Raw genomic sequence first — 144,179 nt, 5'->3', positions numbered from 1 at the left:
CTTGAAATTGTACTCTCTCCTTTAATATTTCTTTTTCATTTAGAATTTCCCTATAAATTAAAAATCCAAAGAGATTTAAGTATTAACATTTTACTGGCAATTAAGATATGTTTAGCGAGGGAGTGGAAACAATCAAATTATTTGATATGGAATAATATTATTACACAAATAAACTATCAGTGTAAAATGGAGAAATATTTCTTCACGATGTCAAATAATTTGACACTGTATGAGAAAATATGGGCTCCCTGGATATCTTTGCAAACAAACTAAACTAGATGTGGAGAGCGACTACAAATTCTGTCCTGTTATCCTCACACCAATGACCCCCTCGTTATGCTTAATAACATCTCATGTGTCGATCCCTTTTAGGCGAGACACATGATTGCAATAATCCCTCCTACCAATGACGTGATCAAAGAATATGATGTATGAAGGATGAATGAATGGAAGTAGTCTCACAATAGGAATAACAATTTAGATTTGGATTATTGTAATATAAATCTGATGTAACCTGTTAATCTGCATGTTGGTTATATCACTGTTGTGATTTACTACTTAATTTGTTAATAAAAATTTGTTTAAAAAAAAAAAAAAAAAAAAAAAAGATATGATCTTGAATGTATACCTTTAGCAAACCTTCAAATAATTTCCCCACTACCTATGTTAAGCTTACTGGCCTGTAATTGCCCGGTTGAGATTTTTATTCCATTTTTTTTTTTTTTTTTTTTTTTTTATTATTGTCCACAAAAATAAATAACAGTACTACAATTTCACATTACAATTACAAACAGTACAAAACATACATAAAAGGATTCCATTAGTCTCGATCTTACTATTTTATCTGTAACGAGTGTCTGAGTTTCTCTGGACGGGATTCCACTCATTAATAAATTTGCTCTATTCATCCAATTCTCCATCAGAGAGAAATTTTAACCAGTTTTTCCAGATTACATTCTTTATCGTACTCCATATTGTTTGGTACAAGATTCCCTTTTCCATTTGACATTGGTCATTAAGTCAGCTGATCTCCATTTCCTGGCTATTTCTATTTTTATTGCTGTCAATAAATGTAATAGGAATTGCATATCTTTAGTAGCAAGATTAGGTAGATTTAAATGAAGTAGTGCTCTATCTGGTGTTAGCTTCCAGTGAGGGCCTAATTTATTTACTAATCTGTTAGAAACTTTTAGCCATAATCTTTTTATTGGCAAACAGTTCCACCATATATGTAGCATATCACCTTTTCTCGCTCCACACCTCCAACAGTTTGGCAAATTATTAGGGAACATCTTTGTTAGTAATGTAGGAACTAAGTACCATCTGTTCATCAATTTGTATTGAAGCTCGTTTAAATTTAAACAGTGTATATTCTTATATGTTAAATTTAGGACTCTATTCCAATCTTCGTGATTTATTTTAATATTTAAGTCTTTCTCCCATTTAGCCAACGCTGGGGGTATATGTTCATTTTTACAGGCTCTAATCAATTTTAATGCTTTCGCTAACAGTTTTTTATGGTCGGGGTTTTCCACCAGGTGTTTAAAAGAAATTTGAACTGTCTGGTCCTGGCTCCAGTTTAGGGCTTTTGTCAAAAAGCTCTTCACTCTTAAATATCTGAAACATTCCCCGACAGGGAGATTAAATTCGAATTGAAGTTCATTAAAGGATTTAAGAGTATCTCCATCTAGCAGGTCCTCAATTAAATTTATGCCGCTCTGAGTCCAACTGAATAACTTTAGATTTTCGTTCATATTTTCTATGATGGTGACTGGAAGACTAGGTATTAACTTGTCTTCAAGTCCAAGTTTGTTTTTCAGCCAGTGCCAATTGCTTAATAAATGTCTAAGAACTGAACTAGTTCCCATTTTAGCCGATTCTATAGCTTGCCTAGAGGAAGTCCAGAAGAGAGTCCGCAATTGTCTATGTTGAGATCTTTTTGGTAATTCCCCTCTATACCATGTTTCTTGTATGGCTTTGGTACTTTGTGTCACTATAGCTTGAGAAAATAAGGCCGTCTGTGCATATTCCTGAATAAGGGGAACTCCTAGGCCCCCATGATTCCTGTCCTTAGCTATAACCTGTAGTTTTAGCCTAGGTTTTTTTGCTCCCCATATAAATCTGTTTATTGCTCGTTGAATTAATTCTGTCCAGCTCGTTGGCACTATATAGGGAATCATCCTAAAAATATATATGTACTTAGGGAGGATATATGCTTTAACTACATTTATTCTCCCCCACCAGGAGATAAACGTTCCTTGCCATTTTTTAAAGGAGAGGTTCATTTCCTTTATCAGGGGAAGAATATTAATCTCCATCCACGACTCTGGGGCTGTATTAATTCTTATTCCCAAGTACGTGAGGGAGTCCTTGGCCCAGGTAAAGCCCAGTTTCTCAATCTCCTGTTTTTGAATTATATCAAGGTTATATGGCAGTGCAATAGATTTATTAATATTTAGTTTGTAATTCGCGGCCGTACTGTATTGGTCAATCCAATACATAATGTGTTTCATTGAGTTTATTGGATCCCTGATAGTCAACAATACATCGTCTGCATATAATTTTATCTTTTGTGTCCCATCTTCTCCGCAGCCCACCACTCCTTGGTCTGCCCTAATATCTATCGCTAAAGGTTCCAAAGCTAGGACATAGAGCAATGGCGAGAGTGGACATCCCTGGCGTGTGCCGTTGGAGAAGGAGAACCAATCTGATTTTATTCCTGGGCCTACAACTCTACCCATCGGCTTAGTATATAATGCCATTATTGCCCGATGTATTCTCCCCTCAAGACCAAATGCTCTCAATGCTTCGGCCATAAATCTCCAGCTGACCCTGTCAAATGCCTTCTCGGCATCTAATGAGAGGGTCAGCTGGGGAAGCTTCTTCATTGAGTTCTCCTCAAAAATGCCGACTAGGGCCCTTATGTGACTAGCGGCTGACCGTCCTTTGATAAACCCCACCTGGTCCATTTGGATCAGTTGCGGGAGAACTGCCTTTCGGCAAGGACTCCTGCATAGATCTTGGCGTCCAAATTGAGCAGGGATATCGGCCTATAACTTGTTAATTCCCCTGGGTTTTTATTTGTTTTTAATATTGGTGTTATATTGCCTCTAAGTAATTCTTCCGGAAAGGCACCCTTGTCTATGCTTTCATTAAATACTCGTACTAAGTAAGGTGAGAGCTCCTCCCAAAAAATCTTATAAAAACATGCACTAAAACCATCCGGGCCAGGGGATTTATTTTCTTTTAACTCACGGACTCTCCTCTGGACCTCCTCCAAGGCTATTTTTCTATTCAGACTATATAAAGATTCTTCATTAAGCTTGGGCAGAGACCTCTTTCTAAAGTAATCCATTAAATCTGAGTCTTCCATGTTATTTGATAGATTATATAAATCCTTGTAGAATTCATTAAAGGCCTGCCCTATCTCCGCCGGGGCTAAGAGGGTTCTGCCCTTGTGTATTATTTTGGTAATCATTTTCCTCTCTCTCTTTTTTTTAACTGATTAGTAAGCATCTTATCCGCCCTATTGCCCTTATAGTATCTTTTAGAATTTAGGGCCATCAGGGCTTTATTAGTCTTTTCTATAAGCTTTAAATTTATTTTATCTCTTAAAACCTCAATTTTCTCTGTATTGAGTTTTGAGGGAGTCTGTTTGTTAATTTTATTTAGTTGAAAGAGGGTAATATATAAATCAGATAGTTTAGTATCGGCCTTTTTTTTTGCTTGGGCCCCCAGTTTAATAAAATGTCCTCTTATTACTGCCTTATAAGAGCACCATAAGTTTGCAGCTGACATGTCTTCAACATCGTTTTCTTCAAAAAAAAAAAGTGTGTGATTTTTTTTATGTACTCAATATCAACTGTTTTCCTCATTAAATTATGATTTAGTCTCCATTCGGGACTAAATTTCTCTCTCTCGTCTTCAACATCCATTGTTACCATGTTGTGGTCTGACCATGTAATATCGTGTATTTTAGTTTTATTAATTTTTGCAATTAGGCCACAATCTCCCAATATTAGATCTATTCGGGAATATGCACAATGGGTTTTTGAGAAACAAGTAAAGTCTCTTTCTGTCGTGTGAAGAATTCTCCAAATGTCATAAAGAGCGTTTTTCTTTAATAGAGATTGAAATCTATGTGCCTGTGATATAATATTTCGATCTAAGTTCAAATTTTAGAAGACATTTTATCCAAACTGGGGTCCAAAACGCAATTAAAGTCACCCATCCATATTAAGGGGCCTTGTTTTATTTTCATTGTTTTTTCCAAGAGTTTTTCCAGGAATAATACTGGTGAACTATTAGGTGCGTATACATTGAGTAGCGTTAATATTTTATTATTTATCTCAACCACTGCAATAATAAATCGGCCTTCAGAATCGGCTTCAACATATTTAAATTTTACATCCAAATCTTTGGAGAATAAAATGGCCACTCCTCTTTTTTTTTTGTTTTCAACGAGGCCTCTATACAAATTGGGAACCTCTGGTTTTTTATATTAATTTTGTCCATTATTCGCCAATGAGTTTCTTGCAAAAAACACACATCTATCTTCTCTTTCCATAACCTCTGCATAACTAAAGATCTCTTTTGAATGGAGTTAAGGCCCTGCGTGTTTATTGTCCCGTATCTAATCTGACTCATTTTTACAACTTTACCTGTCCCCCAGTAGCTCAAACACCATAGATATCCTGTAAGACAAAGACTTGGAATCCACAATCATAAAAACAACAATACAAACATTAAAAACATAAAGTTGTAGGTAATACATCCCTTGATGAAACTGATGAAAAAAAAAAAATAATAATTATAATAATAATAATAATATACATCCAAAGTTATAATCCACTCCAGACATATTTTGTTTTGTAATCAATTTCTGAATATTAACGATTAAGTTATTTATATGTATTCCCCAACATATGTATTACTATACCCTACATACATAAAGCAAAATACAGCCAATCGCTTAATGTAAATAACCGTCATGTATATAAAAAAAAAAAAACACAACCAAAGTTGTTATCCACTCCAGAGATATTATGTCTTGTAGTCATAGGTATTAACAATTAGATTATTGATGTGTAATCACCAACATGTGTATTGCTATACACTATGAACTACTAGCGGAATACAACCAGATAATCACTTGATGTAAATAAACGTCAAATAACAAAATTATAATAATATACAGCCAAAATTATAATCCACTCCATATGTATTTGTTTTGTAGTCAATTTCTATATATTAACGATTAAGTTATTTATATGTATTCACCAACATATGTATTTCTGTACACTACAAACATAAGGCGAAATACAGCCAGACAATCGCTTGGTATAAATAACCGTCATATGTAAAAAAAAGGTTTAGGTATTAACGGTTAGATTATTTATGTATAGTCACCAGCATGTATATTGCTATACACTGTAAACAAAAGCGGAATACAACCAAATAATCACTTGATGTAGATAAACGTCATGTACTGCCAAAATTATAATCGGCTCCAAGCGTGTTTTGTCTTGTAATCAATTTCTGGATATTAACGATTAAGTTATTTATATATATTCACCAACATGTGTATTGCTATACACTACAAACATAAAGCGAAATACAGCCAATCAATTGATGTGGATAACCATCATATGTTAAGAAAAAAAAAAAAAAAATTGTGTCATTTCTCCGTGTAAAACTTATTTTATAGATTTGTGTAAATCATATATCTAACACATTACTCGGCCATCTTGTGAGGCCTATTAGATCAAACTATTTAGTGCACGTGTTTCCTAAGGTTATCGTTCCATTAATATCTCTTTATGTATTTTAAGTCCAGCTATATATCCCTTTCTATTAATACATGCAGGATATTTCTCCCATTCGATTATAACGTGTTATGTGTCATTATGTGTGTGATTACTTTAAATTTAGTTACATAAGTATATAAAAAAAAAGAAAAAAAAAAGAGAATTTTTTTTTTCCTGCTGTATTACACAGCCATTATTATAAGACCTTTAAGTCGTGTTATTTAGTGCACGTGTTTACTAGGATTGTCATTCCGTTGATATCTCTGTTATGTGTTATAAATCCAAGTGTGTAACCCTTTCTGTAATTCATATTATATATCCTTATATGTGTAATTACTTTAAATTTAATTACATAAAAAAAAAAAAATCATTATATCCATATGTTAGTAATCCCTAAAGAACCACATATCAAGTAATATTGTTCCGTTTATATTTAGTCCACATAAATAATAAATCTCCTTTCCCCAAAATTGGGGCTTCAAGAATCCTACAGATAGTGTTCTTATTCTTCTTTTGAGTCTATTTATCCACTTCAACAAAGGAAGAGAGGAAAAAAAAAATGAGTTCCCCTTTCCCATCCTTTATGTATTTAGATGGGTTATTGAATTTTATATTCTTGTAACCAGTTCTTCAGACTCTCTGGTGAATCAAATGTCCACGTTTTATAATCATGAGTGAGTATAATTTTCACCGGGTAAGCCCATCTATAACGAATTGTGTTTTTCCTGAGTATTTCTGTAACCGATGCATATTGACGCCTTTTCATTCTTGTGTAGTAGGACAAGTCCGGAAGTATTCTGATCTTGTTAAATGGTTCCTGCAGGGTCACTTCTCTGTGCGCTCTCAAAATTTTATCTTTTATTCGGGAGTTTGTACAGCAGACCAAGATATCTCGCGGGATTTCTTGTGTTAAATTTGGGGCTTTAGCTGTCCTATGGTAACGTTCCCAAATAGGTGTATGTCCTTCTTGATCCACTCCAATTTGTATGAGGAAATCTTTAAGGAATTTCTCTAGGTTTTCGTTAGAAATTGTTTCTGCAATCCCTCTAAATCTCAGATTTAAGTATCTTGACCGATCTTCAAGGTCTGCAATTTTTTGTTCAAGTAAGTCAATTTTTGCGCTGTGCGACTTGATGTTATCTTGCTGTTGGGAGTCTACCATTATTAAATTTTCTATTTTCTCTTCATTTAATTTGACTCGAGTGGCAACCGCTAAAAAGTCACTTTTTAAGTCTTTAATCTGTGTATGGATTTCTTGTTTTATCCTGTCGAATTGTATATCTAGGGCTGCTCTCAACTGTTCATGAATTTGAGATGTCATATCTGGGGGTGGAGGTATCCTCGTATGTTGTTCCTCTTCACCAGAGCTTGATCTATTCATTACAAGCTCTGGATCTGACCTTTCATTTTCAGGTCTAGATACTTGAGGGGAGAAAAAAGACAGCCTTTTATCAGATCTATCTTTCTTATCGTCTCTTTTGTCCCTTTTTGGTTTTTCAGTAGCTTTCCTTGTCGCCATCCTGAACTGCTTCTCCTCCTCGTCTCTTTGGCTTATTTTAAGAGGATAAATCTTGTCGGAAATGGGATATATTTGGGGAAAAAGGGGATTCCAGGTGCCGACACACCTTCGTCTAGGGGTTAATAATTTAAATTCAGGTAGCTCGAATAATCGCAAGAAAATACTTCTTTGATAGGAAAATGGAGGGTTTAATGCTGTAATGAAGCCTATGAAGGCTAACACACACAGGGTTACATTGGGAATGAAGTTGTGACTGCAACAATGACGGAAAGATTGTAACAAACTGCAGCAAGGATGGGGAGATTGTAACATACAGGGAGTTCTTATAGGGTGGGATCAAAGGTACATTCCATTTACATTCGTATTACCGTATTTGCTCGATTATAAGACGACCCTGATTATAAGACGACCCCCCAAAATCTGAATATTAACTTAGGAAAAAAAGAAAAAGCCTGAATATAAGACGACCCTAAAGGAAAAAAGTTTTACCAGTAAATGTTAATTCATGTAAACTATTTTTTTTAATAAAAGCTATGATTGAGAAAAATATTTTTTTTTTGTTTTTATTTCTTGTATTTTCCAACCTGTCCCCCAGTTACGCACATCTGCCCCCAGGCTTGCCACACCAATATGGCACTGTGGCCCATGATATGCCTTTTAACCCTCTATATGCCACTGTGCCCCATGGTATGCCTTTTGACCCCCTATGTGCCACTCTGCCTCCAGAAATGCCTTATACCCCTATATCCCATTCTGGCATTTAGGGGGTTAAAATGCATATTATGGGGCAGAGTGGCATATAGGGAGGTATAAGGCATTCCAGGAGGCAGAGTGGCATTAAGGGAGTTAAAAGGCATTATATAGAGCACTCTGCCTCCAGAAATGCCTTATACCCCTATATGCCACTCTGGCATTTAGGGGGTTAAAAGGCATATTATGGGGCAGAGTGGCATATAGGGAGGTATAAGGCATTTCAGGAGGCAGAGTGCACTATTAAATGCCCCCTTAACGCCACTCTGCCTCCTGAAATGCCTTATACCTCCCTATATGCCACTCTGCCCCATAATATGCCTTTTAACCCCCTAAGTGCCAGAGTGGCATATAGGGGTGTAAGGCATTCCAGAAATGCCCTACACACACACACACACACACACACACACACACACACACACACACACACACACACTTACTTACTTACCGGTGCTTCCAATTTCCTGCTGTATTGCCGGGGCAGCGGGTTGACGTCTCATTCCGCGGCAGCCGGAAGGAGGTGGAGTTGGCAGCGGGGGTTTGTATGCGTCCGTCGCAAATACCTTCCCCGGCTGTCAGAGATCAGGAACTCTGGAACTCTGATCTCTGACAGTCGGGGAAGGTATTTGCGACGGACGCATACAAACCCCCGCTGCCAACTTCACCTCCGGAAGCACCGGTAAGGGGGGGGGGGGGCGACGACAGGAGGATCCAGGTCCCCTGCAGCGGTGCGGGGGATCTGGATCTTAGTCTCCTAATCAGACCTCTATTTGAGGTCTGATTAGAAGACGACCCCGATTATAAGACGAGGGATATTTTTCAGAGCATTTGCTCTGAAAAAAACCTCGTCTTATAATCGAGCAAATACGGTAGTTAACTAATTACAATATCAAAAGACAATACTATCACACAACATACAATTTACAATCATATGGATTAACTAATCTCAAAAGACAATACATACAATTTACAATCCTATAGATAAAATTTTAGGGATACAACACCAAAAGACAATACTAACACTATCACACACTATTTACAAACAGACTATACAGACAATGTAATTCATGATTTACAGTTGTCCTTTGATGTGGGCTTCGGGGGCTACATTTGCACTTCAATAAGTCTCTGTCCTTTTTGTGTGCATGTGAATTGAACTGGCCAAATATTGTTTGGTTAGGTCAGATCACTTTAAGTCCTTCTACACCTATAATGACTGTAATTTATATTTTTCATATAATTATGTTATACTGCTCCCTAGGGTGTCTGACATAGTCTGCATGCTACCTCCACAAATCTGACTTCACAATGTGCTATTTATTGGATTTTTGCAATTCAAAACCTCATAGGGTACCTATAAGTTTAATTTTTTCTTTCTTTTATTCCTTTGGCGTGTCGGTTTTCTCTCAACCCCCTGCTTTTAGATATATATATATAGTCTTCTCTAGCGATATGCGAGGGGTATATGGGTAATGTTAAAAAAAAAAAAAAAAATATTACCAGCCGGGAAGTTGAGATAATTGATCTCAAATTAATAGTCAAACAGTCATGCTCCACTCCGGTAATTTTGTATATGACAACTTTAGCCCATAAGCATGTAGAGGCAATACTGCAAAAAAAAAAAAAAATGTTGTCTGTTTCAAAATGTTTTGTCTTATGATCTGCTTCTGGATCTGAACGTTAAGTTATTTATGTATAATCACCAACATGTGTATTACTATGCACTAGGAACATATTGGAGGATACAACCGGACAGTCACTTGATATAAATAGCCGACATATATATTAATACAAATTTGTCTATATTGATGTGTCAGCCAGAACGTCTGTGTCCTTCTATAAATTCAAATATAAGAGAATAAACTTGTATATAGTCACCAGGACGCTATCAATCTTCAGATGCAACTACTGCCTCCAACACCTTCCAGTGATCCAGAGCAAACGCCAACTCCACAAACTCCAAGACCTCCACAGCCTCCTCCGCAGCCTCCTCCGCAGCCTCCTCCACAGCCTCCTCACCAGCCACCTCCACAGCCTCCTCCACAGCCTCCTCCACAGCCTCCTCCACAGCCTCCTCCACAGTCTCGAACTCAGCAACCAGTTTGTCTCCGGCTCACTCCAGAAAGTGTCTACTCAAGAGCCCATTTATAACGGGCATTTATAACAGCCGCCCACTGTCATACCACGTGGCCGCCAGACTGACTGCCTGCAGACCCGTCGTCCGTTCGCGGCGTTCGCGTCAACCGAGCCGACCGCGTCAACCGCGTCCACCGCGAGCCCACACCGCAGCCCGTCAGAGCCGGCTGTCCTTCACCTCGGCCGCTGCCATAAACGCCTCCACGAGGTTTCGTTCCGGGCCAGAAGCATCACAGCCCGGGCTCTATCACGCCGCGCGCGCACACGTACAATGTGTTACGTCATCGCTCCACCCCCCGCTCCCCATTTTTATTCCATTTTAAATATGGGCACAACATCTGCCTTGCGCCAATCTAATGGAACTATGCCTGAGCTGAAAGAATCCCTAAAGATTAGTAATAATGGTTGGGCCAGAATTAGGCTTTGCTCCTTCAGTTCCCTTGGGTGTATACCATCCAGTCCAGGGGCCTTGTCTACCTTAACAGTATTTAATTGCTTGAGCACTTTTTCTGTGTGTCAGCCAATCCCATGTTTGCAGCAACGGTTCCTTAAAATTAGCCAGCAGGGGCTCCGTCATTGGTTCTTCCTTGGTATAAACAGGAGAAAAAAAGGCATTTAAGATGTCGGCTTTCTCTCTGTCCTCACTAGCCAAATTTCCAGTTTCAGATAATAATGTAGCCATTTTAAGCTCCTTTTTGCAGGCTTTGTTGGCATCTTTGTATGTCATAAATGATACTACCGACCCCTCGCTTTTATAATGCTTAAATGCCAATTGTTTATTCCTTATTTCATGTTTTACTTTCCAGGTAAGCCACATTGGTTTTGATTTGTTTCTTTTTTATGTGTTTCCCATAGGTATATATTGGGATGTGTAACTTTGCAATGTGTGCTTAAAGGTATTCCATTTGTCCTCTGTGTCCTCTGTGTTTATCCCAGATTACAATCCATCCCAGTCTATATATTCCATGGTTGACCTTAGCCTGATCTAGACAGGCATCCATTCTGGTTGGGGTCTCTACTAATTGCGACATAAATTGGTCATTAAGCAGGTTCAGAAACTTGCTGCCCTTAGTGGAACAAGTTCCACTATTCCAATCTATATCTGGGTAATTAAAATCTCCCATGATTAAAACTTAATTCCTATTTGCAGCCTTTTCAATTTGAAATAGCAGCTGATCTTCCCCCTCATTACTAATGTTGGGTGGCTTGTAGCATACACCCACAAGTAGTGTGTGACTCTTTCTACTATCTAGGTTAATCGCCACCCACAGCGTCTCCATATTACTACTGTCATCATGCACAGCTTCCTTAATACCGGGCTTAAGTTTAGGGTTTGCATAGAAACAAATCCCTCCCCCTTTTCTATTTACTCTGTCCCTTCTAAAAAGTGAATATCCTTGTAAGTTTACTGACCAGTCATGCGTATCATCCCACCACATTTCCGTGATACCGATCAAGTCATATTGTTCATTACTGCCCAATATTTCCAGCTCCCCCATTTTGTTTGCCAAGCTTCTCGCATTTGCTAAAAGACATTTAAGGTTACTACCCATTTCTGGTGTAACAGTTGACAAATAATTCTTGACAGCAGGTTTTGTACTATGCAACACCATATTGTCTGTGCTAACCCCACCAGTGCTCTCACCCCCTTTTCCCGTAGCTAGACTCCCTTCCCAGTCTACTCTAGCGAGCACTTCATTTCTATCTTTATCCTCCCACCCAGAACCTAGTTTAAAAGATCCTCAATTCCCCTAGCCATCCTCTCCCCTAGAACTGCAGCCCCCTCCTCATTGAGGTGCAGTCCATCCCTGCTGTAAAGTCTGTAGCCGACTGCAAAGTCTGCCCAGTTCTCCAAAAACCCAAATCCCTCTTTCTTACACCACGCTCTTAGCCACGCATTGATCTCCCTAAGCTCCCGCTGGTACTGGTCATATTCCAGAGAACATTACCTTGGAGGTCCTTTGCCTAAGTTTCTGACCTAGTGCCCTAAAATCATTTTAAGGTCCCCCCACTTGCCATTAACTATGTCATGTACTACGACCGCTGGAACATCTCCAGCCCCTCCCAACAATCTGTCTACCCGGTCCACAATATGTCAAACCCAAGCACCCGGGAGACAACATACTGTTCGGCATTCGGGGTCCTGGCGACAGATTACCCTATCAACCTTCCTTATAATTGAATCCCCTATCACCAGCACCTGTCTAGCCTTCCTAACCTTCTGGCTCCTCACTATGCTGGAGAGGCTACTCTCCTGGCTGCTAGGAGAGTCAACCTGCCCCAGAAATGCTTCCTCTGAGCTGGTCTCCCCAGCATCTTTGCACAAACTGGCAAACATGTTGGGGTGATCTAGTCCAGAACAAACCTCCCTAGCTCTCCGGCCCCTGCTGCCCTTTACACAACTAACCCAGCTCTCTGCCCTCGAGACCTCTTCTTCCCCATCTCCACCCCCCACAGCACTGGCCCCAGCCAATGCCTGCTCTGTTAGCAGTAAGCTCCTCTCCATGTTGTCTATGTCCCTCAGTGTTGCCAGTTGCCTCTATAGATCTAGTACCGTACATTCCAAAGAAGCTACCTGCTCACACTTGCAACAGTGGTATGGCCCCTGGGGAGCTCGCTCCAAGAGCACATACATTTTCCAAGACATGCACTGAGTGGCATCCAACATGCCTATTAACGTAAGACGCAAAATATATATAAATATATTATTAATCAATTAATGGAATTACAAGGATTTATACTTTACTCTTCTTCTTGTCTTTTAACTGCTTCTTTGCTTGTAACTCCTCACTTAGAGATGTCACTTAGGAGATGGCAGTAAGATTCGCCCCAGCTCAGGATTCGCTAAAGCTAAATGCAACTGCAAAAGCTCAGAGTATTGACCTGGATTGTTTAACCGTTTATGCTGCTCCTCTGGAATCCCTGACTGTGGAATGTTAACCATTTATGCTGCTTCTCTGTAATCCCTCACCATGGAATGTTAACTGTTTATGCTGCTTCTCTGGAGTTCCTTACCGTGAAGTGTTTACCTTGACCTTGTTTATCTGGTATCCCTGACCAGGACTGTTTAACTATTTCCTGCCTTGCTACTACCGCCGTTTTCTACTCCCTGTACCAATATATTTGGGAATTGCTCACCTGCACAGTGGGTTCCTGTTTGTCCCTTGTCACCTGCATAGTGGGTTCCTGTTTTGTTCCCTAACAGGTGGGTTGGTTGGTCGCCTGGTAGTCTTTTAAATTATAAGGTTTGGAATAGCAAATGCCTCTGCCATGTCAGTAGGGTTTTTGAGTGTCTGTCCATTTTGATTTTTGATGCACAAGGGTCTTTGGCTAGCAGTCATATGGCGAAGTTTGTGGACGGGCAGAGAATCTACCTTCTTACCTTTGGCATAGAACTTTTGTTTGAGTTTAATTAATGTGTTCGCTGTGTGCTTCAAATTAAGGTCTGCTAAATGTAGTTGTGACCTTCTGAGGGCACATGAGCTGTCCTCACTTGGATTTTGTTTGTTGTGCTGGTCTAATTCGTGTAGTTTGATCAGCAAAGATTGTTTAGTATTGTTGTTTTGCTTTTTAGGTATGATGTGAGACTAATAAACCTGCCCTGATTACTGCCTTGTGAGCATTTCAGAGGATAGAGATGGGAGTGTCTAGTATGAAGTTGTCGGCAAAGTAATTTTCAAGATGTTTTTGAATTTGTAATCTACAGTCTTCCTTAGATAATAGGGAGTCATTGAGACTCCATGTACCTTTGCCTAAGGGATGGAGTACTTTTAAGGATAGAACTAATAGGGCATGGTCTGACCATGAACTAGTGACTAATTCACAGATTTTTACTTATTGCAATGTGTCTTTGTCTAGAAAAATATAGTCTACCCTAGATTAGGATTGGTGTCGGAAAGAAAGAATAGTCGCTTTCTGCGAGATGTATCAAATAATTGGCATAAGTGAAGCAGTTTTGTTAAGGCGTGGATACCCCTGTGCCCTGCTCCTCCCGACCGGGACCTAGTCGCTCAAATCATGGAACTGAACGACGACTAGGACCCACAGTGACACCCGCCGACAATTGAGACTGTGTCGCTGCGGACGCTAGTTGTCCCACCACATCGCTCTTTTGAGGTTATACTGTGTTTGTGGTGGGCAACAATTGGAGGTTACGGAGAGGGAACTCATTTGGAAACCCCGGTTTTATCACTAATCTTTACCCAGCTGCAGCTATGAAACTGTGACCCGGCTACTGCGCAGACTATTCCTGGGGAGGTTCCCGACGCTGTCCCTCAGGGTCCTGATGTTGGATCACGTCGCTCTTTGGAAAATAACATCCTCGGCTGAGCTCTCTATTGGTACTCCAGGATTGACGCTGCTTCCTCGGGATCACCCGGAAATAGTAACTCTTTGTCGAGTTGGTATTGTTGACCATAGAAAAACATGGAGGTGTTGGGCTGGGCAGGGTAACTGTTCTTGTTGTCAGCTCAACATTAGTGCTGTCTGATGCTTGGGGTGGGCTACTATGATAACTTATTGTGCTTTTTAGGACAATAGCAACACTGTGTAGCTCAGCTTCGGCTAGCCACAGTGTCAGCACGGCTCCATTGGATCTACGCTGAGTAAAAAGGCTTGATGGAATTGTAAAGACAGGTATATATTTTATAACGGTTGTAAGAAGAAAGAGGAAAAAACTTGACGTCTGCAATTGAGTCATGATAGCTTCATACACAAATCCAAGCATAAGGACTGGCATAAATAATACATAAAATTAGGTTATAAGTTTATGTGCATTTTTGTGTGTGAGGTGTAAGTGTTATAAGGATCCGGCATGAGGTTGGACTCTGGCTTCAAGCATAAATGTGTGCGTAAAGAAAAGGTTAACCAAGTGAATGGCGTATCTTGGAGGGTTTAAGTGTTTGCGCATACAGAGAAATGATTATTAAAACAGGAATTTTTAGCTTGACCATTTTAAGCTAGTGAAGGCATATAGCCTCTGGTGATATGGGCAATAACAATTTATAAGCATAGAATAGAGAATCAAAACTTATCTGTATCAACATTTGGTTTGTATGTAGAAGACGGAACATGTTCTAAAGTAAAGTTCAGGATTTTGTCTTTGTTTTCTGTGTCCATTCTCTGCTGAGTTTCTTTGGAGGTGATATTAAACGGTCTGGTATAGTGGGCTACACTACAATGTCTGTCGGTGTAGAATTGAGGCCTGAGAAAGTAATGGCAGTCAAGCCTTCTTTTGGTGATGAGATGGTAACAGTGGTCCCTTTTCTTTGTACCAGCAGGTGAACAGGGTAGCCCCAGCGATATGAGATCTTATGGCAGAGCAGGATGGCTGTGGCTGGAGCAAAGAAAGTTGTGAAAAGTCCATTAACAGAAGGACTTGTTGGAACTGAGTAGGCAAAGGTGGTTTGGATCATGCGCATTGCATAATTGCCTGATGCCAAAAAAATTTATACGAGTCAGGACGTCTCGAGGTAGGTTTGCTTTTGCGCCTTTTGGTTTTGAGACCCCGTAAATACGATCTAGACTCGCCTCTGTTGCAGGGTCTTCACCCAAAAGAGCTCTAAAGAGGGCTTGTACATACTGGGATGTTATTCCTGCGAGATCCATGATTTTGGTACAGAGAAATTAGATAAGGAATTCAATGCCAAGGGAGATAGTATTATCAGATACATTAGATCCCTTCAAAAGGGGTCTGGATATTTTATTAAAAAGGCATGACATACAAGGCTATAAATAGAATAGCATAGAATTAATATTTTAGAGCTCCTTGATCCAAGGAAAAACCTGATTGCCTTTTGTAGTGAAGATGGAATTTTCCCCCTGATGGCAGAATTCGAAGAGGCAAATTAGGGTCTTTTGCCTTCTTTTGGATCAAGAGTGGGAAGGATAGGTAAAAGGGTTGAACTTAATAGACTTAGGTCTTTTCTCAACCTTTCTCAGAAGGGAGTCAGGCACATAGCTGGGTAACAGTAAGAGTCGGTTTGGGTTACAGTACAATTTGGCAAAAGTAAAGTAACTCGCGTAGGTGTGATTTATAGACCCCCAGGACAAGTAGAAGAACTAGATAATCTACTAGTGGAGGAAATAGCTAAAATGACAGTGAAGGGGGATGTTATAATCATGGGTGACTTTAATCTCCCTGATGTGAACTGGAAAACGAAAGTAGCAGGTTGTACCCAGAGTGTGGATATTTCAAACTCCCTACCGGGATTATCTTTAAAACATGATGAATGTGTGTAGAGGAGTCATTATCAGACTGGGGCAATTTAAATGGAGTCCAGGAGAAATGGGATTTTTTAAAAGTTGTATTATTGAAGATAACAGCTAAATTGTATTAGGCTGGTCAGTAAGAGTAAAAAAGAAACTACTGTGGTACTCTGCAGAAGTGGCCAAAATCATAAAAGAGAAGAAGTTAGCCTTTAGTAGATACAAAAATACCCAAAGTGAGGAAGATAGACAGATCTATAAAATTATGCAGAAAGAAGCAAAGAAAATTATAAGAGGTGCCAAATCACATGCAGAAAAGCGAATAGCCCTGTCAGTAAAAAATGGAGATACAGGTCTAGCTAACTGCCTCAATGAATATTTCTGTTCAGTTTTTACAAATGAAAATGAGGGAATGGGACCTCATTTAGGAAAAAAGACTGAGTCATTTGAAATATGTGAGTTTATCGAGGCGGAGGTTCTACTTCAGTAAAGGTAAAGACAAATAAGTTGATGGGGCCTGATGGGATACACCCCAAGTTATTAAAAGAGCTCGGGGGTGAACTAGCAAAACCGTTAACTGATATATTTAACAAATCATTGGTAACGGGAGTTGTCCCTGGGGATTAGAAAGTAGCGAATGTTGTGCCCATTCGCAAAAAAGGCAGTAGGGAGGAGTCGGGCAACTACAGGCCAGTTAGTCTTACATCTGTAGTGGGGAAATGAATGGAAACAATGTTAAAGGAAAGGATTGTTGAACATCTGAAGTCACATGGGTTTGAAGATCAGAAACAACATGGCTTTTCCTCAGGAAGATCTTGCCAAACAAATCTTATTGATTTTTTTGATTGGGTGACTAAAGTAATTGATCAAGGTGGTGTAGTAGACATTGCATATCTGGACTTCAGTAAGGCCTTTGACACTGTCCCACATAGAAGACTTATAAGTAAATTGCAATCTCCCAATGTTTAGATCCCAATGTTGTTGAATGGATTAGGGAGTGGCTGAGTGAGAGACAACAGAGGGTTGTAGTCAACAGCGTATATTCAGAGCAAGGTCTTGTAACCAGTGGGATACCTCAGGGATCTGTACTTGGACCCATTCTCTTTAATATTTTTATTAGTGATATTGCAGATGGTCTTGATGGAAAGGTATGTTTATTTGCTGACGGCACAAAAATTTGCAACAGGGTTGATGTTCCTGGAGGAAGAAGCCAAATGGCAAATGATTTAGGTAAACTGGAAAAATGGTCAGAGTTGTGGCAACTGGCATTTAATGAGTTGCTTCTGCATTGAGATAGTCTCTTTCCAAGTAGGCTTTTTTAAGTAGGAGTTAAAAAGAAACAGGAGTTGGAAAGAGAAAAAGGGGTTCCACAAGGTACTGTATTTATACTGCTATATATTTATTGGACTGTTTTTGTTGAACAATAGTTCTGTACTTTTAACTGTTTATTTTTGACGGGTGTTCTTGTTTAACTGTTATTTTGTAGATTCTCATTTATTTATTTTTTCTTATACCTGATTGTGAGAATGGTTATGGGAGTTAGCAAGATTGATGATCTGACTCAATGCACATCTTGCTTCCTGTATGCATGCCTGGATGAATCCGTCTAGGGTCCATACCTCTGCGGAAGGTGTGAGCAAGTGGTTTCTCTGGAAGCTCATATTAGAGATCTGGAGAAGCTAATTGTCTATCTCTGTCAAAGTTGCAATCTTGAAAGGAGTCTGCTGCTCACTGAGCAGAGTTTAGTGGGTGCAGGTAGTGAAGAGGGAGGAGATAAGTCAGCTGGGGAACAGACATGTAGCTGGGTAACAGTTACACGTGGTGGTAGAGGGGGAGGAAAGAGGAAAGGTTTAGCTAGTCTTGACCTTGTGCAGCCTAACAGATTTGCCCGCTTGAGTGAAGATGTTGGGTGCATCAGCTCAGGAGTAACTATACTGGAGGAAGCTGTTCCTTCTAACAGCCGAGGGAACAGCCCCTCTAGTATGGGTGGGGTTAAGAGCGTAAGAAAGGCTAGACAGGTTGTGGTGGTAGGGGACTCTATTATTAAGAGAGTAGATAGGGTAATCTGCCGCTCTGATAGGCTCAACCGGACAGTTTGCTGTCTCCCGGGTGCTCGGGTCCGGCATGTTGCTGACAGAGTGGATGGATTATTGGGAGGGGCTGGGGAAGACCCGGCTGTCATGGTCCATATTGGTACCAATGACAAAGTCAGTGGAAAATTGAAGGTCCTAAAGAATGATTTCAGGGAATTAGGAGATAAACTGAAGAAACGGACCTCCAAGGTAGTATTTTCAGAAATATTACCTGTGCCACGTGAAACAGTAGAAAGGCAGCGGGAGATCAGGGAGGTAAATGCGTGGCTAAAGTCATGGTGTCGGAAGGAGGGTTTTGGCTTTCTAGAGCACTGGGCTGATTTTGCGCTTGGGTACAATCTTTATAGTGGTGATGGATTGCACCTAAACGGAAGAGGGTCTGCTGTGCTAGGGGAGAGGATGGCTAGAAGACTGGAGGGGTTTTTAAACTAGTGGTGGGGGGGGGACACAGAGATCTTGAAAATGGAGATAGCGCAGAAAGGAGAGGGGCTTCAGATCAGAACAAGGGGGATGGATATGGGAGGAGGGACAAGATCAGAACAGAGGAGGTATGTATTAATAAAAATTCTCATAAAATTCAAGAGACTCAGGGTAATATTAAATGTATGCTTGCTAATGCAAGGAGCCTAAATAACAAAATGGGATAACTAGAGCCAATAGCATACACTGAGCAGTATGATATAATAGGCATAACAGAAACATGGTGGGATGAGACCCATGACTGGGCAGTTAACTTAAAAGGTTATACGTTATATAGGAAGGACAGAAAAAGCAGGAAGGGAGGAGGAGTATGCTTGTATGTTAACAATGAGCTAAAGTCAAATATTAAGCATCTTGAAGGCGACAAGGGATTTGCGGAAGCTTTATGGGTAGATATCAACTTGGGGCAAAAAAAAGGAAAAGAACTACTGGTTGGGATATGTTATAAACCACCTAATGTTAATAATGATGAGGAAGAGCAGCTGTTAGAGCAAATTGAGAAAGCTGCACATCTGGGGAACACGTTAATTATTGGAGATTTTAATTACCCGGACAAAAATTGGGATAGAGGGACTAGCAGTTCTGCAAGGGGATTCGGGTTTTTGAACCTGTTAAATGACACATTCATGTCACAACTGGTACAATCACCAACTAGAAAGGATACTTGTTTGGATCTGGTGATAACAAACAATGTTGATCTTGTGTCTAACATTCAAGTGGGGGAGCACTTGGGTAATAGTGATCACAATATGGTCTCTTTTGAAATAAACTCAAAAAAGAAATTGCCCATGGGGAATACTAAAACGTATAATTTTAAGAAGGCCAATTTCAGTAAGATAAGGGCAGCTTTACAACTTATTGACTGGCAAAAACTCTTCAGGGATAAAAATACTGAGGAAAAATTGAGTATTTTCAAACAAATATTAGCAGAGTACACTAATCAGTATGTACCACTAGGAAACAAATATAAAAGAAACAAATTGAAACCGATGTGGCTTAGTGGGGACATTAAGCAGAAAATTAATAATAAGAAAATGGCTTTTACAGCATTTAAATCAGATGAATCAGACGCATCCTATATAAGGAAGCCAATAAAGCATGCAAAAAGGTGATTAGATGAGCTAAACTAGAAAATTCTTTAAGTACATAAATTCTAAAAAACAAAAAAAGAAAACGTAGGTTCATTAGAAACAGAGAGGGGGGCAACGGAGCTGCATGGACGTGTGAGAGACGAGCTCCGCCAGCACACGAGCGATATAGCGGCTACAAACATTATTCCTACTGGACAGTGTCTTCTCTGAGTAGCTTCTAGATCCCTGAAGCGGAGAAGATGTCTTCAAAACATGTAAAGAAGACCCCGAGCAAGTTACAGCACTATTTTCCCAAGCGTACAAAAACGGATGGTGAAGACCAAGATGGCGACGAGTCTTCCTTCCCGCCATCACAGCCTGATCGTGCAGATGGCGATGTGGATCTCAAACCAGAAGCTCCTGTGACCCCAGGGATCTTGAGACACATGCTGGATACCATGCAATCCTCGATGACAAATGCCATTAAAGGTATGCTTTCTGATTTAAAGCAAGACCTAGCACATTTGGGGGCACGCACAGAGCACATGCAGCATAAATTTTCTGATTTCTAATCCACCTTCAACGAATTAGTTGACAGACACAATACACTGGAAGATAATTATGCTGCGCTGCTTACTAAAATGGCTGATATCGAAGATCGCTCTAGGCGCAATAATTTACGTATTAGAGGCATTCCTGAAGAGGTGACAGTTGAGGCCCTACATGCATACCTACCCTCTTTTTTCCTTGAGATCTTACCTGACATACCGGAATCAGACCTACGGCTTGATCGGGCACATTGAGTGCCGAAACCGAAATCCCTGCCATCCACGGTTCCCAGGGATGTGATTTTACGACTCCATTACTTCTCAGCTAAAGAGGCTATTATGCAACGGGCACGTCAACGTCCCTCTTTCCCCGCACCGTATACTCACCTACACATCTTTGCGGACCTTTCCTCTGCCACACTCGCTAAACGCCGTACTTTTATTCCGATCATTAGCCCTGAGGAAAAACCACATTTCCTATAGATGGGGCTTTCCCACAAATCTCCTAATCACCAAAAATGGATCTCTTCATGTTGCCTGCACACCTATGGAGGGGCTTTATCTACTACAACAGTGGCACCTACTCCACGAAGACATCACAACGTTAGACCAACTAGACTCTGTGCCTGTTCCTCGACGTTCACCCACAGATGAAGACGTAATGAGACCCAGCAGAAAGAGGACAACGAAGCAACACCATTCTCGATCCCATGCGAAGACTGCTTCGGTGTCGTCCATTTCACCCTCAAGGCTTTCACCTGCGTCTACATGACTCTCAGATAAGCCGTATGTTTTTGATTGCTTTGGTCTCCTTTGACTTTTTTCTGTTGATGGTTGAAGCTCCTACCTTTGCCTTGCGGCATAACCGAAGTCTTTATGATTTGGAGCTATTGTTATGTTTATTCTTTACTGTTTACTTTGGTTGTTGTGGAGGTGCTGCGGGGGTCTTCTCCCCTTTTGGGCCCCTCATTTCTTTTTTTTTTTTTTCAATAAGATTTTATTACGTATAAAAATTGACCATTACAAACATATAACAAGACAAGATCTTCCATTCCTGTGTCTCAAGAGTAAAATATTACCAAATAGTATATCTAACATAAATACAGATGACGGTAAGTTGAAATAATCATAGTCTGATATTATAACCAGTACTGCGGGAGGGAGGAAGAGAAAATATAATAAAATTACTAGTGATAATAATAATAGTAATTTGCCAAGGTTATAAAAAATCTCTATTATACTGAGTCGGTCTCCGGGGTCATATTTTGCCTCATTTCACCACTCATACATGCATACACACAGAATATTCGTACACTTTTGCCACTTGTCCATTTTTGTACCCCATGGTTTCATGACTCATTGAATCATACATGTCGGCCTTTTTGAGCGTTTTTTTTTTTTTTTTTTTGTTTGTAATGCTGAGCGCCGGAAATTGACGCCACTTCCGGCGCTCATCATTACAAGCCGGCACCGAGACTGAACAGGGAGACTCACCGCAGAGGAGAGAGAGAGGGGCGCCGAGCGGGTAAGCGAAAACTACTCGGCGCCCCTCTCTCTCTCCTCCGCTTCAAAACAAACAACCAAAAAAACGCTTGGGGCGGCAAAGTGCCGCCCCTTCTAAAGTGCCGCCTGGGGCAATTGCCCCATTGTAGGGCCGGCCCTGATTAGCTCTTCTACAGGGCTCTGTTATGTGTACACTCATCTACATATGAGTTCCATAAATGCGTTTACTTACATCGGTTTTATTTTTTTTTTATGGCTATTGTTACTCGGGGCTTCTTACTGATTCCGCTGTACTAGCTTCCCTGTGTCCGGGGATTTCTCAGTTACACGATTTTTGTTTCGCCTGTGTGCCAGCAAGTCCTAGCTACTGCTAGTCCCCCTATAGGGTTCAAACTATTTCTTGAACACATCGTTCTGTATAACCATTAGTGTTGTGCACAGATTGAGTGTTTCTTGAAGTTCTTTTGCAACTTTCATTAACTCCCTTGTTGTTCCTCCCTTCTTGCCCCCCCTTTTTTTCTCCTCTCTCTTTCTTCATTTCTTCTTTTCTCCTTTTTTTTAATTCTCTCTCTTGGGTCGACTTGGTCGGAAGGTCATTGTCCAGTTGATACTGCTCTCCTACCACGATGCAAATTATCTTCCTCTCTATTAACGCGCGGGGATTAAATACCCCGCACAAACGTAGGATGCTATTTCAAGAGCTTAAAACGCGTAAGGCTACAGTAGTGTTGATTCAGGAAACCCACCTGGCTAAATCCCAGGCAGGTTTATTGGCGTCTAAGTACTATCCCATAGAATATCATGCACGGGCCGCTAACAAGACTATGGGAGTGGCTATACTTATTAGTAGACAAGTCCAATTCCAGTTGCTGTCTCAGACCTGTGACCCGAAGGGCCGCTACCTTATTGTCCGGGGTTGCCGCTACCTTATTGTCCGGTACGCCTTATACTATCCTTAATCTTTATGCCCCTAACACCGGTCAGACCGCTTTTTGTGACCATGTATTCACTAAACTTCATCGGCTGCGACAGGGTAGAGTGATTGTTGGAGGGGATTTTAATCTAATTTCTGCTCCTTCCTTGGATTCCTCTGCACGATTGTCTTCTAAATACTTGGAGACTGTGACTGACCAGGGGAAAAAGTTCCAAGATCTACTTCATCAGTACTCCCTTTTTGATACATGGAGTGTATTACACCCTTTGGGTAGGGACTTTTCTTTCTACTCAAATGTTCATTTGAGTTACTCTAGAATTGACATGCTCCTGGTAGATGGGGAGGTCCTGCAGTTGGTTAAACAAGCAGAGATAGGACATATATCGTGGTCGGACCACGCCCCTGTATGGATTTCCCTGGCTAATGGTCCCACCTCGTCACTGTCAGCCCGGTGGCACCTAAATGAAAGTCTCTTGCAACAGACGGAGGTCTGTGTGGGAGTTGCAGACCCCCTCACCGAGTATTTTCAAACCAATACCACTCCGGAGGTTTCACCCTCTACCCTATGGCTTGCCCATAAAGCAGTTCGACCGCGTTCGACCGCCTTCATTGAGGGTACTTGCTTTCTACGTTGAGGGCTTTTGGCTTACCTGACAAATTTGTTGACGCAGTCGCGGTTCTTTACGATCAGCCTCGAGCGCGGGTCTGTACATCTGGCTTTCTCGTCAGGGGTGCCCACTCTCGCCACTGATATTTGCTCTGGCCATGGAACCACTGTCGATTGCCATCAGAAATCACCCAGACATTACGGGCTTTCCTATACGCTCAGTTGACTCTAAGATTTGTCTGTACGCGGACGATGTCCTCCTGACACTTACTAACCCAGCCATCTCTCTCCCGAATTTACATGCAAAGTTAATTGGCACAAAACGCAGGCCCTTAACTTGGGCTATGAGTCCTCCGTGATTGATGCCCTGTCCAATAATTTTCATTATTCCTGGCGCACAGACTTTATCACGTATTTGGGGGTCCGCATTACTAAATCGACTAATTCCTTATTTAAGGCCAATTTCCTACCACTTTGGAATAAAATTTGTGACGACTTGAACAGATGGTCAAAAAGGGAGATTTCTTGGCTTTGCCGTATTGTTTCCTTCAAAATGAACTTGCTCCCTAAATTGCTATATCTTTTACGGACTTTGCCCATAGCTCTGCCCTCTGGATTTTTTCGCAAAATGCAGTCCAGACTGTCTAAATTTTTTTGGCTCCACAAAAGGCCCCGCCTCCCAACGCCCTTAACTACTTGGAGGCCTGGGTATTCCTAATCTCAAACTTTATTATTTAGCGTCTAACTTGGCCCAGACCCTTCTTCTCTTTTCAGATCTGTCTAGTGTGGCGTGGGTGGATCATGAATCCTTGTTCACCTCTCCATTTACGTTAGGAGATCTTCTGTGGCTTCCTAAGACCTGTAGACCTCCCATAGCGAACGTTCTGCCCACGACATCACTCTCGCTGGCTTTGTGGGACAAGCATAAATCCACGTTGCGGTTTCCGACCCATCTCATTGAACACGCCCCATTATCTTCTCTGAAAACTCTTATTCCTCATGTCCATTTAGATAATTGGATACATAGTGGTATTACCTCTATCTCTCATTTACTCTCCTGTGGTCACCTACGTTCTTTTCAGGACCAGCAGCGCAATTTCTCCCTGCCTAGTCGAGACTTCTTTAAATATCTCCAACTACGTCACACCCTTTCGCGCCATTTGAGGAACCTTCCCTCCTCCTGTCCTACTACTCCGATCGTCCGGCTCTGCCTGACTGCCCCTTGTGTTTGCTACGCGGCTCTGATGGGTCATGGGTCTGATGACAAACTTCCATTTATGCGACAATGGGAATGGGAACTTGGTAAGGAATATGATGTTCAAACTTGGTATCATGCCCTCTCCTCGTTTCAAGGGGTTTCTAAAAACGTTACTCACTTCGAAACCAACCGGAAGGTCCTCTTTCGGTGGTATTATGTTCTCTCCAGACTCGCTAAGATGTTCCCCTCCTCCTCCCCCTTATGTTGGAGACAGTGTGGTTAAGTGGGTACCATGCTTCACGTGTGGTGGGGCTGCCCGAAGCTTAAACCCTACTGGACAGCAGTTTTCCATCTTATAGTGGAATTACTGCATATTCCTATCGTAGCTGAGGTGGAAATAGCCTTGTTGGATATGTTTCCTCAGTCAATGGCCTCCCCACTAAGGAAACTGCTGGGACATGTCTTGATCGCTGCCAAGGTTTGCATTGCGCGTAAGTGGAAAGACCCACTCCCTCCCACGATACAGGGCGTCTTATATGCTCTTACCACAACCCGTACTTACGAACAGGTGGCGCATTCAGCCTCTAATACTCCACATATTTTCCACGATACTTGGGCTGCCTGGGACGAGTACTATACAGCCACATTCTGTCCTATGCCTAGTGGTTTTAATCTGAAAGATTTGCGGACTATTTGGTATCGGAAGGCGACTCTAGCAACCTGATTGACTTTCGACTTCTTCTATTCCCCCTCTTTCTTTCTACTTCTTACTATTTCTTGCTCCCCCCTTGGCTTTATATATATATATATATATATATATATATATATATATTATTTTTTTTCCCCTTCCTCTTCTCTTTCCCCACCCCTCCCCTCCTGGTTTTAAAAAAAAACTGAGATCTGTATGACATATTGTATGCACACTATACTGATGTGTTGTTTACAATTTTTTTGTCTTTACACACTGTACGGCGGTATATTTGCTGTGTTATCCGACTGTAATGCACATATATGTTATTTTTCTTTTTTCTGTTCTCTTCTCCATGATGTACGGATACTATGTGTGTTCTCTTTTATGTCTGATCTCAATAAATTTCAAGTGATAAAAAAAAAACAGAGAGGGGAGTGTTGGTTAAGGAGGACCAGGAAAAAGCAGAAACTTTAAATGACTATTTTTCCTCAGTATATATTAAGGAGGAACCTATGGCAATGGATATACATAGGACCACTGAGAAAAATTTTCAGTCAAACTGTGAGTGGGTGGCTCAGGACAAGGTGCTGCAGCAACTAAAGAAAATTAATGTTAACAAAGCTCCGGGGCCTGACGGTATTCACCCACGAGTACTTAAGGAGCTGAGTCAGGAAATAAGTGAACCTCTGTTTCTAATCTTTCGGGATTCTTTTCTTTCAGGAATTGTACCAGAGGATTGGAGGAAGGAAGATGGGGTTCCTATTTTCAAAAAGGGTTCAAACTCTGTGCCCGGAAATTATAGACCTGTGAGCTTAACTTCCGTGTCTGGGAAAGTATTTGAAGGGCTGTTTAGGGATAATATTCAAGAATTATTATTAGCAAAAATCAGCATGGTTTTATGAAACATAAGTCCTGTCAAACTAATTTAATTGCATTCTATGAAGAAGTAAGTAGAAGTGTCGATCAGGGTGTTGCAGTGGATGTAATCTACTTGGATTTTGCCAAGGCGTTTGACACGGTTCCACACAATAGGTTAGTATTCAAACTGAAAGAAATTGGTCTAGATGCAAATTCTTGTTCCTGGGTAGAACATTGGCTTAGAGAACAGAGAGTTGTTATAATTGGTAAATTTTCAAGCTGGTCAAAAGTGGTAAGTGGTGTCCCTCAGGGTTCTGTTCTGGGACCAATTTTATTCAACATATTTATAAATGACCTGGCAGTAGGCGTTGAAAGTCATGTTTCTGTGTTTGCAGATGACACTAAACTAGGTAAAGTTATACAGGGCGAGCAGGATATTACTGTGCTTCAGAGGGACCTAGATAGACTGGGGGACTGGACACACAAATGGCGGATGAAATTCAATGTAGACAAATGTAAAGTTATGCACTTCGGGGTAGCGAATGCACAAGCAACCTACACCCTAAACGGTAGTGAATTAGGGGTAACGACAAACAGAAGGATTTGGGTATTGTTATAGACAACAAACTAGGCAACAATGTTCAATGTCAGTCTGCGGTTGCTAAGGCCAGTAAGGTATTGTCGTGTATAAAAAGGGGCATCAAGTCGCGGGATAAAGATATAATTTTGCCTCTGTATAAATCAATGGTAAGGCTGCACCTTGAATATGCTGTGCAGTTTTGGGCACCTATTCTAAAGAAGGATATCATAGCACTAGAAAGGGTGCAGTGGCGGGCTACAAAATTAATAAAAGGAATGGAGCACTATAGTTATGAAGAAAGGTTAACTAATTTAAATCTGTTTAGTTTAGAAAAACGTCGCCTCAGAGGGGATATGATAACATTATATAAATATATTCGGGGCCAATACAAACCATTGTGTGGAAATCTGTTCATAAACAGGACTATGCATAGGACACGTGGTCATGCGTTCAGATTGGAAGAAAGGAGATTTAGACTAAAGCAGAGGAAAGGGTTTTTTTACAGTAAGGACAATAAGGATGTGGAATTCTCTGCCTGCAGAGGTAGTTTTATCAGAGTCTGTACAGATGTTTAAACTGCAACTGGATGGATACCTGGAAAAACATAATATTCAGGGATATAATCTTTAATTATGGGGAAACAGCTTATTGATCCAAGGAGAAATCTGACTGCCGTTTTGGGGTCAAGAAGGAATTTTGTTCCCTGGTTGATGCAAAATTGGAAAGAGCAGTAGAGCAGCAGGTAATGCTAGCAGAATGCTTGGTTGTATAGGGAGAGGTATTAGCCTTAGAAAGAGGGAAGTGCTCATGCCGTTGTACAGATTACCGGTGAGACCTCACTTGGAGTATTGTGTACAGTACTGGAGACCGTATCTCCAGAAGGATATAGATATGTTGGAGAAAGTTCAGAGAAGGGCTACAAAAATGGTTTATGGATTACAGGATAAACCTTACCAGGACAGTTTAAAGGATCTTAACCTATATAGCCTGGAAGAAAGACGTGACAGGGGGATATGATAGAAACATTTAAATACTTAAAGGGAATCAACAAGATAGGAAGAGAGTTTATTTTAAAAGAAAAAATACTACCACAACCACAAGAGGACATAGTCATAAGCTGGAGGGGCAAAGGTTTAATGGTAACATCAGAAAATATTACTTTACGGAAAGGGTAGTGGACGCATAGCCTTCCAAGCAGAAGTGGCAGATGTTAATACGGTAAAGGCATTTAAGCAAGCATGGGATAGGCATAAGGCCAAGCTAGATAAAGGATAAGGGCAGGTACTAAAGGGTACTAAAGGCCAAGCTAGATAAAGGATTTTTTATTTGCTCGATTATAAGACAAGGTTTTTTCCAGAGCAAATGCTCGGAAAAATACCCCTCGTCTTATAATCGGTGTCGTCTTATAATCAGACCTCAACTAGGTCTCACTATGAGACTAAGATCCAGATCCCCCGCAGCAATGCAGGGGACCTGGATCCTCCTGTCTCCCCCCCCCGCCACTTACCGGTACTTCTGAGATTCACATAGAGCTCTACGCGCTGCCCGGACAAAGCACCGGGCAGCGTGTAGAGCTCTACGCGTTTTGCGTACACAACTTCCGCTGCAGTGGGGGTTGTCTGCGTCCATCGCGCAGACCTTCCCCGGCTGTCAGAGATCACAGTTCCCCGTGATCTCTGACAGCCGGGGAAGGTCTGCTCGATGGACGCAGACAACCCCCGCTGCGGCGGAAGTTGTCTATGAGAATCGTGTAGAGCTCTACACGCTGCCCGGACTACGCACCGGGGACTCAGAAGCTCCGGTAGGTTTGGAGGAGGGAGGGGGAGGGAGTGTTAAATGGGGGGCATAAGGCATTTCTGGAGGCAGGGTGCTCCGTGAAATGCCTTTTAACCCCCTTAATTTGTATACTTTTATTTTGTTCTGCACATTTTAGGCCTGAATGCAACTTGAGTGCTAGGAACATATGGTATCAATTAAGTGACGTAGCTTAGAGGGTCTTCTGTGGAATGCCGGTGTATCATATGACTGTTCCAATAGGATTCCTTTACGTATATCCTAACCAAATGTAAAGGGGAATAAATTGGCATGATTACAAGGACAAGGTCTCTTTCTACACTCTTTCTACTCTCTTTCCACGCTCTTACCTTCATCTCACCAAGTATATTGAACCTACAGTACCTTTTATCAACATTTGTTCCAGCGTCGGTACTGTATGAATTGATAATTTGTTATTGAATAAACCTGATTAATAGACATAGAAGCTGTGGTCTTGATTGCTGTTTGATCACTGGAGAAGTTTAGATATTCAAGACAAAGAATATTTTAACAAATTGACGAGCCAGCCAGTCTTTAGTCAGTTTTCTACGGCAAGCCTTTACTGCACGTTTGTTTTTGACTTTTCCTCTTCCGACAAAGGGGGCATAGTGTGCAGTTGTCTGAAGAGATCAGAGATCCTCTGACTAAAAAAAAACCTAGTAGTGATCAGAAGAAGGTGTAATTCGACACTACCAGACCATTACCAGACCACGTGGTGAGAAGGAAGAGCATTCCAGAACCGTGTATCGTAGTGAGAGCAGATTGAGCAAGCAACTGATCTACGGTAAGTATGGATTTTATTAATACTTTGTCTTCCGCAAGTAAACTTGAATATACGTTTGTTCCTTCTACAGCTAGTGATTCAACTTTTTGGCATGATTTATGGCGTCAGTGTGAAGATGCAAATAATAAGATAGACAAAAAGTTATTTTCTGGGAATAAGGATAAACACAAGTTGAGAAATGTAATGAAAATGATAAAGATTTTTAATACATTACTTGCTGGTGGTGATGATCTGACTAATAATGTTAGTCAAAGTAACTCAAAGAGTAATGACATTGTTACAAATGAGATGCACAATGTGTGTGTAATAGAAAAAGAATGTCTTAAATGTGAGTTATTAACAGAAGAAATTTCTGATTTGTCTGATTGTTTCGAAATTAAGAATTTGTTAATTACAAAGTTGCAGAAGGACTTGAAACAAGTTTGTGTTAACACAAGGAAAGATAAGCAAAGACATAGCTTAATACCAGAAAATGTAGAGGATGAACAAGAGGTCAGTTCAGAACAGGAACTACAAAGAAATAAACTTAGAAATAAAGCAGCAAAATTAAAATTACAAATACAAAGTGAATTAATGAAATTACTTAAAGAAATACCACCGTATAACTCTAATTTGGATGCATTTGGTAATGCAGATGTACCGTATTTGCTCGATTATAAGACGACCCTGATTATAAGACGACCCCCCAAATCTGAATATAAATTTAGGAAAAAACGAAAAAGCCTGAATATAAGACAACCCTATAGGAAAAAAGTTTTACCAGTAAATGTTAATTCATCTAAACTATTTTTTTTTAATAAAAGCTATTATTGAGAAAAATATTTTGGTTTTATTTCCTTCTATTTTCCAACCTGCCCCCCAGTTATGCACATTTGCTCTGAAAAAAACCTCGTCTTTTATAATCGAGCAAATACGGTATTTGAATCCAATACAAACATAACTTGTCTAATAAAGAGAAAAATATTTTGTTTAAGATTTGGTTACCTACATACATGAGTAGAAGATTAGTAGCTCCAATAAGTTCTCCTATAGTGGAGAATGATGAAATAATTCATGGAACAAATAAGGATAGACTCCAGCAGTTTTACAACCAGTTTACAACTGGAAATACCAATCCAACAATTGATATACTAGAAAATCTGAAACCTACAATTTCAGAGGATCCATTTTCTTTCTTGTTAAGATTTGAGCAGGCTTACAGATTCGTTTTTAACATTTCTTTTGATGAATGTCCTGCCTCTATGATTCTTTGTTAAAAAGTTTAATTTTAAGGCAAGACAGGAGGCTTCCTATTTTGCATTACTTCCTTTACTACCACCAACAGCAGCAAAGAAAGAGTTAATAAACGAACACAAACAACCAATAGAAAACAGCATAAGGCAGGTATATAAGCCCTGAGCGAACCCCCATCTTCCTCTTTCTTTGCTGCTCAACAACGGCTATTAAGGTCAGTCTATTATATATTGGGAGTATTCCTTCTCCCTAATTCATTCTGTGGTGGTTATTTCCAGTGTTTTTCGGATACCATCTGTGTGCACTATATATATATATATATATATGCCATCTCCAGGCTGAGCCCCTGTGAAGTATATATTACTGACATCTCCAGGCTTGAGCCCCTGTGAAGTATATTTCTGCCATCTCCAGGCTGAGTCCCTGTGAAGTATATAGGCTTTTCCTGGGTGAGCCCCTGTTTGCTGGTCGGTTTTACTATTTTGTGCATGAGAAGGAAGATTATCCTGAGACACAGGATAATCTTCCTTCTCAAGATGCCTTTATGGCCTGGTTGGAGACTAAATTCTCTAGTTCCATGGATTCATTCATGTCAAAAATGGCAGCTAATTTTCCTCAAGGGCCAACTCCTGCGCCCCCTAAGCCTGTCACTGTGCCCTCAGAATCTGACTCTGACAAATCAGACGAGGACCAGGCCAATGTTAAACGCCCGTGGAAGGGCAGCAGCGTGTCCGCTGGTAAAGGCAAAGCCGGCGGCTGGCTGACGAGGACAGTTCGCTGTAGGAGCCCATATCTATTGTGGATGAGTGGCGGGCTGATTCTTCCAATTAATCTGATGCCTCACTGAATTTAGCCTCGTCCAGAGATCTAGACTCATATTTTATCCGTGAGTACTTGGTGGATGAGCCCCACCTGACCGACCTCCAGCATACCTCAGGCGCATCCGCCTCGCAACACATGGCCTCCACGTCGACGGATCTGCCGGTCCTGGATCCTACCCGATCCTCCCTTTTTGACCCCACCACCATGCGCCATCCCAGGGCCACCGAATGGGTTCCGCCCGAGCATATTGCCCTATATATCCACAAATGGTTGCGTAAACCCCTTCCCAAGGAAGTTCGCAACAAACTCAGGGCCGAATGCCCCCGCCCTTGCATCTCGGACAAGGTTGCGGTGACCCCAGACTTTGACCCCAAAGGAGGGGCCTGGAACAGGGCTTAAAATCAGCCCAAGACAAACTTTTGGACCTGGTCGGTCCTGTTACTCAGATCCTGTCTTTGGCGGACAAGGCTTTTCTCCAGGCCACTCCCCTGGACCCTTAGACCATTAGAGACTGGGCACTTTGCGTGGTGTGTCTCTTAGGCAATGCCAATGTCGTCATCGTGTCGTGCTACGTTTGGACTCCCGCCTGGCTGAGCTCGGCACCAAGGATCTGGGCACGGCCGCGAACGGCTTGCTCTTCGGGGGCGCCTTCGTTAAGGAGTTGAACTGGCACGTGTCCCTTTTGACTTCTTGGAACAAAGCCAAGTTGTCCATGCGGAAGGTTTTTCAAGCTGGACCTCGTTTTTCCGGCAGGGCTGGATGACCGCGGGGCCAGGTCGCCAGCCGTTCTTCGCTCAAAGGCTCCCGTTCGTTTTTCAGGGCCAATCGTCCTACAGGAACCCTTTCCAGCAGTGGCCTTTCCTCCAACGAGGTGGTCCTAGAGGCAGAGGTGCTTCCGGCTATTCCAGAGGATGCTCCGGGATCGGTAAGTCAAATTTCTTTTTACCCTTCTTCCCCTCCTCGGGTTGGGGGCAGGATATCCCTTTTTTCCCACAATTGGGGGTAGATTTCCTCAGACCCGTGGATCCTCCAGACGGTCCAGGGTTTTCAGATCGACTTTGTTTGTCCCCCCGTGCAGTCCCGCGTACCGCCCCCGTGCCGCAGATCCGAGGCCGATCAGGCCCTGGTAGAAAAGGAGCTTCGTGCCTTGCGCGACAAGGGGGCTATCCAACGGGCACAGGGACCCATCGGTTTCCTCAGCTCGATCTTTCTGGTTCGCAAGTGATCCGGAGAGTTTCGCCCGATAATCAATCTTCGGGCCCTCAACGCTTCCGTGGTCTACCGCCACTTCAAAATGGAGGGCATCCATCTCCTGCGGGATCTCATGGCGGAGGGCGACTGGTTCACCAGACTGGACCTCACGGACGCTTACTTGTCTGTTCCGATTCACTCAGATCATCGACGTTTCCTTCAGTATTGTTGGGGTAGAAGCGTCTGGCAGTTCAAGCCTCAGTTCGGCCCCTTGGTGCTTTACCAAGCTGCTCAAACCAGTGAAGGCTCTTTTCCCCTCCAGGGGCATCAGGTGTATCATCTACCTCAACGACATCCTCTTCTCCAATCGCAGGGAGACTCTTCTTTCTCACACGGACTTCGCTGTCCAAACCCTTCACCAGCTAGGCTTCGTCGTAAACACACTCAAGTCCGAGCTGTCTCCCTCCCAACGCATTCTTTTCTTGGGCTTCGAGATAGATTCCAGGGAGGCCGTTCTTCGACTCCCCAGACCCAAAATTGTGGCCATTCGGAAGGAGATCCGCTCTCTCCTCCGCAGAGACTCCTGTTCCCTTCGGCTCCTCGCCCGGGTGGTGGGTCTCCTGTCAGCGTCTATCCAGGTGATTTTCCCGGCTCCCTTGCATTATCGTGCCCTGCAACACCTCAAGGCTCGTCATCTTCGCAGGCTCCCGTCTTACGATCAGTCAGTCCAGTTGACCCTCAAGGTTCGCCAGGAACTTCAATGGTGGCTTCGTCACATGGAGGCGTGGAACGGTCGGGCGATTTTCGGCTCCCAGATGGATTTCGTTCTCGAGTCCGACGCCAGCCTGCTCGGCTGGGGTGCGGCTTCTGATTCAGAAGCGACCGGTCTCTGGTCTCAGGAGGAACAATCTCTCCACATCAATTGTCTGGAGCTGATCGCAGGCTCTTTTGCAATCAAAAGCTTGGCCAGAAATCGTTCGAATTGTTGCCTCCTTCTCCGCATGGACAATGTCTCAGCGGTCCGGTACATCAACCGGTTGGGGGGGGTGCGCCCCAAGCGCCTTACCGAGGTGACGAAGGAGATTTTCGACTTCTGTCTGGCTCGCAATATCACCTTGCAGGCGGAGTATCTTCCGGGTTCGGAGAACCTTCTGGCAGACTGGTTCTCCAGACACTGGAAGGACGCGAGCGATTGGTGGCTTCACGGGTGGGTCTTTCTGGAGCTCCAGCTTTTGAGGGGTCCGCTTCATCTGGACCTTTTCGCGCCCCGAACGAACCGGCGGCTTTCTTCAGCTGGCTCCCGGATCCGAAGGCCCAGGCGACGGACGCGTTTACACAACTTTGGCCACGTTCCGGCGCCTAAGCGTTCCCACCTTTCGCCCTCATCCCGCGAGTCATACACCACCTTCGTCGAGCCGGGACCTCTCTGGTCCTAGTGACCCCTCTTTGGCACTCGCAACCGTGGTTCCCAGCTCTGCTGGAGATGTCGATCCACGACCCCTTAGCTCTCAGGTCCCTTCCATCTCTCCTCGTCGGCCCGGAGGGTCAATCTCACCCTCTGGTTCTGGAGGGTCGTCTGCTTCTCGTGGCTTGGGCGATCTCGGGGGACCCTGCTCAGGCTTGGGTCTATCTGAGACAGCTCAGTCCCTGCTCCGCGAATCTTGGGCTCCGGGTACCCGAAAGTCTTACGGGTCGGCTTGGCGAGGCTGGGCTTCTTGGTGCCTGGGATGGCGTGTGGATCCCCATTCGGCCTCTCTAGATTGCGTTTTAAATTTTTTGGCTGACTTATTCGCAGCGGGTAAATCGTACCGCACGATCAATGTTTTTCAGTCAGCAATCTCGTTCGGTCATATTGGTTTCTCAGGTGAGCTGGTAGGTAGGGCTCCCCTGGTATGCCGCATTTTACGTGGTGTTCGTCTATCCCGGCCTCCGGCTCCTCGCTATGACTCTTTATGGGACGTGGCGGTGGTCCTGGATTTTTTCCGGAACTGGCCGGATAATGACTCCCTTTCTCTTATCGTTTCGCAGGGTGTCTGATGTTCGGGCGTTTGACACCCATCACGTTTCTTTTTCCCCCGAGGGTATCTTCTTTCGGGTCTATCGGAGGACTAAGTCTTTATCCTCCTCTGTTTCTTACCCTTACTTCTTGGAGGACCCTCAGCTTTGTGTGGCCAAGTGTGTCCGCACTTACCTCTCCCGCACGGCGCCTGCTCACCCACCTTCGGTCTCCCAGCTTCTTATTTCCTATGTGAAGCCGTTTCGAGCAGTTTCTTCTCCAACGCTGGCCAGATAGGTTCGCTGGTTCGTTGGTCTCGGGCTTCTACCTTTCGGGCCTTTTATTTTCGCCCTGTGTCTTCAGCTGCGGTTGCTATGGTATCTGACGTTAAAACTGCAAAATAGGAAGCCTCCTGTCTTGCCTTAAAATTGGAAATTATTCCAGTCTTGATGCTCGAATAATTATAATTTTAATAAAGACAGGGGGCGAGTATTTTCCCTCCTCTGCCCTCCCTGGTAGCTCTCTCCTTGGGTGAGTATTGGTCGAACTTAGCTTTTGATTTGTCAAAAAGGCAAAGATGGTATAAGCAGGGTGTTTATGGAACAAAAATGGCACAGGCAGGGTGTTTATGGGACAAAGATGGCACAGATAGCGTGTTTATGGGAAGATGGCGTACACTCGGCTGTTTGGGAACAATGCTGACTCATGCTGGGCTGTTTGGGGGCAAAGATGGCACGTCCTATGTGTGTGTGTAATTTGGGTGCTGGTCAGGTTCTATGTGGGCAATGTGGACGCCCGCTTTGGGGTGTGCAATCTGTGATATATGCCTGTAATCTAGGGGGTTTTATCTATACCTTTTATTGCTGAGTTTTTATGTGATTTCTAGTTGATCTATACCTGCAATGCTGTTTCCGTACATTATTATTGTATATCTGCAAATATGGGATTTGTACGTCTGATTCTATGCCTCCAGTGCTGAGTTCACATGTGAACAATAATAATAACAATATTAATATATATATATGATTGCTAACAGCAGTCACACTCTTATCATGCCCAGGCACCTGTACACCAGTACACTAGAACCTGGGTATGCATGGGCATGATAGCTGTTAACAATTATATATATATATATATATATATATATATATATATATATATATTGCTATTTTATTTTTTTGTCCAATTTTGATGTGTTACTTACTTTTAATAAAAGTGTGAGATTTTTGTATGGGGTGGGGGGGTCATTTTCGGTTTTGGCCAAGTAAATTCTGAATTTTTGGTTTCGGTCCAGAATTTTCATTTTGGTGCATCCCTACTAAGCCAGACACTGAAGTGGTAGGCCTATACCACATCAATGTTTGGCTTAGTATATAGTGATAGAGGTTATGCTGCACTATTGTCAATGTCTGGCTCAGTGTATAGTGATGGGGATTACACTGTACCACTGTCAATGTCTGCCTCAGTATATAGTGATAGGTGATATGCTGCACCACGTGAATGTCTGCCTCAGTATATAGTGATAGATGTAATGCTGTACCCATCAATGTCTGCCTCAGTATATAGTGATAGGGGTTATGCTGTACCCTCGTCAATGCCTGCCTCAGTATATAATAATAGGTGTAATGCTGTACCACCTTCAATGTCTGTGCCAGTATATAACGATAGCAGCTATGCAGTTTTAAAGTGTGTAGGGGGGGGGTGCCACATACAGGATCCGCCCCAGGTGCCAAATACTCTAGGTACGCCCCTGCTCAAAAGTTAAATGTTTTGCCACTACAGTTAAATTTATCACAAGTACCGTATTTGCTCGATTATAAGACGACCCTGATTATAAGACGACCCCCCAAAATCTGAATATTAATTTAGGAAAAAAAGAAAAAGCCTGAAAATAAGACGACCCTAAAGGAAAAAAGTTTTACCAGTCAATGTTAATTCATGTAAACTATTTTTTTTAATAAAAGCTATGATTGAGAAAAATATTTTTTTTGTTTTTATTTCCTTGTATTTTCCAACCTGTCCCCCAGTTACACACATCTGCCCCCAGGCTTGCTACACCAATATGGCACTGTGGCCCATGATATGCCTTTTAACCCTCTATATGCCACTGTGCCCCATGGTATACCTTTTGACCCCCTATGTGCCACTCTGCCTCCAGAAATGCCTTATACCCCATATCCCATTCTACCATTTAGGGGGTTAAAATGCATATTATGGGGCAGAGTGGCATTTAGGGAGGTATAAGGCATTCCAGGAGGCAGAGTGGCATTAAGGGAGTTAAAAGGCATTGTATAGAGCACTCTGCCTCCAGAAATGCCTTATACAGGGGTATAAGGCATTTCTGGAGGCAGAGTGCTCTATACACTCTGGCATTTAGGGGGTTAAAAGGCATATTATGGGGTAGAGTGGCATATAGGGTGGTATTAGGCATTTCAGGAGACAAAGTGCTCTATTAAATGCCCCCTTAACGCCACTCTGCCCTCCCTATATGCCACTCTGCCCCATAATATGCCTTTTAACCCCCTAAGTGCCAGAGTGGCATATAGGGGTATAAGGCATTCCAGAAGTGCCCTATACCACCATTTAACATACAAACACACACACACACACTTACTTACTTACCGGTGCTTCCAATTTCCTGCAGTATTGCCGGGGCAGCGGGTTGACGTCTCCTTCCGCTGCAGCCGGAAGGAGGTGGAGGTGGCGTAGACGTCAACCCGCTGCCCCGGCAATACAGCAGGAAGCACCGGTAAGTGTGTGTGTGTGGGGTTGTTAAATGGGGGGGGGGAGACAGGAGGATCCAGGTCCCCTGCAGCGGTGCGGGGGATCTGGATCTTAGTCTCATAATCAGACCTCTATTTGAGGTCTGATTAGAAGACGACCCCGATTAGAAGACGAGGGGTATTTTTCAGAGCATTTGCTCTGAAAAAAACCTCGTCTTATAATCGAGCAAATACGGTAAGTGAATTTCCATGTCAAAAGTGGGCAAATGAGATAAGGAAAGATGTAGGATTTTTAAATGTCTTACAAAAACAATTAAAAGAAGCACAGATTGTATTTCAGCATGAGCAAGGTAAACTCAAAAATATAGAACATGAATGGTCAATAGTCTCAGGTACATCTTGTCGGAAAAAAAAGTCAACAGAAATTATGGCAAAATCATCTTTTGGCTCCGCTATGACCAATATTTTGTTACACCCATTTATTATTGTTTTATCTAACAGCTCCATTAACCCCTTAAGGACCTGGCTTATTTTTCGTTTTGTACCCTGTTTTGACACTTTTGTGGTGCTTGTGTTCAGCTGTAATTTTCTCCCATTTAGAGTACCCACATAAGTTATATATTGCTTTTTTCAGGACAAGATGGGCTTTCTTCAGATACCATTATTTTGATTGTATAATCTTATTTGCTATAAAAAAATAAAAAAAAAACATGGTGAAAAAAAACAAATTTTATGACTTTTATTTGAAAAATCTTTTACTCACCTAAAAAAACTCACCTAAAAAAGCAAGTAAAAAAACTAGCTAAATAGATTCTACTACTTGTCCTGAGTTTAGAAATACCCTTTGAGCTCGGCCACTCCAATTTACCCCATCAGCCATTTTTTTTTTATATTAGACACCCCTTGGGTATTTGAAGTGCTTTTATTTTAACTCTTTGTTGAGATTTTTGAGAAATTTTAGCACTTGCTCAAAATAATAAACTTTATTTTTTATTGTATTTTTTTAATACTTATTTTTTATATTTTTTTACACATTTTGCTGGTACTGGATGGTTCATCTAGTGACATCACTGCATAATTATTTTTAAATGTTAGCACATTTTTTTTTCCATTTTTTTTAATTTTTTTAATATTTTACTAATCACATTGTGATTAGAAAGCTGGGCTCCATTGACTTGTATGGTTGAATGCAGTACCTGTATTCAACCTGCAAGTGGAGCCAGAGTTCTCTAGAGGGTCTGGAGACCTTCTAGCGAACTTTTAAAACTTGATTGTTTTTTTTTACAGGGCGGCCGCCATCTTGCTGATGGCGAAGAACACCGGCAGCTGCGGCTGTGACCACTCTCCGGAGCGGTCACAGCCCATCCAGAGGTAAGTGTTTGGTGTCGCTGGATGCCTCCTGATCGAGGCATTCCAGTGACACCATTTAAGTTTAGGAGGCGATCGTTGATCGCCTCCTAAACGCTTTTAAAACGGGCGTTGATCACTTTCTTTTTTTCAAATCTCCGTTTTATTGAAAAGATGTTAACAGTGCATACAGTCGAGGATAAAATACATCAGGCATCATGAAACAATAGTACATCGTACATCAGGCAAGATACAACCAAGAGAAAGGACAGTACCAGTGTTAACTCCAGACATCAAGATCACGCGAAGCAGGCGATATCCCAACAACGGAGTAACACAAGCAATGCCACAGGTGTAGTGCACCTGAAACCGTCTGCAGGCAGCATCATCCTGGAGAATGTCAAGGACAAATGTATAAACCAACAAAATAAAGAATACAAAACAAAAGTAAACAAATAAAACAAAACAAAACAAAGCACGTAATTGCAAATATACCAGTGAATGTATGTGTGGATGCATGGGCGAATGGAAAAGTGAATGGATACGAAAATGGACAGATAGAGCACCGTCTGTAATCGTCCGCAGAATGAGAGCGATATAGCGGACTAACTATAGGGGCTGACAGAACCGATGGAGAAATATGTGGGGGTAAATCCGCACAGAGAGGAAACCCACTCAGGTAGCGTCTGGGTCAGGAGGGGCATCGACAAAACCACCTAGTACAGTGTGGAAAGATGGAGAAGCCAGAAACTCCCTCCATGGCAACCATTTTAGCCCGTTTTTGTAGCTAAAGCCTCTGGAAGTCATGACCAAGTCCTCCATCTGGCAAATAAAGCCTACCTTCTTAAGCCACACAGAGACAGGGGGGGATCTAGCCTGCCTCCAAAAGCAAGGAATGGTAGCCCTGGCAGCGGCGATAAAATGGATGGTGAGTGACCGCTTATAAGCACCCATGCCAGAGGGGTGTGGTGCAGCAGCATGGACTAAGGGTTGGATTGGAAATCGGGGTCGTCAACTGCCCTAATCACCGCGGTCACAGCCGCCCAGAAGGGGGTTGTTAAATGGGGGGGGGGAGACAGGAGGATCCAGGTCCCCTGCAGCGGTGCGGGGGATCTGGATCTTAGTCTCATAATCAGACCTCTATTTGAGGTCTGATTAGAAGACGACCCCGATTAGAAGACGAGGGGTATTTTTCAGAGCATTTGCTCTGAAAAAAACCTCGTCTTATAATCGAGCAAATACGGTAAGTGAATTTCCATGTCAAAAGTGGGCAAATGAGATAAGGAAAGATGTAGGATTTTTAAATGTCTTACAAAAACAATTAAAAGAAGCACAGATTGTATTTCAGCATGAGCAAGGTAAACTCAAAAATATAGAACATGAATGGTCAATAGTCTCAGGTACATCTTGTCGGAAAAAAAAGTCAACAGAAATTATGGCAAAATCATCTTTTGGCTCCGCTATGACCAATATTTTGTTACACCCATTTATTATTGTTTTATCTAACAGCTCCATTAACCCCTTAAGGACCTGGCTTATTTTTCGTTTTGTACCCTGTTTTGACACTTTTGTGGTGCTTGTGTTCAGCTGTAATTTTCTCCCATTTAGAGTACCCACATAAGTTATATATTGCTTTTTTCAGGACAAGATGGGCTTTCTTCAGATACCATTATTTTGATTGTATAATCTTATTTGCTATAAAAAAATAAAAAAAAAACATGGTGAAAAAAAACAAATTTTATGACTTTTATTTGAAAAATCTTTTACTCACCTAAAAAAACTCACCTAAAAAAGCAAGTAAAAAAACTAGCTAAATAGATTCTACTACTTGTCCTGAGTTTAGAAATACCCTTTGAGCTCGGCCACTCCAATTTACCCCATCAGCCATTTTTTTTTTATATTAGACACCCCTTGGGTATTTGAAGTGCTTTTATTTTAACTCTTTGTTGAGATTTTTGAGAAATTTTAGCACTTGCTCAAAATAATAAACTTTATTTTTTATTGTATTTTTTTAATACTTATTTTTTATATTTTTTTACACATTTTGCTGGTACTGGATGGTTCATCTAGTGACATCACTGCATAATTATTTTTAAATGTTAGCACATTTTTTTTTCCATTTTTTTTAATTTTTTTAATATTTTACTAATCACATTGTGATTAGAAAGCTGGGCTCCATTGACTTGTATGGTTGAATGCAGTACCTGTATTCAACCTGCAAGTGGAGCCAGAGTTCTCTAGAGGGTCTGGAGACCTTCTAGCGAACTTTTAAAACTTGATTGTTTTTTTTTACAGGGCGGCCGCCATCTTGCTGATGGCGAAGAACACCGGCAGCTGCGGCTGTGACCACTCTCCGGAGCGGTCACAGCCCATCCAGAGGTAAGTGTTTGGTGTCGCTGGATGCCTCCTGATCGAGGCATTCCAGTGACACCATTTAAGTTTAGGAGGCGATCGTTGATCGCCTCCTAAACGCTTTTAAAACGGGCGTTGATCACTTTCTTTTTTTCAAATCTCCGTTTTATTGAAAAGATGTTAACAGTGCATACAGTCGAGGATAAAATACATCAGGCATCATGAAACAATAGTACATCGTACATCAGGCAAGATACAACCAAGAGAAAGGACAGTACCAGTGTTAACTCCAGACATCAAGATCACGCGAAGCAGGCGATATCCCAACAACGGAGTAACACAAGCAATGCCACAGGTGTAGTGCACCTGAAACCGTCTGCAGGCAGCATCATCCTGGAGAATGTCAAGGACAAATGTATAAACCAACAAAATAAAGAATACAAAACAAAAGTAAACAAATAAAACAAAACAAAACAAAGCACGTAATTGCAAATATACCAGTGAATGTATGTGTGGATGCATGGGCGAATGGAAAAGTGAATGGATACGAAAATGGACAGATAGAGCACCGTCTGTAATCGTCCGCAGAATGAGAGCGATATAGCGGACTAACTATAGGGGCTGACAGAACCGATGGAGAAATATGTGGGGGTAAATCCGCACAGAGAGGAAACCCACTCAGGTAGCGTCTGGGTCAGGAGGGGCATCGACAAAACCACCTAGTACAGTGTGGAAAGATGGAGAAGCCAGAAACTCCCTCCATGGCAACCATTTTAGCCCGTTTTTGTAGCTAAAGCCTCTGGAAGTCATGACCAAGTCCTCCATCTGGCAAATAAAGCCTACCTTCTTAAGCCACACAGAGACAGGGGGGGATCTAGCCTGCCTCCAAAAGCAAGGAATGGTAGCCCTGGCAGCGGCGATAAAATGGATGGTGAGTGACCGCTTATAAGCACCCATGCCAGAGGGGTGTGGTGCAGCAGCATGGACTAAGGGTTGGATTGGAAATCGGGGTCGTCAACTGCCCTAATCACCGCGGTCACAGCCGCCCAGAAGGGTTGCACCAGGCAGCAATGCCACCATAGGTGCAAATATGTACCTTCGTCAGTCCCACAACGCCAACAGGACGGGGAAATGTGGGGGAGTAAGCGATGCAAGTCGGCGGGCACCCTGTACCACCTGGTGAGGAGCTTGTAGGCCGACTCCTGCAACTTACTAGATGTGACCCCTCTAAGGGTGAGCAGTATCATTTTGTCCCACTCGTCCTGTTCGAACATGCTGGTCAAATCCCTTTCCCACAGACTAAGAAAATACGGTTTCCTATGGGTACGGCATGATAAAAATATTTTATAAAGTGTGGAGAGAAGGTGGGAATGTCTGGAGGGGTCCGTATAGAGTAACTCAAACAATGTCAGGGGTCTGGTCAGGTCGGAAGCGGGGGACAGGGAGGACAGGAAATGTTTAATCTGGTGATACAGGAAAGTTGCCCCAAAGGGCACAGGCGCACCAGACACAAAGTCCGATATGGGGCGAATAGAGTTCCCGGCGTAAAGGTGTGTAACACGAAGCACCCTTTCCCGCGCTGGCACAAAAATCTGTATATCAGCATGGGACAGACCAAGGAGAAAGTCCGGGTTGGACGAGATGGGGGTCAACGGGCCAGTGCAGGACGTTATGGGGTACTTGGCGAGGGTCCTATAAAAGACACGCAGCGTCGGAATAATAGTTGGGTGTCTCAGTAGGTTGGGGAGGCGATGCGTCCGCGAAAGCCGGGGCACAGCAGCAATGTCATGGGGAAAGAAGGAGTTTTCAATTTGATCCCAGTGCTTATGCGAGTGAGAAGACCATTCTATAACCCTCCGAAGGTGTCTCGATGTCCGGGAGGCCCAACCCTCGATGTCCGGGAGGCCCAACCTGGCACACTCCTTAGTAACGGTCAGGTAAGAGAGAGCCAATCTAGGGGGACGGTTGGACCAAACGTGTCTCGTAAAGGTCCTAGTCCACCGTTTAAGGAAGGACTGAGTTAAGTAAACAGGGAGAGTTTGCAGGAGATATAAAATGCGAGGGAGAACATTCATTTTTAGTACGCTCACCCTCTCAAACCAGGAGATGTGGCTGAAAGACCATTTCCTCAGGTCCGTGGAGACTGACGCCAGTAGAGGGGCGAAATTCAAGTCCACCAAGGTGGACAGGTCGGCCGGGATGCGCACCCCAAGGTAGGTCAGGTACGCATCCGACCATCGAAAGGGGTAGGCGGCCTGTATCTGTGATTTCATGGGGGGGGGACATGTATGCCCAGGATCTCAGATTTCTGCAGGTTAATCTTATATTGAGCTAGGTCATGGAACTGCTGCAACTCAGCGGTAAGGTGTAAGAGGGAAAGCATTAGATTAGTAACGAAGCACAGCATATCATCGGCGTATATTGATAGCTTGTATTCCTGACCCGCCGCCCGAGATATGGGGGTTGGCCTGGATGGCATTGGCCAGGGGCTCTAACACAAGAAGAAATAACAAGGGTGAAAGGGGGCAACCCTGCCTGGTGCCATTGGCCAAGGTGATCCTATCAGAGAGGGAGCCGTTAACGCGTACATAAGCCGAGGGTGAAGAGTACAGCAAGCAAATGTGTTGGAGGAACCTGGGACCCACAGCTAACTTGTTGAGGACTCGGAAGAGGAAGGCCCACGAGACCCTATCGAAGGCCTTCTCTGCATCCATGGATACCAGGAGGAGGGGAGTTTTGCGTGAGTGGGCCACCGCTATGAGGTTCAGGACCTTAAGGGTATTGTCCCTGGCTTCACGGCCAGGCACAAACCCCGATTGATCACCATGGATGCACTTGGGGAGGAGAGGGTTAAGTCTCAAAGATAAAATTTTGGCCAGAATTTTAAGATCAGTGTTGATCAAAGAAATCGGGCGATAATTGCCACAGATTTCAGGGTCCTTACCCCGTTTTGGGACGACTGTAATGCGGGCTGTATTCACTTGGGGGTCAAGAGGTGACCCTTTGGCTAGGGCGTTAAAAAAGGTCACCAGTTGGGGGCCCAGGGTACGGAGAAATTTGCTATAATACAGTGGGGTGAAGCCATCTGGGCCGGGACATTTACCCTTCGACAGGGATTTGATCGCACGCTCCACTTCCTCCAAGCTAATGGAAGAGTTAAGCCCAACCCTATCTTCGGCGGTTAGCCTGAGCTTAAGATGTTTATCTAGATACACTGCCATACGATCGAGTGTCGGTTCGTCAGGATCTCTCCCCCCGCTTAGGTTGTATAATTCAGAGCAATAGTCAGAAAAACAGCGAGCAATGGCCCCCGTTTGATGTTGTAACGTGCCTGATGCGTCTCTAATCTTAGGTATGTAGGTGGTCGACCTTTTGGCCCTGAGGGCCCTGGCTAGTAGTTTCCCAGGCTTATCTCCCAGTTCATAAAAATGTTTCCTAGCAAGGAGGAAATTACGCTTAACTCTAGAGTCTAGGAGGGAGGAGAGGTCGGCGCGCAGAGCCTGGAGCTGTACATGGGTGTCGTGGGAGAGAGTAAGCTTATGTCTGAGCTCCAGAGCTGCTATTTGACGCGTGAGAGAGATAAGGGACAGGTAGTCCAAACATTTCAGTTTGGCTCCAAGTTGAATAAGATGGCCTCTCATTACCGCCTTGTGGGCCTCCCAGACCGTCGGGACCAGGGTACCTCGGGCAGAGTTGTCCTCGAAATAATGGTTGAGGTGATCCTCGAGTTCAATTTCAATAAGATAAGGGCAGCTTTACAACTTATTGACTGGCAAAAACTCTTCAGGGATAAAAATACCGAGGAAAAATGGAGTATTTTCAAACAAATATTAGCAGGGTACACTTCTAGTACGTACCACTAGGAAACAAATATAAAAGAAACAAATTGAAACCGATGTGGCTTAGTGGGGTCGTTAAGCAGGAAATTAAAAATAAGAAAATGGCTTTTACAGCATTTAAATCAGACGAATCAGAGGCATCCTACATAAGATATAAGGAAGCCAATAAAGCATGCAAAAAAGTGATTAGATGGGCTAAACTAGAAAATGAGAGGGTGATTGCCAAAGAGAGCAAAACTAACCCCAAAAAATTCTTTAAGTACATAAATTCTAAAAAAACGAAGAATGAAAACGTAGGTTCATTAATAACAGAGAGGGGAGTGTTGGTTAAGGAGGACCAGGAAAAAGCAGAAACTTTAAATAAGTATTTTTCCTCAGTATATGTTATGGAGGAACCTATGGCAATGGAGATACATAGGACCACTGAGAAAAATTTTCAGTCAAACTGTGAGTGGATGGCCCAGGACAAGGTGCTGTAGCAACTAAAGAAAATTAATGTTAACAAGGCTCCAGGGCCTGACGGTATTCACCCACGAGTACTTAAGGAGCTGTGTCAGGAAATAAGTGAACCTCTGTTTCTAATCTTTCGGGATTCTTTTCTTTCAGGAATTGTAAATAAACCAGGGATGTATGGGGCGCAGGAACATATATAGGGAAAAATAAAGTAAAAACAACACAATATAGTGTACATTGTACTTCCAATATTAGTGATTAAGTGATATATTGCACTCACAAGTGAAAGAGGCAAATCCAACCCATCAACATGGACTGTAAAGAGGCTTTTAATATTCTTCAATGAAAATCTAAAAAACAAGCTTAAAATGGTGCAGTATCTTAGGTAAAAGCAGTATACCAAATAGAAATGCACTCACATTTTTCTCATGCATAAAATGCATATACAGGCATAGGTTAAAGTCCAATTGAGTCTTTTTCTACGCGTTTCGCCCTTAGGCTTCTTCAGGAAATCAATTGGTGCGGGTCTCTGTATGTGTCAGCAAAGTCAGCAATCCGTAAGTATTTCTGTTCGTTCTGTCTGTTCTTTTATAATGATTTATATATGTGTTTCCGGGTGTGTCATCGCGTATTTGACCTTTGTTCTCTGTTGTCATTAGGTTTTTTCTCTGTTGTTCAGGTTGATTATCCTCTCGTTGGTTAATAAAGTTTGTCGGCGAGATCATTGGGAAGAGCAAGGACCGCGTCATCACATACGTGTGGGTGTTCCCGTGTGTCACTCAAAAAACAAAGATAAGATGTTAATTTGTTCGGACAGCCTATATCGGACAATCGCGGCTTATGCCCACCAAGATTACACCGACAGCAGAAGAAAACGTAGACGAAGTTCAACGGAATTAGATATAAAAGAGTTCAGGAGAGGTTACGATGTCTATACTTCAAGAACAGAATAAACGGAACATGCGGAGACCCAAACCAGAAGAAATGAAGGTTCAAAAGAAAACGGAAAGCGGAAAACCGATCTGTGGACTCAGGGATGAATGATGTAGTATTAATTATATATTGTGAAAATTAAAACTTATTTAAAATCAGGTGGAATATATATAAAAAAACAGAAAGGATTGTACATAACTCCCAAGGTTCATAAAGTGTGCATGCTTATTAGATACATATATGGCTCGATGTCTTCAGGATGAGCTCTAATTCCAATAAATCGCGGAAATGAAAGGGAAAATAATTAAATGATCGATGTGTGTATACTTATATTAATTCTCCTTATATTAATTAATATTAATAAATTCAAAAAATCATATGTGAATAAATATTAATAATAAGTGTTGAATAGTGAAGTGATGTGTATGTTAATTAAATAAATCATATGTGAACAAATAAAAATAATGATGTGTATTAAATAATATAGTGATAATTTATCAATGACTTATTGTGTGTTCCATGTTATGTTGTTTGTGTGGGTAGTGACTGAATATGAATGTGTGGTGAACTACTTAGTGTGTGAGTGTGTGTGATAAGTGTAAAATTATCCTGTCTGTGTCATGATAGTGTGTGGATGTGTGTGATAGGTGTGGAAATCTCCTATCTATATGATTTGTGTATACTTATCCTATATATGTATATAGATATATGAAATATCGTAATTGATATGTGTATTTAAACAACTTGAGGATGGTAAAACCTCATATAAGTGTTAAACTATGAATAAAAATGATTATAAAGTCAAATTAAAAATTACTTATCAAAATTAAACATAGTGTCATCCATAATGGTCATAAATGTCTTATATGTATTAAAATTGTCTCATATATATTAAAAATTATTAGATCCAAAACAATATGAATATAAATTCATATGTTTAATACAATACCACTAAGGTAAAAAATAACTAAATACCTTAGTGGCATTGTATTAAACATATGAATTTATATTCATATTGTTTTGGATCTAATAATTTTTAATATATATGAGACAATTTTAATACATATAAGACATTTATGACCATTATGGATGACACTATGTTTAATTTTGATAAGTAATTTTTAATTTGACTTTATAATCATTTTTATTCACAGTTTAACACATATGTGAGGTTTTACCATCCTCAAGTTGTTTAAATACACATATCAATTACGATATTTCATATATCTATATACATATATAGGATAAGTATACACAAATCATTATATAGATAGGAGATTTCCACACCTATCACACACATCCACACACTATCATGACACAGACAGGATAATTTTACACTTATCACACACACTCACACACTAAGTAGTTCACCACACATTCATATTCAGTCACTACCCACACAAACAACATAACATGGAACACACAATAAGTCATTGATAAATTATCACTTTATTATTTAATACACATCATTATTTTTATTTGTTCACATATGATTTATTTAATTAACATACACATCACTTCACTATTCAACACTTATTATTAATATTTATTCACATATGATTTTTTGAATTTATTAATATTAATTAATATAAGGAGAATTAATATAAGTATACACACATCGATCATTTAATTATTTTCCCTTTCATTTCCGCGATTTATTGGAATTAGAGCTCATCCTGAAGACATCGAGCCATATATGTATCTAATAAGCATGCACACTTTATGAACCTTGGGAGTTATGTACAATCCTTTCTGTTTTTTTATATATATTCCACATGATTTTAAATAAGTTTTAATTTTCACAATATATAAGTAATACTACATCATTCATCCCTGAGTCCACAGATCGGTTTTCCGCTTTCCGTTTTCTTTTGAACCTTCATTTCTTCTGGTTTGGGTCTCCGCATGTTCCGTTTATTCTGTTCTTGAAGTATAGGCATCGTAACCTCTCCTGAACTCTTTTATATCTAATTCCGTTGAACTTCGTCTACGTTTTCTTCTGCTGTCGGTGTAATCTTGGTGGGCATAAGCCGCGATCGTCCGATATAGGCTGTCCGAACAAATTAACATCTTATCTTTGTTTTTTGAGTGACACACGGGAACACCCACACGTATGTGATGACGCGGTCCTTGCTCTTCCCAATGATCTCGCCGACAAACTTTATTAACCAACGAGAGGATAATCAACCTGAACAACAGAGAAAAAAACGTAATGACAACAGAGAACAAAGGTCAAATACGCGATGACACACCCGGAAACACATATATAAATCATTATAAAAGAACAGACAGAACGAACAGAAATACTTACGGATTGCTGACTTTGCTGACACATACAGAGACCCGCACCAATTGATTTCCTGAAGAAGCCTAAGGGCGAAACGCGTAGAAAAAGACTCAATTGGACTTTAACCTATGCCTGTATGTGCATTTTATGCATGAAAAAAATGTGAGTGCATTTCTGTTTGGTATACTCCTTTTACCTAAGATACTGCACCATTTTAAGCTTGTTTTTTAGATTTTCATTGAAGAATATTAAAAGCCTCTTTACAGTCCATGTTGATGGGTTGGATTTGCCTCTTTCACTTGTGAGTGCAATGTATCACTTAATCACTAATATTGGAAGTACAATCTACACTATATTGTGTTGTTTTTACTTTATTTTTCCCTATATATGTTCCTGCGCCCCATACATCCCTGGTTTATTTGCATTCTTACACTTTGAGGAAGAGTGTAGTTTGGGCAGCTGCGGTCCAATTAGGGAAGTATTTTTATAATTTTGTTTTTCATTTGCACCTTACCTGAGTGACACGTGATTTTAGTTTTTTTCGGTTCACGATACTTTCAGGAATTGTACCAGAGGATTGGAGGAAGGCAGATGTGGTTCCTATTTTCAAAAAGGGTTCCAACTCTGTGCCCGGAAATTATAGACCTGTGAGCCTAACTTCCGTTGCTGGGAAAGTATTTGAAGGGCTGTTTAGGGATAATATTCAAGAATTCCTTGGGAAGAATAGTATTATTAGCATAAATCAGCATGGTTTTATGAAACATAGGTCATGTCAAACTAATTTAATTGCATTCTACGAAGAAGTAAGTAGAAGTGTAGATCAGGGTGTTGCAGTGGATATAATCTACTTGGATTTTGCCAAGGCGTTTGACACGGTTCCACACAATAGGTTAGTATTCAAACTGAAAGAAATTGGCCTAGATGCAAATTCTTGTTCTTGGGTAGAACATTGGCTTAGAGGTAGAGAACAGAGAGTTGTTATAAATGGTAAATTTTCAAGCTGGTCAAAAGTGGTAAGTGGTGTCCCTCAGGGTTCTGTTCTGGGACCAATTTTATTCAATATATTTATAAATGACCTGGCAGGAGGCATTGTAAGTCATGTTTCTGTGTTTGCAGATGACACAAAACTAGGTAAAGTTATACAGGGCGAGCAGGATATTACAGTGCTGCAGAGGGATCTAGATAGACTGGGGGACTGGGCACTCAAATGGCAGATGAAATTCAATGTAGATAAATGTAAAGTTATGCACTTCGGGGTAGCGAATGCACAAGCAACCTACACCCTAAACGGTAGTGAATTAGGGGTAATGACAAATGAGAAGGATTTGGGAATTGTTATAGACAACAAACTAGGCAACAATGTGCAGTGTCAGTCTGCGGTTGCTAAGGCCAGTAAGGTATTGTCGTGTATAAAAAGGGGCATCAAGTCGCGGAATAAAGATATAATTTTGCCTCTGTATAAATCAATGGTAAGGCCGCACCTTGAGTATGCTGTGCAATTTTGGGCACCTTTTCTAAAGAAGGATATCATAGCACTAGAAAGGGTGCAGAGGCGGGCTACAAAATTAATAAAAGGAATGGAGCACCATAGTTATGAAGAAAGGTTAACTAATTTAAATCTGTTTAGTTTAGAAAAACGTCGCCTCAGAGGGGATATGATAACGTTATATAAATATATTTGGGGCCAATACAAACCATTGTGTGGAAATCTGTTCATAAACAGGACTATGCATAGGACACGTGGTCATGCATTTAGACTGGAAGAAAGGAGATTTAGACTAAAGCAGAGGAAAGGGTTTTTTACAGTAAGGACAATAAGGATGTGGAATTCTCTGCCTGCAGAGGTAGTTTTATCAGAGTCTGTACAGACGTTTAAACTGCAACTGGATGGATACCTGGAAAAACATAATATTCGGGGATATAATCTTTAATTATGGGGAAACAGCTTATTGATCCAAGGAGAAATCTGACTGCCATTTTGGGGTCAAGAAGGAATTTTTTTCCCTGGTTAGTGCAAAATTGGAAAGAGCGAAGCCGGGGTTTTTTGCCTTCTTTTGGATCAAACAGCAACAAATTAACAGATATAGGAAAGGCTGAACTTGATGGACGCGTGTCTTTTTTCAGCCTATGTAACTATGTAACTATGTAACGTGGGGTCATTTATCAAGTTGGCATTAAGACGCCAACACCAGACCTTAGGAGGATGAGAAGGGAGCCAGAGGGACATATGGACGGGGGCATGGTCACTGATCGCCTGAGTCCCAATGGAAGTGGAATGGAGGTAGGAAAGGTGATGGTGGGACACAAACAAGGCGTCAATATTTGTTATGCGGAGGGGAAAAGAAGGTGTAGTCGAGGGCAGTAGGGTGACTGGCCCTCCAGACGTCTACTAGTTGGTTAAGGAGGAGTGACCGTTTTACTTTCTTAATTTTAACGTATGGGAGATGAGACGTACCTGTCGAGCAGTCGAGTCTAGGGTCCAAAACCATATTTTTTTTTTTTTTTTTAGTGCAACAAAGGAGTGAAGTTATCCACACCGTGTAAGGCACTCAATCTATGATCGTTGGCATGCGAATCCACGTCTGTGAGGCAAGAAGCCGTATCAGGACATAGAGGACCGCGGGCGTGGAGGTAAGAGAGTATGTACGTGAGTATATGGGGTCGTGTGCTTGCGGAGGGTTGAGTGCCCCCGAATATACCGGATCAAAAGGGAAAAAGAGTCCTGTATCCCGTCAGGTAAGAGTAAAATCTAATGGGAGAACCCGTGAATGTGAGGGATCAAGAGTACAGTGTGGGTGTGCATGTGTATGGCCGCATTAGATGTAGGGGAAACAAGACTCCATTGTGTGCCAGAGAAACAGGGATAAAGGCGGCTCGACTGGAGTAAGCCGACTGGGTACCCCCCAAGGGGAGTGAGCTCTAGGGGTGCCAGGACGTCCTGGGCCGATCAACTCAAGCCATGGCAACAACATAAATGGGTGCACGGGGGGAAAGAGGAAATAATCAAACAAAATAAAGGCAAACCGTAAATCATACGAAATCGGCGTCTAGTCCAGATCAGAGCCCAGTGCTGCAGAGCGTCCATACAGAAGATCGCCAACGAAGAGACGACCCAGGAAAAGATAAACCAGCCGCCAGGTGCAGGAGAAAGCTGCTCGACCGCCGATGCGTCTCAGGAACCTGGGGAACACTGGGTTCAGCAGAGCGGTGAGCCGGCAGGAGAAACAGGAGCAGCAGAAGAGCCAGATCCCGGAGTGGCTTCAACACGGTGCGTGGGTAGCGGCCCCGAAAAGAGAGGAGAAGTCTCACAGGTGCAGCCAGAAGAACTTGGGGGAGCAGTCCAGTCGGGTCCAGCAGCGGTGTGGTCGTACGATCCGAGTCCACGCAAATGTTCGAGAGCCGACCAAGAAAAGGAGAACGGACGGCCGATGGTAAGCCAGAAGGGAAGAGTCGAACTATTTCCGGGGGTGGAAACAGGGTACTAGCCGCTGCGGTACAGTGCAATTTCAAGTCGCCGGAAGCTTAGGGCGTTTGTGTCTCTGAGGCCTGGGCGACCAGTACTTAGAAGGGTCTCATAGACGGGTGGGAGCAACCAAGGTCGATTCCCAATCCAGGACGGCATCCGATGCTTGTCGAAGGACGACCGTGTCAGAGCCTTTGCGAGCGATTAGCGCAAATGGAAAACACCACTAGTAAGGAATCGATGCCTCCCGCAGGGCCGCCGTTAGTGGTTTTAGAACACGTCTGGCCTGTAAAGTGGTGGGGGAAAGATCCGGGTAGATTGCGATGGTATGGCCGTTCCAAGTGGGCAGGCCCTGAGGATGCTCTCCTTCACGGGATAATAGATGATGTCTCTCGGGGGGCTGTTAGCGTCACCTCTCGGTCTGAGGGCCCTGTGGGCTCGGTCAAATTCAATTTGTGTATCAGCAGGGCGCTGAAGGAGATCATTGAAGATGGTCTGAAGTGTCAAAGTAAGCGCGGCGTGTTCTATGTCCTCAGGAAGACCGCGTACTCGAAGATTGTTGCGCCTGCCGCGGTTGTCGAGATCTTCTAGTTTCCGGGCCAAGAGGCGCAGGGTGTGAGAGTGTTCTGACACTTGTGTAGAAAGTGCATCCATTGAGTCGGTGATCTTCGCAGCGTCCGTCTCCACCGCCTCCACGCGGTCTCCGAGTTGCTGTACGGCGGCCTTAAGTTCAGATAGCGCATCTCATCTTTTGTCGGCAGGAGACGAAGAGTGTCCTGAAGCGTGGGATAGTCCCGGAGGTCAGAACAGGACTCATCAGGGCCCTCAGCTGCCGAACTGACGGGAGAAGGCGCCATTTTGTGGAAAGAGTCCCTGGAGTCCTGGTCCTGAGATCCTTGGAAATAGGAGCGGACCGAGGTAAGTGGAGGTTTATCTCTGCACCCCTGAGGCTTGGGGGTGCCAGGGGCTTTGTTTGTCTTGCCTATAGTGGTGAAAAATCACGCTATTTTGTCGAAGACACGGAGAGGGTTAGCAGAGCAAAAGACCTAAGCAGCCATCTTCGTCCGTGGCTAGCCACGCCCCCCGTTGATCACTTTCTAAGCTTATTTAATTTTTTGACGGTTCAGGACCGTCAAAGGTCATTTAGTGACTGTTATGTCATGACGGTCCTGAACCGGCAAAGGTCATTAAGGGGTTAATGTATCTCGTTCAGCCATTTCTAGCGGCCATATTGGATCCAAGGAGGGTCCCATTGGTAGGGATCCATTAGTTTGTTGCCTTCTCAGAGGTATTTGTTTACGTCGACCTCCAACCGCTTGGTATGATTCATTCTGGGATGTTTCTATACTCCTTGATTTTCTACGGCAGTGGCCCGACAATGATTCTTTGACATTACGTCAAATATCTGAAAAACATACCACGTTGCTTTGTTTACTTTCCTTTTATCATGTATCCGTTGTTCGAGCTTTGGATATCAGTGCCGTTTCTTTTTCTCCGGAAGGAGTAATTTTTTCGATTCATAGACGTACGAAAACTTCTTCTACTTCTATTTCTTATCCTTATCTCACTGAGGATCCCAAGCTCTGTATCGCTAGATGTCTTCAGACTTACCTTGCTTCTACTCACCCTTTTCGTCCAGTTTCAGCTTCTCAACGTTTAATTTCTTACTCTAAACCTTTTCAGATGAACAGATGATTGGGGCGCAGGTACATGTAAGGAAAAAATTAAATATAGTCTAAAGTGTATAAATGCTAATTTAAATAGGTGATGTAGTTGCACTCACAAACAGATATGATGCTTCCAGCCCATCAAAGTGTGTTTAAAAAAGTGCCTTTAACCCCTTAACGACAATCCACGTACATGTGCGGGGTTGCCGTGCAACGAGATAACGACAATGCCCATACATGTACGGGCTGCCGTTAAATAGCTGCATTGCCGCAATCGCGACGTTTTCGCCGCGATCGGCGGCTTTGCAGCATCCACGGAAGCCTCCCAAGTGAGGCTGACCGTGGATCCGGGGAGGGCAGCCCTCCCCGGAAGAAAAATGGCCGCCGCCGCACCGATCATGAAAGATCGCGGAGGCGCCCGGCTAAAACAGCTTAGGAAAAGATCTGAATCGCTTCCTACGCATAAACGGTGTTACTGACATGCCTCGATATCGAGGCATGTCAGTAACACTACCCCCCTACCCCGATCACCTTGTGATTGCTCCGAAGAGCAACCACAAGTGCCATCCTGTAAATGACGTTGCCGTCATTCACAGGATGGCATCAACAATAGATATGAGTTCATAGAGGGTCTATCCAGACCCTCTTGTGAACTCTCGAGCTCCTCCTGCAGGTTGAATGCAGGTACTGCATCCAACCATGCAAGGTCAATGGAGCCCAGCTCACTAATGAGTGATTAGTAAAAAAAAAAAAAAAAAAAATTAAAAAAAATTTTAAAAAATTTTTTTTTTATTTTTTAAAAAAAAAATAAAAATAATATGGTAACATATAAAAATCCCCACTGTCACCAAAAAAAAAAATTAATAAGCAAGTCCTAAAATTCTTTATCTTTACAAAAATTCCAGCATGGAAAGAGTTAAAATTGGCATTACAAATGCCCATTGGATGTCTCGTATTAAAAAATGCATGAGTGGATGGGATAAATTGAATTGGCCGGGTTCAAAGATGTCCCAAATATGGGACATGGGGGCAGTAGGATCAGATGTCTAAATGGCCAAAAAATACACACCTCACAAAGGCGGCATTTTACCTCCCAAATAACCCAACAAACCCATGCATGTGGGGTATCACTGCGCTCAGGAGATGTTACTGAACACATATTGGGGTGTTGTTTGACAGGGACATATACCAGGAGCGATAAATTTATACCTGAGTACAACGTGTGTGAAAAAAATACAAAAAAATGTACCACCATAAAGTTTCACAAAGGCTGGTGGTAAAATTAGTGCATGGAAAGGGTTAAATTACCAGCATGTGAAAGTGTGTCTAGTTTTTAAAAATATATGACTTGATGGGGTAAATTGCATTGGCCGGCTTCAAAGATACCCGAAATGGTACATGGGGGGAAGAATTACCAGATTTGGAAAAAAAGGTTTTGAAATAGCAAAAGGCTACCTGTACTTATTGCCCCATAACGCAGGGCTTGACAAATTTGTTGTGAATCTAGGCGCCAGGTAAAAAAGTTAGGAGCCAGGATTTTTTTAAACTAACAGTTGGTCAGGAGTGATCTGATCATCATCAGCCCACTTACTAAACTCACAGCGTTTGACCTGGAAGCACCCTGGACTTTCAGGTCAGTGCTGTTTGTTTTTTTTTTTAAATACATTTTTTTCATTTTTTTAACTCTTTCGATGCTGATGTTCCATTGGAGCACAGCATTGACAGATATTTAGTCCCCACAAGCTTGTGGGGACAAATGTTAACCCCTGCAATGCCACGAATGTGTCATACACAATTGTGGCATTGAAGGGGTTAACGCTGCACCGTCGCTCTCATGGAGTGATCAGGCAGCAGGGGGGTGTTGGGGCTGGTCTCCACACTCATGGCGAGACCAAAGAACCCTCTCACCCTGTCCCTGAAGCTGCCTCTGGCAGCTGGGAAGCAATTGCTGGTCTATAGACCAGCCACTGCAGGGGGGAGTCTATGATGACTGCTGTAGGCTTCTATGCCTACAGGAATCATCAAAGGGCTTGTGGGGGCTCGTTTTTTTGCTGTTGCTGGTCTGCCTGGGCTTCCAGGCAGACCACCGGCAGCAGAGCCCCTTACAAAACGGGAGTTAACCCCTAAAACGCCGCGATCGCGGCATTGAAGGGGTTAACACTGCACTGTCGCTCTCATGGAGCGATCAGGCAGCAGGGGGGGGTGTTGGGGCTGGTCTCCACACTCATGTGGAGACCGAAGAACCCTCTCCCCTGTCCCTGAAGCTGCCTCTGGCAGCTGGGACTCAATTGCTGGTCTATGGACCAGCCATTGCAGAGGGAGTCTCTTTGATGACTGCTGTAGGCTTCCATACCTACAGGAGTCATCAAAGGGCTTGTGGGGGCTCGTTTTTGCTGTTGCTGGTCTGCCTGGGCTTCCAGGCAGACCACCAGCAGCAAAGCCCCCAAAACGGGAATTAACCCCTAAATGCCGCGATCGCGGCATTGAAGGGGTTAACGCTGCGCTGTCGCTCCCATGGAGCGATCAGGCAGCTGGGGGGTGTTGGGTGAGGTCCCCAGACTTGTGTGGGGACCCAATCAACACACAAACCCCTTCCCTGAGGCTGCCTGTGGCAGCTGAAAACACGAGTGCTGCTTTTCCAGCAACCGCGTTTTCAGCCTACAGGCTCACTCCGTGGGAGTGATCTCAGACTTCTGGGCAGACAGCAACAGCGCCCCCATGTGGTGACTCAGCCTCTTACATCCACAATTTTTTCTGGATGTAAGAGGCTGACAAAACCTAGGCGCCAGGACAAAATTCTCTGTCGCCATGGCGACCTGGCGCCTGGGATTTGTCGAGCCCTGCCATAACGTGCAGAAAAAAGCAAAAAAACATAAAAACATTGGGTATTTCTAAACTCAGGACAAATAGTAGAATCTATTTAGCAGGTTTTTTCATTCGTTTTTGCAGATGAGTAAAATTTTTTTGTTTAAAAAGTGAGAAAAAGTAATTTTTTAACAAAAAATCCCCATATTTTATCATTTTTTTTTATAGTAAATTAGATGATATGATAAAATTAATGATATCTAAAGAAAGCCCTGTTTGTCCTGAAAAAAACAATATATAATATGTGTGGGAGCACGAAATGAGAAAGAAGAAAATCACAGCTAAACAGGAACACCGAAAAATGTTAAAATAGCCATTGTCCCACAATATACTACAAGTAATAACCCCTATTGTCCTTAAGGGGTTAATTAGTCTTCATATAGAATCTATAAAAACAAAACTGAAAATAGTGCAGTATCTTCAATAAAAGCAATTGGAGCTGATAAGAATGCACTCACAGTTTATCCATGCACAATGTGCATATAAAATCGTTAGATAAAAAGTCAACCAGAACTCGATCGGAGAAATGTCCTGTGTGTTCCTTCTGACGCGTTTCGCCCAGTTGGCTTCCTCAAGAGAAGTAGGTTCGATGCAGGCTATTGCAACTTCTTGGTCAGGTAAGCCATAAGTTCCTCCTACAGAGGTTTACAAGGCTGCTTCATGAGGCACTATAAGCTGGACATCTCGGCAACAGAAAACCAGGTTTAGCAGACAGGCTCTCCATTTTGTCTCTCTGTTAATACTTTTTTCTCTTCTTTGGCATACATTAAGTCCACTGTCCCAACCCTCATTTTGACTATTACTAAAATGGCTATGAGCTCAGTTTGGTTATTACCTAATAGTAATGCTGCCATGGTTAACCATGGAAAATATATTCATACTTGGCATTATTTTCTTTTAATCATTATTTATATGTCATTGCATTTTCTCCCTTCTTGGAGAACGAAGATCTAAGTCTGAGGTCAATGGTGGAGTAATTCCCTACATACATGGTAGTTACATCCAGTCCGTATTGCTGGAGGAGCTAACTTACACATATACTACTTTTGTGTCGGTTTGTAGGATATCTGTGTTTTCCCTTATAAATATATGTGTATGATGTGAGTTGAAGTCAGTTATCTTCCAGATCTGTACTTTGTTTGATGACATAACTTTATTGCAGTTTAGTTGCTGTTGCTCTGCTATAAATTGTGTGGCATTAAGGAGGGAAGGGATATATAAGAGAAGAAGGGCTACAGCGTTGCTGTTAGGGCAGGCCTTTGCCTGTGTCACTCCTAGGTACCAGGGAAAAATGTGTTTACTAACAGGAATTGCTTTTGGATGCTTGGAATGATTGATAGTAAACCAATTTCATTATTGAAAAATACAGTTTAAATACATTTTTAGAAAAATACATCAAACAGCAGCTGGTATTGTTTTATTGTACAACTTTACTATTAAGAAAAATGCACAGTAGTATTATATAGATATATTTATAGGTGAGACATTATATTAATAGCTTTATTTATTAGGTGAAACAAACATTCAAGTTCTGAAAATTAGTTTCTTCCATAGTAATTTATTTTTTGTCACTGACTATAATCTTCTGCTGACATCTGGGAGTTTAAATTGTCAAGTGCACCAGATTCTAAGAAAGAAAACAAAAACATATGCACTTTGGTTATCTAAACATATGTTAACCGGTTTGCTCATATTCATGTATACATCCTGAGTTTATAGAACTATACCTAAATTGTAAAACTGCAGATACACAATGTAAAGATTCCAGCACTAAAGATAAATGCACACAATGCAGTTTAAACTGGTTGACTAGATATTCCATAACCATTCTCTCTTATACGTTATACACCACAATAAGCTTGCTCTTTTACTTTAAAAACCTAAAATGTATATGTCGTGTGGACTGTGGAATAATTTACTCCATCTCCACATCATTGACATCTTATTCCATCACACTAGCTACAATCAAATTATCCTCATCCAAGCAATCCCTCTCCTTATGTCTCATTTCCCTCAACCTCCTAGCCGCCTTCACAATTCTGTTGCAGCAGTTCTCAATGTGTGTCAAATTTGTTAATTATTTGACATTTTAATGTTATTGTAAAAGAATCGTGAAATCTACTGGTGCTCTATAAATAAATGAAATGTGTGTTTTTGGGGGTGTCAAAACCAGCAAAGAACTATTTGCCAAAGCAATACTGGCAAAATGTTAACCTTGCAGGATCCTTATGAGCCCAAAAAACTGCCAGTTGGTTACCACTGTCAATTGTAATAGAATCAGTACTCGATACAATAACAAATAAAACATTAACCCCTTAAGGACCAGGCTTTGTTTTACCTTTTGTACTCTTTGGGACCGAGGCTGTTTTAACACTTTTACAGTGCTTGTGTTTAGATGTAATTAAAGATGTTTAGATGTAATGAAAAAAAACATTTTCTGATTTTTACCCGAAAAATATTGTATTCATCCTGTAAGAAATCATTTTTATACTTTTATTTTGTTCTGCACATTTTAGGCCTGAATGCAACTTGAGTGCTAGGAACATATGGTATCAATTAAGTGATGTAGCTTAGAGGGTCTTGGAATGCCGGTGTATCATATGACTGTTCCAATAGGATTCCTTTACGTACACCCTAACCAAATGTAAAGGGGTATAAATTGGCATGACTACAAAGACAAGGTCTCTTTCTACGCTCTTTCTACGCTCTTTCCACGCTCTCATCTTCATCTCACCAAGATACTTAGCCTACAGTACCTTTTATCAACATTTGTTCCAGCATTGGTATTGTATGAATTGATAATTTGTCATCGAATAAACCTAATTAATAAGACATAGAAGCTTATTCTTGATTGCTGTTTGATCACTGGAGAAGCTTAGATATTCAAGACAAAGAATATTCTAACACATCCAAAAAAGCTAATGAAAAAACTTGCTAAATAGATTCTACTATTTGTCCTGAGTTTAGAAATACCCAACGTTTTTATGTTTTTTTTGCTTTTTTTCTTCAAGTTATTGGGCAATAAGTACAAGTAGCGTTTTGCTATTTTAAAACCATTTTTTTCCCCAAAGCTGGTGATTCTGCCCCATGTGCTATCTTTGAAGCTGGCTAATGCAATTTACCCCATCAAACCATATATTTTTGAAAACTAGACACCTCAAGGTATTTCAAATGTTGGTATTTTCACGCTTTCCATGCACTAATGCTACTACTCCCTTTGTCAAACTTTGTGGTAGTAATTTATTTTGTGTTTTTTTTAACACTTAAATTGCGCTTCAGGTATGGATTTATAGCCCCAAGTATACGTCACTATCAAAATACACCCCAATGTGTGTTCAGCAACATCTCCCGAGTACAGTGATACCACACATGCATGGGTTTGTCTGGTGTTTGGGGCTAAAAGGCCACATTTGGGAAGTGTGCTTTTGCCCCCTATTTTGGTCAGTCTGTGCGTTAATCACTTTCTAAGCTTGTTTAATGACATGACGTGTCAAACACGTCTTAGGTCGTTAAGTGACCGTTTTCCCGTGACGTGCCTGACTCGTCAATGGACGTTAGGGGTTAAAATGCAATGTGAATGTGTGTGTGTGCGTGCATATTTGCATTCTCCTTCTCCACTGTAGTGCTTAGCTCACATCTTCAACCTCTTTCTCTACTGGATCTGTCCCATCCTCCTTCAATAATGCTACCCAACTGATCTGCCCAATCTTTCTACTTCCTCTTGCCTCCAAGCTTCTTGAAATAATTGTTTATACCCAATTAACAAAGTTTCCAACTCCTTACTTGACCCTCTTCAATCTACTGAAGTTACTAATGACCTACTCACTGCTAAATGCAAGGGCCACTACTCTATGCTAATACTACTGGACTTTTCTGCTGCCTTTGACACTGAGGACCACCCTCTTCTCCTTCAAACTCTTCGTGATCTTGGTCTCTGTTTCACTGCTCTCTCCTGTTCACTTCCTGATCGTACCTTCAAGGCCTGTCTTCAGTAACACTTCCACTCCCATCCCCCCATCAGTCGGGGTACTCCAAGGCTCAGTTCTAGGACCCCTTCTGTTTTCTCGTTACACCACCTCACTTGGCAAACTAATTTCATCCTATGGCTTTAACTACCAGCTGTATGCTGAAAACCCCCAGATCTACCAATCCTCTCCCGGTCTCTCTCCCTCTGTCTTAGATCGTGTAACTAGCTGCCTTGCATCTTTCTCTACCTAGGTCTCTGCATGTTTCCTAAAATTCAATCTCTCCAAAAACCAAACTTCTTATCTTCCCTCCCTCCAATGCTAACAATTATCTCCCCATTCCCTCAAGCTCACTGTCTCCATGTCACCCTTGACCTCTCATTCACTACCAATATTCAGTCTGTCTCTGAAAACTACTCTCTATCTTAAAAATATTGCCCACACCAGTCCCTAACACAATATGCCCTCTACAATCCACCATGAATGCTGCTGCCAGACTTATGTTCCACTGCCATCCCTTTACTAACCCCTCTCCCCTAAGTCTGTCTCTTCATTGGCTGCCTGCCTGCTTCAGAATGCATTTCAAAATCTTGACTATTACTTTCAAAGCCTTTCACACACTCATCTCTAAACACACTCCTAACCCGTCTCTTTGCTCATCCAATGATCTCCTACTGTCCTCCCCTCCGATTTCTGGCTCTCATGAACGCTTACAAGATCTCTCAAGGGCTACTCCTATCCTCTCGAATGCCCTCCCCCTGCCTATCCATTTCCCCCCCTGCCTTCAGTCCTTCACAACAAAAAAAAAAGCTTAAGACAAACTTCTTTAACGACAATCACAACATTACACAATAACACCCTACCATTTTCCTTTAGTTCACCTTTCCTAGTGCCCCTCCTGCAATTCTCTTACTAGTGTGGCTGGTCCATCCCTAACAATGGCACTTTTACCTATTGTGTAATACACCCTAACTCCCTCCTGGTGTGCTCATTTCAGCAGGGTACCCCTTACCTGTTTCTGTAAGTCAAATTGTTATGTTATATGTTACTTGTTATGTCTTGTCTATCCATTGTACAGGTCTACAGAATATGATGGCACTATATAAAAATAATAATATTGTTTATATGATCAACTGAAACTTGAACATTTAATCATCTACATACCTTTCAGATGTAAGAAGGTCAAAAATTCAATCAGCGTGTGCACTACATTTTCATCTGCCAAGGTTCTTAGAATACTTCCTGGAAATTAGTAAGTAATCCAACATTAGGTAGAACTTAACTCTAATTATACATTAGATGGCATGCAGAAAATTGTTTCTATCAATAATAATTGCACATTTTACATTTCTCAGTACCATATTTCTCACCCCCTCATCTTTTATCTGGATACTCATTTGCTGGGCAACTAAAATGCAAATATGTTTAATAATTATTTTTTAATACAATTTAGGCTTGATTCAATGACTTGACTGAACCTTAATTGGCCTTAACATTTTCTCAAAAAACACAGCACACAGGGCCGGCCTTAGGGGTGTGCGGCTGCACAGGGCTCCATGGCAGCAAGGGCGCCTGCCCGGGACTTAAATTAAATATGACACTATAAATAAATGATTAATGATTAAATATGATAAGGGCGCTCTACATGAAATGCCGGCACCGCGGCAGAGCGGGAAGACGGATGCCTCCCGCTACCCACCACAGGACTCCAGCAACAAGGTAAGTGAGGATAATGAGAAGTAGGGAGAGGGAGTAGATAGTTAGAAGGGGCAGGGAGGGGATAGTGAGAAGGGGGGTAGTGAGAAGGGGTGGGGGGATAGTGAGAAGGGGTAGTGAGAAGGGACAGAGGGGGGATAGTGAGAAGGGGCAGGTGGGATAGTGAGAAGGGGCAGGGGGGATAGTGAGAAGGGGCAGAGGGGGATAGTGAGAAGAGGGGGTAGTGAGAAGGGGCAGGTGGGATAGTGAGAAGGGGCAGAGGGGGGGGTAGAAGGGTCAGAGGGGGAGTAGTGAGAATGGGCAGAGGGGGGGAGGTAGTGAGAAGGGGGCGCCAGAGGAGTAGTCCGCACAGGGTGCCAGAACACTTAATACCGACTCTGACAGCACACCATTCAATGGCCTGACTAATCCGCAAACAACGATCATAGATTCAATACTACGAAGGCACAGAAAACCCTTCCCTTACAAAGATTAAATGAGATCAGTGCGTCCAACCACTGAGAACGGATGCATTTCAGACCATTAAGTCCTTCATCTAACCACCACCAGACGTGCCTAAATGCAGACACTGTACAAGTACCATTGAAACACACTGCACATGCACAGTCAAGCAAAAATAAACCTTAAAGGTGAAATAACTCCTGTGTCAGCTCTGTCTGCCTCTCTTTCTAAATATCTATCAATCCTTACGCCTGTGTTGTAGGTCACGGAATGGCCATACACAGGTCATTGTCTAATAATTTTGCAGGTGTTTACATAGGTTATTTGAACAGGTTGTTGCAAGCTTCCACCCCCAGTTGGCTATAATCAGCATTTCAGCACACGCCAATGTTTTTATTTTTCTTTCAATCTAACTGCTGGTTAAGTGGTTTGGCAGTTCTCAGGGAGCACAGTGTGGTGTGATTAGTTGATATGGTCGCTCATTGCTCCAGTGCATTTTGGTGGAACATTTCATTTGCTCATTTGCTTTCAGCCAGGTCAATTGAATTAAGCCATTTAACCCTTTAATTACAAGACTGTTTCTTACTCGTAGTAGTACACTTTGGGACAAAGGCTCTTTTAACATTTTTCATTGTTGCTGTTTAGCTGTAATTAACTTTTTTCTCATTTTGGCACCCACACACATTATATATTGTTTTTTTTTTCAGGACAAGCAGGGCTTTCTTTATCATATCATCTAATTTACTATATAATATGGTGATTTTTTGTTAACAAATACTTTTTTTTGGCTTTTATTTGAAAAATATTTTACTCATCTGCAAAAACTAATGAAAAAACTGCTAAATAGATTCTACTATTTGTCCTGAGTTTAGAAATACCCAATGTTTTAAGGTTTTTTTTTTTTGCTTTTTCTCTGCAATTTACCCCATCAAAACATATATTTTTGAAAACTAGACACCCCAGGGTATTTCAAATGCTGGTATTTTAACCCTTTCCGTGCACTAATTCTAGCATCAGCCTTTGTCAAACTTTATGGTGGTATTTTTTTTTTTCCCCACACACAATGTACAGGTGTGAATTTACCGCTCCTGGTATAAGTCACTGTCAAACACCCCAATATGTGTTTAGCAACATCTCCTGAGCACAGTGATACCCCACATGCTTGTGTGTGTTCGGTTGTTCGGGGACTAAAAGGCCAAATTTGGGAGGTGTGCATTTTTCAAATTGTAATTTTGTTAAAAATTCTGCCCGCATATCCTATTTGGGATATCTTTGAACCCGGCCAATTCAGTTTACCCTGACAAACCATATATTTTTGAAAAATGTACACCCCTGGGAATTTCAAATGCTGGTATTTTAACTTTTTCCTTGCACACATTTTACCACCAGAGTTTGTTACAGTTTGCCGTAGTATTTTCTTGTTTGTTTTTTTCCACAGGCATTTTACTTCAGGTATGAATTTACCGCTCCTGGTATCCGTCACTGCCAAACAACACCTCAATATGTGTTCAGGAACATCTCCACAGTACAGCGATACCCCCCATGCATGGGTTTGTTGGGTTATTTGGGAGCTAAAAGGCCACATTTGTGAGGTGTGCATTTTTTGGCATTTGGACATCTGGGCAGTCTGTGCCCATGTCCCATATTTGGGACATCTTTGAAGCTGGCCAATTCGATTTACCCCATCAAATCATACATTTTTTTTAAATTAGGCACCCCACAGGCATTTAAAATATTTTAACTCTTTCCATGCAACAAGTTTTGTGAAGATATACTGCTAATAGTAGGACATGCTCATTGAAAACGTTTGTGTATATATATATATATATATATATATATATATAGTAGAGGTATTATTAAACACTCATCTACAGACACCAGACAAGCCAGAAGGCTTGTTTTTCCCTCAGAAATCTCATGGTGCTTCCACAACCACAAGGGATTCTGGGTAGACGCATGAAAATAAGGTTAACAATTATCACCTTTGCCTCTATATCCACTTTATACATGGATCCCTTGAAAGTAATTGCCTGCTGTACAAGACAGCCTTTAGACAAAACTCGGGAAGAGGTACAATAGCCAGATCACCACTCATGGACAGCTGTTTCGTCCTTCATTGGACTCATCAGAATGAGATTGTGATACTGGCTTAATAGTTGAGGCTTGGGGTAGCTAAGAAATACCATTACATAAGTTATAGCAGGGCTTGACAAATTTGTTATAAATCTAGGAGCCAGCTAAAAAAGTTAGGAGCCAGGACTTTTTTTTGCCCCTGCACCCACACTTTGCCCCAGCACTTTGCCCTGCACCCACACTTTGCCCCAGCACCCACACTTTAACCCAGTGGAAACCCTTCCACTTATGTAATGGTATTTCATGAAGGACGAAACAGCTGTCCATGAGTGGTGATCTGGCTATTGTACCTCTTCCCGAGTTTTGTCTATAGGCTGTCTTGTACAGCGGGCAATTACTTTCAAGGGATCCATGTATAAAGTGGATATAGAGGCAAAGGTGATAATTGTTAACCTTATTTGCATGCGCCTACCCAGAATCCCTTGTGGTTGTGGAAGCACCATGAGATTTCTGAGGGAAAAACAAGCCTTCTGGCTTGTCTGGTGTCTGTAGATGAGTGTTTAATAATACTTCTACTACCCCTTAAATTTAAGTGGAAGGGTTTCCATCACCTTTTACCCACCATAACGTATATATATATATATATATATATATATATATATATCAGGGCTCGACAAATCCCAGGCGCCAGGTCGCCATGGTGACAGAGAATTTTGTCCTGGCGCCTAGGTTTTGTCAGTCTCTTACATCCAGAAAAAATTGTGGATGTAAGAGGCTGAGTCACCACACGGGGGCGCTGCTGCTGTCTGCCCAGGAGTCTGGGCAGACAGCACAGCCACTCCGAGCCCGCCCCCGAGCCTGAGATCACTCCCACGGAGTGAGCCTGTAGGCTGAAAACGTAGTTGCTGCAAAACCAGCAATCGCGTTTTCAGCTGCCACAGGCAGCTTCAGGGAAGGAGGTTGTGTGTTGACCTGAGACAACCTGGGGACCTGAGACAACACCCCCCTGCTGCCTGGTCGCTCCATGAGAGCGACAGTGCAGTGTTAACCCCTTCAATGCCGCGATCGCGGCATTTAGGGGTTAATTCCCGTTTTGTAAGGGGCTCTGCTGCTGGTGGTCTGCCTGGAAGCCCAGGCAGACCAGCAACAGCAAAAACGGGCCCCCACAAGCCCTTTGATGATTCCTGTAGGCATGGAAGCCTACAGCAGTCATCAGAGACTCCCCCCTGCAATGGCTGGTCTATTGACCAGCAATTGAGTCCCAGCTGCCAGAGGCAGCTTCAGGGACAGGGGAGAGGGTTCTTTGGTCTCCCCATGAGTGTGGAGAGCAGCCCCAACACCCCCCTGCTGCCTGATCGCTCCCTGAGTGCGACAGTGCAGCGTTAACCCCTTTAATGCCACAATTGTGTATGACACGTTCGTGGCATTGCAGGGGTTAACATTTGTCCCCACAAGTTTGTGGGGACTAAATATCAGTCAATGCTGTGCTCCAATGGAACATCAGCATTGAAAGGGTTAAAAAAAAATAATAATTAAAAAAAAAAACAGCACTGACCTGAAAGTCCAGGGTGCTTCCAGGTCAAATGCTGTGAGTTTAGTAAGTAAGGGCTGATGATGATCAGATCACTCCTGACCAACTGTTAGTAGTAAAAATCCTGGCTCCTAACTTTTTTACCTGGCGCCTAGATTCACAACAAATTTGTCAAGCCCTGATATATATATATATATATATATATATAGACTTTTTTGTGGAGGATTAGTTTTACATTTTACCATTTTTTTTTTTTAACATTTGGCCTGCATTCAACCTGCAGGGGGATCTCGAGAGTTCTCAGGAGGGTCTGGATAGACTCCAATGCCAATCACGGATGGCACTTGTGGTTGCTCTGCGGAGCAATCACAAGGCGATCGGGGTAGGGGGTTGTGCTACTGACATGCCTCGATATCGAGCAACACCGATTATGTTTAGGAAGCGGTTGCTGCAGGGGTAGATAGCGAGAAGGGAGGGAGAGGGGGGATGGAGAGAAGGGAGAGAGAGGGGGAGATGGAGAGGGGGTAGATGGAGAGGAGAAGGGAGGGAGAAGGGGGGATAGGGGGGAGGGGGAAAGGAGGGAGGGAAGGAGAAGGGAGGGAGAGGGGGAACGGAGGAAGATAGCGAGAAAGGAGGGAGAAGGGGAGAGAGCGAGAAGGGAAGGAGAGGGGGAGAGAGCGAGAAGAGAAGGAGAGGGGGGTAGTAAGAATATTTAAATAAATAGTGAGAATGAATGAATTAATGTGTGAATTAGTGAGTGACTGTAAAAGAGTTTGTGTGTATCATATATGTATAATTGATTTGTGGAAAGGCAAAGATGGCACAAGCAGGGTGTTTGAGCCCTGGGGACCAAGATGACTCATTCTGGGCTATTTGGGGACAAAGATGGAAAGTCCAATATGTGTTATCAAATATTTTTTTTGGTGCGGGAGCAGAGGGAGTGATTGCATGTTAAGGAGCGTGGGGAGGGGCCCAAAGAAAATGCTTGCGTAGGGTCAATATAAATTGTATTGGCAGCAGGGTCTAATATTAATATATATTGGCAGTAGGGCCTAATATTAAAGAATGAAAACTTACTGCCAGTTCAGCTGTTATTTTGAAAGCATATTTCAATCATGGTCTTTACTTCAAAGAGATAGGAGGTTGGACCCCGGAGAGCGGAGCATGCCAGGAGAACAGGGTACTGAGAAGCAAGTCAGGGAACAAGCCGGATCAAACCAGAAAAGCAGGACAAGCCGAATCAGAATCCAGGAGTGAAGTCAACAAGCCGGGTCAAAACTAAGAAATCAGTCACAGTAAACACGCACAGGCAAACTAGGAAAATACACCAACCAAGGGTCACCCAGAAGTGGAAGTCCCAGGTTTAAATAGGGAGAGATGGAGCTGTGTCCTGAATGTAGAGGTCACCCAAGGTTATAAGAGCACGTTACAGGTAACGTAATATGCAGTCTTGACCAAACGGGGTACTCGCTGTCCAGGAAGCCACCTGAGAGGGAAGCGTCGCGGGAGCAGCCACGGAGCAGGACTGGAGAGCCAGGTAAGTCTTTATAAGTACATATTATGTAGTTAAAAATGCATGTCTAACACATATATATTTGTATATATATATATATATATATATATATATATATATATATATATATATATACATATATATATATATATACACACCTGTGTGTGATCTTGTGCGCTTCATAGTGTGTCCCTGAATGGCAAAAGTAAAATGTGGTCACCCTAATTCAAACATATTTTCTAAAGCACATTAACTATGCGTGTAAACCTTTTTTTTCCCAATGCTGATATCTCATAAAATGCAATCACATGAAATCAAACTAATTTTTTTATACTCTGAAGAAGAAGCAAAGATTTTACAGCCATTGTTTCAAAAAAATCAATGAATAACTACAGCCAGAAACATCAAATGTGAAACTGCATTGTACACAGTACACTGGAATGGATTAATGTATATTACATAGCTTTGAAAACATTACCTGAGTTTGTTACATCTTCAAAAACCAGATCGCGTTTTCCAGCTAATCCATGTTTGTCATTAAAAGATCTATGATTATCTACTGCATCTAAAAAGCAATATAAAATGTATTAATATGATAATAATACAGCTGAAACAGAAATTAATATATTTTGTGGAATGTTATTCTAGTAACAAAAAAATGCTCAAAAACAAACTGTTTTTCTTGTTTTACTAAAATATAAGAAGCAATATACATGAAAGAAAAATTGGACTTTTAGCTTATGAGTAACATAGCAGTTAGTAAAACTTACCCCAATCCCCTAAGTAACAATTGTACAGAAGGTTTGATTCTCAACTAAATGACTTCAGTCAGACAACCTTCTTTTAAGAATATCCTAGCAGCCATAAGAAAAGGAGCATTGAAATTGAGGCACTAAAAAAACTACACTGGATATGCGATACCAATGACCAAGAATATATTTTTTGGCTTTGGGTAATGGCCTTCTGTCTTAATTTGAAGATGTCAGTGGTCTCCTCTCCATAAGAATACATACAAGTCTGATCCTTTCTTGTCTATATTTGTAGAGAACAGTCAGTTTCAAAACTTTAAGGCGAAGTGGACCTAAAGACTCTTCTTGAGGAGAGAGATATTACCCAGGCTGTGTCCACACAATTTTTGGCAAAAGTCCAATATTTATAACCTATTAATGGCTCCCTGCTTGTTCAGCCTAACTGCCAGAGGTGCTTCCTTCTCCATGATTGAGGAGGAAGCACTTTAGGCAGATGCTAGAGGTCCTCAACCCCAACTACCGCCTCCCCTGTCGTACCACCTTCAGCAGAACTGTGTTGTCCTCCCTTTACTAGTCATTGGTGAAAAGATTAGCTTTCCAAGGCAGCTGTAAAAAACATCCAATTCACCTCCGACATAAGAAGCACCATTAGTGCACAGCATGACTTTCTTTCAACTAATGGCACACTGGTAGCTGCCCAAATATTTGGGGGACACTATCACAGTAGCTGCTGTAGGCACACTGGGTGACAGGAGCAGTGGAATTTGGGCACAAGAGCAGCTGGGTTATAGATCTTTTCTACTCCATGTTGTGTTTATGCATGCACTCCATACATTATGTCGTGTGAAAAAGAAAGTACACCCTCTTTGAATAATAACAATAATCTGTTTCATAGCAGGTCTAAAAATTAGGTAAATACAACCTCAGATGAACAACATATTACACCGTATTGTGAGTTATGCAACATAATATAGCCATGTGCGAAAAAGTAGGCACACCTTATGATTTAATAGCTTGTAGAACCATGTATAGTAGGAATTACTTGAAGGAATCGTTTTCTGTATGACTTTATTGGTCCATCATATTGTGTTTAGGAGGAATTTTGGCCCATTCTTCTTTAAAATTTTGCTTTAGTTCATTGAGGTTTGCGAGCATTTCTTTATGCACAGTGTGACGGGAACGACCTGTACCCTGACTGGGTATGCCCGCCAATTGTTGCTTCTTTCTCCCCATGGCCACTGGCATACCAGAGATTAACCCCTTCACTACCAGACAGAACCAGCAGAGAGAAGGGGCTGCTTTACCCGAAGCTGAGCTACACAGTGGGGCTATTGTCCTAAAAAAGGACAATAAGTGATCATAGCAGAGGACACAGCTCTTCAGGAACCTCAGTGGCACTGTAGTATACGGAAGAATAGCAATACAGCGCTCTACCGCCCTGATAAGGGCAGCACCGAGGCTTACCTCAATAACAAGACAAGACTGGTAGTGAGGTAAAACAAGGACTCTTTATTTGGGAAACACACAGGCTTATATACAGGTTAGGTGAGACACAAACCATAAATCATGTCCACATCTTCCTGCCCAGCCACCGAGCCCCGCAATGTCCGTACAGCTTTCAAACATCGTTTTCGGGGTGATCCCGAAGGAGCGCCGGCGATCCCGGGGTATGGATGGATAGCTCGGGGTCCTGAGGATATCCTGTCCAAAAAGCGATGCGATCGGTCAAAGGGACCCCGAGCGGCAGAGTCCAAAGTTACATAGTTACATAGTTCATAAGGTTGAAAAAAGACCTAAGTCCATCAAGTTCAACCCTTCTACCTAACCTTTCTATTCTTGATCCAAAAGAAGGCAAAAAAACCCTAATTAAGCTACTTCGAATTCTGCCATCAGGGGAAAAAATTTCTTCTTGACTCCAAGAGGCAATCGGATTTCTCCTTGGATCAAGAAGCTCTAAAATATTAATATTATTCTATTTATATCCCTGTATATCGTGCCTTTCTAAGAAAATATCGAGGTCCCTTTTGAAGGTATCTAATGTATTGGATAACACTACCTCCCTTGGAAGTGAATTCCATACCTTAATTGTCCTCACTGTGAAGAATCTCTTCCTTTGTCGTCTATGAAACCTGCGCTCTTCCAGTCTCAGAGGGTGACCTCTTGTTCTTTGTATATTTCTGTTAATGAACAGGTCACCGAAGAGCTCTTTATATTGGCCCTGCATATATTTATATAATGTTATCATATCCCCTCTGAGACGCCGTTTTTCCAGTGTATATCATTTTAACTTTTTTAGTCTCTCTTCATAACTAGTATCTCCCAATCCCCTTATTAATTTCGTAGCCCTCCTTTGCACTTTTTCTAATTCCATAATGTCCTTTTTAAGGACGGGTGCCCAGAATTGTACCGCATATTCAAGGTGAGGTCTTACCAATGACCTGTACAGAGGCAAGATGATATCCTCCTCCCTTGAATCAATACCTCTTTTTATGCATGCTAAAACCTTATTGGCCTTCGCAGCTGCTTGCTGGCATTGCGCACTGTTGTCAAGTCTGTTGTCAACCGTTATTCCTAAATCCTTCTCATTGGTAGTTTCCCCCAAGGATATTCCATTTAAAGAATAGGTTGCATTTTTATTATTTTTACCATAATGCATAACTTTGCATTTATCTATATTGAACCTCATCTGCCACTTGCACGCCCAGTCCCCAACTCTGTCTAGATCTTCCTGCAATGAAGAAACATCAAGATTAGTCTGAATTACCCGGCCTAATTTTGTGTCATCAGCAAAAACTGTGACATGGCTCTTAATGCAGCTTGGGAGATCATTTATAAATAAATTAAAAAGAAGAGGACTGAGGACAGACCCCTGAGGCACTCCACTTAATACCTGCGTACAGGCTGAGAAACATCCATTCACAACAACCCTCTGCATTCTATCTTTTAGCTAATTTCTAATCCACATACAGACATTTGCCCCTAAGCCTATTTCTGTTAATTTATAGAGTAGCCTTTTATGCTGGACCGTATCAAACGCCTTGGCAAAGTCCAGATAAATCACATCTACAGCCAACCCCAGGTCTATATTTTTACTAACTTCTTCATAGAATGCTAATAGGTTGGTTTGACAAGACCGGTCTTTCACAAATCCATGTTGACTTCTACTAATTGGATTATGGATCAAGATATGATCTTGAATGTATACCTTTAGCAACCCTTCAAATAATTTCCCCACTACCGATGTTAAGCTTACTGGCCTGTAATTGCCCGGTCTGTGTTTCCCCGGGACAGACCGCGAGATAGCCGGTTAACCCCCGCTCTCCTGGAAATCCCGTTGGCCGGGAATCTACAGGCGGTTCCCTCCCCGAACCACCCCTGGTCCGTACCCCCACCACCCATGGGGTATCTCCATACAATAGTGCTGTGGTCGGGCTGATGGTATCCGGGCTACGAGGGGTTAAAGTCTGTGGGCAGGAAATGTGGCACATGGACAGGGTAACACATGAGGAGAGAACAAAAGCATAACAATAATCGCACATATACTGGGACATACAGAATTCAGACAATAAGTACCACAGACGGCACCGATTTACCCGGGGCCGTCACACACAGTTCTCTTAGGGTCCCACCACAGAATTTCTATCGAGTTGAGGTCTGGACTTTCACTGGGCCTTTGCTACACTTTGATTTATTTCTTTTTCAGCCATTCTGTTATAGATTTGCAGGTGTGTTTAGGATTAAGATTTAGCTGTCGGACAAATTGCCTCACATTTGACTCTAGAATACTTTAGTATTCAGAAGGGTTAATGGTCGACTCAATGACTGCAAGGTTCCCAGGTCCAGTGGCTGCAAAACAAGCCCAAATCCACCACTGTGCCTGACAGTTGGTATGAGGTGTTTGGCGAAAACCAAACAATGCATATCATCACAAAGGTAGCGCTGTGCATTATGGCCATCTCCCCAAAGGACATTGTTCCAGACGTGGTTTGTTCAGATGAAAATTTGCGAATCAAAGCCGTGGTGCCATGTTCTTTTTAGAGAAAAGAGGCTTTCTCCTGGCAATCCGTCCCAACAAACATACTTCTATCTTTTTCTAATTGAACGGTCGTGAACTTTAACATTTAACATGCTGAGTACTTTAGAGTCTGAGATGTAACTTTTGGGTTTTTTTGCAATTTCTCTGAGCATTGCATGTTCTGACCTTGTGGTGAATTTGCTGGGACGTCTTAGGAAGAACTGTCTTGAATGTTTTCCGCTTTTGAATAATCTTATTCACTGTGAAATGATGGACTTTAACTTTAAATGGCCTAATAGCACTTCCAAGATTGATGGGCAGCAATAAATGCTTATCTAAGATCATTGCTGATATATTTTCTCCTTGGCATTGTGTTAACACACACTTGAATGCTCAAGACCAGCAGACTGCTAAAACGTTTATAGAGGTGGTCACACTTGCTGCTGACCAATCAATCAAAGGCATTTTATTAGCATCACCTGTCTGCTGCTTATCATACTAATTCATATGGAAGCAGTATGTACTTAGTTTTTCCACACATGGCTCCTCCATGTTGGCTTTATTTTTGTTGAATAGGTCAAGACACGGTGTAGTGTGTCATGTGTTGTTCATTTGAGGTTGTTTTTACCTAATTTTAAGACCTGCTAAGGGACAGATGATTGTTATGTCCTGATATGTAAAATCATTCAAAGAGGGTGTACTTTCTTTTTCACACGATTGTAAGAAACAGAAAATGCATGGCTTCCTAGAACAAAATGGGGTCTGTTCGTGTGACAGATTACAAGTGGGGGTTGAAAGGGTACTGACAGGTGGCATGCTGGCCACTCCGTGAGACCCAAGAGTACAGGGAAAGAACACAGCTCTCCACACACCTGGTCTGCCTTTTTGAAAGTCAAATCTGGCCAAATTAGGTTTACTTTATATGCAAAGTGAAGTTCTAGTGCTTCTCAAATTTCCTTCATGAATCTGAGGGGTAATTTTTTAATTGTTTAAATTTTGTGACTAGAGGTACACTATATGGACAAAAGTATTTGCACACCTGGCCATTACACCAACAGGGACACTTATGACATTGCATTCTAAATACATAGACATTAATATGTAGTTGGTCCCTCGTTTGTAGTTATAACTCTTCTGGGAAGGCTTTACACAAGATTTCGAAGTGTTTCTGTGGGAATTTTTGTCTATTCATCCAGTAGAGCATTCCAGTTCATCCCAAATGTGTTTGATGGGGTTGAGGTCAGGGCTCCAGTAAAGTTTATCCGCTAGTTGCACCAGTTTGTTATTGTATGTGTTTCTAAATTGTTCTACTTACTGTAGCGCTGTGGAATCTGCCGGCGCTTTATAAATAAATTTAATGTGCTGTAATGTACTCCGAGGGATCAATTTGTTTACCTTTTTTTTCTGTTTTTGAGAAACATTCAGTGTACCGTGGGGTTGGGTGTGTCTACCTGCCAGTGTATTCAGTGTCATACTACTACTACTGCAATATCATCTTCCTTATTCTAAGGGATTATTTCATCAAAATGGTCCCATTTTTTTGGAGAAATGCAATCCCGTAGCATGTTGATTGTGGTCCTACAGTGCAAAATTCAGTCTGGATCTTTTCCTAAACCGTGAGATGGCACTTCTGTAGTTGAAAGGCAAGTCTAGAAGGTTTCAGGAACCCCCGCCCTTTGGGAACACCCCCTGAACTTCCTCTCCTACTGTTTCACTTCCCCCTCAACCGTCTAGATTGTAAGCTCGCAAGGGAAAGGCCCTTTTCTCCTTTTGAACCAGTTTGTTATTATTTCCGATTTTAAATTTATTCAACCAACTCTGATTGTAAAGCACTACAGAATCTGATGGCACTATATAAATATTATGTGATGAATGCAATTTCCAAATCAAAAAGGCCTCTGAATTTCGTCTGAACAGTTGGTAAATGAAATATGTTGCGATAAGGAAACAAAAAATTTGTCCTTGCTGTGCAGCGCCATGCATTTTAAATTACATATGTGTGGTTTTTTTGCAAATTGTAAGTATGAACTGGCTCATTTCACAATAAAAGTTAATAGCTGATGGCAGGGCCAAACTATTTTAGAGTAATTGCCTATGAATTCCTTTAATTATAGAAATACAAATCATGACTGCCTTAATATGCTTGGAAATGTAGATGCAGTGGTCTTATCATAAGTGGACAGATATGAGTTACATTGCATTATCTAGACAACCATATCTGGCCTTCATACTTTCCTTTAGCATCTTGTTATGACCCTACCTGTTTTTATTCTTCTTCCTTGTTTCTCCTCCACTCCAAAAACACATTTCTTCTCCCTTTCTCTTAATAACACATCCAAAGTAGACATATGCCCTTCCCTTCTTTCATCATCCTACCTCAACTCATATGCCCTTCTTTCCTTTCTCAAAACCTTCCTCACTGCTGACAAATCTTAAACGAGGCAGCCCATCCCCACAAATCACAATCTGTTATTAGTCTGTATAGTCCTCCTCATATGCTCAGGGGACATTGAATCCAACCCGGCCTTTCTATTTCAACCGATTTCCATCCATGCTCATTTTATACTAAAATAAACAACTGCAATGTTTCCAATATCAAATATCCTTTGCCATCTTGAACACTCACTCTAGGTGCAACAAACTCAAGGCTGCTCATGACCTTTTCATTTCTAACCAGTGAAGTTTCCTTGCACTCACTGAAACATGGCTGTCATCCTCTGACACTATCTCTCCTGCTACTCTTTATTATTGTAGCTTAAACTCCCTGCTGCACCTCCCAGTATTTGTCACCAATTCCTTCTCCTTCTCATCTTTTAAATTTCACTCAATTTGTCTCTTCTCTCAAATAGCCATATGTGTTGCTCTGATTTACTGGCCTCCTGGCCCAGCTTCCAAATTCTTTGGTCATTTTGTTGCACGTCTCTCTCATTTTCTATCCTCTACTATGCCTACACTAATCCTTGAGGACTTCAATAAACCTATTGGCAATCCATCCTCCCATGCCCCCGCTAAATTATTATCCTTCACCACCTCCTTTGTTCTCTAACAATAGACCCCCACCTGTACTCACTGTGATGGCCACTAAAGTGACCTGGTGTTCTCCCACATTTAACCTTACCATACCTCCCACAATTCCCTCACCTAAACAACCACCACCAACCTGTGACCTTAACCATCTAGAGCTAGCAAACTTCCTTCTGCCTCTAATTTCAACTAGCTCTACCTCCAACTGTTCTGATGTTACCACAGCACACACTAGTCTCTGTCCTTGCTCCTGTGACTGTGCCCCACCATCTACATCTCCCATCTAAACATCTACTTTTAACACTGTCCCCCAGCAAGACCCACCTTCTCTGCCCATCCCTTGTGACCCATTTTAAAACTAAAATAGACAAAATCAGGGATAACATCCTCCCCATGGTTCTAATTATACTGTACCTCAACAACTCTTCTACCACAAGATGACCTCAGCTGCTTCAATCCTGTCACACTTAGTAAAGTCTCTGGTATGCTCTCATCATAGCACCTCACCACCTGCCCACTTGACCCTATCCCTTCCCCTTCTGCTGTCCCTTTCTGATGTCCTCACACCAACCATAATCATTCTCTTTAATCTATCAGTGTGTTCGCACCTGCCTTCAAACATGAGATAATCTCTCCCACTCTAAAGAAACCCTTAATCCTATCTTCGGGTTTCCCTCCTCCCTCTGGCATCTAAACTACTAGGTGAAACAATAACCAAACGCTGGCACCCCTTCAAGGAAGAGACGATCAAACAAAATGAATTTTATTACTACAGGACCATGTACCCCAAAAAAGGATCTATTTCATGATTTTAATGATATTTCATTTGATGGTCTCTTCCTTGAAGGAGTGCCAGCATTTTGTTATTGTTTTTTTTGGGGTGACTCCTCCATATTTCAAGCTTGAGCAAACTTGGAAAGACTGTTACTCGTTATCTAGTTACAAATTAGTAAATACCGTATTTGCTCGATTATAAGACAAGTTTTTTTCCAGAGCAAATAGGTCTGACTATAAGACTAAGATCCAGATTCCCCGCAGCGCTGCAGAGGACCTGGATCCTCCTGTCTTATGCACCCCCCAACTTACCAGTGCTTCTGAGTCCCTGGTGTGTAGCCGGGGCAGAGTGTAGACGTCTACTCGATTTGCGTAGACAACTTCCGCTGCAGGCGGAAGGAGGTGCGGTTAGCAGCGGGGGTTGTCTGCGACCATTGCGCAGACCTTCCCCGGCTGTCAGAGAACAGAGTTCCCCGCACTGGTGCGGGGAGTTCTCTCTGACAGTCAGAGGGGTATGCTCGATGGATGCAGACAACCCCCGCTGCTAACCGAACCTCCTTCCGGCTGCAGCGGAAGTTGCCTACGTGAATCGCATAGACGTCTAGCTGCTGTCCGGACAACAGCAGAAGCACCGGTAAGTTTGGGGGGGTTAAATGGGGGCATTTCTGTAGACAGAGTGCTCTATGAAATGCCTTTTAACCCCACTCTGCCTCCTGAAATGCCTTATACCTCCCTATATGCCACTCTGCCCCATAATATGCCTTTTAACCCCCTAAATGCCAGAGTGGCATATAGGGGTATAAGGCATTTCTGGAGGTGCAGAGTGGTACATAGGGGGTCAAAAGGCATATCATGGGGCACAATGGCATTTAGAGGGTTAAAAGGCATATCATGGGGCACAGTGGCATATAGGGGTATAAGGCATTTCTGGGGCAGAGTGGCAAGCCTGGGGGCACATGTGCATAACTGGGGGAGCAGGTTGGAAAATAAAAGAAAATAAAAACAAAATATTTTTATCAATCATAGCTTTTATTTAAAAAAAATAGTTTACATGAATAAACATTTACTGGTAGAACTTTTTTCCTATATGGTGGACTTATATTCAGGCTTTTTCTTTTTTTCCTAAATTAATATTCAGATTTTGGGGGGTCATCTTATAATCAGGGTCGTCTTATAATCGAGCAAATACGGTATATGGTCTGAGCTGGCATTTCATTCGGTTTCTCAAAATTACTGCAACATATTGTCATGGAACCAGGTCCATACAGATGACTACATTGACCCAGCGCGCCCAAAGATTGTGTGCAGGAGTCACAGTGCAGTAGTGTAGTTGGACAGGGCCTGGTGCAGGGCGACTGCACTAACCCGGGTGTTGAACACCCAGGGTTGTGCAGCCACAAACCAGCACCCTGCATAGCAGCAGATATAGTCCAAAATGAAACAAAGTGATATCCTGCAGGCACCCTGGAGCAGGCATGAAACATATCACTAGAATCACGTACAGGATGCTGCAGGGTGGGAGTATGGAAGCTAAGCAAAGGATATAGCAGAAACATAACAAGCAAGGGGGACAGAGCGAGCAAGAGACAGAGAGACCAAGCTAGAAACATAACCAGACAAGACATACATAATACAGGGCACAACAGGGAACAAGACAGGACACCCCGCTGCCGGGGATACGAGACAGGACACCCCGCTGCCGGGGATACGAGACAGGACACCCCGCTGCCGGGGATACGAGACAGGACACGCCGCTGCCGGGGATACGAGACAGGACACGCCGCTGCCGGGGACACGAGACAGGACACCCTGCTGCCAGGGATACAAGACAGGACACCCCGCTGCCAGGGATACAAGACAGGACACCCCACTGCCGGGGATACAAGACAGGACACCCCGCTGCCGGGGATACAAAACAGGTTACATCAGACTGACACACATAAATACAGGAACTAGCCTAGGACTGAATGATAACTATTGGAGATTCCGTCACATCTTATGGCCATAGTATGCTTAGCCCACCACTACACCAAAGTACTCCCATGACGGTGGGTCCTAACGCTAATTCCTGCTGACAGTGGTACGAAACAAACCAAACATGAAACCCAAACACATAACAATAAGAGACATACCCATAGACTGCAGACTGAGACAAACAGAACATACAGTTGGGGCACACCTTATAAAGGAGAGAGAGCTGAAGCAAAGAGCAGAACTAAAAGCAAGGAATGGAAGATCAGAACAGAGCATACAGAAATCCAGGAATGGATTAAAGCAAAACAGAGCAACTGAAGCAAAACGGATATGCAGCTCCGCAGCCTGGGTAGAACATGACACATATGATTAAATGACTGACTAATTAAATTGCCTTCTTGACTGTCTATAATCTGGTTCCTGTCCACAACATGCTATTGAGACATCCCTCACCAAACTTACTCCTTACTGCTAGAACAAATGTTCCCTACTCCCTACTCATGGTCTTCTCCGCAGCCACAAGTATAGCTGACATCACATTTCTTGATTTAAAGTTAAATGGTACTTATTACTTACGTGGTCCTAGGAGATAACCTGCACTGTTCAGCGTCCAGCCACGTTTGTCTTTTCCCTGTTTAAATATAGACATAAAGTTTTAGGATTGAGACAGAATAGTGTGGTGAGGCATATGTTACTCTTATAAAAGGAGTTATTTTATCATTTAAAAAAACTAATATGTTCTGCAGCACTTGAAAATGTATTTGTTTTGATAATAAAGTTGACTTTAAATTTACCGTTGCAAAATAACAGAAAATTTGGATCCTGTTTGCTTACATGCTAGACAAGATTTATGTAAAATATAATGTCATGTTATATGCATTTTGGAGTCAATTCTGTATAGACTCCGGTGCATTAAACTGCATGCATACGGCAGATATTGGCGTTTGACTCTTCCCTCAGTTAGCTCTATGCAAAGCTGAGGATGCATGCCACAGTATGCTTCTTGCACATTCAGACATCAGTGCCTTCTATCTTGATGAGGGGGTGGTTGGTAAGTGAAATAGCCTTCTGAGTAGTAAAGGATAATACAATGAGGGAATTTAAACAAGAATGGCGTACACATGTGGTGCCTGAATCCAAGATGGAGATCTTGGCATCAGTAAAATTTGGTAAACTAGATTTAAATTTAAATACAAATTTTTACCTTACACTGGTGTCCCAGGTGGGGTTTTGAGCTGTCTGTGAGGAAGACAAATCCCACCGCTGCCACCAGCGTAATGGGACTCAGATCTAATTGGTTTTCACTGCTGGCTGTAGTAGCAACCGTCTCTTAGCGTAATGTGCTGTCCTCTGTACTGTAATTATTTAACTGTCCACCATATTATCAGTTCTTCCATCACCATGTTGTTTCTATGTATGGTTGTTTTGCTGCCATCTGCTGGCCAGAATTTGTATGCTGCATGCCTCTGCTCTTGTTAATAAAGTTTTCCTTTTCTGGGCGTGTTTTGAGGAGCCTGGGTCCATGTCACTTCCTGCAACCCTTGTGAGGGATCTGCTTTCTGTGTGACTGGACATTCATCACTTGGGCTCGTAAGGCATCAGTTTTTTGACCAGCAGTTAGCCTCAGGAAAGATATCAACAGACAACACCAAGGTCATTTCAGTATTATATCATTGTTTGTGTTTGACTTGGGTCAAATAAACCCACATTGATTCAAATCACGGTGTCTACGTGTATCCGTCTAACCTGAGCTTTTGCCGGTCCTGTCTGCTCCACTGCTTGGACACGAAGGTAGGAAAGTCACACAGCCACTACCAGTTACACCTTCATTCGCCTTCATGTGGAGAAAGAACCGTACCACCAGTCATCATACAACACACCAGTCAGGATGCAAGAGAACACACTTTTGCTGGGACAGGGAATAGGTCATACAGCTACTTTACCAGGGGAGGTGTATTTGACAAACACGGGAAACAGGAAAGGTTTAACATATTTAAACACATTGTGGAGGTAGCGTGCAGACTATGTCAGGCACCTTAGGGAACATAACATATTTATATTAAATTACAGTCATTATAGGTGTAAAGGAGTTAGTGATCTGACCTAACTAACCCCTTAATGACAATTGTTCTGGCACGTCATGCACTAACATTTGGTTAATGACAACCGACGTGGCAGGCCCGTCATGACTTTAAGCGGGTGCAGAAAGCCATCTACGTTCGCTTTCTGCACCCAAACGGTGTTGCCTTAATGCCTCAATGTCTCCCCGGGGGGTCAACGTCCGCCATACACTGTATGGCAGCGGATGCCTGTTTTAAAAGATCATGAGGCATTCAGCAACACTGAACTCCCACCCCAGGACGCGGGGTTCTCAGGAGGGACCAAAAATATATGGTTTTATTGGGCACACTGAATTGGCCGGGTTCAAAGATGTACCAAATAGGGCATGGGCACAGGATCACCAAGTTCAATAGGGCTGCAACTAACGATTATTTTCATAATCGATTACTTGGCCAATTATTTTTTCGATTAATCGGATAAAACAATAAATGTTAATTTCTCATTTATTTAAAATAACTGGATGTTAAAAACAAACGGCAGAAAAAAAAAAAACTTTGATAAAAATGCATTTCTTGTTTTTATTTCCCAACATGCCCCCCCCCAGTTATGCCCCAGGCTTGCCACACTGCCTCCCAGATATGCCACATACACCCAGATATGCCACATAACCCCTGATATGCCACTGTACCCCCTGATATGCCTTATACCCTCAGATATGTCACTCCGTCCTCCCCAGATATGCCTTATACCCCCCAGATATGCCATAGTGCCCTCATAGATTCACAGACTAGTTCACAGCACACTGACACAATACTTTTATAAATAAGTACTGGATTAATCTTCACTGCCCCCAGGATTTAGATTCCCCTTAGTTTGCCCACCTTTACCTCTAAATGCACCTTAAGTTAACCTTATTAAATTAATTAAATTAACCATCAGTCCTCGGCATTAAATGAATCCTAAAGACCCCATCAACCATTACTAAGTTAACCCTAAACACCCCATTAACCATAACTGCCCCTAAATTAACTTTCAGCAGCCCAAATATTAATTTTATACTCACAGATAGATGAGTTGCTGAGCCGTCTGGACACTATAGGAAATGGGCGGGCCACTCATCAGTGTGACTGCAGAGAGGGACTGGGAGAAAGGGGTGGGGCCAATCATCAGAGTGATTGCAGGGAGTGACTCGGAAGTAGTAACTGCTGTGAGTCACACTGAATGAACCGGATTATAAAACGAGGGGTATTTTTCAGAGCACATTGAAAAATGTGCATGCCTCAAATGTGGCTCTTTTGCCCCAAAACAGCCAAGCAAACACATGGGTGGTATCACTGTACTCAGGAGATGTTACTGAACACATATAGGGGTGTTGTGTGACACTGACATATACCAGGAGCTATCAATTCATACATGAAGTAAAATGTGTGGGAAAAAAACACGCAAAACAATGACTATCACAAAGTTTGACAAAGACTGCCGGTAGAATTAGCGCATGGAAAGAGTTAAAATACTAACATTTGAAATACCCTGGGGTGTCTAGTCTTCAAAAATATATGGTTTGATGGGGTAAATTGTATTGGCTGGCTTCAAAGATAACCAAAATAGCACATGGGGGGAAAATAACCAGATTTGGAAAAAATGGTTTAAAATAGCAAACACTACTTGTACTTATTGGCCAATACCTTGCAGAAAAAAGCAAAAAAAAACATAAAAACATTGGGTATTTCTAAACTCAGGACAAATATAATCTACTTAGCAGGTTTTTTCATTAGCTTTTATAGATGAGTAAAAGATTTTTCAAGTAAAAGTCAGAAAAAGTTTTTTCTCATTTTTTTTACCATATTTTTTTTTTTTTTGAAACTGAATTTTTATTGAGATCATACATAAAAATAACACAGGTATCCTCCATGTAATACGTAGGAGCAAATACATAAAGAAAAACAACATAAAAAAATGCGCATTACAGTTGGACATCACTGCAAATATACCGCCATACAGCGCGTAAAAACAATGTAGAAATACCATATCGGTATAATAGATATACAATATGCCACAAAGATCTCGGATTTTACATTTTTGGGAACAGGGAAGGGGAAGGGAAGGGGAAGGGATGGGGAAGGATGGGGGAGGAAGGAGAGAAAAGAAAAAAAAAAAAAAAAGTGGGGAAGGAGGAAGGAGCGAGAAAGAAAAAGCAGTAGAAGAGAGAGAAGAAGCCAAAAGGTAATCAGGATGCCAAAGTCGCCTTCCGATACCAAATAGTCTGCAAATCTTTCAGGATAAAACCACTAGGCATAGGGCAGAATGTAGCAGTATAATACTCATCCCAGGCCGCCCATGTGTCATGGAAAATGTGTGGGGTGTTAGAGGCGGAATGCGCCATCTGTTCATAAGTACGGGTTGTAGTAAGCGCATACAAGACGTCCTGAATCGTGGGGGGGAGTGGATCTTTCCACTTGCGCGCAATGCAAACCTTGGCTGCGATCAAGACATGACCTAGTAGTTTTCGCAGTGGGGAGGCTAGTGATGGAGGACACATATCCAACAATGCAATCTCCACCTCGGCCACGATCGGAATATGCAGCAATTCCACTATGAGATGGAAAACAGCTGTCCAGTAGGGTTTGAGTGCAGGACAGCTCCACCATACATGGAGCATGGTGCCTACTTCCCCGCACTGTCTCCAGCATAAGGGGGAGGAGGGGAACATTTTAGCTAGTCTGGAGGGAACATAATACCACCGAAAGAGAACCTTCCTGTTGGTTTCGAAATGAGTAGCATTTTTTGAGACCCCCTGAAACGAGGAGAGGGCATGATACCAAGTTTGAACATCATATTCCTTACCAAGTTCCTTCTCCCATTGTAACATAAATGGAAGTTTGTCATCAGACCCGTGACCCAATAGAGCGGTATAACAGACCGAGATAGCCCCCGGAACACAAGGAGCTTTCAGGCAAAGCCGAACGATCGGAGTATCAGGACAGGAGGCAGGGAGGTCCCTCAGATGCGAAAGGGCGTGACGAACTTGTAGATACTTAAAGAAATCTCGACTGGGCAGGGAAAAAGTACTCTGCAGGTCTTGAAAAGAGCGTAGACGACCACCGGAGAATAAATGGGATACCGAAGTGACAATGTATCCAATTATCTAAGTGGACATGAGGGAGAAGGAGTTTCAAAGAGGATAATGGGGCGTGCTCGAGAAGGTGATTAGGAAACCGCAACATGGATTTATGTTTGTCCCACAATGCCAACGAGAGCGAGGTCATGGGTAGTGCATCCGGCAGGGGAGGTCTATAATTCTTAGGAAGCCACAGAAGATCTCGTAACGAAAATGGAGAAGTAAACAAGGATTCATGGTCCACCCAAGCCACCCTAGACGGTTCCGAAAAGAGAAGAAGGGTTTGAGCCAGGTTGGAGGCAAGATAATAGAGCTTGAGATTTGGAATACCCAAACCACCAAGTAGTTTAGAGCGCTGTAAAACATGGAATGGAAGACGGGGCCTTTTGTGGAGCCAAAAAAACTTAGACAGTCTGGTTTGCATCGTGCGAAAGAATCCAGAAGGCAAGGCTATGGGCAAAGTCTGATAGAGATATAGCAATTTGGGTAGTGAATTCATTTTGAAGGAAACAATACGGCCCAGCCAGGAAATCTCCAGTTTTCACCATCTGTTTAAATTGTCACAGATTTTGTTCCTAAGTGGTAGAAAGTTGGATTTAAATAAGGAACCAGCCGACTTGGTAATGCGGACCCCCAAATATGTAATAAAGTCTGTACGCCAAGAATAATGAAAAGTACCGGACACGGCGCTAATCACCGAAGTCTCGTATCCTATATTTAGAGCCTGCGTTTTATGCCAATTGATTTTGTAGTACGAGAGATTACCAAAAGTAGACAATAACGCATGTAGATTTGGAAGAGAAATTGTTGGGTTAGTGAGTGTCAGGAGGACATCATCGGTGTATAGACAAATTTTAGAGTCAACGGAACGTATGGGAAAGCCCGCAATATCGGGGTGATCTCTGATGGCAATCGCCAGCGGTTCCATGGCTAGAGCAAATAAAAGCGGCGAGAGCGGGCATCCCTGGCGGGTACCATTGCTAATAGCGAAGGGCTCCGAAAGAAAGCCAGAGGTATAGACTCGTGCAGGTCGTAGAGGACAGAAACTGCATTAACGAATTTCTCAGGTAAGCCAAAAGCCCTCAACGTAGAGAGCAGATACCCCCAATGAATGCGATCGAAAGCTTTCTCCGCATTTAAAGAAAGCATCACACAAGGCTTATTAGCAGATTTCGCGAGATGGGTAATATTAATGATGCACCTCGTATTATCAGACGGTTGACGACCTAGGATAAAACCTTGATCATTGCGGATCAACAAAAAGTCCACTAGGGGGCGCTCGTGTGTTCCATTCAATGAAAAATAAAACAGAGAAAAAATATATAGTGTAGGAGTAAAACAGCTTTTTATAGCTGCAGCTGATATGGATCCAGCTGGCTGCTAATTAAGAATAAATATTTCTTTTTACATACCTTCTATGTGGATAGTGGCGGTTTCTATACACCACACACACATTGGTATCCAACTAATGGACCCCTCAAACCAGAAGAATATACGGATGTGACCAGATCATCGCAAGAAATTACGGGCATCTTGACACTTATTTAAGTGTAAGTATATCTCCACTTGTTGCGTATCTAGCGCTATATACATAATACACTATTGGATTCTTTTCTGGTTTGTTTCCTCGGTATATATCCCTGTATATGGACCTCAAGGCCATCTCTATGACGCACTGAACCCCATCAACACACTGTGAGTGGGAAATCTGCGATACGCAGGGCATAACACACTGTTTTACTCCTACACTATATATTTTTTCTCTGTTTTATTTTTCATTGAATGGAACACACGAGCGCCCCCTAGTGGACTTTTTGATGTATTACTTCAACACCCGTAGAGTGTTGCTTAAGGGTTGCAGCTGTGGTTCCAGATACACAAGGAAAGTCATTAAGGTTGATTATTCCTACCATTCACTATCCTATTCCCTATACTGGTTTTTCTCACCTTTTTTACACATATCATTGCGGATCAAGGCAGGAAGCAAGGTATTCAGACGGTTAGCAAGCAATTTGGAATAAAGCTTAATATCCGTGTTTAACAGGGATATAGGTCTATAATTTACACAATCCGAAGGGGACTTCCCGGGTTTAGGGATGGTGACTACATAGGCTTCTGACATTTCTCCAGGGAGGGGTGTAGACTCCAAGAAACAGGAAAAGAGATCACTTAAGCGAGGAGCCAAAATAGATTTAAATTTTTGATAATAAAGATTGGAGAAGCCGTCTGGACCTGGGGCTTTATGAGATTTTAGGCCGGCGATGGTACGCTCTACTTCATCGGGTGATGGCGGTGCCACCAAAGCCTCCCACTGATCTGCCGGAAGCCGAGGGATTGAAAGAGAGGAGAGAAAATCAGCAATCTCCACAGTCCTTCTGTAGACGGAGGTTATATAAGGAGTCATAATATTTCGCGAACAGATCAGCGATTTCTTTCGGATTATACACCCTCACACCCTGTGAAGTCTGTAAGTAGTGGGTAGTACAGGAAGACGTCTGGAGTCGGAGCCTGCGAGCCAACAAGGAATCAGCTCGATTCCCTTTTGCATAATACTGCAGGTGAAGCCGACGTAACGCGAATTCTGTGTAATGTAGTTGAAGTTTATGTAGTTCAGCTTTGATCTCCCCCTTATCTGATCCTGAGTATCTTTGGACCAAGAAGCTTTATTGGTAAGCTCCAAGGACACCAGACGGTCAGTAAGTTCTGAGATCGTGCGTAATCTTTGCTTCTTTTGAGCAGACGCAATTTTAATAAGATGACCCCGTATGACTGCCTTATGGGCAAGCCATAGGGTGGAGGGTGAAATCTCCGGAGTGGCATTGGTCTGAAAATATTCGGCGAGTGCGTCCACAACATCCACGCATACCTCCGTCTGTTGCAGGAGACTTTCATTAAGGCGCCATCGGGCTGACGGTGACAAGGTGGGTCCATTGACCAGGGAAATCCACACAGGAGCGTGGTCAGACCACGATATATGTCCTATCTCTGCGCGTCGAATCAACTGCAAGACCTCACCATCTACCAAGAGCATATCAATTCTGGAATAACTTGAATGAATATTAGAGTAAAAAGAAAACTCCCTACCCAAAGGGTGTACCACACGCCATGCGTCAAAAAGGGAGTGTTGGAATCTTGGAATTTTTAGTCAAATCTCCTTTTATTGACAAGGCATGGCAAAATACAGGCAGAACAGATAACAGCATACACTCAAAATATGTATGGAGTAACATACGTCAGTAAAAACAGAGAGAGTCGTGTAACAAGGCATGCTTAATACAATGACGGCGAAAATAAACGCTTGGAGTGGCACTCCAGAGCCAGCGTGGAAAAAAACCCCACCAAATACGCCAAATATATGGACCTTGTCATGAAAAGAAATCACATATGAGAATGGAGATCCAGTAATAAAGTGGAAACATAGGGTAACTGAAAAGAAAGCATAATAAAATGTAACAAAATAAACATAAGAAACAATGCTCCGTTTGTGGGTCATGTGTGTACAGCTATTATAAAAAAAGCGAGAAATGTAGAGAAAATCATGGAAACAAAAGAAATGACTCAAGGGGTGACATAAGGGCATTAGTACACCTCCAAAAAATGGGGGAGCTAACAAGTGCTAACAAGACTGGGCAAACGAAAGCCGTGATCTACCACCCCTCCACACATATTTCAGGAAGACCCTATGACACGCTCTAAAATAAGATCTGGGCAAGGAAATCGGCAGACACTGGAAAAGGTAAAGGAACTTCGGGAGTATGCTCATCTTGATAACCCCAACACGCCCAAACCAGGACATATGGGGGGCCGCCCACCTACGGAGGTCGTCGGTCACTGAAGAAAGTAGAGTCATATAATTAAGGTGACGGAGTAAAGAAAGATCAGCAGATATCCATATCCCAAGATACTTAAAGGCGGAGGCTTGCCATTTAAAAGGGAAGGTCCGAATCATATCAGCCTTTAAAGCAGGCAGAAGATGAACCCCCAATATTTCTGATTTTTTTGCAAGTTAATCTGATAATTAGAAAGGGTTTTAAAGTGGTCTAATTCCCGGATCACCTGATGAAGCGAGGCGAGCAGTCGGGTCAGCATGCAAAGCATGTCGTCGGCGTAGATAGCAAGCTTGTGGGTAGAACCCGCTAACGTAACACCGGAGATATCACCATTATGTCTCAAAGCCTGGGCTAAAGGTTCCATTACCAAAATGAAGAGCAATGGGGACAAAGGGCAACCTTGGCGTGTTCCATTAGTAAGCCGAAACGTGTCCGATAAAATACCATTAATTTTGATCTGGGCCGAGGGATTGTGATATAAGGCTTTAATCTGATTCATGAAATGAAACCCAACGTCTATCTTCCGTAAAACACGAAACAAAAAGGGTCACGCTACCCTATCAAATGCCTTTTCGGCGTCCATAGAGACCAGGGCTAATGGGGTATGGGAATGATTGGCATGTGTGATGATATTAAGTATCCTAATGGTGTTGTCCCTGGCCTCCCTCCCCGGGACAAAACCCACCTGATCTCTATGGATTAAAGATGGCATATAATGTTGTAAACGGAGTGCCATTACTTTCGCCAGAAGTTTCAAATCCGTATTTATTAAAGATATAGGGCGATAGTTGGCGCAAGATTCAGCATCGTTATTTGGTTTAGGTATCACCGTGATATGAGCCAAGTTTGACTGAGGATCAAGTGTCGCCCCATTAGCTAAAGAATTAAAGAAAGTCACCAGGTGCGGCCCAAGGACCGCAAAGAACGTGCGATAATAGTTAACGGTAAAACCGTCTGGGCCCGGACTCTTACCCTTAGGGGTTAATTTCAGCGCTTCTAATATGTCCTCACTAGTTATCGGAGCGTTAAGGGCACACCTGGCCTCGGCATCCAATTCACAAGAGAGGTGTCTGGCTAAATATTCATCAATACGGTCTAAGAGAGCGGGGTCGGACTCGCCTCGGGAAGTTAAATTGTATAGGGCCGAATAATAAGAATGAAAACAACTGGCAATTGCATGGGATTCGTGATGAATAACACCATCCGAAGATTTAATTTTGGGGATATAGGAAGAGGCCCTCTGAGCCCGAAGAGCCCTTGCCAGCAACTTGCCCGGCTTGTCACCCATCTCATAGAATAGCTTTTTAGTCAGCAAGAAGTGCCGTTTAGTGGTGGTGTCAAGGAGGGAGGCTAGCTGATCCCTAAGGGCGTGGAGTTGAGGTAAGATTTCAGGGGCGAGCGTCAGCTTATGGGACTGTTCAAGGTGATGTATCTTCCTCATGAGCGCCAATAAGTTAGCCATACGTAGCTTTTTGAGGGTGGAACCTATCCGAATGAAGTGGCCCCGTATCACTGGTTTATGAGCTTCCCATATAACAGGAAAAGCTAAATCATCAGAAATGTTATCCGTAAAGTAATTACTTAAATGGGTCGATAAGTCCTCCACATGGGATGGATTGTGAAGGAGATTCTCATTTAGCCTCCAACTCCACGGTTTAGACGCGCAATGGGTAAGTTTAAGTGTGAAGTGTATCGGTGCGTGGTCGCTGATAGATTGTATCCCAATGTCCGAATCATGCAAGTGTAGTAGGTGGTGGTTTGAAAGGAACAGATTGTCAATTCTCGTGTAACTACTATGGACAGGGGAATAAAAGGTGTAATCTTTAGTAGAGGGATGCTGGGATCTCCAAACATCCACCAATTGATGGGCATGAAGGAGACGCCTGACCCTCTTGATACTAGAAAAAGGGATATTCGATCTCTGAGAGGAGGAATCTCTCAAAGGGTAACACTTGATAAAGATAGCCCTACCATCAGGGTCTCTCCAGATGTCCAATAATCGAAACGGAACAGATTTGTGAACAATAATTGTGACTCCCTTAGTCTTGGAGTCTGTGGTGCTAGCAAAAAATGCGTGAACAAAACGTCTATCAATGAGTCGAAATTCACTGGGCGATTTAAAGTGTGTTTCCTGTAGAAATGCAAGGTGTGTCCTGTGCGAGTGAAGTATGTGAAGCAATTTAGAACGCTGCTGCGGTTTGTTTAAGCCCCTGACATTGAGGGAAGTAATCTTAATCTCGTCAGGTACCATGGCCAGGACATCCAGAAAGACCCCCTGAGACAAAGCGACATCCACGGAGCTAAAAAATAAAATCCCAAACATATAACCAAAAACAAAACAAAACAAAAAAAACTCGAAAACATGAGCATATACAATGACTCAGGATGCCTATGCATCAAATAATGAGCCGGTTGACCTAGAGGAAGGTCAAGAACCATTACTTTAACCCCAAGACAGGGTAAAGCAAGTAGGCTCCGGGGGGATGGAGTGACAGATCCTAACAGAGAAACACACTAGTAAGTGCGCTGTACACCAATAAAAGGTGACCACAGCGCAACAAGCCCTTAAATTATTAGCCAAGAACCGGTTGCAACATAAGCAACAAATGTGGGCTATAGGGAAAACCAGGGCACAGCAATACAAAGAATAAAATAAAATAATATAGTAGAAGCCCCAAGGCAGGGGCCCTAGCAGCCCGAGAAAGATATGCAACCTATGTCTCGGGAGAGTCGCAGGAGCCATCAAAACCCCCACAGTAAACATAACGAAAGTTAAAACGGCGCGGCAATCAAAAACAAAACAATCGAAAACGATAGGGTACCAGTCCCGGGTGTATGTAGCAGAAATACAGTCAGGCACATCCAGCTGAAGAGACAGGTCCGGAGAACGCCGTAGGTAAACTCCGGTCGGTCTGTGGTAGCAAAATAAGCGATGCGGACGAACTTAGAAGCGGAGACCCATCACGGCATATCGCGGGGCTTTGGACGCTTCCTTCTTTGGGGTCTCGGGGACCAGTCCTTCGACAAATCCGACAAAAAGGTAGGTGCAACGAAAGTGGATTCCCAATCCGAAATAGCACAGGGTGGAAGTCCTAGATCCTCAAGAAATGCGGGCAAATCGCCCGCCTGACGGATCAGATGCGTAGAAGTTCCCCTACGAACGATTAGTGCGAATGGGAACCCCCACTGGTAGGGTAACCACGCATCGCGAAGGGCTTGAGTGACCGGCCGCAGGAGGCGTCGAGCTTGTCGAGCAGTGTCAATGGTGAGAGATCCTGGAAAATAGTGATGGTGTTTGACTCCCATGAAAGAGAAGCAGTATCCCTGTAGCGTCGCAGGATTTCTTATTTGAGAGGATAGCTCTGCATGCAGCAGACGACGTCGCGAGGTGGAGCGGATCCCGTCAGTTTCTGCCGCAGTGCTCTATGCGCTCTATCGAACTCAATGACCGTGTCCACGGGACGTTGTAGAACCTTATTAAATATCGCCCGAAGGGTAGGTATCAAGAAGATTATGTCGGCGGCCCCGATTGTCTAGATCCTCTAATTTCCTTGAGAGATGTATAAGAGCAGAGGATTGATCTTTCAGTTGAGTAGTAAGCAGGTCAACTGTTTTACAGATCTTAGGCTGTTCATCCTCGAGTAGTGCCACGCGGTCGCCAATATGGCGGATGTCGTACTGTATCTCCGCCAAACTCACATGGATCCCTTGTGTGGCTCGGGCTATAATATCGGCGATGTCATCCTTCGTAGGCAAAGAATCGATTTTCTCCTGCCAATGTGGATTCGGTGAACGAGAGAGTGGTGGATGCGGATCCCGAGAGTCTTCCACGTCCGCGTCGCTAAGAGCACTAGCAGGCGAAGATGGAGGCCTGTGAGGTGAGTCGCGGGATTCGTGGTCCGAAGATGCAGCGAAATAGGAGCGGACCGAGGTATGTGAGGCCTTTTCCCTGGTGCCCGAAGGCTTAGGGGTACTGTTGGGTCGATTAGTTTTGCCCATGATGAGACGGAACCGGTAAACTGAAGCGTAAAGTCGGGCCTGATGCGCTCAAATCTTGGAATTTTTTACCTTGGTCCGTCAGTGTCCTCAAATATCTAGTAGACAATTTTGCGGAAGAGTCCAAGGAGGGAGTAGAAATTAGATTAAAATCCCCACCAGCAATCACTCTACCCTGTCTCAGCCTGTGTAGTTTAGTGAATACATGATCACAAAAAGCGGTCTGACTGGAGTTAGGGGCATAAAGATTAAGGATAGTATAAGGGGTACCGTCAGTGCAACCCCGGAGAATAAGGTAGCGACCCCTCGGGTCACGGGTCTGAGACAACAACTGAAATTGAACTTGTCTACTATTAAGTATAGCTACTCCCATAGTCTTGTTGGCAGCGCGCGCATGATATTCTAGGGGATAATATTTGGACGCCAGTAATCTTGCCTGGGATTTAGCGAGGTGGGTCTCCTGAATCAACACTACCGTAGCCTTACGCGTTTTGAGCTCCTGAAACAGCATCCGACGCTTATGTGGGGTATTTAACCCCCGAGCATTAATAGAAAGGAAGGTAATTTGCATCTTGGTATAATAGCAGTGGCAACTGGATAATGACTGTCTGATCTAATTGACAGAAAAAAAAGAGAAAGATAGAGAGAGAGAAAGAAAAAAAAAAAAGGGGGGGAGAGGGGGGGCAAGGAAGAGAAGATAACGAGGGAGTTGATGAGAGGAGCAAAAGCACTTCAAAAAACACACAATTTGCGCACAACACCAATGGTTATACAGAACGATGTGTTCAAGAAATATAGTGAACCGTATGTGGGGGCAAAAAACCAGCAGTGGCTAGGACTTGCTGGCACACAGGCGAGACAATTGTGATGAAACTAAAAAATCCCCGGACATCGGGAAGATATTGCAATGAAATTAGTTAGAAGAAAGAAACCTCGAGCAATAAGAGCCATGAGAACAAACAATGTAATTATACAGAATTGTGAATCTCACACGACAATAAACGGGCATCAAGCACAACCAGGTGTAAAAGCTTGCAGAGAAGCTCATAACAGCAAAGTATATTGTATGCGACACACCCTGCCAGAGAGAAAAAAAAAAAAAAAAACCCCAGCAGGAAATAAACATGTGTGTGTGTGTGATGCATATGCGCCGCTAAGGTAAATCATGCGCGGCATAAATCATAAAGCCTGCTCGAGGCAGGGAGAACATTAAATGTGGATACAATGGTAACCTAATACGTCCCTCGAAATGAGCTACACAAAAGAGAGAAAAAAAAAACTCCAGCAGGAAATAAACATGTGTGTGTGTGATGCATATGCGCCGCTAAGGTAAATCACGCGCGGCGTAAATCATAAAGCCTGCTCGAGGCAGGTAGAACATTAAATGTGGATACAATGGTAACCCAATACGTCATTCGAAATGAGCGAAACAAAAAAAAACCAAAAAACCGTGTGGAACTGCAGACACGCAATTATGCAGAGTTTAAGCATATCAGGTACATATCAGTTGACAGGACAGATAGCTAAAATCCACACAAGGCAGGCATGTATGAAAAAAAAAGGAAAAACCCCAGCAGGAAATAAACATGTGTGTGTGTGAGTGTGATGCACATGCGCCGCTAAGGTAAACCACGCGCGGCATAAATCATAAAGCCTGCTCGAGGTAGGTAGAACATTAAATATGGATACACTGGTAACCCACTACGTCACTCGAAATGAACTAAACAAAAGAGAAAAACATCAGGAATACATTAATCAAAGGTAGGAACTGCAACTATCCTTAGGATAAAGTCAAAAGAGACCCAATTCCAACAAAAATAGAAGGCTTATCTGAAAGTCACGTAGACGCAGGTGAAAGCCTCGACGGCGAAACGGATGGCACCAAAGCAGCCTTCGCATGAGAGCGGCAATGATGTTGCTTCGTTGTCCGCTTTCTGCTGGGCTTCGCTATGTCCTCGTCAGTAGGTGAACGTCGAGGAAGAGGTGTAGAATCCATTTGGTCTATCGCTGTGACGTCTTCGTGGACTAAGTGCCACTGTTGCAGCAGATAAAGTCCTTCCATAGGTGTGCAGGCAATACGAAGAGATCCATTTTTGGTAATGAGGAGCTTTGAGGGAAAGCCCCATCTATAAGAGATGTGTTTTTTTCGTAAGGCCAAGGTAATTGGAATAAAAGTACGGCGTTTAGCCAGAGTGGCAGCAGAAAGGTCCGCAAAAATAGGTAGGTGAGCGTACAGTGCAGGAAAAGAGGAACGCTGACGGGCCTGTTGCATAACAGCCTCCTTAGTCGAAAAGTAATGGAGTTGTAAAACCACATCCCTGGGGACCGTGGATGGCAGGTTCTTCGGTTTCGGCACCCGATGAGCCCTATCGAGCCGTAGGTCCGAATCTGGGGCGTCAGGTAAGAGCGTGACGAAAAAAGAGTGTAGGTACGTATGCAGGGACTCGGCTGTTACCTCTTCAGAGATGCCTCTGATCCGTAAATTGTTTCGCCGAGAGCGGTCCTCAATATCAGCCATCTTAGCAAGCAGCGCAGCGTAATTATCTTCCAACGCATTGTGCCTGTCGACCAACTCATTAAAGGTAGAGGAAAAGTCTGAAAATTTCTGCTCCATGTGGTCAGTACGCGCTCCCAAATGTGCCAAATCTTGCTTTAAATCCGAAAGCATATCCTTAATGGCTCCTGTCATAGAGGATTGCATAGAATCCAGTATGTGTCTCAGAATCCCTGGGGTCACGGGAGCTTCAGGATCGAGGTCTGTATCCCCATCTGCGTGTTCAGGCTGTGACGGCGGGAAGGAAGATTCGTCGCCATCTTGGTCTTCAACTCCCGGCCTGGTACGCTTGGGAAAATAGTGTTGCAGCTTGTTCGGGGTCTTCTTTATATGTTTGGTAGACATCTTCTCCGCTTCAGGAATCCAGAAGCTACTTGGAGAAGACTTTGTCCGGTAAATATATTGTGTTTAGCCGCGGTATCGCTCGTGTGCTGGCGGAGCTCGTCTCTCACACGTCCATGCAGCTCCGTTGCCAGGCCACGCCCCCTTTTTACCATATTTTATACTTTTTTAAATGGTAATTGATATGATACAATCAAAATAATGACATCTAAAGAAAGCCCTTCTTATCCTGAAAAAAAACAATATATCCTATTGGCTTGATTATAGACCACACCCGATTATAGGCCACACCCTTAACGTTTAGTGCTATTTTAAAGAAATGTGTATTTTACAGAAAAAATACACGAGTGGAATGGTAAAACTATATTTTATCTAATGAACAGGAATACCTGTATTTTAATATTTTGGTATCTATTATGCAGTTAGTCAGCATATGTTATATACAAACAGAAATTTGGAAAACCAATAGCCACTTTAAGCCCCCCCTTAATTCATAATGCACCTTACTTATAGATATGCCACTCTGCCCCCCAGATTTGCCACTCTGACCCCCCCTTCTTACCAATGCATCCCCAGACTCCCCAGTGTCTAGCGGGGGCAGCTGGTAGACATCTGCACGATGCGCGTAGCTAACCTCTGCAGCTGTTAGCCACTTCTGCCGGGGCTTCTATGCTGGTGCTCCGTCATGAAAGCCCCGGCAGCAGTGGAAGTTGTCTGCGCGCATCGCACAGACGTTCACCAGGTGCCAGAGAGGAGGATACAGGTCCCTGCAGGATCCTCCTCTCTGGCAGCCAGTGAATGCCTGCGCGAGACGCCCAGACAGCCTCGGCTGCTCCTGGCCGGTACATCCGTGGGGCTTCTATGGTAGAGCACCGGAAGGTCATGTAACGCCGGCGCTCCTTCATAGAACCCCCGGCGGAGTGCATCGCGCAGACGTCCACCGGCTGCCAGAGAGGAGGATCTGGATCCTAACCCTGCGGCTTGTGTGGGTTCAGTAAACGGAAAAGAAGAAAATTACAGGTAAACACGACCACTGCATAAATGTCATTGTCACGAAGTGTACAAAAAATAAAATCAGCCATTGTCACAAAGGGGTTAAGGAACTAAGGAGGGGGTAGAGAAGTTTACGAACTGGACTCTCCCCTGTGAATAATGAAGCTCTTACTTATTCAACTCATTGAACCGGTGTTGTCAAACTTTGTGCCGACATTCACACTTTGGGCTCGTCTGGGATCCCAACAGTCTCGGAAGCGGGAACCGAAGGAGCAGACTGAACCTTGATCCACCTAATTCTTGGCCATCAAAAAGAGGTAAGGCACCTTGAAATGCCTATAGTTTAATCTAGGGCTGCAACTAACGATTATTTTAATAATCGATTAATCGGCCGATTATTTTTTCGATTAATCGATTAATCGGATAAAAAAAAACAATATGCAAATTTTTCGTTTATTTAAAAGAATTTAATGAACTGGATGTTAAAAAACAACTTAAAATTTACATTAACATTCTTATTTTGTTATGATGTAATAAAAAACAATATTTTCAAAGTACAAGAACCCACACAATATTTATGCACTTTGCACCCAGCACTTTGCACCCAGCACTTTGCACCCAGCCCTTGCACTTTGCACCCAGCCCTGGCACTTTGCACCCAGCACTCAGCACTTTGCACCCAACACTGTGCCCCAGCCCTGGCACTTTGCACCCAGCACTGGCACTTTGCACCCAGCACTTTGCCCCAGCCCTGGCACTTTGCACCCAGCACTTTGCACCCAGCCCTGGCACTTTGCACCCAGCACTTTGCAGTCAGCACTTTGCCCCAGCCCTGGCACTTTGCACCCGGCACTTTGCACCCAGCCCTGGCACTTTGCACCCAGCACTTTGCACTGTGCCCCTGCACCCAGTCTCCAACTCTGCCCTGCCCCCACATTCTGCCCTGCACCCACTCTGCCCTGCACCCACACCCTGCCCTGCCCCCCCACCCCCACTCTGCCCTGCCCCCCCACCCCCACTCTGCCCTGCACCCAGTCTCCCACTCTGCCCTGCACCCAGTCTCCCACTCTGCCCTAACCCCCCCACCCCCACTCTGCCCTAACCCCCCCACCCCCACTCTGCCCTGCACCCACACTCACACCCTGCATCCCCACCCCCACTCTGCCCTGCACCCAGTCTCCTGCCCTGCATCCCCACCCCCACTCTGCCCTGCACCCAGTCTCCTACCCTGGCCTGCCCCCCCACCCCCACTCTCCCCTGCACCCCCACTCTCCCCTGCACCCACACTCACACCCTGCCCTGAAACCCCACCCCCACCCCGCCGTGGACCCCCACCCCGCCGTGGACCCCCACCCCGCCGTGGACCCCCACCCCCGCGAATCGCTCTGTGCGAATGGAGCCACTCGCACAGAGCGAATCGCTCTGTGCGAATGGAGCCACTCGCACAGAGCGAATCGCTCTGTGCGAATGGAGCCACTCGCACAGAGCGAATCGCTCTGTGCGAATGGAGCCACTCGCACAGAGCGAATCGCTCTGTGCGAATGGAGCCACTCGCACAGAGCGATTCGCTCTGTGCGAATGGAGCCACTCGCACAGAGCGATTCGCTCTGTGCGAATGGAGCCACTCGCACAGAGCGATTCGCTCTGTGCGAATGGAGCCACTCGCACAGAGCGATTCGCTCTGTGCGAATGGAGCCACTCGCACAGAGCGATTCGCACATAGACATAAAGAATACTTACCTCCGCTACGGACTCGTTCCACTTCAAACTTTTAAAACTTTATTGAACTCGATTGAAGCGCGTCACATCCGTCACGTAGCTAGAAGGCGGAGACTGCAGAGCGTGGAGCAGAAGCGGGGAACGCTGGCGGAGGTAAGTAAAAGGAGCCTAGTGCTCCAACGACGAATCGATCACTCGATTAATCGATAACGGAAATCGTTATCGATGATTTCCGTTATCGATTATTATCGATTTTATCGATTCGTTGTTTCAGCTCTAGTTTAATCATTGGGCGGATAGGGGTAAGGTCATCCTCTGTATTCCATCCGGGTGACGGGATCCAGAGTTGAATAGGTAAGACTTATAAGATCTTAAATTATTTGTCAAGATCACCACTTACCACAGCGGCAGAGACCCACCGTCCCGCCGCATCTCACGAGGTCCCCCTCACCCGGGGGAATCAGGGTAGAAGGGTCCCAGCTGCCAGAAGAAGGGGGTGAGTCTCCTTCCTCTGAGCAGCCCAGCGTGCATGCACGTATGCCAGCAGGGACTCTCTTAACCATGACCTATTTTTTGGGGGGTTGTGGGACTCTATTTAAGCCCTAACTCACTCACATTCCTTGCTCAGTTGTCTCGTTTGTTCCTGCAACTCAGCGCTTTTGTTTGTTTGCTCCCTGCCTGTTCCTGAGTCCTGCCCCAGTTCCCTTCCCTAGTCTATTCCTTACCGGTTCTGACCTTGGCTCGTATTTTGACTTTGTCTGTGTATTAACCTATGGTTTGGTTCGATTAACCACTGCTGACCCGGCTTGCCTCCTTACTATGCTGCTCCTGTACCGATTAACCGTTGCTTACCCGGCCTGCCTCCTGACTAAGCTGCTCCTGTTGCAATTAATGGTTGCTGACCCGGCCTGCCTCCTGATTACAGTGCTCTTGTACTGACTAACTGTTGCTGACTTGGCCTGCCTCCTGACTACGCTGCTCCTGTACCGATTAACCGTTGCTTACCCGGCCTGCTTCTTGATTACACTACACTGCGTTCGTATCAGCTTCTCCTTGTTAACGGTTCCACCATCACAAACCAAGGTAGGCTCTCCCTACTTAACATTGTCTGCCTATGTGACTGATGGTTGTCCTCCCAGTTCAGGGGACTGAGGTGGAATAGTTGTTTATCAAGTGCCTAGTTCAGGCAACTAGTGTGGATATTTGAGTACATAGTCAGAGACTATTGTACGGTGCCTAGTTCAGGGAACTAGTGCATGAAATGGGAAATGTATTCTCAAAAAAGGTGTCTAAGGAGACACCCTTAGAATATATTATAAGGTTCATACTTTCGCTATATCCATTCTTAGATTCATCTGATCTATGGACTCAAGAATTACTCCATATAATCAAGTAAAACAAGATCCAGAAAAAGGATATTATGCAGTTGTTTGATTTGGATATGACTGACGCAGAAAAAAGCAATTCATTGAAGCTTGTAACAGAATTCCTGGTGTAACATCACAGGCAAGTGAACCGTTGATTGAGAGGCTAAGTACTGAGAGATAGCACACAGTAGATGGTATAACACATGCTTGTGAGACTGCATGGCCACAGCAATCTGACTGGGGAAAGATTAACTCTACAGTGCAAGAGAAGAATGAGTCAGTGAGTGAATACGCTGACAGAGTAACTAAAGTTGTGGTGGTACCCAGGATTCCGTGATATAGTTCAAGACTTTTGCAAACAATGTGTGGTTTGTCAGCAAATATAACGTGCAACGTGGACAGAGCTCCCTGTCCCTGGGGGCCATTCCAAAATTTGCAAATTGATTTTACTGAAATGCCTAGATCTTTACATTATCAATATATACTAGTGGTGGTGTGTACTAGGACTGCAATTATGATTTTCATAATCGATTAGTTGGCCGATTATTTTTTCGATTAATCGGATAAAAAAAATATGCACATTTTTCTTTATTTAAAATAAAAACGTATAATTTACATTAATTTACATAAGCATTTCTCTAGTCGCCTTCTTATTTTACTGGCATAATAATTAAAGCTATATATATATATATAGGTACAAGACTAAAACTAAATTTTACCAAAATACCAAAAAAAGGTTTTACTAGTAAATATTAATTTATGTAAACTATTTTTTCATATTTAATAAAAACTATGAGAAAAATGCCTCTTGCTTATATTTTCTTTTCTTTGCCAACCTGCCCCAGCTTGCCACTCTGCCCCAGAAATGCAGTATACCTCCTATATGCTACTCTGTCCCCTTATATGCCTTTTACCCCCGATATGCCTTATACTCCCAAATATGCCACTGTGCCCCCCTGATATGCCTTATAGCCCCCTATATGCCATTGATATTCCATTCTGTTCCCTGATATGCCACGGTCCCCAATATGCCTTATACCCCCCTATATGCCACTGTGCCCCCCTGATATGCCTTATAGTCCCTTATATGTCACTGATATGCCACTCTGTCCCCTGATATGCCACTGTACCCCGATATGCCTTATACCCTCCTATATGCCACTGTGCCCCCTGATATGCCTTATACCCCCTATATGCCACTGTGCCCCCCTGATATGTCACTGATATGCATTTTACCACTGATATGCCACTGTGCCCCCAATATGCCTTATACCCCCCTATATGCTACCATGCCCCCTGATATGCCTTATACCCCCGATATGCCGCTGTGCCCCCTGATATGCCTTATAGCCCCCTTATGCCACTGTGCCCCCCTGATATGCCTTATACCCCCAGATATGTCTTATGGACCCCCTGATATAAGAAAAACTGACAGCGCTAAAATAGGTATAAAATATATGCTTTAATAAATATAGACAAAAAAGAATAGATAATACACAATACAATATAAATAAATATATGGACAATACAAACAATAAATCAAATATTACAGCAATCAAAAAAAACCCACAAATTAAAGAAGGCACATAATAGATGATAGATTAATAGATCCCCCAAAAATTCTACCTGCTATACCAGGGGTTAATATATCAACAGAAGAAACACGGGGCAAATGAGCATAAAAATAAAGATAATACTCCAGGCTTAGTTTACCCAGCGGTGCTTATTTGCCCTGTTTTTCTTCTGTTGATATATTAACCCCCGGTGGGGCAGGTAGAAGTGGAAGTGAAGGGATGTAGTAGAGGTTGTGCACATCGCGCACAAAATCCAAATCCCCTGCAGCGCTGCAGGGGACCTGGATCCTCTCTGGCAGCCGGTGGGGGTCTGTGCGATGCGCGCAGACAGCCTCCGCTTCTCCCCTCCTCTTCATTTGGGGCTTCCATGATGGAGCACCGGAAGGTCACATGACGCCGGTGTTCAGTAATAGAAGCCCCAGCGGAAGTGGAGGGGAGAAGCGGAGGATGTCTGCGCGCATCGCACAGACCCCCACTGGCTGACAGAGAAGAGAATCCAGGTCTCCTGCAGCGCTGCGGGGGATCTGGATTCTAGTATTATAATCCAGTCTCTATTTGAGGTCGGATTATAGAAGGTGGTGAGTTTTTCCGAGATAAAAAAATCGATTCAACTAATTGTTAATGAAAATCGTTGATGATTTTCATAATCGATTATCGATTTTATCGATTCGTTGTTGCAGCCCTAGTGTGTACCTATTCTTGCTGACACTCTAACAGTTGCTAAAGAGTTGCTGCAAGAGCTTATTCCCAGGTATGGAATTCCTTAGCACATATACTCTGATAAAGGAACTAATTTTACTGCTGAAATAGTGCATGATTTACATTGCCGCTATCGCCCACAAAGTGCAGGGAAAGTGGAACCTGCATTAAACCTGCAGGGTGAGCTTCAGAGTTCTCAGGAGGGTCTGGATAGACTCTCTGTGAACTCATTGATCTGTTGGCGGCAACGCCATTCACTGATGGCGTTCGGGGTAGAGGAGGTTGTGTTGCCGAATGCCTTGATATCGAGGCATGTCAGCAACACCAATTATGCTTAGGAAGCGATTGCTGATCGCTTTCTAAGCCCTGTTTTAGCTGGCCATTTTTTGGGGGGGGCTTTCCTCCCAGGAGTCAACATTAACAGCAGCCTTGCATCGCGAGCCAGTACATGTAATCATAAAAGGGTTAAAGAGGATTTACACTCACTGGCCTCTTTATTAGGTACACCTGTTCAATTGCTTGTTAACACAAATAGCTAATCAGTCAATCACATGGCAGCAACTCAATGCATTTAGGCATGTAGACATGGTCAAGACAAGCAAGTTGCTGAAGTTCAAACCGAGCATCCGAGTGGGGAAGAAAGGGGATTTAAGTGACTTTGAACGTGGCATGGTTGTCGGTGCTAGACGGGCTGGGCTGAGTATTTCAGAAACTGCTGATCTACTGGCCGATAATTTTTTTCGATTAATCGGATAAAAAAAATCAATATGCTAATTTTTCGTTTATTTAAAATAAAAACTTATAATTTACATTAAGATGTGTCATTAACACTTATCTCTTTATCACAATGGCATTTCTCTATCCGCCTTCTTATTTTACTGACATAATTAAAGCTAAAAGTACAAGAACCCAAAACACATTATTTCTCAAACTAAGTTTTAATACCAAAAAAAGTTTGCCCTGCCCCCGGTACTCCACACTTTGCCCCAGCACCCACACTTTGTCCCAGCACCCACACTTTGCCCTACACCCACACTCTGCCCTGCACCCAGTCTCCCACTCTGCCCCCGCACCAACACTCTGCCCTGCACCTCCACTCTGCCCTGCACACCCACTCTGCCCTGCACCCACACTCTGCCCTGCACCCACACTCTGCCTTGCACCCACACTCTGCCCTGCACTCCCACTCTGCCCTGTACCCCCCACTCACACTCTGCCCTGCACGACCACTCCCATTCTGCCCTGCACCCAGTCTCCCACTCTGTCCTGCACCCCCACTCCCACTCTGCCCTGCACTCCCACCCACACTCTGCACCCCCACTCCCACTCTGCCCTGCACCCACACTCTGCCCTGTACTCACACTCTTCCCTGCACCCACACTCACACTCTGCCCTACACTCACACTCTGCCCTGCACCCCCACTCTGTCCTGCACCCAGTCTCCCATTCTGCCCTGCACCCCCACTCCCACTCTGCCCTGCACCCAGTCTGCCACTCTGCCCTGCACCCAGTCTCACTGCACCCAGTCTCCCACTCTGCCCTCTCACCCCCACTCTGCCCAGCACCCCCACTCTCACTTTGCCTCGCATATAGACACTCGCACATAGAGAATCAGCTATGGACTCGTTCCAACCTTCAAGTAGTTTAAAACTTTATACAACAGACCAACACCATTTCTTAATTCAAGCGAGTCACATCCGGCGCTCAGCGAGGTCACATAACTCATTGAAGGTGGAGACTGCAGAGCGCGTAGCAGAGGCGGCGAAACGCTCACGGAGGAGGTAAAGCGAGCCGAGTGCTGCAACAACTAATCGATCACTCGATTAATCGATAACGATAATCGTTGACAACAATTTCCGTTATCGATTATCGATTTTATCGATTCGTTGTTTCAGCAACCTACAGAGAATGGCCCAAAAAAGAGAAAATATCCAGTCAGCGGCAGTTGTGTGGATGAAAATGTCTTGTTGATGTCAGAGGTCAGAGGAGAATGGGCAGACTGAGATGACAGAAAGGCAACAGTAACTCAAATAACCACTCATTACAACCAAGGTATGCAGAATACCATCTCTGAGCGCACAACACGTCAAACCTTGAAGCAGATGGCCTTCAGCAGCAGAAGACCACACCGGGTGTCACTCCTGTCAGCTAAGAACAGGAAACTGAGGCTATATTTTGCACTGGCTCCAAAATTGGACAATAGAAGACCGGAAGAATGTTGCCTGGTCTGATGAGTCTCAATTCCAGCTGCAATATTCAGATGGCAGGGTCAGACTTTGGCATAAACAACATGAAAGCATGGATCCATCCTGCCTTGCATCAATGGTTCAGGCTGGTGGTGGTGTAATGGTGTGGGGGATATTTTCTTGGCACACTTTGGGCCCCTTAGTACCGATTGAGCATCGTTTACATGCAAAGCCTACCTGCACCTGCATCGTGCAGACCCCCACCGGCTGACAGAGAATCGAGGTCTCCTGCAGAGGATCATCCTCTATGTCAGCCGGTGGGGGTCTGCATCGCACAGACAGCCTCCGTTACTGCCCTTCGCTTACGCTGAGGCTTCTATGAAGCTGCAGTGTAAGTGCCTGTCAGCAACGGAGGTTCACAAAATACCAGGGAGTCGGGAGAGAGGCAGAGTGGTGTATGGGAGGGGGAGGAGTCAGAGGGGTGTATGGGAGCCACCCTCCCATACACCACTCTGGCTCCTCCCCCTCCCATACGCCACTCTGCCTCTCTACCCGGCTCCCTTGTGTCTTGTGAACCTCCGTTGCTGACAGGAGGCAGAGTGGAGTATGGGAGGGGGGAGGAGGCAGAGTGGAGTATGGGAGGGGGGAGGAGGCAGAGTGGTGTATGGGAGGGGGAGGAGCCAGAGTGGTGTATGGGAGGGGGGAGGAGGCAAAGTGGTGTATGGAAGGGGTGGGAGGCAGAGTGGAGTATGGGAGGGGGGGAGGAGGCAGAGTGGAGTATGGGAGGGGGAGGAGACAGAGTGGAGTATGGGAGGGGGAGGAGGCATAGTGGTGTATTGGAGGGGGGAGCCAGAGTGGTGTATGGGAGGGGGAGGAGCCAGAGTGGTGTATGGGAAGGGGGATGAGCCAGAGTGGTATATGGGAGGGGGGAGGAGGCAAAGTGGTATATGGGAGGGGGAGGAGGCAGAGTGGTGTATGGGTGAGTTATAGTGGTGTATGGGGGGTATAAGGAATTTCAGGGAGGCAGAATGGCATATCTGGGGGAGTTAGAGTGGTGTATGGGGGAGGTAGAGTGGTGTATGGGGGGTATAATGAATTTCAGAGTGGCATATCTGGGGGAGGCAGAGTGGTCAGGGAGAATTTCAGGGTGGTGCAGGGCATTTATGGGGAGCGCAGTGGCATATCATGGTGCACAGTGGCATATAGGGAGGTATAAGGCATAAATGGGGGCGAGTGGCATATTGGAAGTAATAAGGCATATCAGGGGGGCATAAGACACATCTGGGGGTAAAAAGTTTATCAGGGGGCTCAGTTGGATATCACTGGCATATAAGGAGTATAAGGCATATCGGGGGCACAGTGGCATATCAGGGGCACAGTGGAATCTCCGGCATATAAGAGGTCTAAGGCATATATGGGGCAGAGTGGCAAGCTGGGGGTCGGATGTGCATAACTGGGGGCAGTTTGGTAAATAAAAGAAAATATAAACAAGGCTTTTTTTAAATATGAAAAATAGTTAACATATGAATTAATATTTACTAATACTTTGTATTAAAACCTAGTTTGAGAAATACTGTGTTTGGGTTCTTGTAGCTTTTATTATTATGTCAGTAAAATAAGAAGGTGAATAGCGAGAGGCCATTGCAATAAAGAGATGAAAGTGTAAATTGTACATTTTTTATTACATTATTTTAAATAAAAAAAAATTGAATTTTTTATCCGATTAATCGAAAAAATAATCGGCCAACTAATCGATTATTAAAATAATCGTTAGTTGCAGCCCTATTCCCAACCATCATGATAATCAAGCCATTTGAACAATCAACAGCTTCAACACATCATCGGAACCAGATCAACACATCCACATCCAAGCAGTCCTCTCCTATTGTCTCACTTCACCCTCAACCACTGACTAGATTGCAAGCTAGCAAGAGCAGAGCCCTCTTCTCCTTTGCATCAGTTTGTTATTGTATGTGTTTATAAATTGTTCTACTAATATTGTTATTGCATTGTTTGTCCAATTTTGGTACGTTACTTACTTTTAATAAAAGTGTGGGTTTTTTTGTTTTTTTTTAAAAAAAAAAGGAAGGGTCATTTTTGGTTTCGGCCAAGTGAATCCTGAATTCAGGATTTTCATTTCGGTGCATCCCTATTTCAGATGGTATATCTTTCCCTTCTGTTATTTACTTGAAATATCTTAATAATAAAAGGAATATAACCATTTCTAAGCCTACATAAAATGCTGAGGAAAATAAATCCGGTCCCAGGAACTTTATTTTTCTTTAAATTGACAATAGATAAAGAGCGAAAGATAAAGAGCGAGTTCAATTGTTTTATTTACCGTCTTCACAGGCACACCTAGAATATTTAGCACAGACAGGCTGTTTCAGTGGCAGAGGCCTAGTACATCAATGAATGCCTTGGTATATAGTGATGGGGGTTATACTGCACTACTTTCAATGCCTGGCTCAGTGTATATTAATGAAAGTTATGCTTTCCACCATCAATGGCTGAAAGTGATGTACATGTGTTGGCTGCTTGTGAATGATAGGAGTGTGATTGCTATATTAACTATACATGGTTGCTAACAGCAATAACACTCCTATTATGCCCAGGCATACTCAGATTCCAGCACAGCTAACATCACCCTCATCCTGGAACCTGGGCATGATAGAAGTGTAATTTTCGGGGCCCCCAGAAATTAAGGTGCGTCTTATACATGGGAGTGTCTTATACACGGGGAAATACGTTTTTTATAGGTGAAACTGTGAAAATATTTCCCTTTTTCCTAATTTCCCCCGCATTTTTAGATATTTTTCATACTTAATGATTTATATATATATATATATATATATATATATATATATAATTATTATTTCAAAAGAAAGTCCTACTTGTGCTGAAAAAAGGAATATATGATTTGTGTGGGTGCACTAATTGAGAAGAGAGAATTTACAGTTGAAGGAAGACATAGCAAACACTGCTCTCTGGTCTTTTAGCGCAAACGTAGTAACAAAAATCCGGTCCTGAAGGGGTTAAAAGGATTCCTTAGAAATTTCATGGGAGTCTGATTAGGTGCATAGATATTCAGTGTAAATGTTATATCATTAATTTTGACAAATCAAGATATGGAATTGTCAATTTACATCACTTTCACCAAAGCTGTGTTAAAATTGTTCCCTATCCGAAATAATAATGACTTCTTTTTTACATTTCCGTACTAAATTTGCAGAATATAATACTTGATATTGACCCAATGAGACTCTATAACAATCTTGTTATGAATGAACAAATCATATAGATGTCCCCTTTTTTGCTGTGTATTTAAACCCTGAACATTAATTAAAATCCAATTTAAGAGAAATGTATGGGCTTTTTCCCTTACGTCCCTTTTCTCGACCAAAAAGTAAAATGTGCCCATGCCCATGCTCATAATTGTCCCAATCAGCCCTATATATACACACATATATGTACATAGGCGTATACACTTAGAGTGTATTCACTTGTATAAATCAACTTACTGTTAAACTGAGTCCAAGCGTCTGTGAAATAGTGGCACACAGCATTATAGACACCAACAGCAGTCTAGTACACTTTTGCATCTGAAAGCATATTAATAGATTTTGGGGAGAAAAATCAGTATAGGAATTGTATTTATTTGTATCTAACGTGAGAAGTGTCCCTTTTTAATTTATATTGGTAATATAAAAGAATGCATTAAATAGAAGTAAAAACATAAAATGTTTAAGGGTACTGGGCACATTTATCTCACATCAGTAAACCTCGTAAGCCTCCGTTCCCCATAACCATGACACCCTGCACAAAACATGATTTCAGTTTAAAAAAACTGAAAAGAAAATGAGGGAGAAAAAAATACATGACAGGAAAAGACAAAAGTAGGCATAAAGAAAAAGTTGAAAATTAATTAAAAAATATATAAAGAAATAATAAATAAGCTAACCCGCTGTTAAATAAATTAAAGGGTAATATAGAACAAACCTTAATTTGATTAGCCGGGGCTTGTTTGCAGTCTCTATTCTTGTACCGAAATACAACAGGTGCTTTCAGCTAGCATGCAGGACGAGTGGCGTTACTCAAACAGATCCAAGGTAGTTGGCAGGATTCTCACTGCATCCTATGAATAGCAAGCTTCTTCTGTGTGCGTTGTTAGACATTCAGTGGCTTCTGTATTTATGGCTAGCAAGAGGAAAAACTTCTCTCCCTCCCAGGGGTGTATGTGTGGGACTCAGACGTCACATTCTGGATCATTTCCACAGTACGAGTCACTGCATTAAGGGAAGTTAAAAATTACAGCAATTCGATTAAATGATCTTTAAGTAATATTAATGGGAATGACAAACAACAGGATGGACAATTACCTGTGATTGTAAAATGGGTGGACAATTTGTACCAGTCCAACAATCGGCAAATAAACATCATACAAATGTGAATATTATCATATTGTTAGATTGTTTTTGATTAAAGTAAAAGAGTAATGGCGTTTGAGTTGAGCAAATAATAAAAAAATACTTTTTGAAATTATGTTAAAATCACTCTATGAATAAAATGTGTTGGTTAAGCCTTATCCTGCATTTCATGAGATTTGCCTTAGGCAGTATTATATGTCTATTCACAAACTGTAATAAACCTTAAGTCACATGGATCATGCTTATATAAATATACATAGCTATAAGCATCTATCTGTGAAATGATTTTCTGTATCGGAATATTTATATACAGCTCTACTTTTATATAGAGCTATAATATATTGTTATGGGTTCAAAGGCAGGGAGGATAATTTCTCCACTGCTTCAGCAATACTCCTTCAGCTTCCAGTAAATCAGCCCAAGGAACAGCATGGAGATCTGAACAGTCTATCTAGTAAGCTCCCAATTTAGTGGACAAAAAGGTTTAGGTTTAAAAGCAGATGAACATTTATTACAGGGAAAGGCAGGCTTTTATACAAAAAAGCATCTGATAACTGGGGTAATACAATTAACTTCTTACAATACAAGAAGCTAGTTCTCCATCAGGTACTCTCATTATGGAGTTACGTGATACATTGGGGAAGGGGAGTGAACGTGACACACAGGGGACATAATACAATTACCTTTGGTGAAGATACCTGTACACAGACAAGGCATATAATTGGATTAACGATAGGGAGTTTCCCCGTTGTCTGAAAAATAGGGTGCCCCCCAGCCTACACACAGTGGTACCCCCACAACCAGCATGTCCCTGGATGCCTCTCAGTGTCACCGATCCCCCTTCCAAAAAGCGACACGATCGGATGTTAATCGGTGGTCAGTCAAAGTATAGGGGACTGTGACATGTTTGCAGTCCGCCTGAGACTTCCAGGGGAAATCCATCATCTCCTGCTTAGGCGCTGGAATTACGGCACCAGGAGCCTAAAAGTTTGTACGAGCGACCAACAGAGTCGTTCGTACAGACTTTTAGGCTCCTGGTGCCGTAACTTGTTGCACCTTAAGGGGTTAAGGGGCCGTGCAAGTGAGCCTATTGGTCGCTTGCACAGCCCTTTAACCTACGGATTTCCGCTCCCGTTATCTAACGCAGCATCGTTAACGGGAGCGGAAATCCATAGGTTCGCTGTCAGGGGTTACAAAGACCATGCGAGTGAGCCTATTGGTCACCAATTGGTTGATGCCAGAGGAGGTCCCTGTAGGCGACCAATGGCTCATTCGCACTGCCCTGTAACCCGTGACGGCGAACCTACAGATTTCTGCTTCCGTCAATCCCGCGATGCTGCGAAGACAAGGTAAGCTAGATGGGGAAGGGACCGGGGAGAGAAGTAGACGAAGACGATCACGAAGATCTTCGTGGTGTGTGTCTTCGCCTACGCTTTACCGCCGCCGTCTTCTCTTCGTTGTGTCTTCGGAACGAACACGAAAACGCACTCTTCGTGTTCGTTTTCATGTTCGCCCGAAGACGAATGCACAAGTCTAATATGCACACCATCACATACACATAAAATAAATGTTATATTGTATATATCGCACATAATGTAATGTGAAGCCTTGGAAACTATGTTGATTTCAGAGTTAATAATATACATACAATTATTACAGATATGAATAGAATCAGACTGTTAACCCCCCAGAGAAGTAACTCCTCTATTACCAGACATTACACAGTCACATACTCACAGTCAAACACACATACCAGATGCTGGCTGCAGTTTACCCTGAGCTTGGTGTCAAGGAAGGACTCAGCCTATTAGGAGAGGCTTTGGAACTCTCAGGCAATCAGGAGAGCTGAGAAGTTGACAACGCAATCCTATACATGTGGTTATATATATATACTGTATGTGCTCGATTATAAGACGACACCCCCAAAATGTGAATATTAGTTTAGAAAAAAGAAGAAAAAACCTGAATATAAGTCTACTCTATAGGAAAAAAGTTTTACTAGTAAATATGATTCACATGTAAACTATTTTTTCATATTTAATAAAAACCATGACTGAGAAAAATGCGTTTTTTCTTTTTTATTTCCTTTTATTTGCCACAACAAATGAGAAGGATTTGGGAATTGATATAGACAACAAACTAGGCAACAATGTGCAATGTCTGTCAGCAGCTGCTAAGGCCAGTAAGGTATTGTCATGGGGCATCAATTCACGGGATAAAAGTATAATTTTGCCTCTTTATACATCAATGGGAGGGGATATGATAGCATTATATAAATATATTCGGAGCCAATACAAAGCATTATCTGGAAACCTATTCATAAACAGGACTATGCATAGGAAACGTGGTCACACATTTAGACTGGAAGAAAGGAGATTTAGTCTAAGGCAAAGTAAAGGGCTTTTACAGTAAGAACAATAAGGATGTGGTATTCTCTGCCTGCAGAGGTAGTTTTATCAGAGTCCGTACAGACGTTTAAACAGCAACTGGATGAATAATTGCAAAACATAATATTCAGGGATATAATTTTTAAATTATGTTTAATATGAAGCTATTTCCACATAATTTAAAAATTATATCCCTGAATATTATGTTTTGCAAGTATTCATCCAGTTGCTGTTTAAACGTATGTACGGACTCTGATAAAACTACCTCTGCAGGCAGAGAATACCACATCCTTATTGTTCTTACTTATTGTTCTGGCCATTCTGGGGTCAAGAAGCATTGGAATGCATTTCTTTGCCTTCTTTTGGATCAACAGCAACAGCAATTAACAGATGTAGGAAAGACTGAACTTGATGGATGCATGTCTTTTTTCAGCGTATGTAACTATATAACTATGACTTGCCCTAGTGCACATAGCAAGATCCATAAAGGCATGACTGGATCAACCTCATCGAACACCTTTGGGGTGAACCGGAATGGAGACTGCAAGCCAGGCCTTCTCGTACAACATCAGTGCCCGACCTCACAAATTCTATACTGGATGAATGGGCAAAATTTGCACAGAAACACCTCCAGAAGAGGGGAAGCTGTTATAGCTGTAAAGGGGGAGCCAACTACATATTAATGTATATATTTAGAATGCAATGTTATAAAAGTCCCTGTTGGTGTAATGGTCAGATGTCCCAGTACTTTTGTTCTTATAGACTATATATCTATGCACGAACCTATTTACATTGGGTGCTGCCCTAGGCCTGACCGATCTTCATATCAAGGTGCCGGGATATAACACATCCCAGTGGTTCATATCTTAAAGACGAAAAAAAGGCCCATGCCTGGCAGCTCAGCACAGCCTTCATAGTGTGAAGGGGCCAGTTGAGGAGACCAGAGATATCTTTTGGAACTCAATCCATCCCCCGGTGTTGTGTCAGAGGTACTACTGCCTGTCAAATGACCTATATACACTCACAGACTACTTTATTAGGTACACCTTGCTAGTACCGAGTAGGACCTCCCTTTGCATTCAAAACTGCCTTCATTCTGTGGTCATAACAATACTCAGATAGGCTGTCACGTTTAAATGATGCTCAGTTGGTACTAAGGGGCTCAAAGTGTGCCAAGAAAATGTCCCCCACACCATTACACCACCACCAGCCTGAACCATTGATACAAGACAGGATGGATCCATGCTTTCATGATGTTTACACCAAAGTCTGACCCTGCCATCTGAATGTCGCGGCTGGAATCGAGACTCATCAGACCAGGCAACATTCTTCTGGTCTTACATTGTCCAATTTGGTGAGCCTGTGCAAATTGTAGCCTCAATTTCCTGTTCTTGGCTGACAGGAGTGGCACCTGGTGTGGTCTTCTGCTGCTGTAGCCCATCTGCTATAAGTTTCGCCGTGATGTGCATTCAGAGATAGTATTCTGCATACCATGGTTGTAACAAGTGGTTATTTGAGTCACTGTTACCTTTCTGTCATCTTGAACCACTCTGCCCATTCTCCTCTGACCTCAACACGGACCACACAACTTCGACTCACTGGATATTTTCTCTTTTTTGACTATTCTCTGTAAGCCCTAGAAATGGTTGTGCGTGAAAATCACAGTGGCTCAGCAGTTTCTGAAATACTCTTTCCCATTCTGATGTTCGGTTTGAACTTCAGCAAGTTGTCTTGACCACGTCTACATGCCTTAATGCATTGAGTTGCTGCCATGTGATTGACTGATTTGCTATTGGTGTGAACAAGCAATTCAACAGGTGTACCTAATAAAGTGGCCAGTGAGTGTATATGTAACTATTAATTATGGTAAATTAGATACATTAACAGGCGCATACTAAGATCATCTTCAAAATCTGTTACATGATTCGGTTTCTAATTTATATTGAAATGGCTCTTAACAATCAACTCATATGCTAATATGTCATATTTTTATTTGTATTGTTTTCTGTTTATCATTTGATTGGATTGACCACTGAAAAAATGAGTATAGAAAATTTTCCTTCCACATCATTAACATTAGAAACAATTTAACTAATAATCTGGTCATCTTTTAAAGGGCATTTAGTTTATTAAACATGTGAATGCTGCTTCCTTGAAATGCAGGATGTGGGTGGCAGCTGTTATCATTAAAAACTTACATAAAATCATGTATTACTTAAGTCAGAAACCCTTGTGGGTGACATCATACCAAATGGCAGACCATATTATCAAGAGGATAATGTGGTAGTAAAGGAAAGGTCCACACAGAATACATTTTAGCATAATTTAGACTAATAACATTCGGTTTAATACTTCAAACTGAGCATCTGTGTAAAAAATGTAAACACAACATTTTTTAACCCCTTAAGGACAATGGACGGTCCCTAAACCCATTGAAAACAATGTCATTAAGGGGTTAAATTAACTGTGGCCCAATACTTACAAGGTTACTCATATGCTCTTGTCTGCAACTTGCAAAATGTTGCGTACTTTCACAAATGCCCTGCAGATTAGTGAATTTGTCAGTTGTTTTGTGCTTGTTAACTTGGGACCTCAGTCGAATGTGGTGAGTGGAGTTAAGGTTAACTCAAATCATGGAAGAATGTTTGTGTCTGTGGCTGATTGTATTGTGTTTGTGTGGCTAAGATGTGTAATATGTATAATTCGATTGATAATACTGTGTACATTACTTTTGTTATGTGGTGTTTGATTCTGTGTAGAGTGTTAACATAAATCTGGCCTTGGTGCAGCAGTGCCCACAAGCCCATGGCTATAGCCGTATTGGCAGCCACCAGAAAAAAAGCCTTTCAGAATGACTCGTATATACAAAAAAACTGTATATTTTACAATTTTATAATACAAGTATATACTTGCTTGCTAAATCCTATATATATATATATATATATCTAGGGAGCGCGAGGTATGCCGAGCGCCTGGATATGATGTCACCCCGGCGCTCTGCATCAATAGCCGGCGCATAATGATGAGGCCTGGAGTGACAGACCTCGCGCTCCCACAAAAGGATGGAAGATAGAAGATGATGGAAGATAAAAAAGTAAGAGATGGGGAGGAAGGGGTGTAAGGGCTGTGTATTTGTGTGCGTCTGTAAGCTGGTGTGTGTGTATGGGCAGTGTGTGCTTATGGGCAGCGTATGTGTAAGATAAATGTAGGTATTTGTAAGCTGGTGTGTGTATATGTGTGTGTAAAGGCAGGGGAGAGTGAGGACAGTGTGTGTGTATGGACAGGCTTGTGTATATGTGTGTTTATGGGCACGTGTGTGTATGGGCAGGTGTGTGTAAGGGCAGTGTATGTGTATATATGTGTGTGTATGGGCATTGTGCGTGTGTAAGAGCAGCGTAGGTATTTGTATGTTTGTAAGCTGGTGTGTGTGTATATCTGTGTAAAGGCAGGTGTATAAGGGCAGTGTATATGTGTGTTAATGGGCAGGCATGTGTAAAGGCAGAGTGTAAGGGCAGTGTATCCGTATACATGTCTTTATGGGCAGTCGTGTGTATGGGCAGTGTATGCGTATATGCGTGAAATGGGCAGGTGTGTGTAAGGGCAGTCATGTGTATGGGCAGTGTATGCGTATATGCAGCGTGTATGTGTAAATGTGTGTTTATGGATAGATGTGTGTAAGGGCAGTGTAAATAAAATAACCTCTGAAAGAATAATAGCTGGGGGGGCACAATTTTCCATTCCTCGGGTGCAAAAGGAGCTAGCTACGACTCTGAAGGGCCATACCGCTGTGTGAAGATTAGACTTGGGCAGCAGGGGGCTCTTCGTGTTCGTCTTCGTGCTCGTCTTCGGGGGGAAAAAAAACCTTCGTATTCCGCGAATATTCGCCCGTTCCTGTCTTCTCTTCAGGCGAATATTCGCAGACATTCTTCGTGCTCGTTTAATCTTCGTTTCCTTCCCGGTTGCCTAGCAGGGATTAATACGGGGTTAACAACACATCGGAGCAGCAGCAGCTGCTGTGAAGGAACGTGTGTGCAACTCTATTGGTCGTTTCGGCAGGGGGCTGGTCTGGCATCAACGAGTGAATTGCAGAACGCACTTCATTCGTTGATGGCAGGCCAGCCCCCTGCCGAAACGACCAGTAGAGTTGCACACACGTACTGAGGTGTACTGTACACAAAATGACCTAGAGACAAATGCTCCAAGGAACTTGGCCTCCGTTTATCATACACAATCACACATCCATAGATGTTTAATAAAAGAATAGGGATTATTTTACATTTTTAACCCCTTCGCGACCTTTGCCGGTTCAGGACCGTCATGACAAGAAGGTCACTAAATGACCTTTGACGGTCCTGAACCGTCAAAAAGTTAAATAAGCTTAGAAAGTGATCAAGGATCACTTTCTTCGCTTAAACGGCCTTGCTGCAATGCCTCGATGTCGAGGCATCCAGCAAGGCCGAGATCGGCATCGGGGGCCATGTCTGGCCCCTCCCCGGGGCGTCAACAGCCGCCATACATTGTATGGCGGCGGACGCCCGTTGTAAAAGCGTTTAGGAGGCGATCAACGATCGCCTCCTAAACTTAAATGGTGTCGCTGGAATGCCTCGATCAGGAGGCATCCAGCGACACCAAACACTTACCTTTAGGTGGGCTGTGACCGCTCCGGAGAGCGGTCACAGCCGCAGCTGCCGGTGATCTTCGCCATCAAGTAAGATGGCGGCGGCCCGGGAACTACAACAATAAAGACGAAAAAGTTCGCTAGAGGGTCTCCAGACCCTCTAGAGAACTGGCTCCACTTGCTGGTTGAATACAGGTACTGCATTCAACCATGCAAGTCAATGGAGCCCAGCTTTCTAATCACTATGTGATTAGTAAAATATTCAAAAAAAAAATAAAAAATAAAAAAATGGAAAAAAAAAAATGTGCTAACATTTAAAAATAATTATGCAGTGATGTCACTAGATGAACCATCCAGTACCAGCACAATGTGTAAAAAAAATATAAAAAAAGTATTAAAAAAAATAAAAAAAATAAAAAAATAAAGTTTATTATTTTGAGCAAGTGCTAAAATTTCTCAAAAATCTCAGAGTTAAAATAAAAGCACTTCAAATACCCAAGGGGTGTCTAATATATAAAAAAAATGGCTGATGGGGTAAATTGGAGTGGCCTAGCTCACAGATAGGGCATAGGTACAGACTGACCAAAATGGAGAAAAAAAGCGCACTTCCCAAATGTGGCATTTTAAATCTGAAACAACCCGACAAACCCATGCATGTCGGGTATCACTGCACTCAGGAGATGTTCCTGAACACATATTGGGGGGTTGTTTGACAGTGACATATACCAGAACCTGTATATCTATAACTAAAGTACAATTTGTGTGAAAAAAAATTACTATTACAAAGTTTGACAAAGTGTAGTTCTATAATTGGTGCATGGAAAGGGTTAAAATAACAGCATTCGGAATACCCTGGGGTGTCTAGTTTTCCAAAATATATGGTTTGAATGGGTTAAATTGAGTTAACCGGCTTCAAAGATATTCCAAAGAGGAGATGGAGGCAGAATGACCAAATGACCACCTGGATTACGCATGCCCCAAAAGTAGCCTTTTACCAGCCAAACAATCTGACAAACCCATGCATGTGGGGTATCGCTGTACTCAGGAGATGTTGCTGAACACACATTGGGGTGTTGTTTGATAGTGACATATACCAGAACCTGTATATCTATAACTAAAGTACAATTTGTGTGGAAAAAAAAATAAAAAAAATTACTATTACAAAGTTTGACAAAGTGTAGTTGTATAATTGGTGCATGGAAAGGGTTAAAATAACAGCATTTGGAATACCCTGGGGTGTCTAGTTTTCAAAAATATATGGTTTGAGGGGGTTAAATTGAGTTAACCGGCTTCAAAGATGTTCCAAAGAGGAGATGGAGGCAGACTGACCAGATTTGTTAAAAAAGATTTGGAAATCATAAAACGCTGCTTGTACTTATTGCCCTATAACGTACAAAAAACAGCAAAAAAACATAAAAACATTGGGTATCTCTAAACTCAGGACAAGTAGTAGAATCTATTTAGCTAGTTTTTTTACTTGCTTTTTTAGGTGAGTAAAAGATTTTTCAAATAAAAGTCATAAAATGTCTTTTTTTTCAATTTTTCACCATGTTTTTTTTATTTTTTTTATAGTAAATAAGATGATACGATCAAAATAATGGTATCTGAAGAAAGCCCATCTTGTCCTGAAAAAAACAATATATAACTTATGTGGGTACACTAAATGGGTGAGGAGAAAATTACACCTGAACACAAGCACCACAAAAGTGTCAAAACAGCCTCGGTCCCACAGGGTAGAAAACGAAAAATGAGCCCGGTCCTTAAGGGGTTAAATTGATTTTGGACCACTTGTAATACATGCCTAACATTTGCTACCTATTTACAATGGCATACTTTGCAACAACCCAACTTTTACTGGACAGGACTGGAAAAAAGCAGGACTGTCCACCAAAATCTTGGATGTGTTGGCAGGTATGCGGATGGAAAAATGTTGGACAAGAACTAAAAAATAGCTTAGGGTTTTAAAAAAAAATTAGGGGTTTATTTAAATGTATTTTAAAGTTAGATTTATTATTTAGTACTTTATTATATTTATTTAATGTTTATACTAGTGCTACCTACCGAGCTATAACTACCAACGTGTATTTGCATACCTAGTTTAGCTAAATTAGATGGGACAGGACTGGAAAAAAGCAGGACTGTCCCTGAAAAAGTTGGGTCTGTTGGCAGGTATGTGGATGGAAAAATGTTATCGTATGAAGTGTGAGTTATAGCGTTAATGCTAGTGAGTGTAGGCCAGGACAAATAACAAGAGGAAAGGTCCTTGTGATTTGTGCATTGTACGTGTATGTGTTATGTGTGTTATGTGTGTTGTCACTGTGTTATATGTGTTATGTGTGTTATGTGTTATGTCACTGTGTTATTTGTGTTATTGTGTGTGTTATGTTTGGTTGGTTGGTTGTGTATCAGAAGGAAAATAATGAAATGGAAATGGAAAAGGAAATGGAAAAGGCGAATGAGTGGGCAATTGGCGACCCACTCACCTGTTTCACCCCAGAGCAAAGCATCCAAACACTGTCAGTCCTAGACGTTTGGCAGCAGACTTCCAGAGCTCAGACACAAGGCCCTGGCGTAAGCTGGCCACTCCAGCGTAGGTAGCAGGCGTTGCCACACCGCAAACAGACGCAGCCAGGGGGGAGAAACTGCCCTTACCATTAGGGACATTTTGGGCATGACTCTAGCCAGGAAGCGAACTGGCACAGAAGAGATGCTGGCACCACCACCACCAGCAGCATTGAAAAATGGGAAAGGCGAATGAGTGGGCAATTGGCGACCCACTCACCTGTTTCACCCCAGGACAAAGCACCCAAACACTGTCAGTCCTAGACGTTTGGCAGCAGACTTCCAGAGCTCAGACACAAGGCCCTAGCGTAAGCTGGCTACATTGGCGGAGGTAGCAGGCGTTGCCACACCGCAGCAAGTGCAACCAGGGGGCAGAAACTGCCCTTACTATTAGGGACATTTAAGGCATGACACTAGCCAGGAAGCGAACTGGCAAAGAAGAGACGCTGGCACCACCACCAGGAGCAGCAGCAGCAGCATTGGAAAAGGCGAATGAGTGGGCAATTGACGACCCGCTCACCTGTTTCACCCCAGGGCAAAGCATCCAAAGACTGTCAGTCCTTGGCGTTTGGGAGCAGACTTCCAGAACTCAGACACAAGGCCCTAGCGTAAATTGGCTACACCGGCGGAGGTAGCAGGCATTGCCACACCGCAGCAAGTGCAACCAGGGGGAGAAACTACCCTCTCCATTAGGGACATTTGAGGCATGATTTCAGACAGGAAGCGAACTGGCAAAAGATGCTGGCACCACCACCAGCAGCAGCGTTGGAAACGGAAAAAGGTGAATGAGTGGGCAATTGACGACCCGCTCACCTGTTTCACCCCAGGGCAAAGCATCCGAAGACTGTCAGTCCTTGGCGTTTGGGAGCGGACTTCCAGAACTCAGACACTAGGCCCTAGCGTAAATTGGCTACACCGGCGGAGGTAGCAGGCGTTGCCACACCGCAGCAAGTGCAACCAGGGGGAGAAACTACCCTCTCCATTAGGGACATTTGAGGCATGATTTCAGCCAGGAAGCGAACTGGCAAAAGATGCTGGCACCACCACCAGCAGCAGCGTTGGAAACGGAAAAAGGTGAATGAGTGGGCAATTGACGACCCACTCACCTGTTTCACCCCAGGGCAAAGCATCCGAAGACTGTCAGTCCTTGGCGTTTGGGAGCGGACTTCCAGAACTCAGACACAAGGCCCTAGGGTAAATTGGCTACATCGGCGGAGGTAGCAGGCATTGCCACACCGCAGCAAGTGCAACCAGGGGGAGAAACTACCCTCTCCATTAGGGACATTTGAGGCATGATTTCAGCCAGGAAGCGAACTGGCAAAAGATGCTGGCACCACCCCCAGCAGCAGCGTTGGAAAAGGAAAAAGGTGAATGAGTGGGCAATTGACGACCCACTCACCTGTTTCACCCCAGGGCAAAGCATGAAAGTCTGTCAGTCCATGGCGTTTGGGAGCGGACTTCCAGAACTCAGACACTAGGCCCTAGCTTAAATTGGCTACACCGGCGGAGGTAGCAGACGTTGCCACACCACAAACATGTGCAACCAGGGGGAGAAACTACCTTAAATATTACAGAGAAAAAAAATTAACTTTCCAAGCTAAGAGCTGGGTAACCCAACTTGGGCAGATTGAATTTAAGAAAGGCAATCTGCTCCATCAGATGAGGTGCCATGCGTGAGCGCCGTGGACTCAGTATGTTTCCAGTCATAGAAAACACGCGCTCACTTTGAACAGTGGTTGGCGGACATGATAGTAGCTGCTGCGCAACCCATGAGAGTGCAGGCCACACACTCTTCTTTTCATCCCAGTAGCTAAGAGGATCAACATTAGGCGCAGAAGGAACTTCACAGAGGTAAAGTTTGACCATTTCAGCAGCACTACTCTCCTTTCTGCTGGTAGCTCTGTCAGATGGTCCAACTATACTCCCAAGTGCCTCTTCCCAAAACGCAGCTGCTCCACTCAGCTGTGTTGTGCTGCTTGTGGCACTGCTGCTGATGCTGCTGCTAGGAGTAGCAGACCACATCATCTCTTCCTCCTCCTGCACCTCTCCCTCCTCGGACAGCATTCCCATTTTACGCTGCCAGTCACGCACCTTGTTGACCAATTGCTCCCGGTAGCTACTGAGAACATTAAATTTCAAAGCTAGCTTTCCCTTAATTCTTGGATCACAAAGGCACGCTAGCATCATTTCGGGACTCTTTTCCATTCGTTTGCGAAGGTGTACTTTTAGCAGATCCTTCAGCTTCCTGACTATGGCTGCTACGTCAGGATGTAGAGTGCCACCTTGAACAGCCTCACGGTTTCCAAGGAACACATCCATCTTGCTGCCTAGATGGGAGAACACTGGGATTACCTGGGCCAGACTGGCAGTGTTTGAGCTTAAATTTTCTGTGGCATCCCTGAATGGTTTAAGGACTGCCACTAGCTGGGCAATCACTGTCCAATCCTCCCTATTCAATGGAGAGGTAATCCCAATATTGTGCTCTGAGGCAAGATTATGGATTGCCCTCTGCTGCTCCAAAATCCTCTCCAGCATGTCTAACGTGGAGTTCCACCGTGTACTGACATCCTGACGTAGGCAGTGTACGGGAAGACCTGACCTCTCTTGCTCTTCCCTCAAAAGTTGGCTAGCCTTAACACTATGGTGAAAGTGCCCAGCGATCTTTCTGCAGCGGGACAGAACTACTGCTGCCACATTAGGGCCTTCTGACATTGCTGCCTTCACTACAAGATGGATGATGTGGGCTGCACAGCGCACACCAACAATATGACCATCTCGCAGCGCTTTCACCATATTGGCACCTCCGTCAGTTACCACAAAACCAGAATATTTTGGGAAGTGTGCTTTTCATCCATCACTTCTGCATGGAGAAGGAAAGATCGGTAGCCTGCTGCAGCAGCTTCCTTAGACACACCGGGCTGCCACCAGTGTGCTGTCAAAGAAAGAAAGGCATGCTGGCCGCTAGGTGCACTCCACAAATCTGTAGTGAAATGAACAGACTGACCAGCAGCCTTGGAAAGCTCCTCTTTCACTGCTGCAACACAGGACCGATACAATGAGGGGACAATGTTCCTGCTGAAAGTGGAACGTGACGGAACTGTATATTGTGGAGCCACAGCCGCCATCAATTGTTTGAAAGGCTCCCCTTCGATCATAGAGAAGGATGCCCCTCCAACAGCAATGAACTGACCAATCAGTCGCGTTACTTTATTGGCCTGCTGTTTGGGCATTGACCTTTTGGATTGGAATGCCACAAATTGTTCCAGGGTGGGCTGGACATGCAGTGCTCCAACCTGCCTTGGTCTCTGGCTGCCAGCACTAGCTGCTGCTGCTGCTGCTATTGGCTCAGAAGAAGAAGCTGTTGGGGTTTTTCCACGGCCACCAGCAATGCTGCCTGCACTAAGTTTTACTTCTGCATCTTTCCCCAATAGCACAGCGTTGTGTTGAGTGCTGAGGTGATGCTTCATGCTAGCACTGGTAAAATGGCCAGACACTTTCCCTCTGCTTATTAGCTTCCCACAATGTTTGCACTTTCCATAGCGCCCTTCTTCAACATCTCGGGGTGGATGAACAGAGGCAGAACTAGTGGTGGTGGGACTGGTGGTAACAGTACTGGCCATAGTGGGACTGCTAATTGCTTTAGATTTGCTAGGTTTTGCTGCTGCTGCTGCTGGTGGTGGTGGTGATGGTGATGATCGTTGTGGAGAAGGTGGAGGCTAAGGGCAAAATTGTGCACTAGTCATTTGGACACTGCTCCCTGAGGAATCTGATTCCTGACCACTCATCTCCTCTACTTCCTCTGGCTCATAGTCTAGCTCTTCATTAGCCAGATCGAATGGAATTCCTGCTAGGCTGGAGCTAAGACTGATATCGTCGTGAGACTCGTGACTAGTAGTAGTGTAGTAGTAGTGCAGCAGGAAGAATAGACTCTGCACTTGGCGTCTCAGTCTCAGGCTCCTCTGAGAGCTTGCTCACTGTAAGGGGCTTGCATTTTCTAAGTGACTTGCTTTCTGTAAGTGACCAGTTTGTGCACCACAGCAGCGGCAGAGAAGTGGTATTATAAGTATACCAACAGTGGGTTTGTATCTCAACCAGCAACAAGAGGGTTGAAGGGTTTGTGGTAAAAAAAAAACAAAAACAAACTGTGTTTTGCATTAACTGTTTGGTTTTTTTTTCTCTCCCATTTTCTATAGTGTAATTAGTTAAGGGTGGGGTTTATAATCAATTAACTGTGTTGCTCTGTATATAAGGAAGTGGTTAAACTCACAGAGCTTGCTCACTGTAAGGGGCTTGCATTTTCTAAGTGACTTGCTTTCTGTAAGTGACCAGTTTGTGCACCACAGCAGCGGCAGAGAAGTGGTATTATAAGTATACCAACAGTGGGTTTGTATCTCAACCAGCAACAAGAGGGTTGAAGGGTTTGTGGTAAAAAAAAACAAAAAAAAAAAAAACTGTGTGTTTTGCATTAACTGTTTGGTTTTTTTCTCTCCCATTTTCTATAGTGTAATTAGTTAAGGGTGGGGTTTATAATCAATTAACTGTGTTGCTCTGTATATAAGGAAGTGGTTAAACTCACAGAGCTTGCTCACTGTAAGGGGCTTGCATTTTCTAAGTGACTTGCTTTCTGTAAGTGACCAGTTTGTGCACCACAGCAGTTAGTGCAACACAAGAGTGCAAGAGCAAGGAGGGTAAGTGACATAAAGCAATTGTTTAAATTCTATACTCGCGTCCCTTTATAAAGAATGAGCAAGCTTGGAGATTTCACTCAGTGCACATCATGCCATATGTATGCATGCTTGGAACAGCAGTTCCTGGGTCCATATCGCTGTGGTAAGTGTGATCAATTGGTCTCTCTGGAAGCTGAGGTTGGTGCTCTGAAGAGGCACATTGAAACACTGAGAGAGATTGACAACCTTGAGAGGAGTCTGTTGCTCACTGAGCAAAGTTTAGATGGGGCCCCTAGCAATGAGGGAGGAGATCAGTCAGAAGGGAGTCAGGCACATAGCTGGGTGACAGTAAGACGTGGTTGCAGTGGGGAAGGGAAGAGGAAGAGGCAAGCCAGCCCAGAGTCTCTCCCTCCCAACAAATTTGCCCTTTTAAGTGAGCATGTTGGGGAGGCAGACTCAGAGGTAGGCTTTGCGGAAAAAGCTGTTCTCCCTAACAGCCGGGAGAGCAGCTCATCCAATGTGCAGGGGATCCGAAAGGAAGGAAAGCCCAGGCAGGTTGTGGTGGTAGGGGATTCAATAATCAGGAAAACAGACAGGGTAATCTGTAGCTCTGATCGCAGCAACCGAATGGTTTGCTGTCTCCCGGGTGCCCGGGTTTGGCATGTTGCGGACAGAGTGGATAGATTATTGGGAGGGGCTGGTGAGGATCCAGCTGTCTTGGTGCACATTGGCACCAATGACATAGTAAGAGGAAGATGGAGTGTCCTAAAAGATAATTTTAGGGACTTGGGTAGTAAGATTAAGAAAAGGACCTCCAAGGTAGTATTCTCAGAGATACTACCTGTGCCATGCGCTACACCAGAAAGGCAGCGGGAGATTAGGCAGCTAAATGCATGGCTGAAGTCTTGGTGTAAGAAGGAGGGCTTTGGGTTCATAGAGCACTGGGCTGATTTTGCTTTGGGGTACAATCTCTGTAGTCGTGATGGATTGCACCTAAATGCAAGAGGGTCCAATGTGCTTGGGGAGAGAATGGTTAGACGGTTGGAGGAGATTTTAAACTAGGAATGGGGGGGGAGGGAATAAATACCGGGTTAGACAGTATAGAAAGGGAAGGTGATTTACTTAGTAACCAGGTGGGTGGATCTGGGGGCTTGGTCTATAAAGATAATAGGGAGAAGCATATGTTTTGCCCCCCAAAGCAAGGACAGAAAGTGATTGCAGCATCGGTGTTAAATGACAAGCTAAAGGTCATGTCTACAAATGCTCGCAGTTTAGGGAATAAGATCCATGAACTTGTAACAGTTGTGGCAACTGAGAATGTTGATATAGTGGCTGTTACTGAGACATGGTATAATGAGAAAAATGACTGGGACATATCAATACCGGGGTACTCTTTATATAGAAAAGATAGAAAGGGCAGGAAAGGGGGAGGGGTGGCCCTATATGTGAAAAATAACATAAAATCTAACTTAATACAAGTTGGTGAAGAGAATTTAGAGTCGGTTTGGGTTACAGTACAACTTGGCAAAAGTAAAGTAACTCGCATAGGTGTGATTTATAGACCCCCAGGACAAGTAGAAGAACTCGATAATCTACTAGTGGAGGAAATAGCTAAAATGACAGTGAAGGGGGATGTTATAATCATGGGTGACTTTAATCTCCCTGATGTGAACTGGAAAACGAAAGTAGCTGGTTGTACCAGGAGTGCGGATATTCTAAACTCCTTATTGGGATTATCTTTAAAACAGGTGGTTGAGGAACCAACTCGTAAGGAGGCCACATTGGATTTAGTGTTCACAAATGGAGATTTGTTAACAGATATTTCTGTAGGTGAAAGTTTGGGATCTAGTGATCATCAGCCTGTGTGGTTTAATATACGAACAGTGACTGAGTCACACCACACAAAAACAAAAGTTTTAGATTTTAGAAAAGCTGACTTTTCTAAAATGAGAAAATGTATAGAGGAGTCATTATCAGACTGGCACAATTTAAATGGTGTTCAGGAGAAATGGGATTTTGTAAAAGCTGTTTTATCGAAGATAACAGAAAATTGTATTAGGTTGGTCAGATCTATATTAGACAGATCTATAAAATTAGGCAGAAAGAGGCAAAGAAAGTTATAAAAACTGCCAAATCACAGGCAGAAGAGCGAATTGCCCTATCAGTAAAAAATGGAGATAAAACATTTTTTAGATATATAAATGAGAAAAGGAAAGTTAAACAAGGATTAGTTAGACTAAAAACAAAAGGCATATATGTAGAAGAGGATAAAGGTTTAGCTGACTGCCTCAATGAATATTTCTGTTCAGTTTTTACAGATGAGAATGATGGAATGGGACCTCAGTTGGGAAAAAAGACTGAATCATTTGAAATATGTGAGTTTATCGAGGCGGAGGTTTTACTTCAGTTGTCTAAGGTAAAGACAAATAAGTCGATGGGGCCTGATGGGATACACCCCAAGTTATTAAAAGAGCTTGGGGTTGTACTAGCAAAACCGTTAACTGATATATTTAACGAATCATTGGTAACGGGAGTTGTCCCTGGGGATTGGAAAGTAGCGAATGTTGTGCCTATACACAAAAAAGGCAGTAGGGAGGAGTCGGGCAACTACAGGCCAGTTAGTCTTACATCTATAGTGGGAAAATTAATGGAAACAATGTTAAAGGAAAGGATTGTTGAACATCTGAAGTCACATGGCTTTCAAGATCAAAAACAACATGGGTTTTCCTCAGGAAGATCTTGCCAAACAAATCTTATTGATTTTTTTGATTGGGTGACTAAAGTAATTGATCAAGGTGGTGCAGTAGACATTGCGTATCTGGATTTCAGTAAGGTCTTTGACACTGTCCCACATAGAAGACTTATAAATAAACTGCAATCTCTGGGTGGCTGAGTGACAGAAAACAGAGGGTTGTAGTCAATGGCGTATATTCAGAACAAGGTCTTGTTACCAGTGGGATACCTCAGGGATCTGTACTTGGACCCATTCTCTTTAATATTTTCATTAGTGATATTGCAGATGGTGTTGATGGAAAGGTATGTTTATTTGCCGACGACACAAAAATTTGCAACAGGGTTGATGTTCCTGGAGGAAGAAGCCAAATGGCAAACGATCTAGGTAAGCTGGAAAAATGGTCAGAGCTGTGGCAATTGGCATTTAACGTGGATAAATGCAAAGTGATGCACCTGGGGCATAAAAACCCAAGGGCAGAGTATAGACTATTTGGTACTGTCCTAACCTCAACGTGTGAGGAAAGGGATTTAGGGGTAATTATTTCTGAGGATTTAAAGGTAGGTAGACAATGCAGTAGAGCAGCAGGTAATGCTAGCAGAATGCTTGGTTGTATAGGGAGAGGTATTAGCAGTAGGAAGAGGGAAGTGCTCATGCCGCTGTACAGATCACTGGTGAGACCTCACTTGGAGTATTGTGTACAGTACTGGAGACCATATCTCCAGAAGGATATAGATTTGTTGGAGAAAGTGCAGAGAAGGGCTACTAAAATGGTTTATGGATTACAAAATAAACCTTACCAGGACAGGTTAAAGGATCTTAACCTATATAGCCTGGAAAAAAGACGGGACAGGAGGGATATGATAGAAACATTTAAATACTTAAAGGGAATCAACAAAGTAAAGGAAGAAAGTTTATTTAAAAGAAGAAATAAAACCGCAACAAGAGGACACAAGCATAAACTAGAGGGGCAAAGGTTTAATGGTAACATCAGAAAATATTACTTTACGGAAAGGGTAGTGGACGCATGGAATAGCCTCCCAGTGGAAGTGGTAGATGTTAATACAGAAAAGTCATTTAAGCAAGCATGGGATAGGCATAATGCCAAGCTAGATATAGGATAAGGGCAAGTACTAAAGGAGAGTACTCAGAGGTTGGGCAGACTGGATGGGCCTTCTGGCTCTTATCTGCCGTCACTTTCTATGTTTCTATGTTTCTATGTTTACCTCGCTAGGTGGAGTTCCACTATGTGTAGCCCTCTCTCTAACTGCCTTTACAAAAATTTTGTAAGGACTTGGTGGCTTGCTAGAGGTACTAGGAGGACATGGCGTCGCGGTACCAGTGGGAACAGTAGGCGCAGCACTAGTGGTGGTAGAGGCGGTAGAGGTGGGGGTGGTGGTGGTGGTGGTGGTGGTGGTTTTCCCTACAAAGGAATGAGATCGCTTTGGTTTTGGACCCCTCTGAGTCTTGCTGCTAATTTGGCTCTGCTTGGTACCTTGCATGCTGCTTGTGGATGGGGAAGATGCTGCTTGGGGCAAAAGGCACTTCTTTTTAGTCACTGGGCTGGTACTACTTGTGCTACCCTTTAACTTTGAACGTGCTTCTGGTGCTTTAGGATTTCCGTAAAAAACCATAGAGCTTGTGGGCCTAGCCGCACTACTACTGCCTGCTTTTGGTGCCTTTCCTTTACTTGATGATCCTTCAAGCAATGCTTCCCCAAATGATAAGCGAGAGCTTGGCCTACTTGGCCGACTAGACTGACGCAAAGGCTGCATCTTATAACTGGTGGTGGTGCTGGTGGTGGTGGTGGTGGTAGATGGAGCTTGTCCCTCCTTAGTCCCAAAAGGAGGATCCATTTCAAATTTTGTGTTGTGTGTGTAGTGTAGTGTAGTGTTTAAAAAAACTATAAAAAAAAATAAAAAAAAAATAAAAAAAAGGAAAAACGAATTAAAGACAAAAAAATTAGAGGAAGTTCTCTTCAGTGCTACTGCTTAAAAAGTAAAACTATGCACTACTGCACTGTGCTGTTGTGTGCAATCTGCCAAAGTGCTAAAGTTATTTAAATTATTAACTCAAGATTAACTATTTAATAACTAGCAGTATTTTATTTTGAATTTACACGGGCCTAAGAGTTTAGCCTACTACTATGCTAGCCTAAAGCTATATTTCCTTACTATAAGTCTACCTCTAGGCAGACGCTCTCATACCCACTAAGCTAAAGTGAGGTTAAATCAGATTCAGTATATGATTTATTAATTAATATTAAGTTATATAATATTAATAGATTAGAAATAATTTACTTATATATTATGTATTATAGATAGAAGAATATAGATTATGAATTAGAATTTAGAATTACAATTACTTATATTATAGATTATCAATTAGAATTTATATTGTTATATATTATTTATAATATATTATAGATTAAGATTAAAGAAGGTTAGAATTATTTTAGTACTACAGCTAGTAGCTTGAAGCTTTGCTTAGTACAGCTCGTCACAGTCAATTTTTCTTGAAAAGAATTAGAAATAAAATAAAATGTCACAGCAAAACAGTTAGCTTCACTGCTTGCTGCACTCACCAGTCCAACAAGTTCACTTCACTGATGGACTGAGGTGAGCAAAACACTAAGGGTACTTTTAATAAAATTTAAATAAAATGTAAAATAAATGAGAAAATCTTTGCAAAACAGTTAACGTCACTGCTTGCTGATCAAAAAAAAGCACAGCACTTATACGGCTGCACTCACTAGCCCAACAAGTTCACTTCACTGATGGACTGAGGTGAGCAAAACAAATGAAATAAAATGAAAGATTAATTAAGAAAAATTGACTTGGTCTCTTACTGTTGCTAAAACAAAGCACAAACTATAGAGCTGCAGCACCAGTACTAATAAGATTAGCTGAACTATACGCTAGTAGTAATTAATTAATATTATTACTTTTATTTATAGCTAATTTAATTAACTATTAAGATAAGAAAGAATTATAGAATTATTGATATTACTGATTTTAGATTAGACACTAATAGATGTCTTGAATGTCTACAGTACACTCTACACTAGTATACTGTTACTAACTATAACTGACAAATATATATATAATTTTATAATGAATTCAATTATTAATTATATTAATTAATATTACTGATTTTAAATTAGACACTAGTAGATGAATGTCTACAGTACACTCTACACTAGTATACTATAGTATATATATATATGACTGACAAATATATATATATATATAATATTATAATGAACTATTAAATTATAGATTCTATTAAATTATTATTTATAAATTCTATTTAATTTATTTAAGCAGGACAGGCAATAGGCACTAGACTACAGTTGATGTAATTAAATAAAAAAAAAAAAATAATCAAATTATTATTATTAATTATATTAAGTAGCACTGAAGTGAGGATGAAGTACACTGTGAGAAATGGCAGGCTAAGGCTTACCAGTCTCACACAGAACAGAACAATCTCTCTGTAACACTCGGATGCAGCACAGCAGTGTTGCCAAAGCAGTCACAGCGAAAAATGAATGGATCTCTCAGGCAAGCTCTGATCTTATAAAGGCGCCTTCAGAATTCAAAAAACAGCAGCACAACGGCATTGGACGAGACCCTTAGCGTGACGTCACAAGAGTGAGCTGATTGGACAGACGAGATCAGCTCACTCCTGTTTGAAATTTTGGCGGCTGCGTGGCAAAAACGAAGACGATCACGAAGAATCTTCGATTCTTCGTGGTTGTGAGTCTTCGTATTCTCCTACGTTTTGCCGGCACTGTATTCTCTTCGGCGTGTCTTCGGAACGAACAAAAAAACGGCCTCTTCGTGCTTGTTTTCATGTTCGCCCGAAGACGAATGCGCAAGTCTAGTGAAGATGCTGGGGAAACCAGCTCAGAGGAAGCATTTCTGGGGCAGGTCAACTCTCCTAGCAGCCAGGAGAGTAGCCTCTCCAGCACAGTGGGGTGCCATTAAGGCAAGGAAGGCTAGACAGGTGCTGGTGGTAAGAGATTCCATTATAAAGAAGGTTACATAAGCTGAAAAAAAGACATACGTCCATCAAGTTCAGCCTTTCCCACATCTGATATTCGCTGTTGATCCAAAAGAAGGCAAAAAAAATGCAGTTTGTAGCTCTTTCCAATTTTGCAACAAACTAAGAAAAAATTCCCCATAATTTTAAAATGAAATCCCTGTCCGACGGGACGCTCTGTACCCTAACTGGTTACCTCTGTCAATAGCCGCTTCCTAGGTTTTACAAGAACTGTATACGTACACACTCCAAAGTTACCCAAATCACTGGCCGAAGCTTAATGCAGGGTGAAGTGCAAGAACGGTTTATTCAGAGTCACACACAGGGTTTTTAATCCAGACATAAATTAATTTAACATAATAGAATGCAATGGGGGGTGGGGGTTAGGGAAAGACTGATTTAAACATATTAGTGTACATATTAGTGTACCATTAAACAGATTAACTGAAACAATAGCTTTTCACTCCCTGGTTGCATATCCTGGCTGTCTGCCAGACATAATCCCCTCAGCGAGACAATATACTTCTGAGGGTAGCTGAAAAAATGAGGAGACACAGAGAAAAGTTATGACATTGCAAAACATCATCTGTGTTGGCAAAGTCCAGGACCAATCCCATATCAATACCAGTGCTCCACAGTCCTCAGAGCCTCTAATATTTAGTAAATATGGTTATTCCTTTACCTGGGCAAAATCAGTAGAAACTTATCCCCCTGTACCTACACACAGAAGTCTTTACAAGGCCAGGGCCCATAGTCAACACTACTGCTAGTATTCATCCAGTTGCAGTTTAACCCCTTAAGGACTGGGCTTATTTTTTCTTTTTGTACCCTTTGGGACCGAGGCTGTTTTAACACTTTTGCGGTGCTTGTGTTCAGCTGTAATGTTCTCCTCACCCATTTACTGTACCCGCACAAGTTATATATTGTTTTTTTCAGATACCATTATTTTGATCATATCATCTAATTTACTATAAAAATAATAATAAAACATGGTGAAAATTTGGGAAAAAAGCATTATGAATTTTATTTGAAAAATCTTTTACTCACCTACAAAAGCAAGTAAAATAACTAGCTAAATAGATTCTACTATTTGACCCGAGTTTAGAAATACCTAATGTTTTTATGTTTTTTTTTTGCTGTTTTTTGTAAGTTAAAGGGCAATAAGTACAAGTAGCGTTTTATGATTTCCAAACCTTTTTTTCCAAATCTGGTCATTCCCCCTCCATCTCCTCTTTGGAACATCTTTGAAGCCGGCTAATTCAATTTACCCCATCAAACCATATATTTTTGAAAACTAGACACAAAGGTATTTCAAATGCTGGTATGTTAACCCTTTCCATGCACTAATTATACAACCACACTTTGTCAAACTTTTTAATAGTTCCTCTTCCGCATACATGCGTTGTGGGATGTTTTTCTTCGATCCCGTATAATTCGTTGGAGACCAACCCCCCAAAAAAAGACCCTTTGAGGAGCCTGCTTTTATTATGAAGCATGTGAGCGCAATGGTTGTCTGATTAACATATCATTTTCTGACATACTACACTATTATGTGCTTTCTGTTTTTTGTCTCATTTTAAGATATATTACATCAAGATATCATTCGGAATCAAAACACACACAGGTTGTGTATATATACAATTTTTATTTCTGTCAATAGACATATACTGAGCGTATACTTAACATCTATTGTATACCCCAATATGTGTTAAGCAACATCTCCATTTGGGAAGTGCGCATTTTTCAACTTGGAACTTTATGGTCTTACTGCCCTCATGTCCTAAGTGGGCCATCTTTGAAGCCGGGCAATTAAATTTACCCCATCAAACCATATATTTTTGAAAACTAGACACCCCAAGGTATTGAAATGCTGGTATTTTAACCCTTTTATGCGTGAGATTCTACCACCAGCCTTTGCCAAAGTTTGTGCTAGTATTTTTTTTGTACTTTTTTTTCACACAAATTGTACTTCAGGAATGAATTCATAGTTTCTGGTATGCGTCACTATCAAACAACACCCTAATACGTGTTCAGCAACATCTCCCGACATGCATGGGTTTGTCGGGTTGTTTGGGATTGAAAATGCCACATTTGGGAAGCACTTTTTTCCATTTTGGTCAGTCTGTGCCTATGCCCAATCTTTGAGCCCGGCCACTCCAATTTACCCCATCAAACCATTCATTTTTTTATTAAATTAGACACATAGTTACATAGTTACATAATTCATAAGGTTGAAAAAAGACCTAAGTCCATCAAGTTCAAGCTTAATTAGGGTTTTTTTGCCTTCTTTTAGATCAAGAATAGAAAGGTTAGGTAGAAACCTAACCTTCCTATTCTTGATCCAAAAGAAGGCAAAAAAAACCCCTAATTAAGCTACTTCGAATTCTGCCATCAGGGGGAAATAGAAATCCTTCTTGACTCCAAAGGAATTTCTCCTTGGATCAAGAAGCTCTAAAATATTAATGTTATTCTATTTATATCCCTGTATGTCATGCCTTTCTAAGAAAATATTGTGGCCCCCTTTGAAGGTATCTAATGTATTGGATAACACTACCTCCCTTGTAAGTTGCAGCATTGGGGTTTTAAAAGTCTGTACGAGCGACTCTGTTGGTCGCTCTTACAGACTTTTAGGCTCCGAGTGCCGTAACTTGTCCTGCAGATTCCACTGGTCTCCATGTTCTATCAGTTAAATGTCCGTACGAACAACCAATAAAGTCGTTCGTACGGACATTTAACTGATAGAACAGGGAGACTAGTGGGATCTGCAGGTTAAGTTGCAGCATTGGGGTTTTAAAAGTCTGTACAAGCGACTCTGTTGGTCGCTCGTACAGACTTTTAGGCTCCTGGTCCCGTAACTTGTCCTGCAGATCCCACTGGTCTCCCTGTTCTATCAGTTAAATGTCCGTAGGAACGACCAATAAAGTCGCTCGTACGGACATTTAACTGATAGAACAGGGAGACCAGTGGGATCTGCGGGGTAAGTTGCAGCATTGGGGTTTTAAAAGTGTTCGTTTTTTCTTCGTTTTTTGCAGGTTAAGGGGTTAATACGGGGTTAACGCGTACCGCAATGTCCGTATGAGCAACTCTATTGGTCGTCAGCAGGGGGCGCGTCTGCCAATGGTTGATGGCAGACGAGCCCCCCTGCTGGCGACCAATAGGGTCGCTTGTACAGACTGTTAAACTCCGGCAGATACCATTGGTCTCCCTGTTATATCATTTATCAACTGATAGAACAGGGAGACCAGTGGGATCTGCAGGATAACTTGCAGCATTGGGGTTTTAAAAGTCTGTACGAGCGACTCTGTTGGTCGCTCGTACAGACTTTTAGGCTCCTGGTGCACTTGTTGCACCTTAAGGGGTTAAGGGGCCGTGCGAGTGGTCGCTCCCGTTATATAACGCAGCATCAAAGGGGTTAACGGGAGCAGAAATCCATAGGTTCGCTGTCAGGGGTTACAAAGGCCGTGCGAGTGAGCCTATTGGTCACCTACAGTGAAGCTAACTGTTTTGCTGTGACATTTTATTTTATTTCTAATTTCTTTTCAAGAAAGATTGACTGTGTGACGACAACAACTATACTAAGCAAAGCTTCAAACTACTAGCTGTAGTACTAAAATAATTCTAATCTTTAATCTTAATCTATAATATATTATATAACATAATATAATATAAATTCTAATTCATAATCTATAATATAAGTAATTCTAAATTCTAATTCATAATCTATATTCTTCTATCTATAATCCATAATATAAGTAATTCTTCTAATATTTATTATATAACATAATATAATAAATTCTAATTCATAATCTATAATATATATATATATATATATATATATAAGTAATTCTAATTCATAATCTATATTTTATCTATAATCCATAATATAAGTAATTCTAATCTATTAATAATATAATATTATATATAACTTAACCTCACTTTAGCTTGGTGATCTTGAGAGCGTCTGCCTAGAGTTAGACTAGAATACTAAGAAATATAGCTTTAGGCTTAGCATAGTAGTAGGATAGGCTCTTAGGCCCGTGTAAATTCAAAGTCTTTAATTTTTTTATCCCTTTTTTTTTATTTATTTTTTTAAGTTTTTTTAAACAGGAGTTAAAAAGCAAAAAGGAGGGTAAAGTATAAATCCTTGTGATTCCATATAATATATTTGTATATATTTTGCGCCTTACTGTCTGTTTTTGCCAGTTATCTGTCGGATACAGGCTCTACGGTAGGGACGGGCTGCACCTCAATGGGGAAGGTGCAGCTGTGCTCGGGGAGAAGATGGCCAGAAGGGTGGAGGAGTGTTTAAACTAGGGAAAGGGGGGGAACTACAATATAGAAGGGGAAGATAGTGTAGATAGAGAGCTGGGGCTTATAAATGTACCTGGGGTGAAGCGGAGGGAGGGGTTAGAATAGTTAATAAGTAAGACAGAGTAACTAATGTAAGACAGAGTAACTAATGTGCAGGTCAGGGGGCATCTAGGAAATAGTGATCACAATAGAATACATTATAACTTGTCCTTCAATAAGGGAACTCTAAGAGGAGCCACAAGAACTATGAACTTTAGGAAGGCAAAGTTTGATCAACTAAGAGAAGCCCTTAACACTGTAAATTGGGGGGGGGCGTGGTTAGCCGCCGATTAAGATGGCTGCTTAGGCTTTGGGCTCCGCAGACCCTCTCCGTGTTTCTGCAGCAAAAAGTGTTTTTTTTCCGCCATGGGCAAGCATACCAAGGTCGCCGGGACCCCTAAACCGCCGGGGAACAAGGACAAGCAGGCACCTGCCTCAGTCCGCTCGTTTTTTCTTAGTTCTCAGGATCAAGACTCCCGGGACTCCTTCTCCAAAATGGCGCCTTCTCCCGCCAGTTCGGGTGGTGAGGGTGTTGAAGAGCCCAGCCTGGACCCTCCGCTTCGGGATCAAACTTCCCTACAGGAGACCCTGCGGCTTTTACCCACGAGAGAGGAGATGATACCGCTCATTGAGCGGGCTACTCAGGGGATCCGCGATGCACTTTCGGATCTCAAGGCCGATGTGCACCAACTGGGTGACCGCGTGGCCTCCGTCGAGCAAGATCACATTGCGGTTACTACCACTGTGGATGCTCTATCCTCGCAACTGACGGACCAGACGACCACGCTTCGTCTTCTGACCCGCAAAATTGAGGATCTCGACAACCGTGGCCGCCGGAATAATCTCCGGGTTAGGGGCGTTCCCGAGTCTGTCCTGCCATCGGCGATTACGGCGACGCTGCAAGTAATCTTTAATGATGTTCTCCAACGGCCTTTAGATATATCTATCCCCTTCGATAGGGCACACCGTGCTTTGAAGCCTCGGTCTGAGGGCAGCAACCCCCCGAGGGACATTGTGTGCCGATTACCGGATTACCCGCTTAAGGAGACTATTTTACGGGCCAGCAGGTCCAGGGGAGATGTATTGTGGGAAGGTCACGCCATTTCAATTTTTCCGGACCTTGGTCTCCCACCGCTTCAGATCCCAGACTGGGAACTTAATTTCTCGGCTCCTGCTCCGCTTCGGGATCCCAGCAAGGATTGGTCCCCCACACCGCAACGGAACAAGCGACAAAAGTTACCTGCTACCTAATGAGGCTCGCCGGTCTTCCTCGGTGTCTTCCATCACGCTTTTACTTACCTCTGTTAGTTGACTCCTGTTCGAGCGTTCCCGTCCATCGTCATTCTCCTCGCTGGTCTTCGTCGGCTGGATGCTTTTCAAGAGCTTCACCCGGAGTGGCTGCTTGTATTTCGGACGCCGTCCTTCGTTGCGGGACTCTCTACCCTTCTAGGTGCTGGACTTTTCGGTATATTTAGACACCTTTTTTTTTTTTTTTTTTTTTTTTTGTTTGTTGGCTGTCTTGTTTTGTTTATTTCTTTATGTATTTATTTTTTTTCACACATCACTAGATATATATATTCTGGGATGGGTATAAATATATTGGATGGGTACGCACCACCCCCTTCATCATGCCTGTCTCTGGTTTGGGGTCTATTACTGCCTATGTCTCATGTATCAAGACAGCGGTTCTCCTGCCACACACGCACCACACTTCACATCTCTTTGTTCCCTCCTTTGTTGGGTTTGCTCCGCTCTACTTGGCAAGTGGAACGGGTGCAATTGAGCTGGGAGGTTTTTTTTTTTTTTTTTTTTTCTTTTTTTTTTTTTCTCGTCTTTGGTTCGGTACTCACCGCTACATTATGCCTGTACCTGATTGGGGGACTGCTCATGCATCCAGGCCACTGTACTCCTGCCACACGCACATCACACTTCACATATGTTTGTATTTTCTTTCTACACGGAGAGGGTGCTGCGGCACTCTTTGGTTTTCTTTCTTCTTTCCTTTGTTTATTTACACGCGCGATTTCACCCCCACCAGAGCCTGCCTACCCGGTCCGTTGGGTCGGGGATCTAGGTTTTGGGCCATTCCAATGGTCACTTGGCTCCCAATTCGATGCGTACGCATCGGGCTTTCTTTGCCCTGTTCTGGTTCTTTGTTTTTTTTTTTTTGTTGTCCCTTGTTTTCTTTGTTTATGTGGACGGCTATGGCACTCAATACCGCATATGTTTGTGTTAACTGGTACCTCTCATGTCTGATTCTTTTGTAAAGTGTACGTCTCTTAACGTGAGGGGCCTGAATAAACCGCAGCAGAGATCTAGACTATTTCATATGTTGCATTCCTTTAAGACCAAAATCGCCTTCTTGCAAGAAACTCACTTTCTGGACTCTAAGGCACCTAAGTTGTCGAATAGGCATTTTCAATTGACATACTTTTCCAACTCTCCCTTATCCAAGACTAAGGGGGTGGCTATCCTCATCCACAACTCATTGCCCTTTCGCCTCATAGATGTTTGGAGAGATTCTGAAGGTAGGGGTTTAATGGTTAAGGGTTTCCTGGGTCTGCATAAGGTTACATTAGCTACTGTATATGCCCCTAATAAGGATCAGGTCCCTTTCCTGGTTAAAACTCTTTCTAAACTGGCTGACTTTCAGGAGGGTTTGACTATTTTTGGGGGCGACCTCAATATGGTACTGGACCCCAGGCTCGATTGCTCTACTGGGACCTCTCATATTCCCTTCGTTAAGATTAAGAGGGTAAAACGCATGGTTCTTCTCAACCAATTGGTTGACGTGTGGCGCGCCCAGCATCCCTCTACACTGGATTATACTTATTTTTCTGCCTTGCATTGTCGTTATACTCGCATAGACACATTGTTCCTCTCCCATCACCACCTTCCGTTTTTGTACTCGTCTGCTATTGGTTCTCAGGTATTCGGAGATCATGCTCCCACTCACCTTACCCTGCGCCTCCCCGCGCTCCCGTCCAGGGCGTGGTGTTGGCGCCTTAATGAGAATCTGCTCACCACCCCGACCTTTGTGCCTGACCTTACCTCTCATTTGCGAAATTTCTTTGACGAGAATGTCGGTCATGACACACCCTTTTCGACGGTCTGGGAGGCCCATAAGGCTGTGATACTGGGCCACTTTATTCAGTTGGGTTCTCGGCTTAAAAAGCTTACCCAACTTGAGGTTATGTCGCTGTCCAAGCAGATAGCGGATTTAGAGTTACGACATAAGCTTACGTTGTCCGCTGGGGTCCTTACTCAACTCACATCTCTGAGGTCTCAGCTCGCCTCCCTCCTGGATTCCAGGCTTCGTCGTAATTTCCTCCTTACTCGTAAGCATTTTTATGAGCTGGGGGACAAGCCGGGGAAGCTCTTGGCGCGCGCTCTTAGGGCGAAAAGGTCGGCTACCTATATTCCCAGAATTAAGGACTCTAGCGGTACTGTCCATCATGTTGCTAAGGGCATAGCTACTTGCTTCTCTGAATACTATCGTGGTTTATATAACTTGGCTCCTGGCTCGGGGTCTGAGAACAGAGCCGCGTCGCTTGTGGATTCCTATCTTCGTAAATACTTACGCCACAGGATCTCTGCTGAGGATAGGGATAGCCTTAATTCTTCTATTAGCTTAGAGGAGATTGAGGGGGTCCTTAAGACCCTTCCTCGGGGTAAATGCCCTGGCCCTGATGGGTTTACCCCCCTTTATTATCGTACATTTTTTCCGGTCCTGGGCCCTCATATGGTCACCCTCTTCAACTCGTTGGCAACGGGTGCCTCTTTGGACCCGCAGTCTAATGTAGCTCATATCACAATCATCCCCAAACCTGGGAAGGACGCAGATCTCTGTAGTAGCTACCGTCCGATCTCCCTGATTAATACCGACCTCAAGCTCTTAGCAAAAATTTTGGCCAATAGATTGAAATGTCTTATACCTGGTTTGGTTCACAGCGATCAGGTTGGTTTTGTTCCCGGGAGGGAGGCAAGAGACGGTATTATTAAGGTCCTTAATCTCTTAGCGCAAGCACAATCCAGGCAGGTCCCTTTTTTGTTGGTATCCCTAGACGCCGAAAAGGCCTTTGATAGGGTGTCGTGGTCCTTTTTGTTCAAGGTGCTTGAGAGGCTGGAGCTTGGCCCCCGTTTTATACAGCAGGTGAAGGCCTTATATTCTTCCCCTTCGGCATGTGTTCGGGTCAATGGGATTCTGTCGGATAACTTCCCCCTTGCTAACGGTACGAGGCAGGGCTGTCCCTTATCGCCCTTGCTTTTCATCCTGATGTTGGAGCCTCTTGCTAATGCGCTGCGCGCGAACCCAGAGGTAACGGGCCTTTCTGTTGCAGGCACGGAATACAAATTGTCGATATACGCTGATGACCTGCTTTGCATGGTGTCGAATCCCCTGCTTTCCCTCTCCAGTATAACTGCCGAATTGCGTCGATTCAACCTTTTTTCTCACTACAAGATTAATATACAGAAGTCTGAGATCCTCGGGTCTCATATTTCTTCTGCGTTGAAGGCCTCCATTCAGGCCTTGCATCCTTTTCGTTGGGTTGACACTTGCTTAACATATTTGGGGGTGCGTATACCTACTGATCTTTCCACTCTGGTGGAGGTGAATTTTGCCCCCCTCCTTTCTTCGGTTGTCGCAGATTTGAGGCGTTGGTCCTTTCCTCATATTTCCTGGCTTGGCCGAGTCGGAGTCCTTAAGATGAATATCCTGCCTCGCTTCTTGTATCTGGTCCAGACCCTTCCGGTTTATCTCACTAGGTCTGTCCTTAAGGCGTGGAATAGGGCCTTTACAAAATACATCTGGGCTGGCCGCTCCCCTAGATTAGCTTTCCGTTACTTAATTGCTCCTAAAGAGTGTGGTGGCCTGGGCCTCCCAGATGTCGAGGGGTACTGGGTGGCTTCCCATATGCGCAGGATTGCTGAATGGACGGTTGAAGCCCCGAAGCAATGGGTTCTCATTGAGAACTCTGTGTTCTCCTCTGAGATCTCGGCCGTGCCTTGGCTGATGGAGGAATTCCGCAGACCCCTTTTGTCTAAACACCCTACCGTTGCACCGACCCTGGCAGTTATCAAGAAATACCTCTGCAAACTGGGTTGGATGGGGTTTCCTGGCCCGCTGTTCCCTGTCTCTTCCAATCCAGCTTTCCCGCCCGGCTTGGCGACTGGTGCTATGCGTCACTTCATGCCTGAGGGGGTGGGTGTTCTGAGGGCTGAGCATCTATTCAAGGATGGGGCGCTTCGCCCCGTGTCGGATTTTGTTGGGGACCCCCCAGATTCCTTTTCCAGTACTTTTCGCTTATCATCAGATTAAGCACTTTCTCTCGTCTCTCTCTCCAGCGTATGATCCCTCGGTGCCCCCTACTCCGTTTGAGTTGTTGTGTACTGACGCCCGCCGACATTCCCACCTTCTCTCCACTCTCTACAAGATGTTTCTATCTAAACGTGTTTCTGTGAAGCCTTATTTCTTGAGCTTGTGGGAGAGAGATTTGGGACGGTCCTTTGACACGGAGGAATGGGATAAGATCCTGATTCTCACGCACAAAGGCGCGACTTCCTGCAAATTGCAGGAATCCGCGTATAAATTGCTCACGCGATGGTATAGGGTGCCTGCGGAAATGCACCGCTTTCTCCCTCTGGTCTCTCCCTGCTGTTGGAGATGCGGGGCTGCTTCTGGCTCCTATCTCCACCTGTGGTGGGATTGTCCTTTGGTACAGCCCCTATGGACTGCTGTGTCTGCGGTTATTAAAGCGCTAGGGGATCCCGACTTTCTCATGTCCCCTGAGGGTATGCTTCTCCATCATACTACATCGAGTCTGGGGTCCTATAAGAGGTCGCTCTCCATTCACTTAATTTCCGCTGCCAAGGCGGTTATCCCACGTTTCTGGAAGCAACCCATACCTCCTCCTATTTCGGCCTGGCTATCTAGTGTCAATTTCATTTGTCAGATGGAAGACCTGGTCTCCTCCTCTAGGGGTGCCGGGTACAGAAACGGACTTAAATGGCTCCCTTGGAGGGAATTCTTGTCATCCCCCTCTTTTCATAAGGTTTTGACGGGTTTTGTTGGTGACCCCCCTGTCCTTGACTTATGCTAGGTTGCTAGATCTCTGTCTGCATACTTTCTGCGGTTCTCTGGTCTTATGTGCTCTGCCGTGCTAGTACACTTTTTGAATTCATACTGCCTGCTTCTCCTCGGAGGAGTTTCAGTTGTCCACTGTTTGGTTTCTCGTTTTAGGTAGCTTGCATCCTACGATGCATTCGTTCTACTGCGCAATTCCCGTTTTATTTGTATGCCACTCTGTACTTCTCTGACATGCTATGTATGGGATACTCTCTAAGGGCTGTTCTGATATGCTGCTGTCCTATGTATACATATTGTGCTTATATGGATCTGGACATGTCGATGTTATTCGCTTCGTTTATTTCTCTTGATCCATGTTATATATGCATTGTATACCATTCCCATCATATGTCTTCTGATGACCGTTGTAACACTACTTTCAGTATGCCATTTATTTTTCGTTTGTGGTCACAATTGTTTTTTAATAAACGGTGAATTGAGAAAAAAAAAAAAAAAAAACACTGTAAATTGGGAAAATGCCCTCAAAAACAAGAGTACAGACACTCAATTGGAGATTTTTAAGAATATCTTAAATTCTCACTGTGAAAGGTACATAACGTATGGGAATAAAAGAGTCAGGAACAACAGAAAACCAATGTGGATAAATAAAAATGTAAAGGGGCCAATAAATGGCAAGAAAAGGCATTTAAGCTACTAAAACAGGAAGGCAGTGAGGAAGCACTAAAAAGCTATCGGGAAAAAAATAAAATATGTAAAAATCCGATAAAAGCAGCAAAAGTGGAGACAGAAAGACTCATTGCCAAAGAGAGTAAAACAAACCCCAAAATGTTCTTTAACTATATAAATAGTAAAAAGGTTAAAAATGAAAGCGTTGGCCCCTTAAAAAGTAATGAGGGAGAAGTTATAGACGGGGATCAGGAAAAAGCTAATCTATTAAATATATTCTTCTCTACTGTATTCACAGAGGAAAATGAAATGCCAGGTAATATACAGCAGGATGAGATAAATGCCCCAGTACATGTCGCCTGTCTAACCCAGGAAGAAGTGCAGTGCCGCCTAAAAAAAATAAAAATAGACAAATCACCAGGTCCAGATGGCATTCACCCCCGCGTTCTAAGGGAGTTAAGTAATGTAATAGACAGACCCCCTTTTCTAATATTCAAGGACTCTATAGTGACAGGGTCTGTTCCCCAGGACTGGCGCATAGCAAATGTTGTGCCAATATTCAAAAAGTGACCCGGGGAATTATAGGCCTGTTAGTTTAACTTCTGTTGTGTGTAAACTCTTTGAGGGTTTCCTAAGAGATGCTATTTTGGAGTATCTCAATGAAAATAAATGAATGACTCCATATCAGCATGGGTTTACAAGGGATCGGTCCTGTCAAACTAACCTGATCAGCTTTTATGAGGAGGTGAGCTCAAGACTGGATCGGGGTGAATCGCTGGATGTCGTATATCTTGATTTTTCCAAAGCATTTGATACGGTGCCACATACAAGGCTGGTACATAAAATGAGAATGCTTGGGCTGAGGGAGAATGTGTGTGTGGGTAAGTAACTGGCTCAGTGATAGGAAACAGAGGGTGGTTATTAATGGTACATACTCTGAGTGGGTGACTGTTACTAGTGGGGTACCACAGGGGTCAGTTTTGGGTCCTATTCTTTTTAATATATTTATTAATGACCTTGTAGAGGGATTGTATAGTAAAGTATCAATCTTTGCAGACGATACTAAGCTCTGTAACGTGGTTAACACAATAGAGGACAGTGCACAATTACAAATGGATCTGCATAGGTTGGAGGCTTTGGCTGGGATGTGGCAGAACGTTGATCCAGGGATTTATTCTGATTGGCATATTTGGAGTTGGGAAGGAATTTCCCCCCTGGTATGGGGCAATTGGCATCTGCTTCATAAGGGTTTTTTGCCTTCCTCTGGATCAACACAGTAGGGACACAATATGTATATAGGTTGAACTTGATGGACTTTGGTCTTTTTTCAACCTTATGAACTATGTTACTATGTTACTACACTACACACAAAATTTGAAATGGATCCTTCTTTTGGGACTAAGGAGGGATAAGCTCCATCTACCACCACCACCACCAGCACCACCACCAGTTCTAAAATGCAGCCTTTGCGTCAGTGTAGTCGGCCAAGTAGGCCAAGCTCTCGCTTATCATTTGGGGAAGCATTGCTTGAAGGATCATCAAGTAAAGGAAAGGCACCAAAAGCAGGCAGTAGTAGTGCTGCTAGGCCCACAAGCTCTATGTTTTTTTACGGAAAGCCTTAAGCACCAGAAGCACGTTCAAAGTTAAAGGGTAACACAACTAGTACTTCTACTAGCCCAGTGAGTAAAAAGAAGTGCCTTTTGCCCCAAGCAGCATCTTCCCCATCCACAAGCAGCATGCAAGGTACCAAGCAGAGCCAAATTAGCAGCAAGACTCAGAGGGGTTTTCCCAAACCAAAGCGATCTCATTCCTTCGTAGGGAAAACCACCAACTCCTCTACCGCCTCTACCATCACCAGAGCTGCGCCTACTGTTCCCAATGGTACCGCCACGCCATGTCCTCCTAGTACCTCTAGCAAGCCACCAAGTCCTTACAATATTTTTGTAAAGACAGTTAAAGAGAGGGCTACACATAGTGGAACTCCACCTAGCAAGGTAGCAGAGGAGCCTGAGACTGAGAGGCCAAGTGCAGAGTCTGTTCTTCCTGCTCGCACTACTACTAGTCACGACGATATCAGTCTTAGCTCCAGCCTAGCAGGAATTCCATTTGATCTGGCTAATGAAGAACTAGACTATGAGCCAGAGGAAGTAGAGGAGATGAGTGGTCAGGAATCAGATTCCTCAGGGAGCAGTGTCCAAATGACTAGTGCACAATTTTCCCCTCAGCCTCCACCTTCTCCGCTACGATCATCACCACCACAAGCAGCAGCAAAACCTACCAAATCTAGAGTTAAAGCAATTAGCAGTCCCACTATGGCCAGTACTGTTACCACCAGTCCCACCACCACTAGTTCTGCCTCTGTTCATCCACCCCGAGCAGTAGAAGCAGCACGCAAGGCACACTCCAAGGCTATGAGTGCCCCAATTTGGGAGCACTTTGAAAATGTTGAAGAAGGGCGCTATGGAAAGTGCAAACATTGTGGGAAGCTAATAAGCAGAGGGTCATTTTACCAGTGCTAGCATGAAGCATCACCTCAGCACTCAACACAACGCTGTGCTATTGGGGAAACATGCAGAAGTAAAACTTAGTGCAGGCAGCATAGCTGGTGGCCGTGGAAAAACCCCAACAGCTGCTTCTGAGCCAATAGCAGCAGCAGCTAGGGCTGGCAGCCAGAGACCAAGGCAGGTTGAAGCACTGCATGTCCAGCCCACCCTGGAACAATTTGTGGCATTCCAATCAAAAAGGTCAATGTCCAAACAGCAGGCCAATAAAGTAACGCAACTTATTGGTCAGTTCATTGCTGTTGGAGGGGCATCCTTCTCTATGATTGAAGGGGAGCCTTTCAAACAATTGATGGTGGCTGTGGCTCCACAATATACAGTTCCGTCACGTTCCACTTTCGGCAGGAACATTGTCCCCTCATTCTATCGGTCCTGTGTTTCAGCAGTGAAAGAGGAGCTTTCCAGGGCTGCTGGTCAGTCTGTTCATTTCACAACAGATTTGTGGAGTGCACCTAGTGGGCAGCATGCCTTTCTTTCTTTGACAGCACACTGGTGGCAGCCCGGTGTGCCCAAGGAAGCTGCTGCAGCAGGCTACCGATCATTCCTTCTCCATGCAGAAGTGATGGATGAATAACACACTTCCCAAAATATTCTACATGCGATGAGGAAAATATTTAGCCTTTGGGTGGGAGCAGAGGCAGGCACCAATGTTGAAGTTGGTTTTGTGGTAACTGACGGAGGTGCCAATATGGTGAAAGCGCTGCAAGATGGTCATATTGTTGGTGTGTGCTGTGCAGCCCACATCACCCATCTTGTAGTGAAGGCAGCAATGTCAGAAGGAACTAATGTAGCAGCAGTGGTTCTGTCCCGCTGCAGAAAGATCGCTGGGCACTTTCACCATAGTGTTAAGGCTAGCCAACTTTTAAGGGAAGAGCAAGAGAGCTCAGGTCTTCCCGTACCCTGCCTACGTCAGGATGCCAGTACACGGTGGGATCTGCTAAAAGTACACCTTCGCAAACGCATGGAAGAGAGTCCTGAAATGATGCTAGCGTGCCTTTGCGATCCAAGAATTAAGGGAAAGCTAGCGATGAAATTCAATGTTCTCAGTAGCTACCGGGAGCAATTGGTCAACAAGGTGCGTGACTGGCAGCGTAAAATGGGAATGCTGTCCAAGGAGGGAGAGGTGCAGGAGGAGGAAGAGATTATGTGGTCTGCTGCTCCTAGCCGCAGCATCAGCAGCAGTGCCACAAGCATCACAACACAGCTGAGTGGAGCAGCTGCGTTTTGGGAAGAGGCACTTGGGAGTATAGTTGGACCATCTGACAGAGCTAGCGGCAGAAAGGAGAGTAGTGCTGCTGAAATGGTCAAACTTTACCTCTGTGAAGTTCCTTCTGCACCTAATGTTGGTCCTCTTAGCTACTGGGATGAAAAGAAGAGTGTGTGGCATGCACTTTCATGGGTTGCGCAGCAGCTTCTATCATGTCCGGCAACCACTGTTCAAAGTGAGCGCGTGTTTTCTATGACTGACTAGGACTGACAGTTGTTTGGATGCTTTGCCCTGGGGTGAAACAGGTGAGTGGGTCTTCAATTGCCCACTCATTCGCCTTTCCCAATGCTGCTGCTGGTGGTGGTGCCATCGTCTCTTCTCTGCCAGTTCCCTTCCTGGCTAGTGTCATGCCTCAAATGTCCCTAATGGTAAGGGCAGTTTCTCCCCCCTGGCTGCGTCTGTTTGCGGTGTGGCAACGCCTGCTACCTCCGCCGGAGTAGCCAGCTTACGCTAGGGCCTTGTGTCTGAGCTCTGGAAGTCTGCTCCCAAACGCCTAGGACTGACAGTTGTTTGGATGCTTTGCCCTGGGGTGAAACAGGTTAGTGGGTCTTCAATTGCCCACTCATCCGCCTTTCCCAATGCTGCTGCTGCTGGTGGTGGTGCCATCGTCTCTTCTCTGCCAGTTCCCTTCCTGGCTAGTGTCATGCCTCAAATGTCCCTAATGGTAAGGGCAGTTTCTCCCCCCTGGCTGCGTCTGTTTGCGGTGTGGCAATGCCTGCCACCTCCGCCGGAGTAGCCGGCTTACGCTAGGGCCTAGTGTCTGAGCTCTGGAAGTCCGCTCCCAAACGCCAAGGACTGACAGTGTTTAGATGCTTTGCTCTGGGGTGAAACAGGTGAGCGGGTCGC

At 43.1% G+C, this 144,179-nt stretch overlaps 1 protein-coding gene across 1 annotated transcript; it reads right to left on the bottom strand.

The window, feature by feature from the left end:
• Nucleotides 1–58,265: 58,265 nt before the first annotated feature.
• LOC128467663 (galanin peptides-like) lies at nt 58,266–107,126 on the bottom strand. The gene is made up of 6 exons (XM_053449337.1): nt 106,965–107,126; nt 106,487–106,567; nt 79,103–79,157; nt 68,469–68,555; nt 61,881–61,958; nt 58,266–58,378 (listed from the first exon to the last, which is right to left on the bottom strand). The coding sequence occupies exons 2-6, from the start codon at nt 106,565–106,567 to the stop codon at nt 58,320–58,322; spliced, it is 360 nt and encodes a 119-aa protein (XP_053305312.1). The 5' UTR covers nt 106,965–107,126; the 3' UTR covers nt 58,266–58,319.
• Between the last annotated feature and the right edge of the window lie 37,053 nt (nt 107,127–144,179).

The sequence above is a fragment of the Spea bombifrons genome, chromosome 10, assembly GCF_027358695.1.
Source record: "Spea bombifrons isolate aSpeBom1 chromosome 10, aSpeBom1.2.pri, whole genome shotgun sequence".
Lineage (NCBI taxonomy): Eukaryota > Metazoa > Chordata > Amphibia > Anura > Pelobatidae > Spea > Spea bombifrons.
The sequence above is the reverse complement of the archived record's forward strand: the minus strand, read 5'-3'. Positions and strand labels throughout refer to the sequence as shown.

Excerpts from the sequence above, each read along its gene's own strand:
- LOC128467663 (XM_053449337.1), bottom strand. The coding sequence starts at position 106,567 with ATGCAAAAGTGTACTAGACTGCTGTTGGTGTCTATAATGCTGTGTGCC. Across the intron at positions 79,158-106,486 it reads CGCTTGGACTCAGTTTAACA|GGAAAAGACAAACGTGGCTG; the intron begins GTAAGTTGATTT and ends ATATTTAAACAG. Across the intron at positions 58,379-61,880 it reads GACCTTCTTACATCTGAAAG|AATCTGGTGCACTTGACAAT; the intron begins GTATGTAGATGA and ends TTTCTTTCTTAG.